The sequence below is a fragment of the Epinephelus moara genome, chromosome 17, assembly GCF_006386435.1.
Source record: "Epinephelus moara isolate mb chromosome 17, YSFRI_EMoa_1.0, whole genome shotgun sequence".
In the NCBI taxonomy this organism is placed as follows: Eukaryota; Metazoa; Chordata; class Actinopteri; order Perciformes; family Serranidae; genus Epinephelus; species Epinephelus moara.
This window is the reverse complement of record NC_065522.1, coordinates 23,786,822-23,927,374: the sequence shown is the minus strand read 5'-3', so window position 1 is coordinate 23,927,374 and position 140,553 is coordinate 23,786,822. Positions and strand designations below refer to the sequence as shown.

The window sequence follows — 140,553 nt, the reverse complement described above, 5'->3', positions numbered from 1 at the left end:
GCTTCTTCGTGGTCTGGGGAGCGCTGCAGCTAAAAACAAACCAGACGAATTATTCTGGCTGCTGCAGGTAAAACACTACAAAGGACAGCAGCGGTGATTTGGGATTTAAACTCACCACGGCTTCAAAGTCCTCCCTGGCCTCCTCAGTGTTACCCTGCTTCAGCAGGATATTCCCTCTCTGCAACCTGGCCTGAAAACGCAGGAACAAAGAGAGACCCAGGAGATGGAGAGAAATATGAGAAGCATATAGACACATAATGAGGACTAGGGATGCAAAAGGGTCTGTAAATTTCCATTTAATGTCTGAAAAACTTCACAATTTCGATTATAAAAGTTGTACCTCTTTATTATCTGGGGGAAAAATACACATAAAAAGCAATACTAGGTCTTAAAGCATGTCTAGGTTAAAGGCAGAGTTCACATTTTTTGAAGTGGGGTTATATAAGGTACTTTTCCACAGTCAGTGTATTCCCCACAATAGATATCAGTCAGCACGCCCCCAGTTTGGAGAAGCAGGCAGGAGTACTGACACTGAAGCTAAGCAATGCACTGCTATGGATGGGGGTAGCAGCAAAACATATTTTAGCCACCTAAAAAAACTCAGTATCAGTTTAAGTGCACGTTATATTGAGAGCATTTTCACTTCAAAGCCAGACTCCATTGAGAAAAACGGTGATTTAACATTGCTGAACACGGGAGCTGCTGGTCTACCGCTGCCTCCGTCCGTTAGTTTGTTTGTGCTGTTGTCGTTGAAGGGGTAGGATAAGTTACACGATAACACCAACAAGCCAGCTGACTAAGGCAACAGTAGCTCTCATGTTCAGCAAAATTACTAAGGGTGGGAGGCACCAGAGGATCCACGATACGATATTATCAGGATACTTAAGTCACGATACGATATTATTGCGATTTTAAGTCTGTTTTCAGTCTTTTCGCAGCAGCAAATTGTATCTAGTGGACTGAAAAAGGCTAACGAAAGTTTAATTTGTATTTGTCATATTAATGATTTCTTTACTAAAAAAAAAAAATCGATACTTGGTACTTGGTATGTGATGACACGATATTGCCACACAAAATATCGCGATACTATAACGTATCGATTTTTCCCCACCTCTGAAAATTACTGTTTGGTCATCGGAGTTCGCTGGCTTTGACGAGAGCATAAAGAGAGTACAGATGCCGAGAACGGTGTACCCGTCGAAAATTACCGTCTGATGGAAAGGTAGGACATTGATAATACTCTCAATATTGCATACACTTAAACTGATATTGATCTATTAGCGCCAGTTGTGGCTCATTATTGGTAGTTCGACCCCTGGCTCCTCCAGTCCACATGTCAAAGTATCCTTGGGCATGATACTGAACCCCAAATTGCTCCTGATGGCTGTTCCATCAGTGAGAATGGTTAGTGAGTAGCAGGTGGCAACATGTATGGTACCCTCGGCCACCAGTGTGTGAATGAGTGACAGCGCTTTGAGTGGTCAGAAGACTAGTGCAGTCCACTATGGAAAAGTACCGCACACAACGCTGCTTTAAAAGCTACGAACTAGCCCTTTAGAGTATGCCTAAGGTTGCAAAGGGTCCATACATTTCCAGTACATTTCTGGAAATTTCCCAAGGTAAGTTGAGCTCAGGAACTTTATTTATTTTAAAAGAGAAAAAGCCAAAAATATTCCAATTTCAATATACATTTTTTAGCTTTTAATAGTGAATTAATTCAGGGGGAAATACACATAAAATCAGACTCTGAATCAGGCGAACTTACAGCCAGGAAGTCGGGTTTGAGCTGGATGGCTCTGGTGAGGTCTGGCAGGGCAGATTTGGATTTTCCCATCGCCAGAAACACTGCAGCTCGCTTGTAGTAGGTCAGGTAATTCTTAGAGTCTCCCTCTGTGAAAATAATTCACACCAAATGTCATTCTTAATGTACAAAAACAAATCTGTCTGTGCGGAAGTTTGGAAGATTACAGGCATTATCAGAGCAGAGAAAGCGGCTGTAAATGTCAGCCAGTGGTGAGAGTATAAATGTGTGTCAGCGTGTGTGTGTGTGTGTGTGCGCGTGTAACCTTACCCACAGCCGAGTGGTAGTGGGACAAGGCCTCGGCCAGCTGACCAGCAGCCAAAAGTTTGCGGCCCATCTCCAAGTGGTGCTCGATCTCGACATGAGTCGCCCCCAAGACACCTGTAACATAAGACGGCGCTTGAGCCTCGCTAGAAATATATCGCTGACAAAGAGAGATGGCGACAACATTATTAGACAGCAGACTGTCTACAAGAAACTCAAAAAACAAATACATTCTCCGACACTCAAGCTACACCTGTTTATGATTTATATTCTAACAGCTAGTTTGTGAGTCACTTGAAGTATTTAGGTGAATCAGAGGTGCAGACACGACCAAATGCTGCTCATTAAATTTCATACGAGCTAAACAGGAAGTCAAAGCCAAGTCTATTTTGCTTCAAATACCCAACCTTAATCATCACCATTCTAATTTGTGACGAACAGAGGCAATGACAGCCCCTCAAACTGACTCCTAACACTATAAACATGTGGTGTGCGTTCAGTATAAGCTGATAGTTGTATTTAAAACACATTTCAAGATGTTACAGACCATGACATGAAATAAACATGTTTGCCGTGATGATGTTGCTGTTCTGTTTGACTCCAAGAAGCCATCTCTAGGTGTGTAAGGCCATTATGTGCATGGCGATATTTCATCTCTATATGATTTAATTCATTGAACAAGCCCAAACAGACTCCTGTCAGTTTGACAGTTCATGAAAACAAGATGGAGCATCTCAAAGGGTTTATCCTCAAATTAAATGTCTTCTATCACTTTGGTTAGGCCTGTCATGATTTCTGCTTTTGTTTGGATGATATATTGGCCAAGAAATAATGTGATAAACTGTATTATTGTCATTTTAAGACCATTTTATGCCACTGATTTGATATAATAAATAAATATTTAAATATTATATCCTCCTGAGACCTGCACGTTTGTTTGGTATGCTTTTTAATTTCTCCAAGCTATCTGGGATCAGTAGGACCTGATAAGTATAAAAAACTAAACACTGTCAACAATAATAAAGTCCCAATGTCCTCAAACAAAGAAACGACAATAAAGTTCCAATGTCCTCAAACAAAGAAACGACAATAAAGTCCCAATGTCCTCAAACAAAATGATAATAAAGTCCCAATGTCCTCAAACAAAGAAACGACAATAAAGTCCCAATGTCCTCAAACGAGACAACAATAAAGTCCCAATGTCCCCCCAAAAAAGAAACGATAATAAAGTCCCAATGTCCTCAAACGAGACGATAATAAAGTCCCAATGTCCCAAAAAAAAGAAAAAAGAAACGATAATAAAGTCCCAATGTCCTCAAACAAAACGATAAATAAGTCCCAATGTCCCCCCCCCAAAAAAAGAAATGATAATAAAGTCCCAATGTCCTCAATGAGACAACAATAAAGTCCCAGTGTCGTCAAACAAAACAATAATAAAGTCCCAATGTCCTCAAACGAGACAACAATTAACTCCCAATGTCCCCCCAAAAAAGAAACGATAATAAAGTCCCAATGTCCTCAAACGAGACGATAATTAACTCCCAATGTCCCCCCAAAAACAAATGATAATTAAGTCCCAATGTCCTCAAACGAGACGATAATAAAGTCCCAATGTCCTCAAACAAAACAACAATTAACTCCCAATGTCCCCCCCCCAAAAAACGATAATAAAGTCCCAATGTCCTCAAACAAAATGATAATACACTCCCAATGTCCCAAAAAAAAGAAACGATAAAGTCCCAGTATCCTTAAACAAGTACTTCTTAATTAACATAAAGTCCCAGTATCCTTAAACAAGTACTTCTTAATTAACAGCGTCTTATCTTGTTACTGTTGCAACAATTGGTCAAATTTGTTGCCATATCAAACTACAAACATTATTAATCTCAAATACACAAGTTTCAACCATAAAATGTGATCAGGTTTTGGACCTTGTCCACATTTGTGTCGGGATCAGCTGCAGACTAACTTGGCAGAGACGGCTGCCATCTTGTTTTGACATGCATTAGTGTATTGTGCTCTTACTACCACTAGATGGCACAAAAAGTGTCCACGAATGAGGACAACAGGTCTAAGGTAAGCAGAATGAAGTATAAGGTCAAGTAAATCCAAAATGTGATGTCCTCACATGAGGACGCAGGGTCTCAGGAGGATATATTGAGAATAATATATAGTGGCCCTTCTGTTGCTCACCTGCCACCTCCCTCCTCAGATAAATACAGTACAGTCCCTAATGATGTTGGTGACAGGAAGTAGGGTCCCAGTCAGGACTGTAGCTCCACGTACTGCTCCTAGTTATAACTACAACTCTTAAACACCTTGTACAGCTGTTGCTAATGTCTTTTACAGCCTATATAATGTTATTATCAGTGTAATAATGAAGCAGTGGCTGTGACTCAGAGCAGGTGATGGTGGGGCGGGTAACAGTGTACCCGGTAAGCTAACATTCCGGGTCAGTTTTAACGGCTTTACAGAAGTTATAAACGCACATTACCGTCTGTAGTTGTGTTTTAAAAACTTGTTTGTGAATGTGAAGCCAGGCTTACCGTCCAGCTGGATATCCAGGATGACACACAGCAGTGACAGAGAGCACAGGACCCCGCTGAGTCCTGTCCGCCGACACGACTCCATCTCCGGCTTCAGTCACACTTTCACACCGGAACCAGCAAACTTAACGGCTCTACTTTCACGTCTACCGAAGACGCCTTTTAGTTTCATTGAAGCTGGTGATATACAACCTTAAACCTCCATCCTTTCCCTCTCCGCTACACCGCAGGAACAGCTACGACGGTGTATTTACGGTCCCGGTGTGACAGTGTTCCGTGTAGAAATACGGCAGCTGAAAGGTTCCCCCCTGTAACGGTAACGGTTAAAGAGCGGTTCCTCCGCCGTGACAGGGACTCAGTGGGGTTTAGTTGAACTTAAAGCACCTCCACGTAACATGAGGATGGTGAGGGTGAACAGCTGAGGGCCGGTACACTTTGTACATGAAACCTTTTTGCTTCTGGTACCGTCGTCTCCTCCCTTTCTGCCCCACATATCTGTGGTTGGTCCACGGGCCGCACATCCGTGTTGGTCTGGAGACGTGGGCTGCGCTCATTGGAGGGACTATTTTAACACACTCCCTGCATGGGCCACACACACACACACACACACACACATACACACACCGTATCAGTTCAAGTAAACGACTCTGGATCAAGAACAAGAAACTGAAATTTACTCTGATACACAAAAATCTGACAATCTGGTAATGTAAATCATGTATGGAGGCCTATTTGTGCCAAACTTTAAAACTTAAAAACACAATCTACCACTTAAGCTTCAGTCAGGGGCGTAAAATTAGACAGGTCAGGCAGTTTGGTTTCATTGAGGTCTGTGGCGGGGGGTACTGCCACAGACTGCGTATCCGCCCCTCCCATGGCGGAAGGGCACCTCGTTCTTTTTAAACCAAAAAAGGTTCCGCCAATATGTCTACCCTACGAGGCAGAAAATTGTGCACCTCGGATCAACTCGCCAATCCGGCTCTGTGTGTCTAAACGCTTGCAGCTTGCCGGCAAAACGGCCCAACATTCGCCGAAAATCTGGCAGTGTAAAAGGGGCTATAGAGACAGACAACCATTCACACTCACATTCACACCCGCGGACAATTTAGCGTCACCAGTTAACCTGCATGTCTTTGGACTGTGGGAGGAAGCTGGAGTGCCTGGAAAAAACCCACGCTGACATGGGGAGAACATACAGACTCCGCACAAGGTTTGAGCCCCCCACCCCGGGTTCGAACCAGGAACCCTCCTGCTGTGAGGCGATAATGCTAACCACTGAACCACAGTGCCACCCTGCTTTTTATTTTCCTTGATATTTTGTCACATACAGGTATGCATTGATGATTGTTGAGTAACAGGGATGTTAATGCCGTCTCTACTTGATCATGTGACAAGACGATACGATACGGCAGCTAGTTTAGGCCCATGGTGACCACCTTACGCCACTGGTCAGGAGTCTCAAAATTGTGAGATAAAATGCCCTAATGTGATCACTTTATCAGACCTTTATGACTCCAGTGCTGCAGCCAAAATTTAATATTTGGATTTTGGGTCTCTAATGTTATTCTCTACAATGCCAAGTATGTAACCCTGGAGGGGAATCCTAAACTCCATTTAGTTTAATACTTTTTTATGTCTTATTATTATGTGATAATTTCTTGGCTATATGACAAAGGGCTTGTCCCATTTCTACCCCTTAAATCTTCCACTTGGTATTGAGTGCCCTCGTTTGCGAGATAACCCTTGACGAAGGAAGTGAGAAATATTAGGGTAGAGATCATTCCCTAAGAGAAGTGAGAAATATTAGGGTAGAGATCATTCCCTAAGAAATGAGACACCACTTCATGCAAATCGGCGTGGCTGACATGCAGGAATACGTCATGCGTAGTAGCAACGCAAGATACCGGTAGTCATTCAGGTTTGAAAATGCCGGCTCCAGCGCTTGTGTCGTGGCGTGTGCTATGTTTATTCTTCTCCGTCTGATGAATCAACGGAGAAGAAATGCTGAAAACAGAAAGCGCCTACAACGTTTTCTAGTTCTGATCGGTTTTGTTCGGGTAAGTCGATTTGTTTAAATATTTTAAAGCTGTGTTCAACCGAGTTGCTGATGAGTTTACGCTAGTCCAACCATCTGTTGTTTGTATTGCCTACATTCAGATCGTACAGTAACAAATTGTTTTCCAAAACTTGCCGAAGTTGCTGACTTTGCAAGGTGTTCTGGGAAATTTCATCTTCCACTTCGTTGAAAGTGTGGGTCGCGGCTCTCTTGGAATCTAGGGCGGGTTTTAAGTGTTGGAAACCACTTCCACTACCTCAATTCTGTTTTGGAAAACCACTAGCCTAAACGTGAACGTGCACAACCAAGTGTAAGTGGGTATTTCTAGGGGAAGTGCGGGTATTGGGACAGGCCCGAAAAAGTGTCTCTTTAAGGTCTAGTGTGTGGGATTTAGTGGCATCTAGTGGTGAGGCTGCAGATTGCATTAAACAAACCTCTCCCATGTGCCAAGTGTGTAGTGATACTCAACTTATCACCCACAGACCAGGGGTGTCATTCATAAAACAATGCATAGGATGTAAACTAAAAACGTCAATATGGACAAAGGCCAAAAATGGCGTGCACCCAATTTTTTTTCAACAATTTCTACAATCAGGCTTCCAACCCACTGTCTGCATCAGCAGTTTCCCGTCTCCAAAATGTTGCACTAAAGGGTGCCTCTGTGCATCGGAGTCTGATGCCAATGGGCCACTGACCAAGCGCCAGTGCTTGATGAGATGGGAGTGAGACCAGGTTGGACAGAAGCACTGGCTGAGCCCCAAATGTCCTCAAATCCTAGAAACACCCCTGCTTTACCAGACCTGAGCTGCTGTGACTGGCCCCTGGACTCCCTCCCTTTTGTAAAAGTGGTCCCCAGGCAAAGCAAGTTGAGTATCCCTGGTGAAGGAGAACTCACAAATCCTATGTCTAGAGTCAGTGTTTGGTTGGACAACAGGAAGACAAGGTCACACTGAAATGTTTAGCATGACACATTTTATTGTGCGCAATCGTACAAAAAACAAAACAAAGAAACATGAAAATAAAGACAACTTGTCGTCCGCCCTCGTTCACAGGTACTTTCTATAAAACTGTACAAAACAACACACAAATATCTGGATCATCACAGTTTGACCTTCACCTTTACAAATGTCCAGAAGTGGTTAAACAGATCATCAAATGATTGGATTCCTTTGAAAAGAAAAGACTGTATGTAAATGTATTTGTGCTAAGCATAAATAGAATCATTGCGAGCATGTCGTAGGTTTGCGCTCAGCTTTTTTACAACTGCAAAGCCAACAGTTTACAGAATACACACGTGATGTGGTGATTATATACAAGTCAGTGGTGCTGTCACTTCAAGATGGACCTTTGTGTTTTTCCACATGGACAAACAGCTCCAACTGGAGGGTGAAAACTGAACACCAGGACGTGAAAAATGTCCATCAGGATTTTTTTATGGACAAAGTTCCATTTCCACATCCAGCTCAAACGTAAGCATTTCGTCCGTAAGTGCTAGCAGCCACGCTTCGGGTCGGCGCAGGTCCAGAATATACAGTTCCTCTGGTTTGATAAGGCAGCGGGCTGCAACACAAGATGGTTAAACACATATATTAGACACTGAGGTTGGAACCTGGTACGTCATAACAAGGATCCTGATACTGAAGCAGCTAAATGGAATTCAGCCATCATTAATGTTGTCATTTAAAGTTGTGTTTTTCCTGCTGTGACATGTCAAAATGTTTTCAGTAGGCGTTTTACATGATAAATTTATAGGAAGGCTGTGCTGAAACCTTGTGCAACCTATATTGTGCTCTCAGCCCATTTGTCTCACCACTGTGTACTTGCACTAGTGTGGGGGGCGCCAGACTCCATCTTCAAATCCTACACACAGTGGCCTTGACCTGTCAGGCCCAGTCAGGCTGGGTAGATAATCATGACTTAGCAATTACCACCCTTTGATTTATAGCCTGCTCTACTTCACCTAACCCTTTCAATGGTGCACCTTACTTATCTTGTGTAATGACACTTAATGGTCAATAAAATAGAACCCAAATAAAACTTTCCATGTGTAAGAAACAAAGGCACATTGTGGAAGCCCATTTCTGCCAATGTGATGGAAACAAAACAAAACAAAACAAAATAAAACAAAACAAAAAAAGATCCTGTAAATCATTGTAATGAGAAACGCTCTCAAATTTTGATGACTTAATATCTGAGAATAATGATTTAAGTCAAAATAATGACATACTTATCTCAAAATAATGACTTAGTATCTGAAAATAATGAATTATTAAGTTAAAATAAAGACTTATCTAAAGAAATGACTTAGCCTCACGAATAACGACTTAGTATGTCAAAATAATGACTTACTATCTTAAAATAATTACTTATCTCAAAATAATTACTTAGCGTCTCAAAATAATATCTTAGTATCTGAAAATAATGAATTATTAAGTTAAAATAATGACACTTATCTAAAAAAAATGACTTAGTTTCACAAATAATGACTTTTTACGTCAAAATAATGACTTAGTATCTCAAAAAAGACTTAGCCTCATGAATAACGACTTAGTATCTCAAATAATTAGTTATTAAATCAAATTAATGAAACGCTTATCTCAAATTAATGACGTTGTGATAAAACAGAGAGAAACTGTCCCAAAACATGGACTTAGTTTCTTAAAACAATGAATCAGCAAGGTTTCTCATTATTTTTGAGGTATTAAGTCAATATTTTGAAAAAAGTTTCTACTATTCTGAGATACTGGGTCATTATTTTGAGAAAGCCTATAAATATTTTGAGATAAGTGAGTCATTGTTTTGAGATGCTAAGTCATTATTTTGAGATATAAACTCATGATTTTGAGATACTAAATTATTATTTTGAGAAAGTTTCTCTTTATAATGACTTACAGAATTATTATTATTATTTTAAGATTTTTTTTTGGGCTTTTGCCTTTAATGTACAGGACAGAGTGAAATGGGGTGAGAGAGAGAGCAGGGGGGTGACATGCAGCAAATGGTTGCAAGCCGGAGTCGAACCTGCGACCGCTGCAGCGAGACATCGCCTCTGTACATGGGACGCCGGCACTATCCACTACTCTACCAACGCCCCAGAATTATTATTTTTTTAACCCTTGTGTTATTGTTCAAAAAAGTTACATCCATGACCCTTCAAGTGGACAAAAATGTCCATTTTCTAGAAACTTTTGTAGTGTCCAACAAAAGGTCACAGGGGGGTGATTTTTGGCAAGGGGGGGTTATTTTGGGTTAAATTTGAAAATCCCAACGTTCAGCATGAAAATCCATTATTTGACCCTGTAATGCATTTTTATCCGATCCATGACCCTTCAAGTGGACAAAAATGTCCACATGTAATTTAGCCATTTGTTATTGTTGCTATACCATCCATTTATCATGGATGGGATAAAAATGCATTACAGGGTCAAATAATGGATTTTCATGCTGAAAGTTGGGATTTTCAAATTTAAGCCAAAATCACCCCCCCTTGCCAAAAATCACCCCCCTGTGACCTTTCATTTGTCTGTGAAGGAGTTTTGATTTTTGGAAATAGACAAAAATGTCCAGGGGTAACATTGGCAGAAATGGCCTTCCATACATGGACTTGGATGAGCTGACTCTACTAACACATTCAGGTGATAATGTCTGATGAGAGCTCCTATGACATCACACAGGTTTTGCCACAACAGGGCGCCAGAGAGTCATTAATGGTGATCTCTTAAATAAACACAGAGATATAAAAATAATATAGTGATTTAATTTTTGTTTGTCTAAACTGTAGAGGTACAATTATTTATGAATTCATTTATTGCTTGTTGCTATTTGTTTCCATTGTGAATCTGCATGTTGACATTTTAAAGTCAAATATGTATTTAGATATTCATTATTTTATTAAGAGATCTATCAATTGTTTTATTTATTTGTAGTTTGATCAATTTGTTGATGTATTGGTACATTCATACTTCATATTTGTGATGTCATAAATCCATCTCTTTAACTTCAAATAAAGGATTTTTACATTTTAAAGTGACTATTCGAGCTATAGAGCAGTGAAAATGGTTATAAAGCAACGCAGTCATTGTTACAAACAGTTAACTAACAGTAAATCCATTCATAAATCATTGTATATTATATTTTGACAGACAGAAATCCAACAGTTACAACTGCACTCACTATTTTTCCTGTGTGCCCAGCTTGCAGGAGCAGGTGAGACAGGCTCCTCCAGCGATGGAGAGCACGCCGGAGCACCAGCCGATGTAAAGTCCTTCTCCAATTTCATACCTGCGACACACAGAGTGTCAGTTGCATATGTGAGCTTCATGTGAGGTCTGAAAGTCATCCCTCTCCACCATCATCACCATCTTACCTTGTCCCGGGATAGAAAGGGTCGAAGAAATCCTGAGTGATGTTGAAGGCATACCAGGACACTGAGATCATCGTGCACAGACCTTTTAATAGAAAAATAAATGTTGTTTTAATCACTGAGAGAGCAGCGGGGAATGTGTAGTAAAACATGAGTATTAGTTCCTTTATCTATTTCTAGGGTAATGCATTAGGGAGTGGTGGAATGTAATTAAGTACATTTACTTGAGAACTTAAGTCCAGTTGAGAGGTATTTGTACTTCCATTCCTCTCTACGACATCTCGGAGGCCAATATTGTACTTTCTACTCCCCTACATTTATTTTACAGATTTAGTGACTTTTCAGAGTCAGATTAACAATTAACTAATAAATTATGATGTATTATTATTGGCAAAGATAATGACCTGTCAAATAGTGCAGCTGGGGCTGAGGAGGTAGAGCGGATTGTCCATTAAGTGGAAGATCAGCGGTTTGGTCCTTGGGCAAGATACTGAACCCCAGAATGCTGTGTACCATATCAAGTAGGGGGCACCTTGTATGGTAGCCTCGGCCAAGGCATTACTGTATTTAAAAGCGCTTCGGAAGACTAGAAAGGCGCCACACAAGTGCAACCATAAAACTTTATTGAGCCTGGGAGGAAATTCACAAGCTACAGAACAGCATAAAGTCATAAAATGAGCTCCACCTTTATCAGCTGCAACATTAAAATGATCAACACATTAATGCATCCATAACTATTATCTAATAATATAATTACTTATATAGTACTTTTTGGTACTTTAAGGATACATTTGTACTCTAAGTGAAGTTTTAAATGCAGGACTTTTACTTGTAGCATTGTGGTTTTACTGCTTAAGATCTGAGTATCGTCTCCACCACTGGTATTAGCAGGTCAGACTGGTTCTTTGGACTCAATCTCACTGGTCTAATCTCTCCTAAAACACACTTAAAAAACAGTAATGCATTTGTTTTTTGGTCTTTGTTACCTTGAAGTATGAAAAGCACTCCAGCGGTGCCAGCAATCCTCCCTTTGAGAACATAGTTTTCCCCTCCAGCCTTCGAACACTGTATTCCTATCAGGGCCGCCAGCAGTCCAAAGGTGCCCAACACTATTGCTGAGATCATCAAGGCACGAGACGCTTGGATGTAACCTGAACGCAGAGGGGAGACAAGTAAAAGGTGGTGAATTCAGTGGTTGTTTTTGTCTGTCAGTTTGCAAGATCTGATGTTGGCCTGTAATCACATCTTGTTATGAACATTTCAAGTTCAATAGAGGAAAAGTTCAGGGTGTCCAAGGACCCATGAAATCTTGAAACTGTCCTTTAGCAGTCATTTCTTATTGCATAATATTTTTGGTGTGTTTTATAACTTTAAAGGTCCAGTGTGTAGGATTTAGGGGGGTATATTAACAGGAGTGGAATGTAACATAGGCCTAAGTATTTTTGTGTGTGTGTGTGTGAGTTTAATCTCCTGAAAATAAGAATTGTTGTGTTTTTGCTAGTTTAGAATGAGTCGTTTATATCTACATAGGGAGCGGGTCCTCATCCACTGAGGTCGCCATGTTTCTACAGTAGCCCAGAATGGACAAACTAAATTAAACACAAATTGACTTTAGATAGGGCCATTCAAGTTTTTGCATTAGCCACTGAAGATAGAAGCCTGTGTTGGAAAAACATGACTTTTTTAAATGTAAAACTACTTTCTTCAGTAGTTTTACTGGTTTAAATCATCGGGTCCATTTGTTTCGGAGAGGAAGAGACCTCTGCGGATAATTCGGCTTCTGATAAAGTTAGATAAGTTATAAGAGAAAAAAGGTGAGCACTCGGTAGTGTGTTGTGGGCAAGCTGCCCATTTCCAACATGCCAAACAGCATTGGAAAAACACTGATTTTTCACATGAAATGCTTTATTCAGTGTTTTTCTGGTTTCAAAGCACAGAGTCCATTTGTTTTGAAGAGGAGGAGACCTCTGCGGATAATTCGGCTCCCAATAAAAACCTTCTGAATGTCTGGATCTTAAGTTACCAGAGAATAAAGGTGAGCACACCACAGCGGGTTGCAAGTGAGCTGCCTGTCTCCGACATGCCAAACAGCATTGGAAAAACACTGATTTTTAACTTAAAACTGTTTTATTCAGTGTTTTTAACAGTTTAAATCACCTGGTCTGTTTGTTTTAAAGAGGAGGAGACCGCTGCGGATAATTCAGATCCTGGTAAAAACCTCCTGAATGTCTGGATCTTAAGTTATCAGAGAAAAAAGGCAAGCACACAATAACGTGTTGCGGGCCAGCTGCCCGTCTCTGACATACCAAACAGCATTGGAAAAACACTGATTTTCAACTTAAAACCGCTTTGTTCAGTGTTTTCACTGGGTTAAATCCCAGGGTCTGTTTGTTTTAAAAAGGAGAAGACCTCTATGGATAATTCGGCTCCTGGATAAAACATCTTGAACAATAAACACTGAAAGAATTCTAACTGCGAGAAGTTTCAGCTTGTTGCAATCGTCAATCCTCACTGCTGTGTACCACTAAATCCCCCTAAATCTTACACACTGAACCTTGAAGTTGAAATTACCTATGTGTATGTGTAAAATTTATTGCAATTAGATAATCAACATACCACTCAAAGCGAGCAGTGAAGGGAACTCCCTGCAGTTATGCACCCCGGTTGAATCCGTCGCACAGGACATCCATAAGTTTTCATAGATGGTGGAGGTGGTGATGACGTTCCCGTCGACGGTGGAGGTTCTCCAGTAACGGTTCGGCAGGGCGATCCCCACCATCACCCACCCGATGAACCCCAGGAACAGAGCCACTACTTCCACAATTGGATCCATGACCCCTCCTCGGTCCAGCAGTCAAAAAAAAGTATATCCAGATCTCAGTTTTTGAAATTGATTAAAAATTTCAAGAAATTAGAACTGTTTTTTTTGTCGGATACAAAGTCAGCAAGTCTCTGCGAGTGTATCTGTGGTGTGTCTAGTCTGCCAGTGTGAGATGTGTCTGGCTCAACAGATATGTATAATGATTTATATAACTTGCTTTCTCTCCTCCTCCCTCCCCTCACACACACACACACACACACACACACACACTATCTTCTGTCTTTCGCATTTTACACCCCTGAAACTGAACAGGTGTTTATCGGCTCACTCTCAGGGTCCAATGGTCATCAGTCGCTCTTAATGACACTGCACTGTGTATGTTTATTAGACACACTCCACCCTGTTGTTTTTCTTTGACGATCCATAAAACATTACTAGTAATTTATGAGTTTTTTTTTTTATTTTTTTGTGCTGGATCTGTCCAAAAATGTATCATTACACCCCAGGTTTTATGTACTGAACATTATGCATTATACCTTCAGAACAAAGCCAGCTGCACCTTGTTTTATTGTTTTGGTTTGGAAATCTCAAGGCCATAAGACACAAGGTCACTGTCACTCCGCAACACACCCAAGATTTTGTAACATTTTGGAAAGGTATCAACATGGAATTGGTCGAACTTAAAGGGACAGTTCACCCCAAAATCAAAAATACATATTTCTCCTTTCACCTGTAGTGCTGTTTACCAGTCTAGATTGTTCTGGTGTGAGTTGCTGAGTGTTGCAGATATCAGCCGTAGAGATGTCTGCCTTCTCCAATATAATGGAACTAGATGGCACTCAGCTTGTGGTGCTCAAAGCGCTAAAAATTACATTTGAAAAACTCAAAAGCAATGTCTCTTTACAGACATCATGACCTGGTTACTCAAGATATGCACAGACCTTGTTGTGAGCAGTTTCATGTAGGAACTATTTTCTTTCTACCGAACTACACCCACCAACTGTGTCACTGCACAGAAGGAAGCGTAGACTTATAGTTGACAGGCTGGTGCTCTTGACAGCACAATATGTAAACATGAATGACGTCCTCCTCAGCTGAACTGTAACATTAGCTAGCTTAGTGGTGCTAGGTGAGCTAGCAGTAGATGCACACTTCCTTCTGCACAGTGATACGGTTTGCGAGTGTAGAGTGGGATTTATATCAGCTCTATGCACAGCCTGATGTGTTGTGAGCATTTACACTTGTGCTGTGGTGTGTCTGTGTCACTCTGCAGTTACACCTCCAAACCACTAGTCAGTGGTGGAGGTTTCTGTGAAGTGCTATAAAGTTTAGTTGATTCAAACACACATTAAACACACATTAAACATGGCTTAATAGAGACAATTTCAAACACAAGTACACAAATCAGCTTCACTATAACTCGCAGCATTCACAGACAAACACTTGTCTTTATCTGGACACATTTTCCCCACAAATACAACATGCTAACGTTATTAGCACAAGCCTATGGCATTTTACATTGTATAAATTAGCCTAGCGACTAGCAGAGATTTCCTCTGCTCATATGAAGCCAGGATAAATTACACACAAGACTTAAAATGCTTTTTTGTGGAGGCTTTACTGTCTTCACAATTTATTGTTTCTTATCTGTGAAATTAAAGTAAATAAAAGCTTTGTTTCCACTGAGGGAAATGGTTTCAGCTTACAAAAACAGACAGGAGGTCTGCGTCACTGTAAAGTGTAGTTACATTTCTGGGGGAGGTGCACATCAGGCTATGGTGTAGGATACGGAGAAGGCTCTACGTCGATGCAGAAGTATAAATTTCTGGAAAGAGACACTGCTGTTTATTCAGATGTATTTTTTTGGCACCACAAGCTGAGTGTCATCTAGTTCTATTATACTAGAGAGAAAGGAGACATCTCTACGGCCGATATCTCCAACACACAGCAACTCACACTAAAATAATCTAAACTGATAAATGGCATCACGTGTAAGAGGAAAAATATGTTATATGTAATATTTTTGATTTTGTGGGGAACTGTCCCTTTAAGGCCCAAAGTCACAGCTAAAATCAAAAGACAAAGGTCTAAAGTTTCCCAGGTCCCCCTGTAGTTTCTGTGTTTGTATGTCTTCATTAATAATCCCCCCTGATAGCTGCTGGGTCAGTGTTGCCAAATCCAGGGCACACTGAGTTCACAGCACTGATAATATTAAGATAAATCTTCACCTGCATTTCAGACAGAGCCCTTGAGTGTGTGGAGGTGTGGAGATTTATACGCCAGCGTTTGTTTAAAGGTCAAACTGAGTCTCCAGAAATAGAGCACCAACAACAAAGCTGACCCCAGCTGTTCATCACGTTTCTAGAAGGAAGTGGGCGGTGAAGTGTTTGCGCAGGAAAGTTTGTAAATTAATCGCTGTGACATAGGAACACTTGTAAAATTTAATCGAAGTGTCTGCAACAGTTTGGACAAGCTTGGGTAGATGTCTGAGAGGATGTTTGGAAGGTCTTATATGCTTTTAAGTTGTAGAAAGTCTTGTATTCATGTAGATGTTATTTTGTATGAAGCGTTTTCCAAGAAAACAGTAATGTTATGTACATGGAGAACATAATGCAATGGTTCAACCAGGCTGACAAGGGAAACGCAGATAGAGATGAAGATTTCTCTTTGCAACAGTTCAATAGAGAAGTGAAGACCCTCCCCTTCTGGTGGACCACCATGGGACCTTACTTTGGAAAGTTGTCAATGACGAGACTAAGTGGCAATCTCCAAGGCTAAAAAAATGAAGCCAATGAGGAAGTGCCGAAAACTGCAGTTCACCAAACGGCCACTAGAGGCTGGCTCCAAAGACGAGTCAATCCCCGTTGACCTCCATGTTAAAATGCTAAACTTTACTGTGGAAATAAACATGTTTACAGCCTGGTACAAAAAAGGTTTTGGTTTCTATAGCTAATTTCAACATTCATGATGACTGTACGGGGGTTAATATGTTTCATAACTCACCCTTTTACATTTCATTAAAGCAACACTTACCTTTCTGGAAATTTTACGCTTTTCTTTGATTAGGTTAAAATGCTATTAATAAGCTGATGGCCTGTCTGTCTTTCCCACATGGAGGCCTCCAACTGATGTAACCGCTCGCGTAACATCAACACAGCATCCAGTTGCTGATGGCTAACGTTAGCGTACTGTAGCGTAGCCTCTGAAACATTAACGTTATCTTCCTTGTGCGTTTCCACTTACTAGTAACGTTAACGCTACTGTCTAACGTTAGCACTGTAACCTTATTCTAAAACTCATCAGTCATCACTGACTCCGGTTGAGTTTTAAAACTCCGGGGTTGCGTTTGACTGTCTTGGTTGTAACGTTACACTCGCTCTCCTCTTCCGTGTATCTAACGTTAGCTTGCCAACGCCCACGTCTATCATAGACGTAATGAGGATGTAATGGAGAAGGGGGGAGTAGGCCTTTGGAGGGAGGCGGAGTTGAGGATGTTCAAATGTTTTCTAAGTGCTGTGTGAAATGCAAGAAAGGTAAGAGTAGCTTTAAGGCCCAAAGTTCGGGATTTTGGTTAAGGGTGTGGTTACTTGAGTGACAGTCTCCACTCTCCTGTCCAAACATCATCACTTCTGGCTCCAAAAAACCAAGATGGCGCGGGCCAAAATGCCAAACTCAAGGCTTCAAAAATGTCAGTCCACAAACCGATGGGTGAAATCACGCAAGCTACATCCATTGTTTTATATATTGTATGGACGAGACTGCATCATTTTTTGATCCCATTTGAATTGTGCCGTCAATTAGCTTCATCTACGATGTTTGTCAAGTTTAAAAGACAATTCTGCAAATGAAGAAAGTTGCACTTTGTTGGAAAACTGCAAAAATTCGTAATTAGAACAAATCCAAAAATCACGTAGATAACATCATAACTTTCTCTACTGTTGAAGCTTCGACGTATTCCCATGAGCAACAGGTCTTGCTCGTACTTTTGCTTCCTAGCTATGTGGTCGTATGGGTTGGAGGACTTTTTGTTTTTATCTCTGTTAAAATACCTGTTATTGTATAAAAGAAGTAAAACATCAATATACAGTTAACAGTTGAGTGTATAATTAACATTTTGATAGCACTATAGCAGGACCCTGAAACTGAAGCAGCTAAATTCAGTCATCATTTATTGCCACTGTGACAGGTCAAAATGTCTTTGTTAAAAAGGCTCACTGAGATGTTCCCAAAGAGATGTCTCACCGGAAGCGTTTAAATCATGTACTATTCTATTTTGGGCTCTTTTTTTATATTGATTAACTGTTTGTTTGTTGTGCTTTCTTAAACCCCAAAGTCCATCTTTGTAAATGAATCGTTCCAGGAATAATACATTGACTAACACCACGGACACTGTGGGAGCATTTCAGGTCGCTATCTTGGTCCAACAAAGACAGAAATCTGACGACAGCTAAATAAACCTAATCTCATTGGCCTATTTCATTAGCTTTACCCGCACCTGAGTTCCTCTGGAAACAAGATCCTGCCGCATCATAAATGTCCCACTTTATGGCCGAGCTGTTTGCAAAGGCCACTTTTACAGCTCACTTGGCCGCAGCATTTGGTTGATGATGAGTTTTCTTCATCTGTGAAAACAAAAGTTTATGTGATTTCTTTTTATGTGATACCTGGAAAGATGCCCATCATTTTTTCACGTGCTCTCCAGGAACAGCTCCTCACGGGGCAGCACAGGTGAGACCGCACAGAAGCGATAAATGTAATTAAAATAAAAGACGTATGAGTGTGCTGGTTTATTTACAAAAGGAATATAAACAAGTGCTGTAAAAGATTGTAATTAAAGTTGCTGTTTTAAGAGATGGGAGCAGCTCTTGCTTCATGCAGTCTCGTACAGTTCAGGACAATTAAACTTTCTGCAGATAGTTTGAGCAACACATTTAGGATAAAACCCAGAATTTGACTTTTGAACTAAAATGCAATCACACACACATTACCCAATACATAAACCATCATATATTTATGACCATACTGTGTAGTGGGTGTTTTCCTACATATAATGGCTGTCTTGTTGGAAACAACTGTGGAAAAGTGAAAAGATACTTCAATGCCATAAAACACATTTTAATAAAAAGACTTATTTCTATGAGCAATGAGATCCAACATTAACACACAATTTTCTGCCATAATTAGAACCGTTTTGGTTGTTTTATATCTGCAGAGCCTTTAAAGTCCCGAAAGGGGATTTATTTTTATAGATAAGATAAGAATTATCTTGTGTGCACAAGACAATAACTTGTTCCCACAAGATAATCACCTTTCGCGACTTTAGGGGCTCCGCACATACCAGAGATTTCTGTGTCCGTTTTTGTTTCTGTGATCCTCTGGAGCGGACCTTAGTTGGAAAAAAAGGTGATGTCACATACGTCTTTGCACCAATCAGAATGCAGTAATATTTGAATGAAAATACAATGACGGTTGTTGCTTATGTTGCCTGGCAAGTGTCAATGACATCTGATAAAACCACACCCACACAGTCCTGACAAAGCAGATTAGATGAGTTTATGAGTGTTTAACTCTCAATAAATAATACCTTTGGATGTTTTTTCCTCCACACTTTAACTTTAATTGCCACTATCCTGGCAGGAAATGCAGCAATGTCCTGGTAAAAAAACAACTGCTTTTCATGACACTATTCAAGTTAGGGGCTAAAAAGCCGTTGAAAAAAATAGTGATGGGTCTCTAAAAAACACCCACATTTGGAGACTAAGAAGCACCTGGAAAAACAGCTGCAGATTGCTAAAAAGCCCCCATGTTTGCCAGCTACAAAACACAGAAAACTCAGTGATAGGTTCTTAAAAAAACACCCACGTTTGACGGACGTAAATCCACCGGAAACACAGGGACAGGTCCCTAAAATATATATCCACATTTGCCAGCTAAAAAGGTGGCGGTAAACAGAGTGACAGGTCCCTTAAAAACACCCATGTTTGGTGACTAAAAAGCCGTTGGAAACACAGGGACAGGTTCATGAAAACCACCCACTTTAGCAGCTAAAAAGCTGCAGGAAGCACAGTGACAGGCCTCTAAAAGACACCCACATTTGGTGGCTGAAAGAAGCTGGAAAAATAGCCATGGACTGCTAAAAAGCATCCCCACTAGGCAGCTAAAAAGCTACAGGAAACAGTGACGGGTCCCTAAAACACACCCATGGTTGCGGCCAAAAAAAACAGCTGCAAACACAGGGACAGGTCTGTAAAAAACACCCACGTTTGGCAGCTAAAAAGCTGCTGGAAAAATAGCCATGGATTGCTACAAAGCACCCCTGTTAGGAAACTTAAAAGCTGCAGCAAACAGCGATGGGTCCCTAAAAAACACCCACGTTTGACAGCCAAAAAGTTGCAGGAAACACAGGGATAGGTCTCTCAAAAACACCCACATTTGGCAGCTAAAAAGCTGCTGGAAAAATAGCCACTGGTTGCCAAAAAGCATCTCTGTTGGGCAGCTAACAAGTGACAGGTTCTTAAAAAACACCCACATTTGGCAGCTAAAAAGCCGCAGGAAAAACAGGGACAGGTCTGTAAAAAACACCCACGTTGGGTGGCTAAAAAGCCGCAGGGAACACAGTGACAGGTCTCTTAAAAACATCCACGTTTGGGGGCTAAAAAGCTGCTGGAAAAAGAGTCACAAGTCTCTAAAATATACCCACGCTTGGAGGCTAAAAAGTGTCCCACGATCCAGTATCCCTTCCACCTCCCGATGACAAAGTCAGCTCATGACTACGTCGCTTCAGAAACATTGATATGATATGTAAGGAACGTATCCGTGGTGTGCAGACACCTACAATGCCAACATTTTCTTCTGCCGACTTGGCTGCAATTCATCCAATAGTTAATAATAGAACAAAAGCAGCACGGTTGCCTCACAGCAAGAAGGTTGCTGATTCTGACCCGGGGTGGGGGAGCCCTTATGTGCAGAGTTTGCATGTTCTCTCCATGTCAGCGTGGGTTTTCTCCGGGTACTCCGGCTTCCTCCCATAGTCCAAAGACATGCAGGTTAATTGGTGACTCTAAATTGTCTGTAGGTGTGAATGGTTGTCTGTCTCTATGTGTCAGCCCAACCTCTAACAGGATAAGCGGTTATGGAAAATGAATGAATGAATGAACCACAAAAGACAACCTTGTGCTGGCGCCAGTGGAGAAGACAACGGGATCACCAACGTCAATCGGATTCAGCCTCTGAGAACCATGAATGAATGTACAAAATGTTGTGCCAATCCATTCAAGAGTTGCAGAGATATTTCAAAGATGTGGGTCGACCTCGTGATGACCGACAGCATCACCACCCATAAAGTCATGGTGCTAGCATGGCTAAAAATGACGTCTCGGAGAGAATCTGGACCCTGTAAAGCACCTCAGCGTTTCCTTTTCCTACCAGATTAATCTGCTGAGCACATAAAATAAAGAGTCTGCAAATAGTACAGTAAAAAGACGGAAGGAAATAATCATAGCCAGGAACCAATATCACACATTAACTGCACATAAAAATGTGACGAAAATCTCAATGTACTGTCTGCGTTCGTCACTGCCCGCAGTAATATAAGGTGACAGACAATAAACCGCTGTTCTGCCGGATTATACAGTAACTTCAAATTACTGTGTGATGACATACATAGAGGGTGTAATTTAACCAATGCACCATGTTCTCAGAGGTAGTCCCTTTCTCCGTGGTGATTACACATTAATATTTCCCTGCCATGTGTTTAAACCAGCGGATACTCAATGAACATTGGCCCTCGTAACTGAAACTCACTGGAGCTGATCTGAATTACACCGGCTTTGATGAATCATTGATGTTAAAGTGTGTTAAAACTGCACACGAGGATGAGTCTGACGACTTTAGCTTTGATTAGTGATTACTTTTATTGTGTCCCCCTCTAGATCACTTTCTGGGGACCTCTACGCACCCATTTTCTCTTTGCGTTTACCCACTCGATCACCTCTTTCACACCAAAGAGGATTATTGTTTTCACTCATCCGTCCCTGGGGAGTTTCGATGCTGTCAGGTGAGTTAATGAATAACACCCCACGAGGCTGATAACACCCCACACAACTGATAGCCTCCATAAGCCTTCCTGTCGTAAAACGGTGCCACAGACTTGAATCTATCTGGGGGTCAAGTTGTGACGATAATCGGCGGCGAGCTAACGAGGCCGGGCACGTTTTTTGGTTCAAACGCGTACAGACTGGTCTCAGTGTGAAAGACTTAAAATCTGAGATAGTCATCACAAGGCACTCTCCTCCAGTTTCCACCTAAACCTCATCATAAATTTAATAGAGTCAATAAATGGCAGTGATAAGACTTAAATCGGACTTTGATCCATCAACAAAACATACTTCTGAAAAATGACGTTGATGAATTGATCCAGTGCAGGGTGACAGCGATGGAAAATTACAGTTTCCTGGTGTTTCGAAACAGTTGAAAACATAAGATGTGATCATGCAGGGACAGAGGAAGGACATGCCGGTCTGTCTGGGTCCGTGAGAGGAAACATAATGTATATACAGTATGATAACAGATAACACATTGTTGTTATTCAGCACTTGTATGTGTAAGATGTGACAGTTTGTCTTATGGTATTTATCCCTCCTCCACTGTGACTGAACGGTCGAAGTGACATAGACGAACACAGTGTTTTTACCCAAAGCTTGACATTTTTCAACTCTCTGCGCTCATAAAAAACAAAACAAAAAAACACCCATTTAGGGGCTCATTATAAATCATGTTAAGGGGAAGGTTGTCTAACAAGTGCGTTTTTTAAGATATGTCCATACAAACATTTGCTACCTCACATTTGCTTCGACTGTTTGCAATTAATGGCCCCTGTGTGTCTCTCTTCATTTATTATCAGTCCTTCTGGGTGACTGTTTTTGGTTTCCTCTGGTTCCTGTATAAACTGCTTGACTTCTCATGGCAGTCACAGTGGGTATTACCTAATCATTACTGTCATATTCTTCATAGAAAATCCAAAAATAAAATATTCAAAAACAAAGATACAAACAACCAAACAAGGGAAAAAAAATGCCGTAACGCAGTGGAAATATGTGCCTCTCCCATTGCAAAGCATTAAAAAATATGCTGGCCTCAAAAAAAAATAAAAAATATGCTGGCCTCAAAAAATAAAAATACGCTGGCCTCAAAAAACTAAAACTAAAAATACGCTGGCCTCAAAAAAACAAAAAAAACCCAAATATGCTGGCCTAAAAAATAATAATAATAAAAAATGATGGCCTAAGAAGAAAAAAAAAACCCATTAAAAACATTAAAAAAAAATATGCTGGCCGCAAAAAATAAAAAGAATAAAAAATATGATGGCCTCAGAAAAAAAAAACATTAAAAAAATATGCTGGCCGCAAAAAATAAAAAGAATAAAAAATATGATGGCCTCAGAAAAAAAAAACATTAAAAAAATATGCTGGCCGCAAAAAATAAAAAGAATAAAAAATATGATGGCCTCAGAAAAAAAAAAACATTCAAAAATATGATGGCCTCAAACAATAAAAAAATATGATGGCCTCAGAAAAAAATAAAAATATGGGGGCCTCAGAAACAAAAATAAAATAAAAAAATATGCTGGCTTCAAGAAATTAAAAAGAATAAAAAATATCGTGGCCTCAAGAAATTAAAAAGAATAAAAAATATCGTGGCCTCAGAAACAAAAATAAAATAAAAAAATATGCTGGTCTCAAGAAATTAAAAAGAATAAAAAATATGATCAGAAAAAAAACATTAAAAAACTATTTGCACCGTAAACATATGGTGGAGAAATGGAGTCCTAAGTGAATAGAAGCCATGCTACTTCTGTCTGTTGTTATCTAAGCTTCTTTGCAGTTTGTTGTGGTAAGCCAATGTGTGTATGTCAGTGACTGTGTGTATTCCACTGGCTAGCTTATCACCTCTACTCTGCGCTGATATCAGTACATCATCACGGAGGCATAGAGCCCGCCCTCTGGCTGCCCCCTGGTTACCACCATTAGCTCTGTCAGCACCGTTGTCATTGTGAAACAGTTTTTATGGAATTAGCACTGTTAGCTGGTCGCTGCCGGCTCAGCCACTGCTTCCTGATTAAGTGTCTTATCTAGTTATTTTTGCTAAAATTGGTCAAATCTGTTGCCATATCAAACTACAAACATTATTAATCATAAAGAAACAAGTTTCATAAAATGTGATCAGGTTTTGCATCTTGTCCACTTTTGTGTCAGGGTCGGCTGCACACTGACTTGGCAGAGATGAGCAAACTATTAGCCATTTTTCTGGGGAACCCCTTTGAGAACTTCTGGTTGAGAACCACGAGATTAAACTACCCAACATGATGTACAGTTAGAGCTGAAACAACTGGTTAATTAATCAAATGAAACTGGCAGCCATTTTGATAATCACTTTCTCTTGCACACATACCAAACATTTGATGGTTTCAGCTTCTCAAATGTGATTTGTTCCTTTGTCTTTGTAGCTGTAACTGTTATGACGACTTTGTCTAGACAAAAATGTGACACTTGTAAATGTGTAACTTCAGACCTGTTTAGAAACGTCAGAAAACAGGATCTAATAATGTTTGAGGGTCCATCAAGTCCATCAGACTTGGAGAATTAGAACAGCCTGTTCCATTGATAGCATGTCTGATTGTGTGTCAGCTGTATGTTTGTGGTATGTCGTCTTGTCTGTACTTCCTGAACTAATTTACAGCAGCTGCACTCTTTCTCTCTCAAGACTGACCTCAAAACAAACACGTACCTGTACTGTGTGTGACACAGTTATCACTGAGCAGCTCGACAATAATCTCCTGGGACACAAACACCTCTCAGTTCAAAATTATTTTATTTAACAAGATGGAAAACCCATTAAATGTAGCACAGGTAAATGCATTTTAAATGACAAAGGTATTCATTTGCAGTAAGTGTGTTGCTTCCCTTAATTTAAGGTAGAGTTCAGAACAAATTAAAAGAAACTTTATGTCCAGAATAAATACAATCGCTCCTCATTGCCTCCACAGCAGCAGCTGGACTTATAGTTTTCTACCAGCTTTACGGCAGAGTCACTGCTTCCTCACCAGCAAACTTATCACTCATTTGCTTTTGGCATCACAAGCTACACTTCCGACTGTGCCAACGACACTTTCCTTAGCAATTCTTTAAGTCAGAAACAATTAGACAGTTACAGAAACACAACTGCGCTTTCATGAAGGTATTTTTTTTTTTACAAAATGTGAATGTGAACTTAAAAGGTTTCGGCTGAGGTGCAAACGAAATAATATAAATTTGAGCTGTATATTTGATACTGTATAATTATTTATTTACACAAATAATGAGAAAGTGCCATGCTATGCATGTGTATGAATCAACAGCTAAGTAATGTCATATGAGGGGTGAATCTCAACCTTGTTACTATATGGTTAATCACTGGCATTATTCAAACCCTTTAATGTGTTGTAGTACAACTTCAAACCAAACTGTTACACCCTCCAAGCGCTCGCTGACAAGTTTTATTTTTTTTATGCAGGTGAAAGGTCAGTGTGTCAGTCCAGCATTATGAAGACACGTTGTCCCACGTCCAGGTTAAGATTTAGCAGCTCCCTTTGACACAGCCAAGCCGATGAGGCCTGCCAAGCCGGCCACGCCGAGACCGATTCCCCCGACGATCGCCATGCCAACCAAGCCATCTAGATGACGACATGTGAGTGTCAACAGTGTGGGTTTACACTCAAACGACAGATGCCTGATCAAATTCTGTTATTATGTTTTACTTAAAGGTCCAGTGTGTAGGATTTAGGGGGACATATTGGCAGAAATGGAATATAATATAATAAGTACGTTTTCTTTAGTGTATAATCACCTGAAAATAATATAGAGAAAATATTAATGTGTTCCGTACCTTTCTTTAAAGCCTTGTCGATGAGTTTCTCCAGCTCGTGAGCCTGCTTGTTCCCTGGCTCGTTCCTGAGAAGAGTCCGGATGTACTTCAGGGCTTTCTCATATTCCTGGACGAAAGAAGGGTGAGAAAACAGAAAGTACTCTCAGATGTGTGCATAATTTAAATGATGTAATCAAATGTAAGAGCTGCATTTAACAGGGCTTACTTGCTACACATTCAATGTCAACAATTTAAAATGAAAGTGTGAATCCTTTTTTTTTTTGGTTAGATATGCCTACAAATTCAACAATGGCAATATCTTAATGACTTTAGGAATGACACTTACTTTGAGTCTGTAGTTGGCCACTGCGAGGTAGAACAGGAAGTCCCGGGAGTCGTCTTTTGAAGCTTTCTGTGTAAGTTCTACAACAAAACAAAACTTATATTTTAAAGCTAATATTTAAAAGCAAATCCCCACTATGCACACAGTGAAGCTGCCGTGTCCCTTTTTTGATATTTTCTCTATAACACTCAGAAATTCAAAGACATTGGTGATATGGCGACAGTAAATTCACCCTGACTGATATATTTTCACAATCACCATGATCACATTTTAGCTTCACACAGATGATCACATGAACTCACCCTCCAGGAGTACAATTCCCTTCTTGATATCGTCCGTGTATTTGCTCCTGATCAGACACCAGGCATACTCAAACTTTGTTTCTTTGGAGACAGCTCCCTTCGCCAGCTCACTGTTGTATTTCTTCTCAAATTTCTGTCAAAACAAAACCCAAACGAAGCGACCACTGGATTTAGTTTATTGATCATATATTATCTGTACAGGGAGGCAGAAAAACAGGAACCTCACTTTGCTGACATTACCGTTAAACGTCATTTATTGTGTTTGTTTTTGCTAATGTAAGTTAGCATTTATTGTGTAATGTTTCCCGACCACAAACCAGTACTTAAAATCCAGCTGATACGATATTAATCTCACTAAAGTACATATCATTGCTAACATGAGTCATGTCAATCTATTAGCGGAAATTACGATGTCCCTGTGACCAGTTTTAATCATAAACACCATCGTTAGCATTAGCTAGCTGCTAAGTGACGCGTCACACTCTCCTCCGACACGTCGCTTTTTTACCCAAATTTCAGCCTTTACCGAGTGAACACGTGACGTGAGGACCTCGGTGTGTGTCCCTCATGTGTTCATAAGTATGTGTTATAGAAATGAAGAGGTTTAATAATAAGAAAACTTACTAAAAGGTCTTCTGGGGCTACCACATCGCTTACGACAGCCTCCATGTTTCCGGAAACAACTTTAGGACCCGCCCACCTTTATCACATGACATTGCTGACAGTGACGTCATCCTTAGATTTTTCTGGTAAGATCTCTGTTGCTTGATAACAATAATGACAATAATAAATCAAAATAAATGATCGAATAAATAAAAAAAATATATTACTACTACTATTAATAATAAAAATAACTTTGATAAATTATAATTAAAAAATTAATAAGTAAATACTACTACTACTAATAATAATATAAGATTAAATTAAAAAAATAATTAAATAAATACTACTAATAATAAAAATATTAAATTAAATTAAAAAAATAATTAAATAAATACTACTAACAATAATAATAAATCGAAGTAAAAAAAATAAATACTACTACTACTACTACTACTGCTAATAATATTATTGAATTAAATTAAAAAATAAATAAATACTACTACTACTTCTACTACTATCACTAACAATAATAATAATAATAAAAAAATGAATAAATAAACACTACTACTTTTAATAATAATAATAATAATAATAATGTTAAAGTAAATTTAAAAAATTCAATAAATACTACTACTATTATTATTAATAATAGCAATAATAAATTAAAATAAAAAAATAAAAGCTACTATGACTGCTTCTGCTAATAAGTAAATAAACACTACTACTACCACCACTACTACTAATAAATTAAATTTAAAAATAATTAAATAAATACTACTATTACTACTACTACTATTAATAATAACAATAATAAATTAAAATAAATAAATAAATGCTGCTACTACTACTACTAATAATAATAATCAAAATAATAATACATTTTAAAAAAATCAATAAATGAATATGACCACTACTACTAATAATATTGATAAAATAAATGATTCAATAAATAAATAAATAAATAGTATTCATAATAATGTTAATAATAATAATAATACATTTAAAAAAATAAAAACTACTACTATTACTAATAATAAGAATAATAAATTAAAATAAATCAGTTACTGGGGCATTGGTAATCTCTCAAGACAGATTCTGCAATTTACATTGTAAAGGAAGAAAAAAAAAAAATTCCCAGATTGGGGCATTGGTGGCTTGGTGGATAGAACAGGCGCCTCATGTACAAAGTGTGCATCCATGCTGCAGTGTCCCAGGTTCAATTCCAACCTAATGATAATAATAATAATAATAATAATAATAATAATAATAACAACAACAACAACAACAACAACAACAACAACAACAACAACAACAACAACAACAACAATATTCACACCTTTAGAGCCCAAAAATGTTTTATTATTTTCCTAACGTGCAGTGTTGCTGTGGCACAGTTTCAGTAACATAACAGGTAAAAAGACTAAAGTACTAACACATGATGTCTAAGCATGGTGCTGAGGCTTCATCAGTTCTTGGAGAGGTGAGCTGGAGAGAATGCCAGAGGCAACAGTTCACTGAGGCTGGTTTCTTTGTAGGAGCCGTCTGGCTTGGTCAGGTACACAATCCAGTCTGATCCAAACTGGTGAGGGAGATGAACAGTAGTGAGGAAGGGTTGGAAAGAGGGATGCATCGTAATGAACTGAACAATGCTGCTGTACTTATCAAGGAAGCTGTAACATTTTATTGTGCCCAAAGATATGTCTGACAGGGAAGAGAAAGTGTTCCTGGTTTGTATACGCTCTAATAATCAATGTCATTTTAAGCTGTCTTTGTCTGTAATTTATTTGAAGTTAATTTTTCTTAGAATAAGTGAACAAAACTTCCTGGTGTAGAGAGAATGTTTCAGCTTGAACCAAATGCAAAAAGCTATCTGTAACTAAGTTGTGAATCACTTATTGATTGTCTGCAGGTCATAAAGAGATGTCTCACCTCCATGAGAACCTGTCGACACGCTCCGCACGGCCCAACAAAGCGGTCCTTGATGTCACTGTAGAAGAGAGGAGAGGATCAGTGCGTCAGATCATGTGCTTTAAGAAATGTGTCACCAGAGTCGTGACACTGAGTCTCACCATGTCACAGCGATGGCAGTGAACTGTCTGTGTCCCTCCACCACGGCCCTCTGGATGGCCGTCCGTTCAGCGCACACTGTCAGACCGTATGAGGCGTTCTCCACATTACAGCCTGAGAACACACAAATATTTAGACGCTGGATGCTCTCACAGCTGCAAAGGAAGCACATACCCCGTCTTCCTTCTTCTCCTAGAGACCATTTTATAAATTCTGTTTTGCAAAGTTTAAGAAGAAAGAAGAAAGTTTGCTTGTTGTATCAAAGGTTTAAATACTCATTATGCGTCAGGAGGGCACCTCTGAATGTGATATTGTTGTATAGTTTATTACTGATTTATTACTGATGCATTTATGTGATGAGTTTTAAAACTGTATTTGGCTGCGGTGCAGCTATGTTCAACAGTTTTTTATACCTCTATGTAATTGAATCTATTGTATGACAATGAATTGTGATTCACCTCAGAACTGTGCTTTAAGACAAGACAAGACTAGAGTAGAGAAGACAAGACAAGACAAGTGTGATAGGACAAGACAAGACAAGACAAGAGTAGAGAAGACAAGAGAAGACAAGACAAGCGTGATAAGACAAGACAAGACAAGTGTGATAGGACAAGACAGGACAAGACAAGTGTGATAAGACAAGACAAGACAAGCTCGACAAGACAAGACAAGACAAGACAAGCTCAATAAGACAAGACAAGTGTGATAGGACAAGACAAGACAAGACAGGACAAGACAAGCTCGACAAGACAAGACAAGACAAGACAAGCTCGATAAGACAAGACAAGACAAGTGTGATAGGACAAGACAAGACAGGACAAGACAAGCTCGACAACACAAGACAAGACAAGACAAGACAAGCTCGATAAGACAAGACAAGACAAGGCAAGCGTGATAAGACGAGACAAGATAAAATGACACGAGACCAGACAAGACCAGATGAGATAAGTAGAAGTGCAACAGATGCACAGTACCAATATATAACTTTTAAATAAAGTAGAACACTATACATTGTGAGCATCTACTAGCCTATATACAAAATGAGGCATAAAACCAAACATGAGCTATGAAATACTACATACACCAACATAAGGCAACACATTCTAGCGCTGGATTTCGACGACTTCGAAGTGAGAGTGGGCTCCATATGGAGGAACTACAAAGTGCATTGTGACAAACACCACAAGAAAGTTGTAATTAAAAAATGCTGGCAAAGTATGAGGTATCAGAATCATAAATAAGCTACATTTTTGATCCCCCGGGGAAAACTGGGATACGTTAAATTTGCTTATAAGCACAGAGATTTATAAGGTAATGGAAAGAAATTTGTTAAAATATATAAAATATGTGCTATATGCTACATGTATAAGCAGGTAGTTACGACGGGCCCGAGTGCACGCTAATGTTGTTATGACTGCTCACTTGCAGGTGTGCTCAGTTTGTCAGTCTTTACAGATATTGCACCAGTGTATGCAGTCAGTGATGGTTATCAGGAGAAAACACTGTTGTGGATGTGTATCAACATGAGTATGTGGTCTTATTAACTGTGAGGTTCTTTGCACTTTAGCTTTTGAACCAACTAATGCTTTATTATTATTCTGTTTATTTATTTTTGTCATGGGTGTCACACAAGGTTTGTCATTGTTATTGTTTGTCTTTTTTTTTTTACTGAGTTTGAGCTTCAAAAAGATTTTGGTTTTGTAAACGAGGAAGTACATCTGGGAGGCATTAAAAAATAAAGCATATATTGTTAGAATTTTGTAATCCAGAGCTTTTTTGGAAACACGCAGACCAAAGTTCAGTTTTATTCCCCGTGGAACATGTTACCTTGTTACCTTCTTTTTTGTAATTTTCACCATCTCCTGCAGTTTCATCGCAACAAATATGCTAAAATCATCGCAACTTTTGGCACAATTTTTTTTTTAGAAAAGCCGCTGTGAAATCAGGTAACAAACCCGGAAAAAGCCTGCGAGATACTGGAGGGACTGTGCATGTGACAAAATACCAATTAAGATCAAAAGTTATACATTTAATTTTTTTTTTTTTTTTTTTTTTACAGTTAATTTATAGTTTTTTATAGTTTATTTAGTATAACCATAAAATTTTGTTTGACATGTAATGAGTATTCCCCCCCCCCCCAAAAAAAAAGAAAAGAAAAAAAGAAAAAGCAAGAAAAAAGACAGAGGTCACCTGTTGGGTTGTTATTACCTGTAACTATGGCGCCATCTGCTGTCAAAATGGCGGCACCGACAGGGAAGCGGCTGTAGGGACAGTAAGCCATGTCCCGGGCCTGCAGGCACTTTGACACCAACTCGTTCACTTTATCTGCGCACAACAGACACCAACAGGATGTAACAGGACAAGGTTAGCGAGCATCTAACATGAGCCACATCATATGTCAAGTGTGTGTGTACAGAGGAAACATGTAGAGAGTGTGTGACACACAGACTTGCCTGTCATTGCAGAAGGAGACTGTCAGCAGGTTTGGGTGGGCTGGTTTCTAATATGTCACCTTTTACAGCTGGAACAAAAATGGATGACAGCTCTGTTAATGGTTTATAATGAAATTAAATTGAGCCGACCGGGTTTGCCGACAGGGACGAGACAGTGGGGGCTCATGTCAGCTGCACGAGCTTTGTTTACCTTCACGTTATTGGCTGGTGAGGGGGAGCGTCATCGATCAGTTTGGGGCTGATCAGACGGGACCCGACTCTGGTCAGAGCTTCTCGCGAGAGATGGAGATGTTGGACTGACCACCACAGAGCTCACATCAGAGGGCTTCACCCAGTTTAAATAACCTTTATTTAAAACTGACAATCCAGGAAAAACAAATGATGCACAGGCTACAAAAAAAAAAAAAAGCAAATAAGACAAACAAAACATAAATAAACATAAATATACATATAGTCAGTAGGTCCTAAAAGTTTACACATTTTTCTGAGGACAAAACAGTGGGTTATATATATTATTCTATTTATTCATAATCATATTTATAGCCTACAATTATACATTATATTATATAGGCTAACTGTATATATTTATCTTATGCACATATAATTACATTAGGCTGTTATGATTACATATGGTGTATATGTGTTACAAACTATGGATGTAACGTGCATATTATATTGTATATGCTGTATTCACAACATACTTGTACTGAGTAATTATTCTTATATCTATTATTATGTAATTACCGTAAAACTTTAATTAGTAGTCCGGGCTATTATTTGCCTAAATCATTGAAAGCAACAGGCCTGTATTTGAGACAGGCCTTTAATTCCATTCACACAAAACTGCTACACAACAAAGATGGTAAATACAATCAAACTGTTTATTTAAACCAGTATGAATATTACTCGTAAAAAAATCAGGTTTCTCTCTTCAACAGAGAGAAAAAGAGAGGGTTACAGCACTCAAGGATTACGGCATCCGGCATACCGACACACCATTTTATCCTGTTAAAACAATCCTCACAACTTGGATTAATTTTTATGAAAAACCTTTTTGATTCTTTTGATCTGAGGACCCTTACGGACTAGAGGAATATGTATTGACCCATGTATATATGCATGTATGCTGCCATTTTAGTTTTCATTTTGGTCTTATACAACCTTTTTTTTTTAAATTACCAGTGGGGGTGGGGGATGGGGGTATAAAAATGGACAACATACAAATATTTGTATTCTGGTATTCCACTCTGGGTATTTTACAGTGGTGATGTTGTTGAAAACAAGTAAAATAAAATAAAAATAAAAATACCCTTATTTAGAACTCAATTTTTTCTTCTGACACTTGACCTGCTGCATTGTGCGAACTCAATTTTTTCTTCTGACACTTGACCTGCTGCATTGTGCGAATTTCCTCTTTGTGGGATTAAATAAGTCTTAATTTATCTTGTCTTATTTTATAAATATATATTAAAAAGTTAAAAAAAAGTAACAATTAACACATAATAATAATAATAATAATAATACATTTTATTTATATAGCGCTTTTACAGCTCTCAAAGACGCTATACATTTAAAACAAAGAAAAGAAGTACATACAAAAAAAGGGGGGGTACATGAGAAACAGAGAACGAAAAGCTAATGTTTAAAGGTTAAAAGCGGATTNTTCTGAGGTGAAAGAAGGCAGTTTGGGTGAGGCGGCTGATGTGATGTTCAAATGTGAGGTTATTGTCGAAGATGATACCAAGGTTGCGGATGAATGGGGAGGGAGAGAAGGTGGTATTGTCAATGCTGAGGGTGAAGTTTTGTGTTGCTATAGAGAGGGATTTTGGGCCGATGAGTAATATTTCAGATTTGTCACAGTTCAGTTTGAGGAAGTTGGTATGTAGCCATGATTGGAGTTCAGTCACAGTTGGTGAGGGTAGAGCGGGTGGCTGGGGTGATGGATTTTGTGGAGATGTAGATTTGGATGTCGTCAGCGTAGCAGTGGAAATGGAGACCATGACGACGAATGATAGAACCAAGGGGGTGTAAGTAGATGATGAAGAGGAGAGGACCAAGCACCGAGCCCTGAGGGGCACCTTGAAGCAGGGGAACGGTGGAGGAGGTGCAGTTGTTGACATGGATGAACTGATGTCTGTCGGTGAGGTATGATTTGAGCCAGGAGAGAGCAGAGCCAGTGATGTTGAGGGAAGTTTGTAGGCGGGATAGCAGAGTGGTGTGGTTGATGGTGTCAAAGGCAGCAGTGAGGTCAAGGAGGATGAGTGTGCTGAGGTAGCCAGAGTCGGCAGAGAGGAGGAGGTCGTTAGTGATTCTGAGGAGAGCGGTTTCGATGCTGTGTTGAGGGCGGAATCCGGATTGATAAGACAAAGAACCATAACCAATTTTAGAAGGATAAAAAATTAGGAGCTAATTGATTCTCTGATCGTTAGAAGAATAATCAGTAGCAATTTTGATAATTGTGTCATTTTTTTAAAGCAAAAATATCAATCATTTTCTTGTTCTTGTACTGTGTAATTACAAGATTTTATCTCATAATTCTGACATAAGATCTTGTAATTACGAGATAATGTGTCGATTTTTTTCATTTATTCAGTGAATGCAATGTGCTTCCGTACCATTCAGTGTGAGGAATGCAATAATTTTGGTTGTATTTACACACAGATATTTACATCAACCTTTCATCCATCTGTCTATACCTCATACATTCCCATAAAGGTTTCTGTTTGCTGGTGCAGGACTCACGGTCACACAGAACACCAGTCCTGTGCAGAGACGGGCCAGGAGGATAAAAATCGCAAAAGTCTCCCAGACTGCGTTCCAGAAAGCGAATGTGTACAAAGTCTTATCACAGTAAACACCATCAGCAGCTGCAGGATCATAGTTGGGCTGATAAACTGAGAAGACCCACACGTCACCTGCAGGTGCATGGGACAAAAACATTTAGTTGCAATCTGTTATTCACTTTGGGAGAAACTGTGGGATCTGTAATATTTTTCATCCTTACCTGCCAGGATCCATACGAAGATAAACAGGGCTATTAAACACTGCAGACAGGCTTTGAATCCTTTGGGCTGCTCCTGTGGCTGAGCTGCATGGCTCTCACACGGGAGGGTCACAAATGGTATCATCAGCAGCTGTGCCAAAGCCAGCCCTAACAGGTAGTTGGGAATGTTAGGTTGCTGAGGGCAGTCCTTGAAATACACAGCACCTGTGGAGAGATGGTGGTGAGAGCAGCATGGTTACAGACATAGGTGTAGATTTTGGGGGGATGCAAGGGACACATCCCCCTTATTTATTTAGATGATGTCATTTATTCCCCCAATAAAAACAGAGGACTTTTGTTATGACAAAAAGACATTAACACCATTAATTGATGAAGGAAAGGCACAAATTGGTGCATAAAATCAGAATGCAGGATATTAAGCGTTTTACACATAAAATTTTCTGGTGGAGGACTCCCCCATCTCAGTGTTAAAACAAAACCTGCGCCCTTGGTTACAGAACGGCTGTTAAAAAATAGGACAGTAAAACATGATGTTGAAGAAAGGATACTGACCAAAGGCGACTCGTGCCAGTATGCAGACAGCCTGTGTTATTGTGAATCCAACTAGAGGGGTAAGATAAAAAAGGGGTCAGATTTCAATTTGTAACATCAGATTGCATATTTTGAGTCATGCTTATAATATTTTTACAGTAAAAATAGAAATATATGCTTTTATTATGTTAAGCTTTAATAACATTGGTTTAAAAAGTTGTTTTAAATTGTAAATTGTAATTACATTAAATTAAATAAAATTATGACCAGTCTAAAAGTTAACCAGCTGCAGTTATGCTATATTCACAAATAAAAGTAACTTTCTTTTAAGAGGTGTGTGTCTGAAATACTTTGTATAACTTTGTATTTAAAGGTCTGTAGTTTTATTATAAATACATATTTAGATATTCATATCACTTTGAGGTGTAGGGCAGATACCAGTGAAAATTTGAACTACATCCAAGCAATGGCTGAAAAATTACATGAGATTATGCAGGTAACTCCCATCTCCAAAACAGTAATATTCTGCACTTTTTTACCAAAGTGGTGAGTCAATAATAACTTTCCAAAATCCTAATGTTACCTCAACCAGATGCATTTAAACTATCTTCACAAAAAAGAAAAAAAAAAGTTAAAAAGTTGGTGATTTAACTTAATGGTCATTTTTAGAGGCTTTTTGCTGATGAATTGTATCACATTAAAAAGGGTCTCTAATAGTTTCCCACCTCAATTGTGTCACTCAAGGATAGACTAAATACTAGGATCACTTCTCAGTATATGATTCATCATCATCATCATCATCATCATCATCATCATCATCATCATCATCATCATACACTACAGCCCAAAAAAATCCCCTAATATACTTGGACCTGAATCTTTATTGTGCTTACCTGATAGTCTTGGGGGTCTGGGTGGTGGGGGGTCCACTTGAATGCTCCATAAGGCACCCATAGTTATTTTCACTGACTGATCTGTAGATGGTGCCAAAGAACAAACATACAAACTGGTATCATTCTTCCGCAGTTTTTACGCTTGATGAAGTAACAGTTATGAAAATAAAGGACAGTGTTGAGGGAGTATCTTTATAACATAGCTTTGCAAGCTATCAATTCATTTACAGTGGGAGAAGGTGAACAACAGCAAAGCTACCTTCTAAAATAGCACGCAACAACTTATCTGAACATTTGTTTATTGATACCAGGAATCAATACTTGTGGCTACTTGACAATTGTATAAATTCTGCCTGATGAATGCATTGCCTGGGCAAGAAAATAATGGGGGTGGGGCTAGTCAAAGGGGTTCAATTACAGTAAAGAAGCAATGGTAAAATAAAAATATCAAAAAATCATTCCTTTCTTTTTATGACCCAAAATTGTTTGTAGTTTCAGCAGTTAACCAAACACAAAATGGCCAAAAAATGTAATTTGACCACTTGAATCAGTGTACAAATACACATTTAGATAAACTACGAGCAAGCTACTGCAAAATGTAGTTAAACTGCTTGTTTAATTACATGTAATTTACTTCTCCACAACACTGGGAAAACAAAACAAAAAAAGTTGTGTGTTTTAGTAAACAATTTTTCTCACAGAATTCATGTTATATAATGTCCCATTGATCAGACTGCAGATATTGAATATCATTAAATATGTCGTCATCATTATTCCCTGACATTGTTTTTATGGTCAATCCAAAAGTGAAACTACAGTGATAGCTTTGCAGATAGCAAATATAACACCGTCATATTGTTTGTTAAAACCATGTTTCTCCAACCAAACAGCTTTACACAACTCTTTGTAATTAAATGCAGTAATTTCACAGCTCATTTAAACTCAAACACAAGCGAATAACCCCTGAGATAAACGGCATGCAGATGTTCAAAAGATAAATTCTTGACAGAAATACACCTTATTAAACTCTTCATTTGGAAGGCCAATTTAAAAACCTGACACAAGCTGAACTCACATATTAAATACATTTCTGTGCAATCATATAAAAACGCACTTACCTGCCATTGCAGCTGAAAAAAGTCCTCCTGAATGCTTAACTGGGGCACCAGACACAGAAACAACTGGGAATTCCCGCAAGCGGATGTTTTTATACCACAGTCAACAGTGGACTGGACGAGCCCGTTCAACAAAGTGAAACTAAAATTATTCCCCTGTGAGGATGTTTTTTTTCTGAATCTACTGATTATCTTAAGTTGAGAACATTAAGAAAAACTACAGTTGAATGTGTTCAGAATCTCCTCCATATTGTCTCTTAGAAAACAGTGAAAAGCTTTATTGTATTTTATATCAGTACTCCTCTGCTGGAAGACGACCTGTCCATTTTTAAATCAGTTGTTTTAGGAATATGCACCTTGCAAGCATTCCTTAAATAATAATAAATGTATTAAACAGTATTTTGACACAGGGATTGACAGGGCCTGAAGAGTAAGTAAATATGGCCCTCATCCCTTCAGGGTATATTATGCTTTAGTGGTGCATAGTGCCAATGGAATTGACAGGATTTAATTGCATAACAGTGAGCCGGAGGCCTTGTGGTAATCCAGCATTGGTAAAGTCATGTGCCTCTTAGTCCTCTGCCAACTTTCTGAACTCAAGTAACCTATGTCCTGTGTCTTACAACACCTTGAACATATGTGTGAAGCAATTTTAGAAAATAAGTGATTAAGTTTGTTAGTTTTTAAGGACATCTTGGTTGGTATCATAAAAGGAGCTCTACAGGACATACAGAACATTAATATAGCAGCAAACTACTATTTGCTATGTAAAGATATAGTGGAGGTTTCTCTAATGCCTACCTAACCCACTAGTTGCTGTCCTAGGTGCCACGAGTGTGTTACCTTAGGCAGACTAGTGTGAAACTCAGGCCATTTGGCTTAGTTGTGGCAAGGAAACTTAATCTATTTATGTGGAAGTCACAGTGTGCACCAACATATGATATATGGATAAGAGAGCTGATGGATGTGTTGTACTTGGAAAGGTTAAGGTTCTCAATAAGATTGAGAATCAAATGTTTGTCAGAATTTGGAGCCCTGTACTCGAGTATTTCAGGGGTAGTGAATTGTAATGGTCTAACTGAGTAGCAGTATACCGTCTATCGTTGTGTATATTTTATTTTACAAGTAATGTTGAAGTCCTAGGATTTGTTTTTTGTTTTTCTACCTGTAAAGATTTTTGTGTCTGAGTTTAAATGATGTACTGAGTGTTTGTTTTATATTGAAAATCCTAATATAATGGAATCCAAGCTTCTCTGTTTTTTGTTTCACTAGACGGACCAGCTGTGTGTGCATGTGTGTTTGTATCCCACTGACCTGCTAATTGCTGCCGGACTGCACTGAGGTTATGTAATCGGTGGACTCTAGTGGTGTCTGCGTTAGTTCAAATAAACACAAGAAATTTGTGCTCTAGAGAAAGGATCAGCGCTCAGTGAATAACCTCCTAAGCCCTACGATAAGCTATTATGCCAAGGCTTAACTATACAGACCAGTGAGCAGTGATAACTAACACGTCTTTGGGGTCATCAGGTGGGAACCTCCTTTCACCAGTGTTTCGTCTAGTTGGTCCCACAATACCACCAGGAGGCTAGACAGTGATCTCTGGCGTCCCAGAGACACTCCCCTAATGCCAGCTCTCACTGCTCCTTGCAGCAACCCCACAACCTCCTTTACCTAACCTGTATTACCACATGGCTTTCCCAGCCCAAACAGCACTGCCACCTTCAACAAAGGTTGATATGAAAGACTGTGGATACCTTGGGGACGATCTCCATGTATTCCTGAAGACTCTGACAGCAAGAGGTAAAAACATATTCCTCCGACAAGTACGACCATATAACTTGAGCTCCTCTCCCACGGTGTACAACAGTAAAAGGGGAGGAGTAAGGCGGTAGACACCCCTTTATAGGTGGGGTACCCCCAAAGGTGAACGTAGGTGTACAGAAACTGAGTCTCAAACGTTCCACATATTGACTATGGAGGCTTAAGTGTGTCAGGCAATAACAACTGAAACAAATGTTGTGCAATTATAAAACTTAATATAACAAATGGACATTTGACTATGTTACACATATTGCTGCTATCATGGATCCGTAGATTGTATGTTCCAACCCTCAAATAAGAACCACAGGAGTGTTTCCTAAACTAGCGCCCCAACCCATGGAAGACAGAACAGCTCGTATATCACCAGTTTTTCAACACAAAAATCTTAGTGGTAGGGTTTCAAAAAATAAAGATCATGATATTGCTTAAAATAAGTACATTTGATACTAATGTGATGTATGTAACATACGTTCTATGTTACTTTGTTAAAATAACGTCACATATCGATGTTTGGTCATGCCCACATTTGACGTGCAAGGTACCCTGGGTGCGTTGGTTGCTGAAGTCCTGGGAGGCCATGTCAACTTTAAACTGTTACATGCATTATCTGTTTTCAAAACACACTTCTTTTTTCACAGTTTGCATACAGTCCCTTTCAAAAGGAACGGACTACGTCGGTACAACACCGCAAATTGACGTTTTTCTCCTTCAGGAACAAATGCACATGATTACATTTAGCCAACATATGTACGTGGTTGGGTTTGGCTTTACAATCATACAGGAACACCGGCCTCCCAGATGGAAGTTGGTGGTTGTTGGACCCATCCACTTAACTGACGTTATTATCCATCCATGTTTCCCCATGATGCTACCAGGCACTGACTGGCTGCGTATCACGCTGACACCAAAGGTTATCTTCTTTCGTTGGTGTCTGATGACTGAAGTCACTGCGCAAGCCCCGGTATTCGATGACTTCGGAGTGTGACTAGGTTGTAAAATAACTCAACGTTGACATTTGGTTTCACACGGGACACAAACAGCGGTCTCCTGGATGAAAGTCCTGTCAGTGTTTGACCCATCCAAGCAAGCAGTTAAGTCGCTCTTTATACAACATCACCTGACTGCCTGTTTTGCTCATGTCATAATCACTACAGCCACTAGAGGTCGTCGCCTAACAGTAAACGTAAATATGGATCTCAGTTTGCTGCTTGTACAAACAACCTATGTGACCATATTGCGCTGTAGGACAGTCTAAGAAATTTAAATAAACACACATTTTTTACATATTCCTCATCTCTCACACACACACACACACACACACACGCTCATTGATTTACACCTTATACAGTGCCAGTTAGTTAAATTCTGTACCTTCGTCTGACAAAGGTTTTATTTAGATGGACTGTAGGCCAAGCCTTCCTTTGTGTTTGCTGTCCGCCATAAATAGAACAAACAGACAGATATCGTCATGAGCAGGTATCAAAGGGCATCTGACGGCATGATCAAGCCCCCGAAACACACACACACACACACACGCACATGCACAAAAACAAATACCCCTCTCCTTTCTCTGTTTAGTAGAGAGTTAGTAGTTTGTTTAGGTTCAGTGTTTGCATTTTGAGTTTGACATCTGTAGAGAAGTCAATTTTTCCCACTGCTGAGGATTTTAATTTTTATCTGAGACCCCTGAAAAGATACACAGATCTGACATCACGATTACAGGCAGCTACACCGATACTTGGCCTTTGTTCCCTCTCTCCTTCCTGCTCTAACTGCCAGTCACTGTATATGACTTTCACCGTGTCACAGCGGTGAGCTTCTCATTCGCCTCCTGACTTTGACTTTGAGAGGGAAAGATACTCTGAGTGAGAGGGAACAAAAAAATAAGACAAAATAAGATAAAACCATGTGCTGTACGGGGAAGTGTGCCCGCCTGGTGGGCCTGATCCTGCTACCTTCAGCGTTCATCTGTATGATCGCCAACCTGCTGCTGTTCTTCCCCGACGGGGAGAGTCAGGATAATGACCATATCTCCTTCCAGGTCTGGCTGATGGGGGGGCTCATCGGAGGAGGCCTGTTTGTGAGTAAAACATTGTGATCTGTGTGTATTTACAAAGTCTGGTTGGACGTCTCCTATAGACTTTACACTGTGATGACATCACAGACTTTTAAAACTCCTTTCTCAGCTTGAGGAAAGTTTTACAAATGTAAAACCTCCATGGATAAAAAATGATGATATAAAGAGCCATAACTGATGTTGTTTGCAGTTGGAGACATCCTATCAACAATTTTATAGACATCTCTTTTACACTGGTGGTCTACGGGGATTCCTGGGGGCCTGGTGGGAGTCCACTGGAAGTTATAGTTGCTTTACAAATCAAAATTTTACATACAAAACATATGAACTTATAAAAATGATGCATTGTTATATAGATGAAACCAACATGTAGAAAATTAGCTTCTTGACCAATTACAATATTAAAATACAAATATAATGTATAAAAGTATAACACCCATTTTCATGTTTGATCGTTGTGGTACATTTTGCTATATTTGGTATTAATACTCAGTACTTAAAATAATACTTAATACAACACACATTATTACTCATTTAAGCAACATTAACCATACAAGACTTTTACTTGTGGTGCATTATATTTACACTGTGGTGTTTATGTTTACTTTAAGGGAATCTTTTAGTGAAACTTTGACCACTCACCATTAAGAGATAAAACCATCGTCTGATCTCCTCTACTTCCTCACTAAGGACACACACACAGACACACACAGATACACACACACATCAGATCTGATTATGCGAGTTGCCACCAACATTATCTCAACGTTTTAAAGGTCAACAAGGACGATAAATAATTCATAAATATTTCATCTCATAAACATATCACAGAGACCTTTGAGTCATGTGGAAAGGACACGTCTTTATGGCCCTGATATTACCTTAAGTTTGGAACAGTGAGCAGGAAGTTTGATTGCTCTCCTCGCCCCACCTCTAACTGTGTGGATGTCACTGCCTGCTGGGACGAGAGAATAAAACTCAGCTCGGAATTCACAAATATTTGCTTTAAGAGATAACCAGAGCACACAGACACACACGTATAAATGCAAATGTGTCAGCAGGCATGTGTGCACAATTATGGACACATAAATACACACCATACTTACATGTTAAGAAACTTTAGCGAGCATTTAAATCAATTAAAAGTAAGATATCAGAAAAATAAAAGTTGTGCTTGATAAATGAGAAAATAATTTCTGTATTTTTTAACCTTTCAGATGCTGTGCCCGAGCTGTTCAGCTATCAGGGCCGGGGGCAAGGGTTGCTGTGGAAAAGGTTGCTGTGGCAACCGTTGCCGGGTAAGTATAGTCATTTACAAAATGTACATTTACACCAGTGTGAGGACTGGACTGATAATGATGGGCAAAGGCGAGGGTGATGTTGTGTCAAATACTGAATGACAAACTGAATTATTTTATTAGTAATTCACTTGTGTCATTACATTTTATTATGTTTACTGTATTGTATGGAAGCCCATTTCTGAAAAAAACAAACAAACATCTGTAAGACATTATATGAGAAACTTGACTAGGGCCTACATATCTCCAAATAATGACTTAATATCTTAAAATAAATAAGTTGGTATCTGAAAATTATGAGAAACTTCCTTAAAATCATGACTTACTTATCTCACAAAATAACTTAGTATCTCCAAATAATGAGAAATTTATCCCAAAATAATGATTTGCATATCTCCAAATAATGCCTTAATATCTTAAAATAATAAAATAGTATCTTATGACAAACTTTCTCCAAATAATAAGAACATTTATTATAATAATGGTTCATTTCAAAATAATGACTTGTATATCTCCAAATAATGACTTAAAAATGTAAAATAACTTGGTATCTTAAAATTATGAAAAACTTCCTTAAAATAATTACTTAATGAGTTAGCATCTCAAAATAGTAATAAACTTTCCCAAAATAATGAGAAACTTTCTTAAAGCAATGATTTGTCTCAAAATAGTGACTTACTTATCTGTAACTATTAACTTAATATCTCAAAATAATGAGTAAGTATCTTAAAATTAAGACAAACTTTTCAAAACAATGAGGAACTTTCTTAAAAATAATGACTTATTTCCAAATAGTAATTTGCGTATCTCCAAATAATGACTTCATATCTTAAAATAATAAATTAGTATCTTAAAATTATGAGAAACTTTCTTAAAATAATGACTTAAACAATGAGTTAGCATCTTAAAATGGTGATAAACTTTCTTGAAATAATGAGAAGCATTCTTAAGGCAATGATTTATCTCAAAATAATGACTTGCGAATCTCCAAAGAATGACTTAATATCTTTAAATAATAACTTAGTATCTTTACATAAACGAGTTCGCATCTCAAAATAGTGACAAACTTTCCCGAAATAATAAGAAACTTTCTTAAAATAATGACTTATCTCAAAATTATGACACACAAATCTTTGAATAATGACCTAATATCTTAAAATAATTACTGAGATAATGAGTTAGCGTCTCAAAATAGTGATAAACTTTTCCAAAATAATGAGAAACTTTCTTAAAGCAATGTTTTGTCTCAAAATAATGACTTACTTATCTGTAAATAATAAGTTAATATCTCAAAAATAATGAGCAAGTATCTTAAAATTAAGACAAACTTTCTCAAAATAATGAGAAACTTTCTTAAAATAATCACTTATTTCTAAATAATGATTTGCGTATCTCCAAATAATGACTTAATATCGTAAAAAATTAACTTAGTATCTTAAAGTTATGAGAAACTTTCTTAAAATAATGACTTAAACAATGAGTTAGCATGTTAAAATAGTGATAAACTTTCCCGAAATAATAAGAAGCTTTCGTAAAGCAATGATTTATCTCAAAATATTATCTTACTTATCTGTATATAATAAGTTAATATCTCAAAATAATAAGTAAATATCTTAAAATTAAGACAAACTTAAAGCTAAAGCCAAGACAATTTTTTTCAAAATAATAAGAAACTTTCTTAAAATAATGACTTATCTCAAAATTATGACATACAAATCTTTGAATAATGACCTAATATCTTAAAATAATAAGTTAGAATCTCAAAATAGTGATAAACTTTCCCAAAATAATAAGCAACTTTCTTAAAGCAAGGATTTATCTTTAAATAATGACTTAACTTATCTCAACATAATGAGTTAGTATACTAAAATAATGAGAAACTTAATGACTTAATATCTCAAAATAATAAGTAAACATCTAATGACTTAGTATCATTTCTCATAATTTGTTAGATATTATTTCATATTTTCATTAAAAAAAATCATTTGAGATATTAACTCATATCTCTGTCAGGAATACCTATGATATGGGACTTATCAGTTTAAGATACAAAGTCATTATTTCGAGAAAGTCTCTTTAGGACTTACAGGATCTTTTGGTGTAATTAGGTTTTAGTGCCATAAATGACCATTTAAAATTAATATTTTCTGGTGAATATGTTTTACAGAAGTAGGACTACGAACAGTGCTCACTTCTCTTTAATCATCAAGAACTATACTGCTAATAGGCCACAGTCAAGGAGACATTTGCGGTGAGGAAATGCTTGTTACAAAAGTTTTTATATTAATTTTTGTTGCATGTGACAGTTCCTCTTCAAACACAAAAACAGTAACCTTAACTCAAGGTCCACTTACTTGCTTTTTCCCAAAGCATTCATACACATTTCACAGTTGTCCTCAGCAGACGCAGTTTGCTCCATCCATCCAGGGAGACCATGAAATGTGGTTGTCGTGCTGGACTTTTATTTTCTCAAACTATTAGTTTCATTTTTTGTGTATTTTAAATAGGCTAGGTTTTATAATCTTCAAGGGGACCAAGAGGGGAACCCACCATGGATCAGGGATACCTCTGAGGTACCAGCATGTCCCTCAAATGTTCGATCAGATTGGTATCTGGGGTATTTGGAGTTCAGGTCGACACCTTGAGCTCTTTGTCCCGTTCCTGGGGTCACTCCTGAGCAGTTTTTGTGGTGTGGCATGGTGCATTGTCCTGCTGGGGGGCACTGCAATCGACAAGCGCCATTGCCATGAGGGGGTTTACATGGTCTGCAACGGTGTTCGGGGAGGTGGAGCACACCAAGTAGCATCCACATGAATGCCAGGATCAAAAGTTTCCCAGCAGAAGACTGCACTGTAACAAGATGATCAATGTTTCCCACTTCCCCTACCAGCGTTTTTGAAGTTTTGGCTTATCGGTGTAGGTCTACTACCAATGAAGAATGAAATCCTCCTATTTCTCTTTCAGATGCTGAACTCTGTGTTCTCCTCTGCCTTTGGCCTGGCTGGAGCGATCTACTGCGTCAGTGTGGCCTCTGCAGGTCTGGCTATTGGACCTAAGTGTCTGTCGGATAAGGGCAAATGGGAATACCCCTTTGAAAACCTTGGCACGTGAGTGATTCTCCCAAATGTATTTTTTAAAAGCATGTATGATGCTGTAGAATAGCGAGAGCCCTGAGATGAGTTTTTGCAGCCTTATATTACAGCTGTTCCTCTTTTTTTCCCAGGTATGCTGCCATCTATCTGCTCTGCTCTGTTATCTCTAGTTATATTTACTGTCAATATCTTTTGCCAATATCTTTTTAGAGCTGCAGAAAAGTTTCAGTTCTTGATTATAAAAATAAAAATGCAATATTTTGATTCTCCAGTAGGTGGCAGCTTGGACCAGCACTCATTTTGAAGCTTCGGTAGAGAAAATCTATGTTGTGATGAACCTGGGAATTCAGAATAAACTGTTTTGTAAAGAAATGCATGGGAGGAAATTCTTCAGCCTCATTATAAGCCATAAAAATATAATATGACCCAAATTAAAGCCATGCCTAAGTGATAATGCTGCGAGGATAACACGACTGGCTCTGCTGAAGCGTTTTACAAGCTTAGGCAGGTCAGACTGGGACAATTGTTAAGCATGTTGTTAATATGTAGGTGATTGCTGTCCATGATGACAGCAGTTTAAAGGCCACCAGAGGTCACAGGGAGGGAACCGAGTATGATTACTCAATGCATGGTGAAATATTAATACCCAACCTCAGATTTTCCTTCCTCCATGCAGCAAACCTCAATTTCCCCCTTTCAGTTTCATGTTTTTCTGTGTGAACTTCTGCTATGCTGGAGTGTCTGTCTGACTGTCTAACCAGTACTCGTTTAAATATTTGAATATCTTCAATTGGGCTAAAATAATAGTCAATTACTTATTGATGGTCAAAAATGGCTCTTTTAATGGTTAAGGTTGCTGACCCCTGGGCTAACCGAATAGTACATTCCAACAGTGCTCTGAATGAAAGAATAGTCCAGTTTGAGTCAGAGTGTAAAGAGCCGAGCAGGAATTCGTCAGGCGACCAACTCTACTGGGATGAATAGGCGCCATTGTGGTGTCCATTATCTAGTTATTATTATACATCTGTTAGCTCTGCCAACACTATTGCCCTTGTTAGCACTGTTCATGCCGTTAGTAAAGTTAGCTGCAAGCCGGCAACTTACCTCCATGTTGAGAACCATGTGTACACAACCTGAATCAGAGTCTGAAACATAGATTTGCTCTGAATGTGGTGTACAGCTAATTTGAACATCTGACAGAAGATGTTTGCAAAGAGTTAGCTTAGCTTAGCATAAAGACTGGAAATAGGGAAAACAGCTAGAAGTAAGCCAGGAAGTCAGAAACTTTTTTGGTGCTTGTACCAGGCGAGCAACTCTACTGGACTAAATAAGCGCCATCTTGGGGTCCATTATCTAGTTACTAGTATACATCTATGGGTTAACATTGTTAGCTCTGTGAGCACTGTTGCCATTGTTAGCACTGTTAGCTGCAGGCCGCCAACTAAGTGATTCAGGTTGTCTACACATAGTTCTCAACATGGAGGCCAGAGTCTGAATCATAGATATGCTCTGAGTGTCAAATACAGCTCCTTTAAACATCTAATTTTATATGTTTGTAGAGGGTTAGCTTAGCTTAGCATAAAGACTGAAAACAGGGAAAACAGCTAGAAGTAAACCCGGAAACTAGAAACTTTTTTTGGCACATGCGCCAGGCGAGCAACTCTACTGGACTAAATAGGCGCCATCTTGGGGTCCATTATCTAGTTATTATTATACATCTATGGGTTAACACTGTTAGCTCTGTCAACACTGTTGCCGTTGTTAGCGCTGTTAGCAGTGTTAGCTGCAAGCCACCAACTTAGCCACCTCCATGTTGAGAACCATGCGCAGACAACCTGAATCCGAGTGTGAATCATATTATGCTCTGAGTGTCATATGCAGCTCGTTAAAACATCTCATTGTGGATACTTGTAGAGGGTTAGCGTAGCTTAGCATAAAACCTGGAAAGAGGGGTAACAGTGAGAACTAAACCAGGAAGCTATAAATCTTCTTGGCCTATGCGCCAGGCGAGCAACTCTTCTGGACTAAATGGGTGCCATCTTGGAGTCCATTATCTAGTATTATTATACATCCATGGGTTAACACTGCTAGCTCTGTCAACACTGCTGCCGTTGTTAGTGCTGTTAGCACTGTTAGCTGCAAGCCACCAACTTAGCCGCCTCCATGTTGAGAGTCTGAATCATAGATATGCTCTGAGTGTCTTATACAGCTCTTTTTAGCATCTAATTGTGGATATTTGTAGATGGTTAGCTTAGCTTAGCATAAAGACTGGGAACAGGGAACAGCTGGCCTGCTTCTGTCCAAAGTAACAAATCCCCAAAATGTGTCATTGTTAGACTTTTGTTTTAGCATGGATTAAATGATTGAGAAAAAGCATGTTAAATTGTGAGCCTAAGAAGTGCTAATAGGCAGATTTGGGCAGAGTCACACTAACTGTTTCCCCCTGCTTCAAGTCTTTGTGCTAAGCTAAGCTAAGCTAACCGATCGATTGCTGGCAGCAGCTACGCATTAGCTGTACAGACATTTAAGTGGTATCAATCTTCTTATCTAATTCTCGTTAAGAAAATGTCTAACCATTTCTTTAAATTCCCAATGATACTGTAACAGCTGAATGTCACTTTTCTTGAACAACATATTTCCATCAAGAACTTCCTCTCCTTTCTATTTTCCACATGCTGTCTTTCTCCACTCCTCACTTGTTCCATTCACTGTTTTACTGACGCATATTTCCTCGACTCAGTCATCCCACTATTTCTTCCTGCACCCCAAACTTGGCCTGCTTCATCCATATTTTCATTAATGCTGTGTGTGTCTTGGACAGTGCTTATGCTCTCCTGCTCTCCTCCCTTGCAGCGGTAATGGCAGCTACCTTGTAAACCAGACCATGTGGGCAATGTGTGAATACCCCACCAATGCCGTGATGTGGCATGTGGTTCTGTTCTCCATACTGCTGGCCATGGGGGCGGTGCAGCTGGTGCTCTGTGGCATCCAGGTGGTCAACGGCTGCATAGGATGCATCTGCGGGGACTGCCGCGACAGCAAAGATGTAGGTGGACAAATCCCGAAACTCCACACCTAATAAATGCAAATGTTTGCAATGCCACAGTAAGTTTTGAGCAGTATGTCCAAGCCAGGAGGTCATGAAAGCTACACAGAGGACCTGGAGTGGCAATAAAAGAGGGAAGCAATAAAACTTTAAAACTGTTTTATCAAACTAGGCCAAGCCAACGTGAAGCAACATGTTTTGTTGCTGGAACAGAGCCTGGTACTCTTAGTGGCTTGTTCAATGACTTGGCCTTTTAGCAGCTGCCTACAGTGTTGCTTTAGATTTCTATCAGGTCTGCCACTGATTGAAAACAGGAAAGGGAAAAAGCTCTGTAGTTTTAAGATATGAAGTGTTAATTAGTGAGCTGCAGTCTCTACTGCGCTTGCTCTATGGCAGTGGTTCCCAACTGGTCCAGCCATGGGGGCCAGATCTCTCCTTAGTCATTGATTCCAGGTCCACACAGTTTAATACATTTAGCATCACACGATGTTGTCAAGCTAGTTTGTTGTCTCTGTCAATCAGCTGTCCATTAATGACTCACTCTACAGCAGGAAATGGCACTTTAAAATAAGAATGTTTTACAAATTTGATACGTTTGTGAGTCACTTGCAGTCCATTCAGAATGGACCCGCGACCCACTTTTGGACTGCGACCCACCAGTTGGGAACCACTGTTCTATGGGCCTCACAGTGCAGAAGCAGAGAGTCATTTTATATGCAGCAGTTGAACTTTGTTGGCTTCATGTGCCACTTTTATAGGAATGACCATGGCCCCAACTCTGATGCTGTATCCAGTTCTCTTCACATGTATATCCATCCAAAAAAGCTCCAAAAAAGCTCCAAAAAAGCTGTAAATTGATGACAAAAAAAAGATATTCTCTGAGGTTAAAGTTGTTAATTTACAAGAAAAAAAATCCCAAATTAACTGCCAGAAAAACTAAGAGACATAGTATAAAGAGCAACAAAGTCAATGTAGGGAGGAAGTTGTGATGGATGTATGGGTCAAGAACATGACTGAGACCCAGGGGATCAGGGTATGTGTACCCTGTGAGTCAACACTGGCTCGTTATCTTCAGATTTAGTTAATTTATTTGACTTTTTTAGGATATTTAAAGCTGCTGAATGCATGCTATATTATGTCACCTGATTTACTTGCACATTACATTACATTACCCCCCCTCCTGCACATCCGTATTTTTATTTATTCATTTTCCATTCCTTTCCATTCAACCTACAATAGCCCTAATACGCTGTTGTAGTTTCCTCCTGTTTCCCGTATTTGTGTTAAGATAACTAACTGGCTGCTGGCTGTAGCTTAAAATGTTTTGTACAAACATGACAGATTTTTTAAAATCTTTCTAACTGTTCCTCCGGTTGTTGTGCTAAGACAGCTAGTTGCTGCCAGAACTTCAGCGTATGGAGTGACATGAATCTTCTCATCTAACTCTGGGGAAGAAAGCAAATATGCATGTTTTCTAAAATATCAAACTGTTCTTTTAAAAAATGTACATTTCATTTTAGTGCAATCAGTGACTGTAGACACATAGAAATCAAAAGTCGGACACAGAGATTTAAAGTATAACCGAAACGCCATGTGTGGACTGGTGCCAGTCAACTGTTGATGTTAGCGTACTCCATTTCTTAGCTAATGTTAGCTCTTGTTGTACACTGTTAGCGCTGTAGCCGAGCACTCGAAAACACGCATATCGTCACGTCTTTTGGATTTTCTGGGAAAAATTCGTCATGAGTCTCTTATGTAGAGGTGAGGCCACACAACCCAGTCTCACTCATCGAAATCCAGTGCAGTGACCTCCAGCATCAGACACTGACGAAAAAAGCCGTCCTTTAACGTCAGCATGACACGCGGCCACTCACTGTTATAGTCGGGGGAAACGTGGCAGGACAAGAACTCCAGTCCTGTTTCTAAAGTTAGGGTAGCGAAAGTCCGAGTTAACAAACACTAACTTTCATCCAAGAGAGCGGTGTTTGCGTCCCATAAGTTTCTAAAGCCAAACCCTGTTCTTTTGTCCTACTGTAAACCTAACCAAGTGCTTTTGTTGCCCAAACTCAACCACATACGTTAGTTGTTGGAGGAAAAGAAATGTCAATTTGCCTTGTTGTACCGACGTAGTGCATTTATTTTGAAAGACACTGTATGTAAACGGTAAATTTCCTGTCAAAACGGAAGTGTATTTTTAAAGAAGACAATGCATGTAACAGGCAGAACTTGACACAGTGTCCCAGAACGTCAACTACCAACGGACCCAGGGTACCTTGCACGTCATATGTGGACGTGGAAAGTCCATGACCAAACGTCAATATGTGACGAGGTCGGAGTGACAATGCGTTGGTCCACAAACCGTTACAGGCAACTGAGAAATTCAGTAAAAGTCTCTGTTATATTACAACTTGTTCACTCATTGGCAATAAAAACGGTTAATACTGGTAGGAAGTTACATACAGTACCTTAAAGGCTAAAACCCAGTGTGCCATCAAGATTAAATAGTTGACAGGTTTACTACTAAAAATAAACATGATCAATCCGGGGACTGATTTAGCTCCGTTAAAGTCACAATAAGTAATCAGCAGCTTTGCAGGAAAAAGGTCAAAGATCATTTATGATATTATGCATGTACTTTTGAACAGAAATATTTACACAGGTTGAAGACTGATCTCAGATTTAGGACATGCTAAAAAATGTTTTTGCTGACATGCATATACACACACTATTTTCTACACATTAACATGATGCTGACATATTAACAGCCCTGCCAATCATCTGAGGACTTGCTTCCTGCCCTAAACATGACATTAACATGTAACTTTTGTCCTGTTGCAGGATGACAGTGGATTGTGAAAGTGAAGATCATCCAGTTGTAACCGACCTTCAGAGGGGCCAGGAGGGTTTCATTTTCCCCCCAGTTTACATGGAGGGAAACTTCTCTGTGAAACATGCTGGAGTTTTCTTATAAAGCTGTTGTTTCATACCAAAGTCTTACTCCACTATTGTATAAATTTTATTCTAGCTGATGTGTATGCTGATGTTGTGTATTTTTAGATGAATTATTCATTAATTACTGAATTAATGAGTCATATATGGATAATACTTTAATTGTAAATAATTTTGTTATATGTGCCTCTACTTGGTTTAGTATGCTGTATTCTCAGGAAGACTGTGACAACACCGTGAGAGTTGAAAGGTTTTGTCTCAACATTGTGGGGGACATATATGAAATGGGAGTGGGGGTCCTTCACCAGAAAATTTGGAGCATCAAACACTTTATTTTCTGCATTCGGGTGAATTTTTCCGCATCAATTTACGGTGTCAATGTCTTTGATTTTGACAAAATAAAAGTCCTCTGCTACTTTCATGTGTTTATTTTGAGGGGTTGGTTAATTTTGCTTCCAATAGCCTGACTCCCATTAATTGCTAATTAATAATGAAAAAAAAGCAAAATGTCTGGCACCCCACTGACTTGTTAATCTTAAGCACTGCATTTCAAAGCACTACCCATTCAGAGGGTGGTGAGATTAATGTGATTTAATGTTTTGAAATGTACGTGTTTTGCCTTGTATTTATTTTCTGTTGGCTTCATTGACAGACAGCTGGCTAGCCACGTTAGCTTGTAGAAAAATAGTGCCCATAGCCTATGGTGGCTGGGAGCTAGCTAGCAGCGGCACTCTTTCGGCGACTACTGCTGGTAGCGCCATTCTGGTTGTGGAAACATAGTAGCCATCCTCCAGTCTGCCCCTATATAGTAGAATTGAGTAGGCTGCTGTATTTTGAGCCTCAAAACCCCATTAGCACTATTAACCATGTTAGCACCACTAACTGTGCTAACACTGCTAATAGTGCTAACAGCGATACAGTTAGCTAACAGTTAACTAACATGGTTGACCATGCTAAAGGGGGTTTTTGACTCAAAATAACTTTACTCAAAGGGCGACACTGGGGGAGACTAGAGGGTGGCACAATGTTTCAACGGCAAGGTGGTTGGTCTGGGACGGCATTAGTAGCAGTAATCACCGAATGGGTGGTGCCACTAGCTAGCTCCAACCAGAGCTAGTTTGAGCGCAGTGCAGTAAACTGAGAAGTAGCAAAATTATCCTATGGACTAGTGGTTCCCAACTGGTGGATCACAGTCCAAAAGTGGGTTATGGGTCCATTCTGAAAGTGACTCGCAAACATGTCGAGTTTGTCAAAAATACACTTTACTTTTAAGTACAGTGAATTTCCGGCACAGAACTTAACTGTTGAGATGCGGTGTCTTGCTGTAGCGTGAGTGAATAATGGATAGCTACTTAACAAAGGCAACAAACTAGATCCACGAAATGGCCAAACGCAAGTATGATGTAAAACGACTATGACTATGACTATGTAAAACTGTGTGGACCTTGAACTATCAACTAACATGAAATCTGGATCCCACAGCTGAACCAGTTGGGAACCACTGCCATAGACTGACATGTGTAACTGTGGTCAAAAATATCTCGTGGTTACCTGATTAAGGGTTTACCATTGACATCCCTGGAGGGAGATTGGATTTGTGCATGATCAGAGGAAAATTATATCAGCTCTCTGTGACTCATCTGATCAGTGTTTATGTGAACCTTGCTGCTGTTTCCCCCAGAACACGCTGAACGTGTCCACCAACTGAGTCACTTCCTGACTGATTATCCAGTTGAAGAACTACTGCAGAATCACTGTCAGGACCTCTGTTAATTACTCACCTCACACTGTGCGCAGGCAGCCAGACAGCCAGATCTAACAGGATTAGAGCGCATCCAGACAAGGTCAAAGGTCAGAACGCCCCCTGTGGACACCCTGAGCACTGCAGTTGCATAAACAGTACACAATCTGGCCCAGCAGCGCCTGTTAGGATCGGTGCAGGTTAAGCTTATAAGCTTTTGCTGCCATGGGGCTGCTTCGTGGTAATTGTTACCTAACTTTTAAGTTAAAAGCCTGTTGCAGAGCTGGTAAATATAGACACCAAACAAACCAAAGCTCAAGGCTAAAGCCATGCCTCCATGGCAGCACAGATAAAAGAAATGGTCTTTGTGTGTAGCCATGTGAATAACAATTATGCCTTTCAGCTTCTCCGTGTACTTTGGCATCTAAACCAAGCAATTTCCTGCAAATTTAAAGTTCCTGTGTTCACATATTTCCAGGACAGGGAGGGGGAAATATGTGAAAATAAGCTAACTGATTGGCCGGTGTTATGCAGCTCACTTATATAGTGCACAGCACAAAGCAAGGAAGGGGCATTAAGTGGGAAAGATTTGGAATAAAAGAATAGGGGGGACAAAGAGAGGAAAACAGGAAGGGGGCCCGCTCTCAGTCACTTCTCATGCAAATGGTAGCCCCTCTGAAAGAATCCAGAGAGGCAGAGAGAGTGCCATTTAAAGACGTGGTGATCAAATACTGATGTAAGTGCATGAGTGCAGCGAGGGAGACTTGAAAGACAGAGAAAGCTTTCTTAAGAGGGAATGACAAAGAGTCAAAAAGCAAGTTTTTCAAGCACGTAAATCTTCTGTCATAGCTGCCCTGTGCGCTCGTTTAGACCCTGCGGTGAGGCCTTTATTTAAAAATGTACCCCTTTCCCGAAATTGTGCCCCTCCCCTCTGCTTTCAGGCTTGACTGACAAAACAAAGACGAGAAAAACAGGGTGACAGAGCAGCACTGGCCAGTATGAGCCAGACTAGTGAGGGCAGAATTTTGACAGAGCAGGACAATGGTACGAATCAATCTGTGCACGACTATTAAAGCTTTTAATTGAAGCAACATTTTTACAATAGTGCTCCTGTTTCACTTTTCTCGTCTGGTTGAAATCTGCTCAGCACACCCACGACCGCAGCCTCGTTTAAAAGCAACAGTCATGCTGGCGGCACAAATATCAACTCAGACACACGTAAGTGATAATAACTCAGCAGTGTCCACCACCCAATAATTATGTCAACCGCAGTATGAATGACCTCAGCGGAGCCACAGAGTCGACAGTCAGGCACATTCAGCAGGTTTGCGAGCTCATTTACAACCCTGTCAACACGTCAGAAATCAATTAAATTCAATCTAAAGCTAATTTTCTGCCTTTTACTTGACTTCCCAATTATTTAATTACACTTTTACATCTCTCTACAAAACCATCTTGATGTTATTTTTAAATGTGCTATGAAGACAGAGCTCCTCTGTCAGGTCTTAATTTGAGTCAGGCTGGTTGTAATTTCAGCTACCGTAAGGTAACAATTGCTTAAAAATGCTGACAGTCCGTCTGTTATACTGGCGCTATATTATCATATTTAACCCTGAAATGTGATATTTTACACTTGGACTAGACATTACCAACGAGACATAGTGTCACTTTCTCATTGCTTAAAGGCAGCATACACAAACTGAGCTAAACGAAGGGTTGCAGAACTCAGTGGAGTATCTCTGCTTTGTGTAGAGCTGAAAGGTGTAAGTCCAGTAGCCAAAGGTCAAATCAGGTTGTCATGTTTCCATGGTCCGATGTCTCTTGATATAAACTAGCCTTGCTTTGTAAGAGATTGGTAAGGGCTAGCTTTGCAGTCAAAATGCAAACTGCAAAATAACAGCGGAATGCAGTTTTAATGGTAAAAATCTATTAAGATAATTTCAATGTCTAACGTCAAGAAACTGTCTGCCCAAAAATTTGAGGGGGTAGGTTTCATGAGTACGCCTATAGCATCAGTAGGCTATAAGCTGCTCCTTCTCAAAATAAATCAAAACCTGTATGACCGAACCATGTGGGAATTTCATTTGAAAGGACAGACACAGGAAGTGGCCATGCGCAGCAGTCAGACAGGAGTCACGTTACAAACCAATCACAGCCAAAAGATATCTTTCCCTTCTTCTGTAAATATTCAGTCTGACAAATACGGAAAAGTTGATCATGTTAGTGCACTTTAGCAACTTCAGGTAAATAGGCAAAACAGTGCTTGTTGATGCAACCTGTCGCTGTGCTCTCGATAGCTGGCACAAAACGCACAAGAGTAGCGCCCAGTGCCCGACCTCACGTTTACAGGCGGTTTAAGACACGGCATGTGTATGGCCTCTAATTTACAGGGCTGGTACCTGCGGTTCTTACACAGGCTAGTTAATAACATTGGGCAGGAAATCCTTAAAACTTTTACAACAAGGCTGAAGTACGACTTGAATCAGATTTATTTTTTAATTTTGACAAAAAGAGGCAGCTAACTAGCCAGCTAAAGCAGAAAAGGCATAACGTTAGCTAACTGGTTAGATAGCCCCAGCTAGCCGTAGCCAAAGCTAAAAATTAATTAACTTATTGATTTTTACCAAGCTGTTATCTGTAGATTAAAAGTATCAATTTTAATAAATGACATTTCGGTAATTTAGTCAGCTTTTTCAAGTAACTGAATGAGGCAGCAGCCAAATTCAAACATGACGGAGAAAAAATAGGTGAAACACCTGCTAACGATAACTAGCTTAGCGTTAGCAGCTCAGCTCAGGTTTTGACTGCACTACTACTATTAATGAGATTTAGCTAGCCTACTTTAAATCACACATTCAAATGTATAAGGTTGTAAATATATTAATGAATGTATTATACTGATTGATACTGAATATCGATTAATATTAATAGATGGATAAAAGGACACCTAGCAAAAATAATTTAACTATATATTCTGCTTGTTAAACAAACTAGTTAAAGTGAATTTCAATTATTTGCAAGTACAATTTCCCTTTGTACTCCCTGAGGAATATTCAAAGATAGGTATAGGATAGGTATTTAGGCTCTGTGGCGATTGTTTTTGAGTTAAAATAATCAGTTTTAAAAACCTATTTTAAAAAAAGGCAGAACAACCTTTCTATTTGTTATACAGTTTGCCATACAGACAGAAAATGTTACACACTTTTCCCCTCATTTTTACTGCTTCTTTAAATCCATTCTGCTCTTTGCCTTCAGATGGTCTATTTACTACACCCAGCAGTGTCAGTTGATATGCATGGTTTGCAGAATACAACAGGGATTAGACCCCTTCCCCTGTGCACTTCAGGATTAATCACTGAGAACAATGAGTGTGCCATGATGTAAAAACAGGGCACGGTGAAGAAGCATGAGATAAGTGACATAATGTATTGAGGGAGGGGAGTAAAGGAAGGCGACGGAGGCTGGAACCAGCCAAGAGCGACCTCATCCAGTCAGTCCCAGCCCCGGGCTCCAGAGAAGCATGCCAACACCAGCAGAAAATCAACAAACTCTGGGTGTGGGAATGTCTGCATGTCAGAGGGAGGAACAAACAAGGAGTTTGGGTGGGGACCAGTAAACACTCACACAGACTGGTTCGACCCTGATTTTTGTTTGTTTATACAGTATCTTTGTTTATACTGACTTTAATACGGTAATCTTGAGATATTTTTTGATAGGTGGAAAAACATTTTTAATCATTGCAGGGTCAAGAGGTTATTGATATTTGTCTCAGAGGCATGGAAGCAATTCAAAATCAAATTATCCTGGATTTAGATGTCATTGCGTGTGCAGTTTCAAGCTCCTGCAACTCATAAACTTGTGCACTGCACTTATAAATCTCCTTTTTCTGATGCAGTTAATTAAGCCAATTCATTTGGCTTGAGTAAAGTAATCATCCTTTAACACTCTAAGGGAGTCTGAATGCCACAGGGTGTCTAATCTGCAGGGGTGTGAAAAGATTAATAAGATAGGAGAGATTTCTTTAACAGTCTCTGCCTTCATGCAGCCCAGTCTGCAGAAGGATATGTTGGCAAACCACAGATATGATACTTTTGTATGGTTTACAAGTCATATCAATGTTTATCAGGTGACATAGTTCTGATTACATGTATATGAGCTGTCTTGTGTCATCATGGAGGTGAAGGGGACGATGGTGTGACATCTAGGCGAGACAGCTGCCAAGCTGCAGACCATAGTTCGAGACCTAGATACAACAAATCTGGGTGCTTTATGCGCAACATTATCAGCATTTCTAGCAGCAATTATGACACCAAAACTGGGTATTTGTTTTGTAAGACCTTGGCACTCGGACATCAGGAGAAAACTTTGCCTCAAAAGGAGTAATTTGAGGTGGTTCGGGCATCTGATCAGGATGCCTCCTGGGAGTTAGAGGTGTTCCAGGCATGTCCCACTGGTAGCAAGCCCCGGCGCAAACACAGGACACGCTGGAGGGATTATATATCTTGTCTGGCCTGGGAACGCCTTGGGGTCCCCCAGGAGGAGCTGGAAAGCGTTGGTAGGGAGAGGGATGTCTGGAATACTTTGGTCAGCCTGCTGCCTCAGCGACCTGGCTTCGGATAAGCAATTGAAAATGGATGGGCGACTTTTCCAGCAATGTCTGTGTCACCAAAACTGGTTGTTTTTTAGCTAGACATTGTAGGCATTTCTTGCAGCACATCGGCAGCATTTCCAGCAGCAACTGTGCCACCAAAACTAGGTGTTTTTCTGGGAGACATCAGCTGCATTTCCAGCAGTGATGTGTCACTGAAATCAGGTTTTTTTTTTAGCAAGAGATCTAGGCAGCGACAATTGTACCACCAAAACTGGATGTTTTTTTTTGGGAGACAGCAGCGGCGTTCTCAAAAGTGATTGTGGCATTAAAATGTTTTTGAGTGAGACACTGGCGACATTTCTAGCTGCGATTGTGCCACTGAAATTGGATGTTTTTAGCGAGACATCTGGGCATTTCGAGCAGCAATTGTGCCACCAAAACTGGGTGTGTTTTTGGGGGGGGCATTGGCAGCATTTTCAGCAGTGAGTGTGGCACCAAAACCAGTTAGTGAGACATTGGTGATATTTCTAGCTGCGATTGTGCCACTGAAATTGGATGTTTTTAGCGAGACATCTGGGCATTTTGATCGGTAATTGTGCCACCAAAACTGGAAGGCTGTTTTTGGGGGACACTGGTAGCATTTTCAGCAGCGATTGTGGCACCAAAACCAGTTAGCGAGACACTGGTGATATTTCTAGCTGCGACTGTGCCACTAAAAATCTGGGTGTTTTTTAGGGAGATATTGTAGGCATTTCTAGTGGCAATTGTGCCACCAAAACCGGGTGTTTGTCAGCAAGATATTAGTGACATTTCTAGCAGTGATTTTGCCACTGAAAAAGGGTGTTTTTTAGCGAGACATCTGGACATTTCTAGTGGTAATTGTGCCACCAAAACTGGGTATTTTAAGCCAAAACATGATGTTTTCCTAACCATAACCAAGTGGTTTTTGCGACCTATCTGATAAATTTATAATATTTTCACCTGCTTTAAATGCTGTTAAAGACCTTTAAAGGTTTTAACAGTTCATTTTGTGAACTGTATCATGATTAAGCTTCCTTTTTTACTTAGTTACTTAAATACAACTTTATTTGAAATACTCCATTTTTCTGAGACTTTCTCCTTCTTATTATTATCATACAAGAACAAGTTGGAAAAAGTGGTCAAGTTGTGTTGTAAGATCACTGGTGTTACTTTTATTAACCTAAGGCATCTGTATGAAGAAAGGGTCACCTCTAAAGCTCCATCTGTTGTCTCTGTCAACATCGCCTCCATGTCGAGTTCCAGATGCTTCCATCAGGGCGGAGGTTTCGCCTCCCTAAATGTAGCACATAGCGTTACAGATCGTCCTTTGTCCCGTGTGCTATCACTTATCGTAACCAGCAGTGACTATTAATGTCCATTATTCACCCCTGACGGTGTGTGACACTGGATACTGTGTGTTATGCACTGTATGTATTGTTCTGTCTGTTTTGTTGTGCTCATGGCTACTGTCTGTATCTCAAATAGCCCGTCAGGGACAATAAAGTTTTACCTTACCTCACCTATTGTTTTTTTTTTGTTTTTTTTTGGCAAATGCTTTTGTCCAAAACAATCCAAAATTTTCCCCCAAGTATACCCACCCATTAGGTGCATTTTCTTTGTTTGAGGAGCGATTAGGTGTTGCCTGAGGACACTAAAGGATCAAACCACAAATCCTTATACATCTATGTAATTAACGGCTTACGCAATCTACCAACTGAGCCACCTTCGCTCCATTAAACTTTACAGAGCTCTACATCCATCGTGTTACTACATGTTCTAATGGGGGACTGAGTATTTTTAGATTATGGACGAGCTGCTTTTGACCCTCTCATGTCTCGCATTCTTTCTGTTTCTGTCTTCGTCCTTTCTGCATGTTCACAGCGCTGCTATTCCTGTCTCTCGGCCAGTGGAGCAGCAGCACCGAGGGATTCAATTACCAGAGGGGCAAAAATTGACAGTGGATGATGTCAGTATTATGACAATGTTGCGTTCCACTCGCCGCCCAGTTTTACCCCCCCGGCTCAAAGTGTCTGATATCACGATGGCACTTGAAGCCAGTGGGACAGTGGGAGTGGTTCAGCGCCTGATACCTGAGCCTCCTCGTGGCCTCACAGGAAGCTACTGTGTTGGCCCGTAATCACACTTGGCCACAGGCAGACTGGCAGGGCCACTTGGCACCTTACAAGGAGAGGAACGAAGGCATGGAGGTGACACCTCAGCGAGACCACTTGACTCTCTGTGAAGGCGTGACAGTAACCTCGGGGCAAGATTGGAATCTGGAACAGGAAAAGGACTGTTGTTTAACATGATTTCATAATCCCCAAATTTCAGTTTATGAAATGCAGCTGGAAAAGTAAAAGCTGTCGTAGGGGAAAGAGTATTAAATTATTCATCGTAAAAGTTAGAAAACTGTGCCAAGTGAGGAAAAAGAAGGTTAAGTTTGCATTTAGGATGACAGACTAATAAAATGTGTCTATCATTTTCTTGATTAATGCCATATAATGCATTCAAACTTCTAAAATTTCTGCACATCTGCTACAGTCCACGTCTGCCACTCTGCTGTTAATCATCCACACAGTGTTGATTTAAAATTAGAGGCAATGTCCCACTGAAGAATGTGCGTCCTTCACCCACATCCACAGGTGTTAATCTGTGCATGCGAGTGTGTACATATGCACGTCTTTGTGGGTGACATGGGACATTCAGACAGACAGCAGAGATTTTTGAAGCCGCCGTAAAGCACCGAACAGTTGGCGATAAAACCTGTCGCCAACACTGACAGACTGTTAAAGATCAGCCTCGGTACATCTCTCACTTCCTGTCTAAATAGCAGATCTGGCTCATGTTCCCCTCGCAAGCTAATTTAGTTTCTATTTTCGCTTGTAATTTGCAGCACTAAAACGTACTTATCAGCCCCTCCAGGATGTTGCAATCACAACAGTTAACACAAATTCAGTCTATCCCCATGAATTCTGTGCCACCGTGCAATTTCCTCAAATTACCGCAACTTTTTCCGCAAATTTTACCAAACATCACAGTTTCCCATGAGTTTCACCGATAACAGCAGTTCGCCGTGTAACGTCACCAAACCTTACTTCTTTTTGTGTGGTTGTGAAGATGCAGAAATGCGGGACACGAAAGTCTCACATTTACCAAACAAATATTGCTGTGTAAGGCAGTGGACTCGTATTCTGCACGAACGTGTGCGTTCATTACAGTGGAACACAAACAACATTGACTGACGAACACTTTTCTACCGCCAAACACACCTGAAAAATGGCTGATACCAAGCGGCAAACTCCCAGGCTGAAAAATGAAGCACATGCAGGAGTGCTAAAAACTGCAGTTCCTCTAATGTCCACTTGAGGACGACTCCGAGAGCGACTTAATCCCCATAGACACCCTTGTTAAAATGTGACTTTACAGCAGGAATAAACATGTTTACAGCCTGGTACAAAAACGGTGTTGGTTTCTATAGCTAATTTTCGACGTTCGTAACAACTGTACGATGGGTGAACGTTTTTATGACTTACTTGCATCCACTTTAGTAAAGCTTAAAGTTACGTATACTTAAGGCAGGGCCCGTAGATTGACAAGCTGTCTGCGAGGCATCACCACAGTCTAAGAGTCGGATCCACCCCTCGCTCATCGACAGGTCTACCCTCTAGTTCACATACAGTCACCTCTGGCTACAAAGATGGCGATGGCCGATATACTGAACTTGAGGCTTCAAAACAGTAACTATGCCCGTTATTTTATACAGTCTATGACTAAAACGCACAAGACAAATCAGCTGTTGCATTCATATCTTTTTCTCGTGCTGTTTTCTAGTCTTCCGACCACTCAAAGCACTTTTTTACACTACATGTCTGATTGGAGGAGCCGGGGATCAAACCACTGATCTTCTGATTGGTGGACGACCCACTGCATCTCTGAGCCACAGTCCATTGCTATTTCTTTTAGAAAAACTGCCATGAAATACGCCATTTTAGGCTGCAACAATCCCCTAAAAAAGACAGCAAAATCCTGGAGGGACTGACGTATAGTACTCAGTATGTTCGTCACTTGCATTGTGACGAAAACCGCCCATGTTGCACACCACGAAGATGTGGAAAGGAAGTGTAATAAAGAAAGTGGAATGTTTACTAATGACAATAGAAATCCTACTATCTGTGTGGTTTTGAATTATTAAAGCTGTGGTCTGCCAGATGCTTTTGGCCCTATGACATCAAACAAGCCACAGTTATAAATAACCCATTAATTGCATTCTCTGTAATGTTATAATTGACTGTGCAGTGGGAAACAATCTGCTCAAGCTCTCAGCCTGATCTGATTATGACCGGTAAATGTACATGTACTTATATTTTCATTATACAGACCTAAGCTGACGTTCTTGTAAGAATTTACTGTGAAAAATGACTGATCTTCTTGTGGGTTAGTCCCTGTTGCAGTTCACAGTACAGAATCAGCTTCAGAAATGTGCCTGCTGTTACACAGACGGTTTCCTGGGTGATTTCTAACCAGCAGGCGCAGACTCACTCCGCGAGCTCATCTGGGTAAATTTCCACTAGGACAAATCTCTCCAACCACTGAGCTGCCCTGAATAGGCTTAAACCCAGACCAGCAACATAATAAACAACAGTAAACCATCTAATGAGAGAAGAACAGCCAAGGTTTCCTTTGTCCATCTCTCTGTATCTGTCTTTACAGAGACTGTTTGTGTGAATATTGTTGTTCAGAACTGTCCGCGAAGTCAGATTATAATTTATTCTCCAGGTTTTGCCTTCTGACAACATGACAAAGACTTTGGTTTTCAGCCCTCAAACATGAGCTGTCTCACCGTACATCACTGTAAGTTCTGGCTTGGTGCGACTTTTTTTTGGTAGCACTGTTGCTTCTAGAAACCTTGCCAATGTCTCGCTAAAAAAAATGCCTTTGGTGGAAAAATCCCAGCTGGAAATGCAGCTGATGTCTCCCTAAAAGACACCCGTTTTTGGTGGCAGATTTGCAGCAGGAAATGCTATCAATGTCTTGCTAAAAAATGCAGCTTCAGTTGCACAATCACCGCTGGAAATGCTGCTGATGTCTCGCTAAAAAACACTTGCTTTTGGGGGCAGGTTTTCAGCTGAATATGCTGTCTACGTGTTGCTAAAAATAACCCAGTTTGCTGCTGGAAATGCAGCTGATGTCTTGCTAAAAATCACCCCGATTTGGTGGCACAATCACCACTGGAAATGCAGTTGGAAGTGCAGTTTAGGACATTCTGAGGTAATCCATGTGTTTGCACGTACTGAGCATCGCATAAAACAATCTGCCACCAGCTCTGCGTGATCGCTGCCGCTGACGCCTGGTCACGCCTTTATTCCTTGAAGCATAGTTTACCTCTATCAAGAAGGTTATGTTTATGTCTTTTGTTACTTTGCATGAAAATAGGCTTGTATTCCATGAAGTGAGTCTTGAGGGTCGCCTGACTGTTGCTTGTTAATTCTTCTCGGTAGGTTTGATCCCCTTCAGACTAAAACCCTCTCACTCTAATAGGATAGGTAGGGATTTCCCCCCACGGCTAGGTCTCCCTTTCCTTCACCGCTCAAACACTGCTGTCTCATAGTCACATTTATAGAAATAAGCTCAAAAACTGAACTGCATATACAGACATGACTTTTTGAGTCAGGGCCAATAATAACGTGTTGTGGTGAAGGTCATGGTGAAGATTTGTTTGTGGTTAAATAAGGAAAATGTGCTGGGAACTAAATCAAAAATATATTTTTTCCTCTTACCCGTAGTGCTCGTAAGCTCGATTGTTTTGGCGTGAGTTGTTGATTGTTGGCGATATTGGCCATAGAGATGTCTGCCTTCTCTCTAATATAATGGAACTAGATGGCACTGGGATTGTGGTGCTTCAAAAAATACATTTGGAAAAACTCAACAGCAATGTCTCTTTCCAGAAATCATGACCTGGTTACTCAAGATAATCCACAGACCTTGTTGAGAGCAGTTTCATGTAGGAACTATTTTCTCTCTACCGAACTACACCAGCCATCTGTAACGTGCAGAAGGAAGTGTGCATTCATTGTTAGCTCACCTGGCTCAACTGAGCTAGCTAACGTTAGAGCTCAGCTAAGGAGGGCGCCATTCATGTTTGCATCTCACACTGTCACGAGCATGAGCCTAAACTTGTGGATGGTATCAATGGAACCGTTCCATACCGTTCCTGTTTTTCATACCCCCTCTGTTGGGGTACCTAGCACACAGATTTGGTACTAAAAGGTGGAGCTGTGAACACTGCAGTCTGATTGGTCAATAGAGGACGCTCACTTTTCTCAGGGCTGAGTTGTGGCTGGTTTTGAGGCTCATGTAACCACTGTTCATACTGTGGAGAGTTTTATTAGTAAACTGTAACTATAAAATGAAAGCATGTTTTGCTGCCTCTCACAGCAGCTGGAGTCTGAGAAAAATAACTTAATTCACTGGGCCGACTGCCAGCGACGAATATATGAGTTGACGACGTCACCCCACCTTAAATTTCACTGCAATAACTTTGACCATTACTCTAGTTTTTATATGACATACAGTTTTAACAATGAGTGGATCTTCAAGCGTTTATATGTATCAATTTTGGCCAGGTTATGTCAGCTGTAGTGTTGCGTCAGTCAAACGAATCTGTTGGGTGAACGTACTGAACTGAATCACTTCCCGAACTGATTCGTTCATTTCTCAGTTCAGTTGAGCTCAGCAGCGAGTGTGCAGGCCGGGAGCGGAACTGCCGATTTGGTCTGTGTTAACGATGAATCACTCGCGAGTCGCAAGGCAGCCAGGGTGCAGGGAGGGACTGCCTACCGCGTGACGAATCACTCGGTGAACGAATCACTCGGTGAACGACGTAACCCCGATCCCTGAGTGATTCAAATCATTTCTTCTCAGCGATACACTTTCATAGGGACTGTTTTCTCCAAGCTAACGGCTAATGTAGCCAGGAGTCAAGCCACATGAACACAATCACACACCTCCCCATTGTTTTAATAGACTTCGTTTCCAGATAAACAAACTTACAACGTTAGGCTGGCCAGTAATGAGGCTCACCAGTGCACTGAACGATTCGGTGACCGAATCTTTTGAACAAATCTTAATAATGAACTGATTCTAGTGATTCAGTAACATCTAAAGAACTGCTTTGCCCATCACTAGTTAACTGTATATATTGTGATCCTCACTCTGAGAAAAAAAAAAAAAAAAAAAGCATCATGGAGTGTTGTTCCTGTGGGCTCCAGCAACACTAAATCCCCGAGCTTTCCTGAGAAGGACTAACAGCACAAAATGGCCATTTTTAAATATCTCATGGAGAGAGACTCGCACTGCAGAAAATGTCAGCGTGCAGCCTCATTCTGTGGACATAAACAAGGCGCATTCTTGCGTCTGTGTCACAGATAATTTGAAAATACAGTGAGCGCTAGATGGAGCAGTGAGTGACAACAACCCTGCCCACATTTGAGAGAACTGTTTGCGGTGCACAGGCTAGGGTTAAAGTACCATGTCCCAAGGTGGTTCCAAAGGTATCATACTGAAAGTGTTTGGTGGAAACGGGGCTTTACATATGCAACATGAATGTCAAAAAAATTCTACTGTTGATGATGACCTCTCTATAGCGGACCATGAGGAAAGAAAAGAGTCCTTACATGGATCAGGTGAAAATAACACTGCTTCAGTGATCCATGCACAAGTGATTACATCTTGCTGATCTTAGTTTAAGAGGTCAAATCTCCTTAATTCATGATCTTAGCGAGTATTTCTGACCTCCTTATCTGTTTGCACATGACTTCACCTTTCATGACTTAGCACGTGGAGAGGCTATTTATACCCTGGAAGTTATTTCAGATCAAATTCTGTGTTATCTGTATCAACAAATATGTGAATGAGGTGGAGGCAAAACAAAGCAAAGCATGCAGGAGGAAGAGTGTGTGTGTACGTGGGATGGATGAGAGGCAGCAAATGAGGGAAGGAGGGAGGGTGAGGGAGAGCAGGCGTGTCCACTCACTCACCATGCTCCAGGGATTAGCTATTTAAAGTCCAGTCTCTCCGCGCCACAGAAACCTTTCCGTGCTGCCAACGAGGACGCAACAGGACGCACAGTTGAGGACGTGCAGAACCGGACAGAGGACAAACATTTAAATGAGGGGAGCGATAAGAGAGCACATGAAGTGAGGACAGCAGCTGGGGATTATCAATTTATACTCTGAGTCTACAAGTTTATTTCACCAGGTAGGTCATTTAAAAGACTATTTAACCTGTTTAAAGCTCAATGAAATGTATTTATGAGACTGCTGCTGGGTAGATATAATACAGTTAGCTCTTATCAGCAGTGTAAGGGTTGCTGTTTTGCTTTTTGGAGCAGGAGGTGTGTCAGTGGGAGGGCTCCTGATCATAAGGAAGCCACTCTTGTATGCTGAGAGCATTTTACGGGCCACTCTAAGTAGAAAAACAACTTGTCAAACTTTATTCTGCACGCCTGAACACACCACTCATTATTCTCTTTGACTGTCAGCACACTGTTTGGGTTGAATAACGGCATTTATGAGCAAGTTAAACCTTAAAAATTGCATCATCTTCAGGCTTCACTTCACACTTAAATAAGCAGATAAGGAATGTTTCCACCTCTGACGCTTCACATATGCAAAGAGGCCTCCGGTTAATAGTTTAATCAGGGAGACTGAAGAGATAAGTGATGCGTAGTGCTCCAGATGAAAGCTCAGATTAGCCTGTCTGGCAGAGCTGTTCATTCAACCTTCTGCATGCACGCGCACGGCTCTTGCACGCGCATCTAAAAGTAGCATGTGAGACTGTAAACTTAAGTTTTTTTAATATGTTAAACATGGCAAAACTATAGTGATGGAAGACATGTTTAGTTTCTTATATATCGCAGTGTATTCTCAACTGCAAGTTAGGGACTGTACTCAAATTATCACAGGGGGTCGGAAATGGGGGCGGGTATTGTAAATTTTATTTTGACAAAGCATAAGATTTTGGGGGGGAGTAGAGAAGGGTCTTTTTATATTTTCTGCAGAAAATATTGGCGCAGTACGTTACTGCGAGCCACGGGTATGTTACATTTTAAGTTTCATTCGTGTCATATCAACGTTTCTACAGCGGTGTCGTTCAGTTTTAACAGGACAGTGTGCAATGACACGCAAACGCTAATTTCCGTCTGTAGTCCTACACGTAACAAGTAGACGCAATAAATAAGAATAAAATTCAAGGTGCAAGGCTAGCTTGTAAAGTGACCAAGTTACCAGTGCAGGTGCCTTACGTAATAAAAACAGTAAGTACACACTGTACTATACAGAATACAACGTGAAATGCACAATAACTATCTTATAAAATGAAGCAGATTACCGGTGCTGATGCCGTATATAAGCAAAAAAACAAAACAGTGAGCGAACATTGCATGGTTGAAATACAATATGAGGTACGATTACGATTGTTTCAGTGAGCAGGTTAACATCGGAAGGTAGTACGTGAGCTGACTTTGTCGTCGGGAGGTGGCTGCCAAGCTGCAGACCACTGTTCGAGACCGACAAACAACAAAAACGGTTGTTTGTAGTGAGTCATCGCTGCGTTTCTAGAGGCTTTTTAGACACTAAACTCTGCTGTTTTTTAGCGACCTGTTGCTGTGTTTCCGACAGCGACAGTGCCATGAAAAGTGGTTGTTTTGTACCGAGATGTCGCTGCGTTTTCTGCGGGGATTGTGCGACCAAAAGTGAGTACTTTAAGCCCGAACTGGATTTTTTCTTAACCATAACCAAGTGTTTTTTGTGCCTAAACCTAACCACATGCTAACTACGGCATTGTTGAAACGTAAAGAAACGTTAACTTTCAACCCATCCGCAACATAACAACGTAAAAAGTTAACATATCCGTGGTTTGCAGAAATGCTAGCATTGATTCTGCCGATTGGTCCTAAATTTATAATCTTATTCAGCCTTCCTCTTTCTTTGCGATATAGCTAATAGCATAAAAAATTACATCAAAAAGAAACTGTTCTGGGTTTTATTAATATGTACGATGGTGGCACACATTAGAAGTCTCACTAAGATATTAAGGGTTAAGTATAGGTACACGATTAAAAAGATTATAGCTATTAAAAATGTGCGTGTTTGGAGTGGGCCAATTGCGTAGCCTCTGGTATTGCTACTTGCAGCTTTCTCAAGAGACGCCCATCCGAACAACACTCTACCGCACTTGCTTGGGTCTGGGACTAAAAGTGTTCATTCCAAACGTTACATGACTGATGCTTGAAATGCTTGGGATTGCTAGTGTGACATCTCCAGTCTCTCTACCTTCATCTGTTCTTGAATGTGCTGTAGCGAGCGATGAGGAGCGAGCTGTGCCCAGCACGCCATTTGGTGGTGTAAATTTGTGTCGTTAGTCCACTACACAGTTGGTGTAGTCTAGCAAATACATCCCGTGGATCTCAAGAGCTCGCGCTTATCACTGCACTTTCTTGGGTCCTGGCAGGGTTGCAGCAATACCATGATATAAAAATTGATGATTATCATACCGTGTCCATTTGCTTATCTGCGATATTAACAAAAATGCAACTGGAAGGAGAATCTCAACTTTCTCACTTCCTTTGAGGCTCACTCTGACTGATAATGATAATTCTGGAATACCGTGATACCGTGACGCTGCGACATTTTTTGAGACAGTTATCGTACCTTGAAAATCTCATACCGTGGCAACCCTAGTTCCCAATGTTCGGCAATGCACTCGCCAAGAGTAAAGTTGATCGGATAAACAGTTGACGAGACAATCGAAGAGACTCCTTCGATTTTAGTCTGATTTTGACCTGCGGACTGTCCTGCAGTATTTTATTAAGAGAACATTATCAACCCCAGCAATTTCTGAAGTGAATGACAAGGTTCAGCCCCCCTTACCACCCCAAGAACTTTCACACGGTCCCTAAACGTCTTTCAAGTGCCCTAAAAGTGTGTTTAAGCAGTGTATTTGAGTGATGCACTGACAGTATTGCCATTATTTGACGTGTCTGCTGAATGAAAGCTCCACAGAAACATGTTAAAAGCTGGCTGTGATGAATATGAGGGAAAGAGGATTGTGTGCAGCTATTAATGGACACACACACTTGTGCAGGTATACGTGCAGAGAGTGGTGTGTGCGTCATGCAGCCTGGCAGGGCTGTGTGAGGCTTTGTGCTGTGGGCAGTGACACAAGACTGCACCCCGGAGACTGAGCGGAGAAAGGGGGGAGCTCAGTGGAAATGTGGAGCTGTGGGAAGATTGTTATCTGGTTACTGTACGCATGTGTGCTCTGCTGCTCACTTTAACACTGTTTACACAGCAGATAAGGGTCCGAGTGTGGAGTGATGGGGTGGTTTGCAGAGAGAGGAGCTTGACTCATGTTTAGAAGTGGAGAATATGTAAAGATGACGCTTTAAGCTCCCTGTGAAAGCACACATGCACTGACATGCACTCCATGTTTCTCTGGAACGATTTCGCAATTTTCAGCTCCATCAGTCAGCCTCCACTGATTGAGCAAGTAAAACTGCATTATTCAGGTGCTGCTCACATCGGCTGCCTGCAGGCTGCAGCTTTCAGAGACAAACATGAGGAGAGAAAGAGGTCGCGGCCAAATTCTCACTCAGATCTTCACTCAGTGCCTTCCCCCCTTTCTGTTCCTTCTACCTTTCCTTTCTCCTCCTCCTCTCTGTGGCCAGTGTGGGTACAGTCTCTGTGCTCTCTGACTGTGTTTGCCATCTGAGGTTGTTTTTCTCCTCCAGGCTCCGAGGCTGCTGCCAGACCCCACAGCCAATCATGATCTGGGCCCAAAATTCCTCACCACTGACCAGAGCCTGAATATTGTGTTTGTGGAGCTCGTTTCTATGAGAGAACACTGTTAGCGTGCCAAATTATTAATACAAAAAGAATTTATAGCATAGGTGGGGAAAATCACAGTCACTCGGTGCTGCCTCTGTTCTCTTTGCCTCACAATGTGCGCTATACTGTGAGCTCTCGTTTCACAGGCAGAGCCCCTAAATTGACCGAACCATAATGGGTTCACTGTCTGTAAACGGGGTCGGGTTTCACACACACACCTGCGTGAAAATGAGAGGGGAGGTGCGTTAGCTGGTTAAGAAATGGAGGGAAAAGAAGAGCTTTTTTCTGCGTGAATTTAACCCCAACAGAGAGTCCGTCTTTCACTTTGTTGACAGGACTCTCCCCCCGTGGCGTGTCTGTGCCGCAGCTCTGTGTCACTGTGCGTATGTGTGAGCTGTCACGTCTCAAACTGGGAGTCGAGCAGCACGAGGACTCAGAGGTAAACACTGAGAGAAGACAACAGGATTAGGATGTCAGCTGATCACTGCTCTCCAGTTTGTTGCAATCACAGTTTACTGTTTGTCATCAGATACCAGAATCTGTGTGATTAATGAACAGTGGTGCTCAGAGCTTTATCTCACTGGGAGTTGTCTTCGGGTATCTTTGTCATTGTTTTGCATCTCTGATGGCTGATATGAGTGTTTGTGGTCGTTTTGCAAAGCCTGTTAGTCAGTCTGCATTTATCTGTGGTCGTTTCAGTGACTCTCTGAGGTCATCTGTTTGTAGCCAGTTCTGTATTTCTATGTGGTTGTTTTGGCTCCTGTAAGTTGTTTTGCATCATCTCACATTTAGAGGCCCTTTGTAGCCGTTTCGGGTATCTTTGTAGTTGTTTTGAGTCTCTTTGTGAACTCAATTTGTGTACGTTTTGTATCTTTTTGTGGCCAATTTGCATCTCTTTGCAGTTGTTTGGATCTTTTGTAGTTGTTTGGCATCTCTTTGTAGGTGTTTTGCAATTTTTTGTGGTTGATTTCAATGGATTTGTGGTCTTTTTGCATCTCTTTGTTGTCGTTTAGAGGCTTTTGTAGCCATATTTGGTGTCCTTGTAGGTGTTTTGGGTATCGTTCTAGTTATTTTGTGTCTTTTTGTAGTTGTTTGCATCTCCTCATGGTCTGTAGTAGTATCCGTTTGTTGTCTTTTCGCATGTATTTGTAGATGTTTTACATATTTTTGTAGTTGTTTGGCATCTTTAGTAGTTGTTTTGAATCATCTTGTGGTCTTTAAGCAAATCCTGTTAGTCATTTTGCATCTTTTGTAGTTTTTGGCATCTCGATTTGTGGTCTTATTGCATCTCTTTGTTGTCCTTTACAGTCTTTTTGTAGCCATATTTGGTGTCCTTATAGTTGTTTCGCGTATCATTTTAGTTGTTTAGTGTCTCTTTGTAGTTGTTTTGCATCCCTTACAGATAATTTTGCATCTCTTTGTGGTTGTTTGCATCTCTTCGTGGCTGTTTTGCATCTCTCCGTGGCTGTCCGTATCTGTTTGTTGTTGTTTCGCATTTCTTTGTAAATGTTTTGCATCTATTTGCAATCATTTTGCATCTCTTTGTAGTTGTTTTCCATCTTGTTGTGGTTGTTTTGTGTCCTTGTTGTCTTTTTTAATCTCTTTGTAGTTGTTTGCATCTCTTCGAGGGTGTTTTGCATCTCTATAGTTGTTCGTATCTGTTTGTTGCTGTTTCGCATTTCTTTGTTAATGTTTTGCATCTCTTTGTAGTCGTTTTGAATCTCTTTGTAGCTGTTTTGCGTCTCTTTGTAGTTGTTTTGCGTCTCTTCCCGGTGATTTTAATGTCTCTATAGTTGATTTATTGTCTTTGTTGTCGTCTCTTTTCAGTAATTTTGCATGTTTTTTGTGGTCGTTTTGCATCTCCATCTAATTGTTTTGCGTCTCTTTGTAGTTTTTTTGTGACCATTTGTGGTTGTTTTGCATTTTTTTTGTGGTTGTATTGTAACTCTGTGGTCATCTTGCCACTGCCTGCTGATGTGTGACCATGTACCATACCAAGGTTCGGTAACTTGCAGCAGAGACATTGAAGCTACGCAACTCTTCTTTTACCCCAAAGAACAATTATGATAGAAACAGCTGAGATCCATCACCTCCCTCTGCTCCATTTCACCTGACCCATTTCTTAACCCGATTAGACTAAAATAAATACCCCTTTTTTCACTCTAAGTAAACACTGCTCAGTGCTGGCGTGTGGCCCTGACTTTATCTTATCACTCAGAGGTGCCACAGATACTGCAGAGGGCAGCCCTCTACAGTGAATTTCACTGATGTGTTGCTCAATAACTCAGATCTACAGTACCTGCAGCGTTAGATCAAAGATCAGGTGCGTACTTCAGGGTCCAGAAACGCCTCAGTGGAGAACACTATTGCGGGCAAGAGCAGAAAGTTCTCAGACAAGCTTTTTTAATTCTTAAAATGAAAACAATGGTTGAAATATGCACCTGTCCGCCTGTTAGTCATAACATCGACCTCTATGTAACCTGGAGAGGGTTTAATAACTCCTCTGGCGGCCGTAGCCCATTGACGTGCTTTTCCAGGATTAGGCGGCGTAGAGGATGATGCTGGCGCTGTAAATACTGACTTGATTGGCTGGTTGCTGGGACACTGTGCTGTTCGGTCACATTGTCAGCTTATGTTAGGATATCATGTCGCTGAAGTGCAGGGTCATAATTCCATTAAACTGTGACCTGGTGATGAGACAAGGAGCTGTCAGCAGGCACTCGGACACGCTGGAACTGTGATAGGGCAGCTTAATGGAAGCTTAGAGAAGTGAGCATCCTGGAAAACGTTGTGTTTAACAGACGTTTCACGTCATGTTTGAGAGGAAGCTGTAGTTTAGGATGGTTTTGCCTCTGTTTTGTCAGTTTCAAAGGGAAACCTCGGCATTAAAACGACTGCAATTTCAGTTTTTGGTTCATATTTTTGCTGATTTTTATGTCTCTGTTCCCTCCTCTCTCTTTACAGACATCTGTGCCATGGGTGTGAAGATGCTGCAGTGTTTTCCTTTCTACAGACGCTGCAAAGAGCGGTGCAAGAGCAGGCAGTGCCCCCCCGCGGCAGGTGAGGAGCAGCTACAGACCGAATAAATAGCCATTTCATGACGAAACGCTCTGATAAAGCCTGACTTTCTATCTCTCTCTTCCTCAGTTCCCATTGAGGAGATGAAGCCCCGTCTGTGCTCGACGACATCCTCGGGCAGCGAAAGTGAAGGAGCAGGAAGCCTGAGTCGGGGCTCCCAGATATACTTCTCCACCAAGGCCAGGCTGTCTTTTAGACACCAGCTGGACAGCAACATCAACGCAGTGGACGCCACCTACTGAGGAGGACGAAGGGCTGAAGAGGAGATAAATGGACTCCTGTGTTTAAAAGTTTCCCATTGCCCATTCATGCTTGGACGCTGCGGTGCGGACTGTTAGCTGAGCGATTGCATCTATCGCCACCCTTAGATGTGATCAACAATAGTTGTGCACGACCACTTGTTTACAGAATTCACAACCAAAAAGTGCATTACTTTTTTTTTTATTGTTTCTTTTTTTATTTCTTTTTTTGACTACCTTTGTGTGGGAAAAAAAGCAGAATTTTGAATTTGTTGTTGAGTTTCTGTTTCACAAAGCAGGATGAGGGAGTTCACTGTTCAAGTATCAGGTTTCTCACACCTTCTTAAACATCAAATTCACTTTTCAAGGTCTTTCCAGGCCCAATTTCCTCAAATTCAAGGACCCTACATGGCGTTTACCTCAACCACTCATACACGCATGTGACTGTCACACTTTCTCCGGCCATGACCTAAAAAAGTCCAATCAAAATTTGTGATCATGAACTACTACTCTCTCTAAAGCCAGAAACCAGAGAAGGAAGTCTCAAACTTGTGATGTCATAGGGATAAAGTCTGGAGATGCTTCATAGACAATGAATAAGAGACTGATTTTGTGGCGTTCTCAGTTCTGGAACAGCAAATGTCGCCATATGCTCAGAACATTCACCAGGGTGCTCTCAGCGTCATCTAGAACAGTGTTTCCCAACTGGTGCCTCATGGCCCATTCTGAATGGACCACTACTTGACAGAGACAGCAAACTAGCGCGAAGACACGTCCAAACTTACGTATGACATTGAATATATTATATTGTGGGACCTCGAACTAATGATGAACGAGAAATTTGGACCCTGTGGATGGACCAGTTGGGAACAACTGATCTAGAACATCCTTCCCAATTGTCTATGTCCGAAATTCCGTACTAACATGATATTTAGTAGGCCGAACCAGTATGTGAGCTTCTTTTAGCATGGTACGAAACTTTAGTATGTGGATTGCATACTACTTCCTGTTAAATATAACAATATGTTAACACTGCACGCTACACCAGCATAAATATCCTACAATGCAACGTTAAAGACAACAATGTTCGTCTGAAAGAGACGGACTTGATGGGAGAAACCTTGACCCATGCTTACGAACATTTTGGGGACAGGAAATTGGCGACGCAGATGTTGAGGTGTAGAAACTGTCGATTATTTTTTGGGGCACGCCACTTTTAGCTTTTGTCCGTACGTACATTCAGTGTTTTAGAGCTGAGGTAGGTACAGATCACCATGGTTACGCATCTCCAACCTGCAAATTGGTTCTCAGGAAGCAAGCAATTACAGCTCGGTGGTATTTATTTACACAAAAGTATGCTGAACGAGAGTACTACACGTTGGGTGTGTAGTGCGCATTGTGCTATTTCAGATGCAGTGATTGTCTGTGAGGCAGCACCAGACGTGTGACATCACAAATTAGAGATTTTGCACTCGATTTTGCATTACGTTGACTGATATTTTTGGACTGTCTCAGACCATTGGATTACGATGCATTAATTTTAAAAATGGATGTGACTACCTTTCAAGTAAAAATATGAAATAATAAGCACCTACATTTCTATTCTTGTATAAATTATATAAATTTAAGCACTTTCAATGACCCGTGTTTATTAATGTCTATTTAAAAACACTTTTGAGGCCTTGTTTTGTCTTCAAATTCACAAACTTTCAAGAACCAGTGGGATCCCTGACGTATGATGGTGAATGTCTTCATCCAGACCTCATGAAAATCATGTTTCTAAACCGACTGTTGAAGTTTCTAATATCCAGAACATTTTTACTTTCTGATCCTGCTGTTGTGAAAGGACAATGAAAGGAAACAGAGGAGGATGCTCAGCAGCTGTTCCTCTTTTTGCCTCTAGTTAGTTCCTCTTTTGAGAGCGTTCAGTAAACTGAGCTGCACAGCAAGACGTATTTCTCTTAGGTATTGTGTCAGTCATGTTTGGCTTCAGCTCACTCTGGCTAACTATTTTTCTCTCATATTTTTGTAATTAAAAAAACTCCTGGTTGCATTTGATGTTGAAATGTATTTACTTTCTTTCTTTCTTTTAATAACAAACCTTCAGGATGAACATGGTTCTGTATTTGCCGACGATGAACACTTGTGAATGTTAAGTGCTGATGATCCCAAGTGACTGTGAAAACCTGCTGGAATTTCAAAATTCAATGTTCATCCTTTGATGCAAAAATCATTACCACGTCCTCAAATCTACAGTATGTCAAAAGAAAAGTATCTTTATTCTTTACTAACAAAATAACAACTAAAAAATGTACATTTAAAAACGTCTCCTGTGTTTTTGTTGTTGGTGAATGTGAAGTTTCGCAGCATTGAATGTGATGATTACACACAGTGATGTACAGAAAGCATTGCTCCAAAAGTGACTGACATTATTTTTCACGTGGCAACAACGTTTATTTAAGAAATTAGTTCACTGGTATAAAAAAACAAAAACAGTCTATAGACAAACTCCAAACCTGTGACCTCATCACTGCATGTTTTTGGGTTTGGAGATGACGCCGTCGGGGTAGCGACTCTTAAATCGAGCCACGACATCGGGATCCAGGAGATGAATGCCATCCAGCTGGTTTCCAAGAGTTACCCTACACATGGAGAAGGAAAAAGATCAGTCATTCAGGACATGTAAATAAAATACGTAGGACAGTTGGTCTTGAAACAAAAGTGAGACGGTGTGTTACCAGTTGGGCTGGACGTTGTGGGGTCGACCGAAGAGCTCGATCTTCCTGGTGCCGGGTGAGAGTCTCTCGATCATGCCGTAGATCTCGTCTGGTTTGTGACTGGTGGAGCGGACCTGGAAGAGAGCATTTCAGATGAAGAGATGTAGTATATACAATATCTGAGACAACCTTTTTCAAGCACAATAGTTTACCTCGGCTACAATGACGTCGCAGTCCAAACCTCTGTTGAATCCCTGAGGGTTCCCCTTTACACCCACCTGAAGAAAACAAATTGTTGTTTCACATGTTAGACGGTTGTCTGACACGCCTTTGCAGGCACGTTGACAAAGAATGAGCCTGTAGCAGCTCAGCACCTTGCTTCAAAACATCCTATAGCTATGAGTGGCCTTTTAAACTCCCAAAAATGAATGAACAAAGAGAAGAAACTCCTGGAGGCAAGATATGTAATAAGACAAACATACCAGACAATGCTCCTTCCCGTGGTTCAGCCAATGGCCCGTCCTTCCTGTGCGGATGATTCTCTGAAGCTGGTTCGTTTTCACCCAAATGATTTCATCCACTCGATCATAGCTGACAGACGAAAGTAATACATAAAAATAAGAGCGGCAAGTATTTTAGAAATCAAATGGTGCCCTACAAACTGATGATGGAAAGACTCACCCCCAGAGACTGAGACACTCTCTGCCCAGCTCCATGGCCCTGTGAGAAGAGACGTTGGGCAGATGATGAGTTTGACACAGCTACATCTGAATGTGCAGAACAAGGACTCTGCCCGCTCTTATAAATGTATTCCAACCTGCATAAAAATGTCTCTGGACTAAGTATTGTTAGATATCATGAATCCCACTAGTACTGCTTAAATGGTTCAGTAATTTTCAACCTGGTTCCTATTTCCCTATCTTTTTGTGTCTATATGTCTGATGGGAGCGACAGCTTTTGAAACCGGTCCAGTATTGAGCGAGAGTGGTGGGGCCACTCGGGGCAATCCAATGTGCACCGTGAATTTATGTGCACTAGAGGTGTTTGTTTTTGTCAATGACAGGCTCAGATTGTTGCTGTAAGTGTCTGACAACATTATGAAAGGATCCCTACAGAGACAGACCTTTTTGTTAAAGACTAAGATCCTTTTTGTTTAAACAGAAACAGCCCTGAAATCGCTATTGTCAAACTCACCAGACTCCATTTAGAAAAACAGTAATTTTAGAGTGTATAGAGGCAACGTGTTTTCACATCTAACTGAGTGAATTAAAGGTTTATTTCAACCAAACCAGAGTTGATGATTATTGGAACAGTGGAAAGATGAACCAAGATGGTTTTGTGAGTTTTATTTTGTGTCTGTTGACTCTGAATGAAGTGTGTTTCACAAAGATAAAATCACTGATTTTTTAAATGAAGTCTGGTGGGTTTGAAGACGGTAAATTTGGGGCCGTGTCTATTTAAACAAAAAGGATCTTACTGTAAGAGCCACTTCAGCACATATTGATATTTGGGGAGAATTTCTGTGTTGATATGACATATCATTTTGGTTCTGACGATATTTAAGTTTACACAACAGTTTCTGTATATTTTGAATAGTGTATGGTAGTGGACTATCCTAAGGTCATGTTTATATTTACTTTATTTATGAGGCAGAATACAGGCACAAGTTATTTGGTGCCGTAAGGCAGTTTAGACGTGTGACAGTCGGAGACTGTGGACAACGTTGCGCGTTAAAGTTGACCTCATGTTTGTGTTGATTTGGATCATATACGTTTTTGACCGTGTTGAAGTATGATAACGGGTAATACATAAGAATATATAGAAACAGGACATTGAGTTGGTAGTGGACCATGCAAGATGTAATCTTGGAAGGACATGGCCTGCCATGTTTTTCTCTTTTTATTTGTACTCTCAATGAACCTGCGTCATGTGAGTACTGTGGATCTTCAGATAAGGAACAGAAACACAAGTCAAAACCGGGACACCTCACAAACTAAGTGGCTTAGTAACTTTGGTATGTTGACTACATTTACTGTTTAACAAATAATGTCTATTTCTGTAGGGATCCTTCTAAAAATGTTGTCAGAAAAAACAAACACATTCAGTAGATGTGGACTGATGGTGCAAACATGCCTGCTTCGCTGCTGCCAGCTGCAGCGCGCTCTCTCAGTACTGGACCAGTTTCTAAAATTGTTGTTACCATTAGTCACTTAGACACAAAAACATGGGAAAATAGGGTCTATGTTAAAAACACCAACATTACTCTTTAATTAAACCGAGTAAGCTCCAACTTTTTAGGGGGAAAAACTTTAAGGTGGGTAATAAAGTGCAGCTCGTCTGTGAGGCTGTCACTTCAAAACAAATAAGAGAAAACTGTACAGTATTTTTTCATTTTTCAAATGTATTATTCAGATTTTGGTCTTTGGTTCCAGATACATTTACTGTAGATGTCTATATTTTGTTTAGGGTTGTTTGAAAGCAATCAGCGACCACTAAACTCCAGGAACCAGGTAAGTCAGTGTTTAGTTCAAGGACATCTTGACATTGTAGGAAATCAAGTCACATAAGGATACATGGCTGTTGACATGTTAAAATCTATCCTGTTGTGAGATGGTCTAATGACAGAGTGGGCTTCCCAACAATATCACTGCTGGATGTGCATTTAATAGCCTTTCTGAACACACAAAAAACAAACCTCGAAACAGAGAAACGTTCACTTGCCAAACCAGACTGTTGTAGTTACCTGCCGGTGACCCAGAGGAAGAGGAAGCCGTCATCTTGCAGGATGGGGATGTTGAGTTTTCTCATCTCGTCATCAGTCAGCGTACCATAGGGCAGCTCCATGTGGATGTCCCACGGAGGGTCGGCCATCACCACAGCAAACTTACCGAGGATGGACACGTCCAAGTAGCGGATATCACAGCAGATCCACTGCAGGGAAAAACACAACCTCTGTCACTCTCATAACCTGCTAAAATATTCCTACCCATCTCTCCTCAGCGCTCCTCTCTCCTCCTCACCTGCGAGGGGAACAGTTTGCCCACATTGCTGTCGGCGTCCCCTGCGCAGAGGCCGAGCTCCGTGGTCCCGGCCTGGGGCCCCAGCAGGCTCCCCTCGGCCTCTGGAGGGCTGTCGATCTCATAGTGGACGTATTTGCAGGTGTCCATGTGGAAACAGGTGTTGAGGAAGGAGCAGTCGCCGAGGCTCTCGTCTGTGTGCTTGTTGATGATGCGACTGAACGAGAAAATGTGTCACAGAGTAAACATTTTAATGAGATGTCATTTTATTTTAAACAAAAAGGATCTTTCTCTTTTAAACAAAGGTCTATCTCTGTAGGGATCCTTTCTATAATGTTGTCAGACCATCATTAGAATGAGGACAACCTCCACTATTACATATATGTGAGATGAAAAACCTGAAAAAGACACATTATGTCTTTAAATTTGATTAAAATGAAACAGCTGTTGCAGCAGTGAGGCCTTTCTAAGTTTGAAATGTAGACCTATATTTACATTAAAACCAGAACTTTGTCAGGCTGTGGTGTTTCTGATCGGAGTAGTATTCTATAACCTTGAGTACAGTGACCCCTTCAGGCCAAAGCAAGCATTTTATACCCTTATTTGATGGTTAATAGCAGAAAAGATGACAGGAAAAGAGGGGAAATACAAATGGGGAATGAGATGCAACAATGTTCTGCAAACAAGGGCCAGTGCAGTTCATAGTTAGAGCCCTCAGTGTCTTGTTTAAAGTTTAAAGAGACTAAAGAAAGATCTTGTGTGTGGTGGCATGAATACAGACAAGACAAAAGTATGCAGAGGAACACAGACCGGAAGTGTAACTTGGTGCATGGCTGTGGCGTGTCACCGGAGCGTATACACTCCTCTTTGGTCCCGTGGTCGCAGAACTCTTGGACCTGAGCTCGGCCGCGAGACCGGAACTTTTCCACGATGGACTGCTCCTTAGCTGTGCTGGCATTAAGCAGCTCCAGAATCTCTCGGCTCACCTGGGAACAAATAAAATAACATCACATCTGTACTCACACCTCCAAATTATCCTGCTTCTTCTTTGCGTGGATGAAAATGTAACTGGTTCTGAGATATTAGTCGATCTCCTCGACCTTCCTACCTTCTTGCTCTGCTGCTCTTTAGTGGACTGTTGGTTCAGGAGGCTCTCGATCTCCATGTCCAAATGGGACGACTGGCTTTTACTACTCCTGCCCTTCTTGTCAGCCCCGCTCCCCGATGCAGAAGGCCCCGCCAGCTGAGTGGAGGAAGCCGGCGTCAGAGAGGTGAAGGACGAGTGCGGAGGAGAGGCAGAGCTCTGAAGTGAGGGCGGGAAGCCTGGAGCTCTTTTGTGGTGTGTTGGATCTTCTGCTTTTCTCTTGACTCCAGCTCGTTGGGCTCCAGCCCCGGTCCCGATCATGGCCCATAGTTTTGTGTGGTCCACTGCTACCACGACCGAAGGGGAGGAAGTGGTAGAAGAAGAGGCTGATGCGGGCTGCCGCACTTCGATGAGTTCCTGAGCAGAGAATTTGAGCAGCAGACTCTGGATGCACCCATGACTGACAGCTGTTTCAGACTGTCACACACAGAAAAAAAAAAGGTTTTATGTGACACAGCCAAGCTCAGCATTACATATTTTAACTTGCTCCATATGCCAAAAGTGTTTCTGTGCTTCGAGACCACGACAAAGACTCACACTGAGTTCATTTGTGATGGCGAGGGAGTCCGTTGGCAGCGACAGACTCAGATCAGACAGATACGCCAGCAGCCTCTTCTCTAGCTCCGGGTCTGGTGGTTTTTCCGTCTCCTCCTGTGAGGGGAGCGGAGCTGACGGAGCCGGGCTGTCACTCCTGGCCGTGGAACCCTCCGTGCTGCTTCCACCGTCTGAGCGAGAGGAGAGAACAGAGTTAACACCCTCGTTTGGAAAAAGGTTTTTAAGCTTAAAAAATGAATTAGTGTCGTCAATGTTTTGCATAACTTAACAGTCAGACACTCTGCATCGTTTTCAATCGTTACACTTATACTTCACCCCCACAGTTACTATTTATATATCAATTATTCAGGCAGTGTTACCTTGAATTGCTGATGAAGACTTTGTTTTTATTTGGATGTGAGGTTGTGCTCAGAGAAAGACGAGCCCAAAAACTACAGATAATGGAAGTCTCAAAAAAAGAAAGGTCTCCCCTTTGAAAATTTAAATGAAGGGGAGATTCTCCGTCTAGCTGCATTTTTTCCCCAATATCGTAGATAAACACATGATGTATGATATTATATGACGGTATACCTTGAAACTGGTATAGCACGGTATTGATATATCAATATATTGCCCAGCTCTACTCTGTTAATAAAAGACACAACCACCAGTTTAATCGATACTTGAAATGATCAGTTTAAGTACAGCCCTGTCGTTACACATTATAACTATCAAACATCAAGAAAAATAATTAAACTTTTTGAGGAATTCGCCACAAAAACAAACTGTTATCTTATCTTGTTTTGTCTCAAACATGGTTTCCTTTGGAGCAGCGTTAGTAGCCACTTATATGATAAAACAATACTTGTGCTGCAGCCAATTAATCATTTAACTTCTTAACAAAAGGTTTAAAGTTTGACAGCAAAACATTTGCAGCTAAGAGCAGATTTAAAGACACCTGGCGATATCTTATAGACTCTATATTTGACTTATTAATTGGTTAAATACGCAATGGAGTATTCAATAACAAACACAGTGGTTATTTGGTGCCCTGCTGGTACCCGCTCTCCGGTGTGAACGTACCCGCGGACAGTTGTGCGGGGTCCTTCCGCCGCCGCTGCAGCCTCTCCCGCAGAGAGTCCAGCTGCTTCTTGTGCGCCTGGATATTGCTCCATGTGTCCGACATGACGAGCTGGGGTCAACGCCGACACAACACCGACACCGGGCACACGGTACACCGTTTAGACAACAGTTGAACACTGTCCGCCTTGTTTGGGAGCGAAAGATGTATGGTCCGTGACGTTAAAGCGTCCGACGGGCATCTTGAGTGAGAAACGTTCCGGCTGACTGGAGCTATAGTCGACGAAGAATCCTAATTGTTATATTATTTAAAATAAGTATGATAGTTTTATCTCCCTGTGCTGAAAGATGAATTTTAGCGACTCAATTAAAAATGTATTTGTTCGTTTGTGAAGCGGTTCTCTGTCGGAGTCATTTAAAGTACGGACGAATCAAACTTCCGGCGTCCCAGAAATTAAAAGCCTATTTCCCCTGCGCTAAAACTACTTCTATCCGCGCTGTTTCCGAAAATAAATTATTTCTGCCATCATATTAACATTACAGCTTTATATTTAACACTCTTCTCGCAGCTTTGGTGCATTCTGCGTCACCGCCGCGGCTGCTTTTACTCCGCTGGTGCTGCTGCTGTGAGCTAACTTAACGCAAAGATGGCGGAGGACGAGAAGAGTGGGGAGCCTGTGAAAGAGAAAGACGAGCTGCAAATTCTCAAGGTGTGTATTCCTAATTATATCACGCTAATATTTAAACCCACCAAGTGTGTGAGCCGTCATGTTTTGTAGACTTCTCATGAGGTCATGCTTTGCCTCTTAGTTTACTCGCGGGACATCTGAACGACTCGTTACTATAACAACTGACATGCTAACACACATTTAGTTTCCAGCCTTTTAGCCCTTTAGCTTAATTTCTGTTGCTATGTCGGATCTATGGAGTCAATGCTTTTTATTCTATGGGTAGAATACCTTCAAATAATTATAGTTACACCATTAAACCGCCAGATACATGACTCTGCATACATACTGAGCTTGCATCTGTCCACTTCTTGCTGAGTCACTACATTATCATTGATGCACCGTGTGCAAGTGCAAGCTCTCACACCTTAATCTTCTTTATCAATAACCTTACACAGTTTTAGACACCATTAGCACAAATGCAGGTGCACATACTGACATGATTTGTACCCAAAGGCTGTATTTAGTTTGATAAATCTGTTCTGATCGGTTTAAAGTCTTGAAATCTTGCAGGGACATAATTTGGGCAAGTATCTAAACAGTATTAGTGTTGTGAAAATATAGATTTCTGAATATTTGAACTGGTTTCGATGCTCAGTGTCTTATTTTTAATGTCTACTACAGTCATTCTGTTGTGCTCAGCTGTTGAGTCAATAAAATACGTTGTCATGTTATATTTAACCTTTATAAATTTTGTCAAAATTTCCCTGTGGTATCGAAAACAGTATCACACATCAATATTTTTCAAGGTGTTGCATATTTTTCATATCCAATTTCTTATGACTTCATAGATGCTGTGCTCCTTGCAGTTTCTGAGATACAGCCAGTTACTTATCATACTATATTTAGCCTTTGGGCACATGGGACTGAGCAGCAGTGCCAGGCGCCTTAAAGACTAAATATAGTATGTACGATAAGAAAAATTCATTATACAGCCACACAGTTCTGACTGATTTTTTTAAAAATTCCTTCACCACTTTCACCAGTAATAGACTTGGTAAAAGGACCTGCACTTGTATGGTGCATTTCTAGTCTTCCGACCATTTAAAGCACTTTTACATACACGTCACATTCACCCATTCACACACACATTCACATACTGGTGACTGAGGCTACTGTACAAGGTGCCACCTGCTACTCAGTATGAGCATTCACATGCACTCACACACCTATGGCAACACTTGGGGCAGTTCAACATGCAGACTAGAGGAGCTGGATGACTTGCTCCTCCTCCTGAGCCACAGCCACTGTTGCACTTCCACAAAGCTGGAGAAAATCATGACAACAGAGATTCTGATATCTTGATTTTTAGTTCCAATTGTGGGTCAAACACCTACAACACTGCATCCTACAATTCCCATCATGCAACGTAACAGCTTCTTTCACAAAGCCCCTCCGTCTATCGTCCTTGTGATGAGTAAATGTGGAAAATCTGCAACATTGCAAGTATCACAAGATTTTTAGAGTCAATTTTTACAGTTTTTAGTTCTTAGTTTCTGATATTTCTTTTGTCAGACATGCTTGTTCTCATCTTTATAATGGTTGGTGGGCTGTAAAAACACAATGGACAAATATTTAAATACATCCCAAGACTTGGTTTTATCCTTTTCGCCCTGATAAAGATCACAAAAAATGAACATATCACCATTGGTGCTTCTCGAATGGCACAAGAATGATTTAGCTGTGAGAAACGTGCCTTTGTTCTATTTTTAAATCTGTTTAAAATTCATGAAGTTGTCTTTTTCTAACATCTACTCCTCCTCCTTCTCCATCACAGGAGCTCGTGGATGACCTGTATAATTTCAGAGATTGCTATTTCGAGACTCACAGTGTGGAGGAAGCCGGGAGGAAACAAAGCGATGTCGCGGAGGAGATCGAAAAGACACTCAAGAAGCTGGAAGAGAAAGAAGGTGAGCGCTACGTTCGCTACAGTTTTTAATATACAGAATATAATCGACACTTACTGTATCTCTGTGATTACAATATCCCGCAGATCTCTTCAGACACAAAGCAGAGTTTCTGCTGCAGAAGGGCAGGTGTCTCAACGTGGCTCCGGACTTCAGTGCCGTAGCAGAAGAGTGCCTTTCGCGTGCCGTGAAGCTGGAGCCCGGCCTGGTGGAGGGCTGGAACACGCTGGGGGAGCAGTACTGGAAAAAAGGAGACCTGACTGGTGCCAAGAACTGCTTCACTGGAGCCTTGCAACAGGTACAGTAAGGACAGAGAGGGAGATGTTGTTAACTCAGGGAAGCACGCTAAGTTTTACGTATAAACTCACCTTGTCTTGTGCCTCATCTTCCACCTCTGTAGAGCAAGAACAAAGTGTCTCTACGCAACCTGTCCATGGTGCTGAGACAGCTGCCGACAGCGGACAGCAACGCACAAGGCAAGCAGGTGCTGGAGAGTGTGGACATGGCCCGGCAAGCTATCCAGCTGGACATTGCAGACGGGACGTCCTGGTGTGAGTAGGGCGTCTGGGTACTTAAAGAGCAGAGAAGAAGAGTTAGAGGAAATTATGTGCAATTCTAAAATTGTATTTTCTGTTTTGTTTTTACAGATATCCTGGGAAATGCCTATGTGTCCCTGTTTTTCAGCTGTGGACAGAATCCACAGTTGTCTCAACAAGCTCTAAGTGCCTACGCACAGTCTGTGAGTCCTGAGCTTTGAGCATGTTCGTTCTGATCTATCCACACGACCTTCACTAATGTTTCACCCCTCTTTTTTTCCATTTGTAGGAGAAAGTGGACAGGACCGCCTCTTGTTACCCGGAGCTGCATTTCAACCGAGCCACTCTGTTCCAGTACGAGGAGATGTACGGGTCTGCGCTCGGCGGCTACAGCCGAGCCGCGGCGCTCGACCCCGGCTGGGAGGAGCCTCCGGAGAGAGAGAAGCAGCTGTTGGAGTATCTGGGGAAAATCAAAGAACTCATACAGAACAAGGTAGGGAGGAAAATGGCAAACACAAGTTCCTAGAGCTGCAGGTGACGACTTTAAATGTCTTGTTTCGTCAGATCAGCAGTTCAAAACCTAAAGATATTTAAGCTACGTTCACACTGTACAATGAAATGAAAGAAGCTGAAGGACATTACGTTATTAGGAAAAATATATATATCCTATATGTGCACCTTAACTTGTTTAACTGAGAGAAAGATGTCCTAAGAAGTGTCTGTCAGCTTTGAGTCTGTTGGCTTACATTGACACATTGTGATCAAGCTGACAAAAAGATTTCATTTTCACCACAAGGTGGCAGCAAAGCACATCCATATCTCCTGTTTTGCTCCTAACCTTCAGTCTCTCCATCTCCTCAGGGGAAGGTGAAGGCGCGCCGATTGAGGACGATGCTCTCTAACCTCAGCACGTCATCCTTGGGTCCCTGCTCCTCCCCTCAGTTCCGTTCCCCGACAGGCCGCGTCGGCAGCCTGGAGCCTCGAACTCTGTCCTCCCTCACGCAAGGTCACAACGCCAGGGTGGCTGCCCTGGGAAAGGTGGTGTTCAGCCTGGCCTCTGAGGGTCGCATGGCCTTGTGAGTACAGCATAAAATCTCACGTGTCCACTCGCTGCTTCCTTCAGTACTGGCAAGTTCTGCACTCTCGTAGCGATGCTGTAAAATCTTGCTCTTTTCTTCCTCCAGCACGTTCGGCATGGTGGACAGCGAGGAGACGTGTATAGTGGTGATGGTGTACAACACAGCGGACAGCTGGGGCGTCCTGATAGGAGACACTGTAGTCATTCCCGAGCCTCAGGTCAAACGAAATAGTATAACGCATAAAGATCAGGTCAGTGTTTCTTCATGTGTGCAGTTTGAAATGTACAAAATAATGTCTTTCTACATGGTCTGACTGACGTTTCCTCTCTCTGGCAGTCGTTTGACTTCAGGAGTATACGAGTAGACTCTCCTCTGCTCCTCATCGTCAACGGCAAGAAACAAAACATCCAAAGTCAGATCGCTGTCTCAGTCAGCTACAAGCCGCAGAGCGAATGAGCTGAACAAGCGAGAGGACGTGCAGCAACAGGACCAATTCTTTCTGGGTTTTTAAGAAGCGTTTGAAAATATGGACGTGTGACGTTTCCAAAGTTTGTGCCTGTTTTATGTGTTGTTTTGTACATAGAGGTCACCTTGTTACTTTGTCTTTAGATAGACTCTTTGTTTATATTTATAAATAATTCTTTTTTTGTATTCTGTTGTTGCAGAGACAACACGGACCTCTTTTTTTGTAAATGAACGAACTTGTGATGATGACAATGTGATGTCAGAATTGTGACTTAAGTTTACCCCGAAATATAAAATCCTTTCATCCTAAACGCTGTTTGAGTGGTGTCTAAAAACAGTAGATCACAAAGTAGGGTCGCAGGGCCACCAGGTGTCCCCAAAACTGTTGTTTGAAATGCACGAAAAATAATCCACACATTATTTGGCTCCTGTTATTATAAATGCAACATTTCGGTCAGATAGACGTCATCAGTCATTAACGAGGCTACTTTTCCACTCTTTACTTTGGTGGCAGAAACAGTTTGGTGTAACTTTAAAGTGTTTCATGTGACATATTTGTCATCATCAAACTAAATAGTAAAAAATACTCCATACTAACGTCACATATAGCCCAGTGATACATACATGTAATTTAAGTTTCAGCCGACAATGAATTTTCAGATAGTATTTTCAGTGTTTCTACATTTTCCGTTATACGATTATAGAGTATCGTTTACGTCCCACGCCACTGACATTTTACTGTCTCGCAGTCAAAGACACTTCGGTAACATTTCATCTCAAATTCTATGAAGTAGCCTGCTTCTTAATTCCCGCTCGTAATTACACACCTGCCTCTTTCACTTGAACGTGCTCGAGGCTGGATAGGAAAACCCAGAGTTGACTGAACTAGTTGATAACCAGCTTTGTAGTACCGATTATCCAGATGGCCAATGTTAGTGAGTGGTTAGTCAAGCCAGATAACGAAAAGATATCCTGGGTAAGTTGAATTGGCTTCGAAGTACAGGCCTCTGTCCGCCATGTTGGAAACAGTCAAGCCAGAAATGAAGCACCGCCCACCGGCCAGACCAAACATTCTCACTTTACAGCTAAACAGTACACTAAAATACGTTAATGAGAACATTTGGGGTGAGAAATAGGCAATGCAGTGACAGAATCTTAATTCATATTTGATCAGTACTGCTAGTTTGACACAAGCAGTAGGCCGTTTTTAAATAGGAATTGGTGCGAATTTGCAGTCTTCTTTCAGCATTGGCAGTATAGAAACAAAATCGGGGAGTGCGGCAAAATGCCACCTGCCTACTTTTGTTTATACAGAATGTGCCTTTTTCGGGGCAATGGGGGGCGTGAGCAAGTAACAAAACGTGTAGCTCNTGTCATCAACAGCCCCTCCTGTGGTGGAAGGGCACCTCGTTCTTTTTAAACCAAAAAGGTTCCGCCAATATGTCTACCCTACGAGGCGGAAAATTGGGCACCTTGGATCAACTCGCCAATCCAGCTCTGTGTCTAAACGCTCGCAGCTTGCCGGCAAAACAGCCCAATATTCGCCGAAAATCTGGCAGTGTAAAAGGGGCTAGCGATCGACAGCTGCGTTAGAGACGCCTCGGCTCTCATTAGTTGTTTTTGGTGTGCTGCGGTAGATACTGGCAAACGCCATCAGAGGCAGTAGGAAAAGGAGGGATGTGTGTTTTTCACAGACTATCTGTCTCATACTTCTTTCAGGAAACAGTGACAGTTTCAGCAAATGTGACAGTTATTTTCTTAAGTTACCAACTGTAGCTTTAATTCCTTAAACCTGTTTGTCTTTGACGAGATGCTTTTACTATAAATTAATTTAAATCTGACACAATCTACATGAACAGAAGACTGTGAAGCAATGCTCTTTGGAAACAGAGTTTATACTGTATTTACATTGTCTTTTCAAGTACTTCGAGAAACCAGCACTAAAATATAACAACTGGATTTCACTCCTAGTTTGACTCCAATATTTGTTACTATTGGACAAAAAGAGTTAATATTATATTAATACACTCAGGGCGAACACCACCAACTATATAAATACTAAAACATCAGAACACTGTTAACATATATAGAAATAAACGTAGTGCTACAGTCGCTATGAAACCTGTTGCCGTCTCAGTGCTTCTTGATGAAGGGCCGGCCTCTCTCCCTGGCAGGGGAGCTGAACTGGAAGAAGGTCTTGGCTCCGTCGGGCTCCAGGCAGGAGAAGAACCTGCTGTCCCCGTCAGGGCCCAGGGAGAGGAACTGAGGGCTCCTCTGGGGAGTCGCCTGCCGAGCCGCCCCTGGGGGTTGACGGATGTCTCTCATTGTTACACTGAGTGAAATTCCCTTACATAGACAATCAGCTCATTACTCCTACTGTTCTCTCTTAATGACTCTTGAAAGAACACCTACAGCTTTGTCTCCCTTTGTGCCACTTAGCATGATTCTCTCTCTGCTTCCTTCCTTTTCTCATTAATCAGTGCGACGTGACAAAGCGTTAAAGTTAATTCCTTTTGCTGCCAAACATTTTGCTTTGGACTTTCATTATCGATTAATCTGTGGTCTAATTAATAGACCGATTTGTTCTATAAAATATCAAGAACAAAGAACTCCACCTTCTACACCTCCAACTATGACAGATTTATTGCAAGTATTTCAGTACAGTAGTGGTTCTTAATCTTTTTCTGTCATGCCTCCAACCCCACAATGTTTTATCAACCATTAACAATAATTGGGGAAGCAACTGATAAAAAAGGACCAATAATGAATTTTATTGGAGTAAACAGCATGATAACATCAGCAAACTCTTCTTTAATTTCCCTTGATAATCATGTTTGTTTAACTTTGTTTCACTCCATATTTTTCCCCTGGCTCTGTGCCCCCCCCGAGACCTTCATCGATTTATTTTTTCGACCGAATAATAACCTGATGAAGGTCTCTGTACTAAGACATTCCCTATAAATCTCACATTGCAAGTGTAGTAGGAGTTTATTTGTTCTTCTACAGCAGGCCCAAGGTCTTCTCCAACCTACCTGTGGACCTACAAGTGTGCAAATATTTCGCTTATATGCTTCCAATTCACAAGTTTCCACAGAGCAAATTTTCAACACTTTAGTATATATGTAAAGGCAGAACCTGTGGCGTAATCATTCATAAACTCCTACACTCTACATCCATTACTCTCACTGTAAAACATAAATTAATCATCTGTACAAAAAGACCAAGCATCTGTTATTTAAACAGTGTACCTTTAAACTTTAACTTTAATCCAAGTTCAAATTGCTCTTACCGGTGTTGTAGCCTTGATGTCCCGGTTGTGTCTGCGTGTCTCTTTCCCCGACATCCACCACCATGTTGCGCAGCCTCAGAGAGTCATACAGCCCCTGTAGTTTCTGGTACTGCCTGTTCCTTTCCATCAGCCTCTCAGACACCTCAGTGTACTTTCTTTTATACTCCTCCATCACCTGGAGGAAACAAGATTGTACACACCAAACGGATTTCACGATTAGGAACACGTAAATATTTACAACATTAAGTACATGAAGTTTACAGCTCCTATTTTTATGTCTTCATCATCTATGGTCAAAAAAGAGATAACGATGGTGACCATGAAGCCACTCCTCTGTCGCTTCCCCCCATCAGGCCCTTTGTACTGAGGGGAGGCTTGGCTATTTTTTACCCAAGACTGCCTTGTCAAATCATATAGGTGCTTATTTCAAGTGTGACATTCTGAATCTGCACCTGAGTTCAAGAACAGTGGCTTACTTTCTTCAGGGAGGCGATTTCCCCCCTCATGCCGCTGAGCTCCACTTCTCTGCTCTGGTTCTGCTGGGTCAGCACCTTCTCCATCTGCTTCAGCTGTGTCTCGGCCCGTGACAGACTGTACTCTTGAAACATACGCTCCTGATGGACCTGTTTACAAGGAGACTGATGAGTTGGGTGTTTAGAGGCAAAGAGACTGACACAGATATTCCAAGACTTGCAGATTCAGAGCTACACTATGTTCATATACATACAAACAGAAAGATAATTGACCTGATAGCTCCAGAAGGCCAAAGCGCGGGCGCTGATGTCCAGAACTACGTCCGGTCGCAGACCTGCCAGCACCATGGCTTTGTATTCCTCAGAGGGCGACAGCTCCGTCCTCACGATGTCCAGCTTCCCAGACAGCGCAGAGGAGCAGGCCGGGCAGATTGCGGGAGAGCGGCTGAACTCACCTGACCCATGCTGATCACAGAAAACGTGTGAGCAAGCCGTGACCCAGGCGAAGCCGCTCAGCTTGGTCCGACACTTTGGGAAGTTGCATAGGAGTGTGTCGTCACAGAGAGACATGGTTACAACTGTGGAGAGCACAGGAACATTTTAGTAATGGAGATCAGCACAATAGGCAAGTTGAAGGTTTGATAAAACAATTACATATATTTAGAGTTTGAAAGATCTCAACCATATCAAGGTAAAGCAAATAAAATATCCACTTGGGAGACATTTATGAATTATGATCTTCAAATTCTAGGAGGTTTTAATTTATTTCAAGGTCCTATTTGGTGATATTTAGGAACTTAAAATCACCATATTTTCTTGTGTGTGTGTGTGTGTGTGTGTATTGACTGAATTTTACTATTTCATGCATTATTAGTTTTCCTTTCCCATCATTTTTTGGAGTAAGGCAATATGTAGACTCCTGATCTTATGAAAGCAACAAGTAAACACATAATGTTACAGGGTTAACTCTGCCTCTAAGTCCTCATCAATGACCTAAAACTTTACTTTTAATTTTCATTTTGGCTTCTTATCTATTTCAAATGATCAGTAAGGTAATATACTAGATAAGGAAACACTAAACACCCCAAATATCACAACTTAAGGCTGTATGAAGAGCTATGTAGCTTAGCTAAGGTTAGGGTACACAGCTAGCTTAATGCTACATCGACATCAACTGCCATTAGCATTAGCATGTTAGCAGGTAAAGTGACGAGCTCTCGGGCTAAATGTTATATCCACTTCATATTCAACTGCTCAGTTTAAAAAGCACAACTTTGACTTTTAAAACTAATTGATGTTGAACAAACGGACAGTTTACCGGAATATTTACGGTTAATTTCGGGAAATACAAACCTGTTACCGGTTAGCTAGCGCTTCACTCTGCAAGCGACGACAGGTGACGCGTAATGAATACTGTAATCTGATTGGCTGATTGCAACTCAACGTCTCAACGGTAAAATCTGAAAACAGTAATTTGAGATATTTAAAAATGAAACTACATTAAGTCTAAAAATGCTGAATTTGAAACAAAGACAGAAAATACAGTTGTTCCTTTAGCTTTATTTAAGTTGTATGTGTATAGTAATGAGCTCTCGGGATAAAGTTATGTGTGCTTTCTGTTCAAACTTTGACTTTTAAAACTATATTTTCTGTTAAACTTTGACAGAAAACTTAACATAATGGAATATTTACGATTAATTTTGTGAGATACCAACTTCTTTTTATGTTTAACCTTTATTAACTTCTGGCCCTTACATCGTCAAACTGATAATTAAGTACAATCAGTGCAAATTACATAGGCTAGCATGGAAAATAAACAAAAAATAATTTAATAAAATATAAAATAAATAAAAGGGTCAGAGCTCTGAACAGAAAACAATATATAGGCTAAATGTCTAAATATTCTGTAAATAGGGGAGATAGCTTTAGGCCGACTCTTCACTCTACAGGTGACGCTTTATGAATACTGTAATCTGATTGGCTGATTGCAACTTAAAGTTTCAACATCTGAAAACGTTAATTCAACACTGTAAAAATGAACCTACAGTAAGTCTAAAAATGCTGAATTTTTTTTAAATATTTAGGGAAAGACAGAAAATTTAGTTTTCTTTCTTTGACAGAAAACGTAACGTAACGGAATATTTACGATTAATTTTGGAAAGTACCAACTTTTTTCCCATTTTTAAACTTTATTAACTTCTGGCCATGACATCATCAAGCTGATAATAAAGTACAACCAGTACAAATGACAGATTTAATAGAGAACGAACATGGAAAATAAGCAAAAGGGTCTGAGGTGTAATCAGAAAACAATATATGAATGTTTTCCTAAATATGACGTAAAAAAAGGGGCAGACCTACTCTTCACTCTGTGACGTGAGATAAATACTTTAATCTGATTGGCTGATTGGATCTCAACGTCACAATGGTAAAATCTCAAAACATAAAGTCCAGATATTTTAAAATCAACTTATAGTATGTCTAAAAACTCAGAATTTTAGACATGTTCAGGACAAAGACAGAAAATATTGCTTTTCCTTTAGTTTTATTTAAGTTTTATGTGTAAAGTGATGAGCTCTCGGGGTAAACTTACATCTGCTTTCTGTTCAAACTTGACTTTTAAAACTATATTTTCTGCTAAACGTTGACAGAAACTTAGCTTAATGGAATATTTACGATTATTTTGGGAGATACCGACTTTCTTTTTCTCCATTTTTATTCTTTATTAACATCTGGCCATGTCAAATGGCTGTGCAATAAATAAATACAATTAAAATGAAATATAATATAGAATTAATAAAAGGGTCAGAAGTCTAATTGCTAAACAATATATGAATGTTTTTGTAATCTGATTGGCTGCTTGGATCTTAAGTCTCAAGGGGAAGATCTGAAAAACATTAAATTCAGATATTTTAAAATCAACTTGTAGCTGAATATCAAACATGTTGAGGAAAGACAAAGACAAATTTTGAATTTAACTTTATAGGCTATTTGTATAATGTGATATTGCAGCTTAAATAAGTTAGACTCTGGGAACTTATTCCACCACTGAATATGACTTAATGCAACCTGAACTTTGGCATTACATCACCATTACATTACATTTTGTTTATTCTCCAGGTGCTGATTAAGCTGAAGAAAGTCAGATACTTTAAAGAGCAGCCCAAACTGTAACCCTTCAGATAAACATGGCAGTTATTTCCCAAAAACCAAATAATGCCCTGTTTTCTTACACAGCCTCTGAGTGGATATATGTATAATACCAGACACCTACTTAAATATGGCCCCCCCTCCTCCTCCTTCTCCTCCACCTCCTCCCACTTTTTTTCTCCTCTGTCTCTTTTATCCATTTCTCCACGTGGTACAGGAGTAAAGGCGGGGGGTGAAAGAGGGGCATTGTGCTGTGCAGCAGTGGATCCGGGGGTTCATAGTGAGAGAGGGGAGATGCTCACTCAACTGTGTCCAGCGCGCCATTGTCAAAGATTCCCATCTATTCTCTGCCTTTTAAATAGAGCTCCAGTGTAAGATGCTTTTTTGGGGGGTGGGAGGGGGGGTATTATACGCTTGGTGATAACACACGAAATACATGCATGTGGAATGGCTGTGTGGCCCCACTTGCACACAACTCACTGCACTGTTGCTGATAATTGGCTCTATGGAAATCAAAGGGTAGAAATATCGCCTGAGCTCCTCATGTGGCGCATTAACACCACTGGGAAGACGGATTTTTGACTCTTGCTGATGGAAACCACCTGCAAGACAATTATTATTATTATTATTTCATTATGTGCCCACCTTGCAGAGAATAAGTACACCTGGGGGTGCTGAACAGATGATGGATGAGTCACCTGTTACACCTCTTTTAGACGTGTTAATCTGGCCTATAATGATTTTACTGTCTTCCATGAATGATTTAATTTTTTTTTTTGAAGGGAATAAACTATTCCAACGCCCATTTAAATGTGCTTTTAAGCCATCCAACTGCTTTGACACCTAATTGTCATGTTTTATTGAAAGTTTATAGCTGCTGCGTGAGTGTGTAAAGAAAAATAAAGCTGGGGAGAAAGAGAAAGAGAGAACCAGGGAGGCTGTGTGTTACACGCCATTGAAATGCAAATATCATTGAAGAACAAGGAGTGGTTCTGTGTGTGTGAGTGTGTATGGCGTGTGTGTGTGTGTGTTTGCATGTGTGTGTGTGTGTGTGTGTTCCCTGTATGTGCATGCAGCGGGGCAGCAGTGAGAGAGGAGGGGCGCAAATTGGACAAGTTTTTTGGGGGAGAAGAGACTTTAGAAAACAGCCACACACACGCACTCACGGCAGCTCCATATGACGCGGCGCAGACCTGCGGATTTCCAAACACCTCTGCGCTATTTTTTTTACTTTCTTACATAAGAAGACGCTCCTTTTTACTTCTTTTTTAAATTGTCTTTTCATCCCGATGTGCGGGATGTGCGCGACTTTTGAGCTTTAGTTGCTCGGATGGTTCCAGGAGCGCTTTCCAAGTGCGCAAAAACGTGCCTTCTGCCATTCAACCGACTGATGCCCCCCTCTCTGTCTGAGTCGCAGTGAATCATGTCACGCCGGAAGCAGAAGCGACCCCAGCATCTCGTTAACGCGGATCCGGGGGGCCCACGGCTGCTATCTCACGGTGAGTAAACATCTTTAAGAGCGTACATACGTTTTTGCCTTGAATTTCTTGAAAGAGTGCATCCATCCTGCAACTTAACAGCGCGCACCCCTGCATGCAAAATTCACTTTCAGAGTCTGGGACTCTTCAGAGAGTTGAAGCAAAGCAGAAGTTTGGGTTTTCATGTATTTGTGTGCGCTAATTGTCGCGCAATTTCTCGTTGGTTTTAGTGATATTCACAAGTTTATGTATGCATGGCCGCATTCCAACAAACGCACCTGATTTCACAGACTTAAAAAAAAAGTGTAAGATCTAAGTTTGTCAACCCCTCCTGCTCAGCCATTCACTCTAATGGGCCCCACTAAATGGAAGCCTTAGGCACTTTGGTCGGGGCCAATAAACTTGTCCCTGTGAAATGAATAGAGTGGGATTAACTAACATACATCTGTGGCCATTTTCATGTGCTGTTCGTCCTCCAGGAAACCAACAGGCTGCTCAGCGCTGACTGCTGGAGGTCTTTGATTAGTATAGAGCACTCTCTTATTTGTTAACAATAAGGTGCATGGGGTGGGGGGAAGGGAAGGCAGTGTTTTTGGTAAAGATTAATCTTCCACCCTTCTATTCTCCTCTTCTTTTGCTCTTCGTCCATGCCTTGCACCCCTCTTCCCCCATTTTCCACCTACAATACCTCCCTCCCCTTTCTTTCTCCCTCTTTTTCGCCCCCCAACCCTATTGACTGTATACTCCTACACAGTTGGGGGGGCTCAGATGGATGAGAAAAAAAGATTCAGAGGGGATAGAGAGATTGTTCCTGCACTTGCTCTGTGTTGTAATGGGTTATATCTTCAAGTGCATGCACCTATGAGACTCCCAGCAGGTAAACTTCCAAAAAGAAAGTTCATCCTGGGAGTTTTTTGTGTGTTTCCTGCAGGTTCAGGTTTGTTTATAAGTCACATTAAAGGAATTTCACTGAGGTACAGTCTTTCATTCCATCACTATATCACTCCAGGAGGGAATAGTTAGTTTGTCTCTCCATTGTTGTTACCCTCCCCCCTTCTTTTTACTCTTTCTCACTCTGTGCTCAAGATTCTGAAAGAATTTGACCCCTGAGCAGCAGAGGTCAGATTAGTTGACCAATCAGAGTGTCTGGACAGTGCCCAGAACCCTTAGCGTGGCCTGACCCTTGACCTCCACTGTGACGTAAGGGGGGAAGGGTGAATGGGGAGATGAAAGACGTAACTGCTGTAGGGAGGGGGTGGGTTAAGAGGGGTTATGGGTTGTCTTGGTGATGCCCATTGTCCTCTAAAATGTGTTGCCATAGCAGCAAGGTGGTCTGTAAGCTTTTTTGTGTGTGCAAGATGTTTGAGGAGTTTTGCTTCGGAGAGCACAGATTGAGACAAGAAATTACAAAGACTCATAGACTTGCTGAGTTTCTTCCATTTGTTTATTTGCTTGTTCAAGGCCACTTCCTAGCAGGCATTTCTTTTTGAAGTCGTAACAGGATCTTTTGGTATGCACACAAATTTGCTAACTAAATTTATAAAGAATAACTGGAATCAATGAAATAAACAGGCACTGTAACTGGAGCGGAAAGTTTTAATTAATTTACATACCTGGATATTTGGGCTGATACTGGAGACTGGGTGTTGCATAATAATGTCCCTGCAAAGAAACAAACAAAGTTCTCAAAAAGCTCTTTATCCTCTTTTTCAATCCTCAGATGATCACCTGGGCATGAAGTCACCATCCACATCTCTTGGCTCAGAAGTGACCTCATCAGGATCGTCCTCCTCATCCCCCACCTCTCTCCAAGACTGCCAGCCGCCTCTGGCCCCTCGCCCATCCCCTGGTGGGCTCCACGCGCCCTCCTTGCCCAGTGAGAGCTCGCCTCCTCCCCACTGGCCCAGCCACATCGCCCCCTTCACCACATCCCTCCCAAACACCCACTCTTCCCTCTCACCAGACTTCCCTCACCCCTCGCTGTCATCCCAAACTCACTCACCTCCTCCCTTGGGTCAAACCTCAGGTTCCCACAGCCTGTCCCACCAAGGAAACTCTCACTCCACCATGACCTCCCCTCCGATGGGCAGCTCAGCCACCACCACTACCTCCTCCTCCTCTTCCTCCTCGTCCTCTTCTCAGTGTGTGCCGCCTCACCGCGACAGCGCCAGTCCAGGTCATCAGCAGGCCTCAAGCTCTCCGGGGCAGCAGGGACAGATTCAGGTGTCGCCAACCCTGGCTGTGCTCCTGGAGGAGCTGAGGGTTTTGCAGCAGAGGCAAATCCACCAGATGCAGATAACAGAGGAGATCTGTAGGCACGTTCTGAGGCTCGGAGGCGCTGTCTTTGGCCAAGATAGTAACAACACACAAGCCAGTGGTGCAGACAGCAACCAGAAGTCCACAGGAGCAGCATCTTCGTCACCAACACACCCCTCCACTGCCACACCAGTAACCACAGCCTCATCGCTCTTGACTGGCCTCCCATCTTCCCTCTTCCCCCAGCCATCCGTCTCCAAGTCAGGTGCTTCACATGTCAATGGCAGCAGAGCTTCATCCTCCTCTACCTCTTCTTCATTATCTTCCTCGTCTATTTCATCTACCATCAGCTCCTCTGTGGCCTCCCTACACCCTCTGTCTCTCTCACTGGGGCTACCGCCACGCTACCTCCACGAGAAATCATCCAACACTTCCTCGTTTGGTCATAGCAATGGTATCAGTTTCCCGACTCCTCCCCTTCCTACCACCAGTCATTCCCAGGATCTCCAGCCCAGCTCCTCCCTGGGCTCTGCCTCCTCTTCAGGACGCCCTCAACATGTGTGCCGTTTTTGTGGGAAGGTGTTAAGCAGCGACTCATCACTCCAGATCCACCTGAGGTCACATACAGGTGAAAGGCCCTACCAGTGTCCAGTCTGCTTGAGCCGTTTTACAACCAGAGGGAACCTCAAAGCCCATTTCCTGCGACACAGAGAGCAGAACCCAGAGCTGTCCCTCTCCCTGCTGCCCCCAGCACTGTCAGAGCAAACACAGAGTGCTCCCGGTCCCATCCAGAGGAGGAGAAAACGGCGGGCTGATGATGACGAGCCATTTAATGCAGTGAAAGGAAGCATTCCTGGGATGGCAGACAGCATGGCTTCTTTAGGATTCCTGTCTGGTGCATCTGCTCGGCCCTCGCCCTCCTCTCTACCTCTGCCCCCCTCAGTGGATATGGCGTTGCTGTCCACAGCCCATTCACTGCTACAGCTGAACAGAGCCTCGGCTGCAGCTGCTGCCAGCGCATCTAGCACCGGACTGCCTTCCTCATCTTCGTCCTCGTCTTCCACCTCCACCATGGGCAGCCAGTTCAAAGGAGCAAAGCAGCAGCGATTTGATGAAAACACCCCCCCTCACTCCACCCTCCATACAACCTCCCCATATTCCCAGCTGGCCCACCTCCCCAAGATTCTCTTCCCTGGCGGTGCCTCCCCTCATCACCTTGCACTTCTCCGGCCCCCGGGCCACCCATCGGCCTCCCACCTCACTTCACCTCATCAGCTACCCTTTCCCTTTCCACCTTTCCCCAAGCCATCAACCTCCTCCCCCTCTTCATCCTCTCCCACCACCTCTACCCAGACCTCAGACACCTCCAAGCTGCAGCGCCTGGTACAGAAGCTTGAAAAGCAGCCACAAGGAGGTGCCTCGTCTTCGTCCGCCTCCTCGCAATCACCTGCTGAAGCAAACGGGGACACACATGGCCATGACTTGTCCACCACCTCCAGTGCCTATCGCAGGGAAATGTTAGCTGCTCTCGGCCTGAGCCCAAGTGCCAATGCTGCTGGATTAGTGACCAGCCAGGGAGTCTCAGGTTCTAGCACTACAACAACAACAACTACCCCTTCTCTGCCTACAGTTCAGGCTGCTAATCAGTGTGGAGTGTGTCTGCGTGTCCTCAGCTGCCCCAGAGCTCTGCGTTTGCACCAGGCCACACATCTGGGAGAGCGCCCATTCCCTTGTAAACTGTGTGGCCGTTCGTTCTCCACCAAGGGCAGCCTCAGGGCCCACCTGGCCACTCACCGTGCAAGACCAGCCAACTCCCGTGCCTTAAACTCCTGCCCATTGTGCCCACGGAAGTTCACCAATGCCGTGGTTCTTCAGCACCATATCCGCTTGCACCTAGGAGGGCAAATACCACCTGACGAAGATATACCTCCTGAAGATGTAGCGGAAACGCAGAATGCTGTCTTCAATGACAATAACTCCCCATCTAAAGCCCAACAACTTGTCCCTCTGGCCTTAACAACAAGGTCCAAGTCTCCAGCTGAAGCTCTCAACTCAGGGTCAAAGAAATCCACAGCAGCTGATGCCACCTCTGTGAAGACGGAAGAATCAGAAGGCTCAACACCCAGTGTTAGCCCACCCCTGACCCGTAATCCCCCCTCAGTGGGAGCTGAGGACCCCCTGCGTCTCGGAGACAACGCCCTAGCTGATGGTAGCCCCACGAACGGCTCCATGTACTCTGAGGAGGAGACCCACGCTGACCTGGGCAGCACCAGCCCATTCAAAGCACCCTTAGCTAGTTCTCATTCAGATGTAGTGAATAAAGACGCAGAGGCAGATGACACCCCTTTGTCTCTCTGTGTTTCAAAGCCTGGATTAGAAAATGATGCAGAGGTTAGTAATGATGAAGCCTGCTCCACAGAAAAGCCCACCACAAGTCCTGATCCTAGCCCCAAACCACCAGCTGCAAATCCCTCACCTGCACTCACCCCACCTGCCAGCCCAAAAGCTATTCCTGAAGCAGAAGAGGCCTGTGGCAGTCAACCACAGGAGGCACAGGAGAGAGATGCAGCCCAAAGCAAAGGCATTAGTGAGACCACCAGAGAGCCTTTACCAGTGTTGGATCCAGAGCCGGAGAAGGACGCTCCCATGGAGGGGGGTCATGGTGTGCAGGAAAAGCCCTCAGAGGACCCAGAGCCCCCTGTCCCAGCACCAGCACTGTACACCCAGCCTGCTCGTCCTGACAAACCCTACAGCTGCTCCCAGTGTGGAAAGGCATATGCCAGCCGTAGTGGACTTAAGGTAAGGATTGGAGATATTGTGGATTTGTTCTTGGGTCAGAAGTCAATGATTTTGATGTTGTACGTAGTTTTTATGTCAAGAGAAGATCTCACCCCCCTTGTGTTTTGTCTCCCATCAATAGGGCCATATGAAAACTCACCCTGGAGTGTCAACCAACACCCCCTCCAAGGCTCAAACCAATGACACTGATATTGCAGAGGAACCCAGCTCACATTCAGCCAATAAGAACCCGGTACAGCAGGAGGAAAAGCAGGGATTGGCTCAATCCTCGGGGGAAGGTGACAGCACAGATCCTCTACCTATCAGTGTTGTTTCTACTGTGGCGGCCGAGCCTATGGACACTACTGCGTAGACAAGTTAGCATCCTTAAATGACAGTCTTTAAAAAGGGTCCTGACAAGGGAATGTATTTTTTTAATAGAATAAGATTTGTTTTCTAGAGTTATTAATTCTAATTCATGTTTACCTTTTGTATTAGGCAGATAGATCTAGTTTGTATTGTAGTAACATTGCAAGAGATTTGTGAATGTAGTATTTTAGCCATGTATTTTTGTATTTCAAAGACCACAGTGAGGCCTTATCTTACACACTTCACAGAATTGTCACAATGAGAATTAATTGTTTGCGCTTTTCTTTTGCTGACACCTATTTCAGCACATACTTTCTAAGCTGATTGGAATAAGAGGGATGGTCCAGCGTTTAACAAGATGAACTCCATACCAAAACAGGCCAAATTAGTAATGGCCAATGATTGTAAATATGAGCTGCGGTTACATTTATGCCTTTTTATTGTTACTTTCTTCTTTCCTTTGTTTTAATGCCATGCTGCTGAAAGCATGTTTAAGATGTGCTGAGTTGCACTGCGAGTTGCACTGTGTCCTGTGCTGCCGAAACATCTTCTTAAAGGCATACTTCACCATCACATAATCATTTGTATGTCATTTACTCACCCCCTGTTGCACTGAATTTCAGAGGAAAATGTTGTTTTTCTGGAATGCAACCACAGTGAACAAAGAATCAAAAAATGAAGAAAATTCTTGATAAACTGAACTCATAGGGATCCAGGTTTAACAGCTGCAGAACTATATATAAACATCTGTTTACAAACTCTCACACAACTCGTGAGGTATAATCTAAGTCTTCACAAACATGCATTTTGACTAAAACCTTACTATCTCATGCGCAAATGAGTAGTGCACCTGTGCTGTTTATGCCCAAAAAAGCATGTAGATATGCTATGTGCTAGTTAAAAATGTTGAAAAGAAAACCACGTTTTAAGCTGGACAAAAGATGTGGCTTAGGGACTGACCCAATCTTCATGGACACATTACTTCATATACAGAGTGCATCAGAAATGAAACCCTAAAACCTGGAAATGAGTTAGCATTTTAGCACTCCAGGTTATCTTGTCTTAGAGTCTTAGGGTTTTTTGTTAGATGCCTGAAATAAGGTCTGTGGTTAACACAAGCTTAAGAAACATTCACGTTTTGTTTTATGACATAAAATGCGTCAGACAATACCCCACATGTGAATTTTGAAACTTTCATGTGTCTTAAAAAGGTGGTTGCTAACAAGTAGCTAAATGAGACTACAGAATGTCATCGCGCCGAACCGGCTTGACAGCCTCGTTCAGGTGGCGACGTTATGTTGTGTCACTGTGGTGTAGTTAGTTTATAGCCGAACATCAGGTTTTTACTTTTAGGGACTGCATTAAGGCTTTTAAAAATCATTAAAGTGGTGTTCAATTGCGAGGAGTATCTTGCTGAACAAAACATGTAGCTATAATAATTATTCGTTAGCCAAAGAGCTTATTTTCTGCAATAATCCAAAATCCAATGAAAACCCCATTGACGTTTTTTGACGAGGGAACCAGGCTGACACTAACTTTCATGTAATCATCGCTGGAGCACTCTTTCGTCCCAGCTAAAGTTAGATAATGTTAGCAAAACTCTAGCTAACTAGCTAGCCTACGCAAAGCTACATCAAGAGGAGCAAGCCTGATTTCAGATCAGCATCAGCCAGATTTGCATCGTCCTTATTTCTGTGGTAACTTTAAAGAGATTTGGACAGATCCAGTGGTTGCTGACATAATTTTAAGATCAGATGAATTATCGTTAGCCAAATCAAAGCTAACGTTCCTTTCTTTTTATTACCACCATAAGGCTGCGTGCTGCCCCAAAGTATCTAGCGTACCTTTCTACAGTAAAGAGAGACAAACATTAGGTCTGCTCCAGGTCAGTAATAAATTCATAGAGTACTTTCAATGTTGACTGATAGTCTTGTCATCCTCTCGTCATTTTGCCTTGTTCATAAAAGATAACATCATGATCGTTTGCTACTTAAGCAATATTGCTATCTAATGAACAATGTGGCGGAACGGACACCGGCATGCTTTTTTGGTCAAGTTTGTTCGACGGGCGAGACTAAGATTTGGTCAGTTCATCAAGAATGTTAGACTTTTTTGGATTCTTCGTCCACATAGGAGGAACGTGAGAAAAACAAAGTTGTCTTCCCATTTTCAACATAAGAAGCGGGGAGTAATTGATGTACAAATGATCATTTAGGGGGGTGAAGTATTCCTTTAAACAAACACGTTAGCAATGGTGAAAACCATGACGATAATGATGACGATGATTGTGTTGGATTATCCGTACTTCTGTGAACACTCCTTGTACTTACAAAATTTGCTAGCAGCAAATTATTCATACTGATGATTGTAAATGTTTTTTTTTCTTGTTGTCGACGCGATCTGAAGAGTCAAAGAGACAACAAGGATGAGTCCGTTATAACTCCCCCTCCTTTATCTTTCCTTCTCCCCCTCTTCTTCCCGCTGCTCTCCTCTCTCAGAGCACTTGAGAGTTTTCTGCTCCTGCAGAAATAGTCTGCACTGCATTCCTGCTTTGCCCAGTTTTATATGCTCTGTAAACCCCTTTTTTTGTAGCAATGACAAAATGTGTTCCCATGCCTCCCATGTGATGTATAAAAGATAAATAAAACAATGTGAAGAGGAGACCTGTTGTGGGTTTCTTGTATTTTTTTGTCTGGGTCCAGTTTCAGCTTGCGTCTTTGTCAATTCATTTATCTGTTTAAGTATTCTGTTTGCATGACTCTTATTCCGTGTGCATGTTGGTCAGTTTTCGCTTGTTTGTTCCAGCTCTCGGTGTGTCTGGATTGGGGGGTCCTTTGTCTGGGGCGCTGGGCTAGCTGTCTCCTAATTCTGCCTTTTTTTGCCCCCAGTGTCTTTTAATATGTTTCAGTTCCCCACCACTGTGTGTGTGTGTGTATGTATGTGTGAAAAGGATAATCAGAGCCTGTATGAGTGTGATTGAGGGTGCAGCTGTAGAGGCCGCCACCTCCCTCCCTCCCCCCCGTGCCTCCCCTCCCCTCTCTGTGTCATACGCTCTTTCATACGCACTCTCTTTCATTTTCTCTTTCATTTCTCTCCCTCACTCTTTCTGCTCACCCCCATCACCCTCTCACCCCTGTACTCCCCCCCTCCCTCCTCTATCCTCCCACCCCATGTAATGAGCTGACACACAGGAAGCTCTAATCCTCACACAATGCCACCCCTCTTCCCCCCAGAGTGACTGGGAGCGGGACAGGGGGCAACAGGGACCAACCTGGCCCAGCTGTCCCCAAAATGGCTGCCTTTAATCCCTCCAGTTTTTAGCCTACAGGGGCTCCTGAAACCATGACAACCGGTAACCAAGGAAAAGAATGCTCAGGGCAGGGAGCGGGACAAAAGGAGTGAAAGGAGCCATGTGTGAGAAGTTTGTCCACATGCGTTCGTGGGCGACAAGGGACGTGTCTCAATCAAAAAAAGAAAGAAGGATAAAGAAAAAGTCATTTTAATAGTTTTCAGTTGGAGAAAGAATCGGGGAGGTGGAGGGGAATACTAAAGTCCACAGGTGTGATGGAGACGGTTGCAGACTTGGATGACATGCAACACATTTATCACTCATCAATAAGCATTAATCAACTCTCTGTGGACATCAATAACCTTCAGTAGGAAGGACAAAAGTTATTGGAGGTGTTAAAGGCCTGTGATATGCATATTTAAACTATAATTAAAGAGGAATCAACACCCATTTGGAAGACAAAGACGTGTTTATTCCCACATTTGCCTTTGATTAAAGTGATTTCGGTAATTACAGCTGTCAGTCAACAGGACTGTGGCAGAGCGGTGCTGCTTATTAGAGTTTTTGTGTTTGTTCCTAAAGCAAAACCAGTATAAACATTTAATAAATGGTATTATTGTGTAGCTGTTGGCAGTGTTTATTAACTACAACTCCCCCTGTGGGCACCCATAAGTGGAGGCTGTGTAAAAATAATAAATGAGACTATAGTGAAACTTAATTGTTGACAAATACTGTACATTGAAAACACCAAAAAGGTCCTTAAAGTCACATAAAACTACATCATAATACGCTATAAACCATTTATTAAATGTTTATTCTGCTTAAAATTCCAAATAGAGAATTTTAAGTGTGTGAAATTTGATATTTGGTTTGGCTTTTAAAACATCTTTTTTTTTGGGGTTGTTGTTTTTTTAAAACCCCAAAATTGTATCAAGGTCATAAACAATACTTATTCTACAACACTCTATACAAGTATCTTTTTTTCTCCATTTACTTTCTGTACTACTTAAACTGTTTGATTTTATTTGCCTAAATCCTGCAATGTTTTAAGTCCTGGTTCATCCATGTAAAGTACTTTGTAACTTTGCTTTGAAAAGTGCTTTATAAATACAGTTTATTACTATTAATTCTTGCTTTACGTACTATCTAAACTCTCCTTTTGTACATTTTAAGGGACACATAAATCAGAATAAAGCCCACTTGAGTGACACTGTGATTTAATGTCCTTCAGTATTTCTTAAATCCACAAGAGGGAGCTATGGTTTTTAGTTTGGTCACCCATCAAACCAGTGAAATCATTTGACAGCATTATAACAGGTATATTCACAAATACCCGGGGTAATGACAGACCAAATTGAATCTGCCTGCAAAAGGACAAATCAAAGAAACTTTCTAAGCTGCCTTTCTTCTTCTTCTTTTTCTTTTTCACTTCTGGTACACGTGTTTGTCCACCACCGTAAAGTCAAAACTGCTGAATGAACTCTATGAATCAGCCTGCGGTAATAACATAATGTGGCTGTCCAGCAACATTGTCTGACCCAAATCATTTCCTGAACTGTGAATATGAATTGCTACCATAAAATAGGCCTAAAAGATACAGGGCCTTTAATAAGGTCAGACTGAAGCACTCATTTGTGCAGCAGTCAGTTCTAAAACTAAATATGGAGCTTAATTTCAAATTAAATGCATGTCGATGGGTCTTGAATGTTTTCAAATGTGTGTATCTTTGTTTTCTGTTGAAATGTTTGTCCTTTTGATTCTGCAGATGGAGCTGCTGTGAGGCAAAAAACATTTCAGACTTGTTCTTTAAATGAAAGTATAATTATTATTTTACACTATCATAATCATTATCCTCCACAGCAGTAATGAACATGAGATTGTCTCATTATTTTTGTTTAATTTATACCTAGTGGCAAAAGAAGAACTCAGAAAACAAAAGTAGCAACACCACAGTGTAGAAACACTCTGTTAGGGACTGTTCGTTACTTATGGGGGGAGGGGTGGTGCAAAAAGAGAGAGGCATGTCAAATAATTTTTTAAGCACTGGGGAGGGATTAATGTTTTTTTGGGAGGGGCACAAAATTTTAAATTGTTGTATTTTGCATTTACTTTACTTAAGATTTTTTTTGTTTGTTTTTAAAAGCATACCTTCCAAACCCAGGTAGGTTTGGAAAGCATGACTGTATGATTTAAAAAAACAAAAAAACAAAAAATTAGCATTGGGTTTTCACATTTTGATAGTTCGTGAATGTATTATGTGTGACCTAAGTTTCTGTCAAGAAAAAAAAGTAACCAAACCTTAATTTAAAATAGCCTATATATTTCATCAAAGTCACGTTATTCTATGTCTCATTTAAAATTCCGCCAAATATAAGCAGTTTGCACGAACTAACTAGCATGCACGACAAGAGTGAAAAACATTGGCTTTTTTTTCTCAACTCCAGTATTTCGTCTTCAACTTTTAACCTTTAACTTTCATACATAAAAGTGTAGGTTTATGTTCAGTGTAGGGTCATGCATTTTCTGCCAGTCACTCAGGAAGGCTCAAGGGAAAATATTTGTAGCTTCATGGAGGGTCAAAATAAATAAATAAAACAAAGCCACACCCAGCCACTCAACTCCTCTGATAAATAAAGAACAGTCCCTTACAAATCTTACTCAAGTAAAAGTATCTTAAAGTAACTAATAGTCTCAATATGCAGAGTGGCCCATTTCAGAATAATTTATTAATTTATATACTGCTGCAACCTAATCTGTGATAATTTAGGATATTTTATTCGCTGATAATATTTTGTAATAGTAATATCAGTCTGTAAAGTCAATAAAAATAAATGTAATATAGTAAGAAGTGCAATATTTCCCTCTGAAACGTAGTTGAGTAGAAGTATAAAGTAACATAAAATAGAGATACTCACGTTAAGTGCCTCAAAATATGACTTAAGTACTTTCCACGACTATATTATGAGTCGTATGGACTTTTCATTGGTTTAGTTTAGTGCCTTATAGTAAGTTTATAACTCATCACATATTATTATAATAATATAATGATGTCCGTAGACACACACTGCCTGTTAGTATCACTGTAACATTTATCAAAGGACTGCGCTCCTCCACCAATGATGATGATGATGATGATGATGATTACACGTCTTTGATTTGCGCCATAATTTAATTAAAACTCTCTGATTCCGTAATAACTCACTCAGGAGACACAATGCGGGGCAATTAAGCTCTTCCCCTCCCCTCCCCTCCCCTCCCTCCGTGTGACTCGTTTCCTTGGTAGTAGAAACCAGAAGTACATAAGAGCCTCAAGTGCATCAGCTGAGGAGCGCAGTCACAACCAGAGGAACCCGCTGCGTAAAGACGGAGGAGGAAGACGCACGAGCAGGAGGATTACTACTGACTCTAATAGAGAGAAAGAGCAAGGAAAAGTCCAGCTGGTGAAAGGAGGTGATAACATAGAATATTTGACATTATTTGGGGTCAAGTTGGACACACAGGAGGACACACAGGAGGACACACACGGAGCTGAAACGCGTCTGGAGAAGGTGAGTGTGCCCAAAACAGATGCAAGGCGTTTCCTGATAATTCATGCGCACTGATACAAGAGTTTACAGCTCAGTCTGTTTATCATTTATTAACCTGTAATGTCCACGTGTGCCTTGCTGTCTCTAGATGCACCCTAATGTGACTGGAGGAGGTTTTTCACATTTTACTTATAATTATAATGTCAAAAAGATGCCAAATAGCCTTTTTTTTATCACAGCAGCCAGATGATTCCTCCTCTAAGTCATCTCTCAGATAACATTCAGCCTCCTCATGATCATAAAAAGCTTAGCTCCAGTGATAAATGCACTATGAATCCCCTAAAAACAAAGGACCTGATTCATTTCACTACACACTTGAGCTGAGAGGGCTTCCCTGATCCAGGATGTAACCTTGAGTAACTCATGAAGGGTTACTTATCAGCGGCTTTTTGGACCTTGCACTCTCTTTTCTTTAACAGTGTGTGTTGCACGCGTTTAATCACATGCAGAAAGACTCAATCTACTGTCCTTTTCCTTCGCAGTCTCTCCTTGGTGAACCCACGTGCTGCTGATCTGCTGCTGCTGCCTCAAGGTACCTTCTCCTCACAAGCTGTCATAATTGTCTTTAAACCTTGTTCTTAATTTCTGGTTGAATCTACAGTAAATGTCTCACGCTGTATTACTTGTTTAGCTTCTTCTGCTTATTATCTCGGGATCAATTTTTACACCGGCACACCTCATTGTTCTTCTAAGTCAACGTTCCTGGTTGTTTGATCGGTCTCCGTCTGGATCTGCTCATCAAGAAGTATATTTTTGATGATTTGAAGCCACTTTTCACCTGAAAAGTAAAAGTTTTTAGAGGGAAGGAAAACTTAAAATAGTTTTGGATGTCACCTTGAAACAACGGCTCCATCTAAACCTTTACTTTTCCACCAAATGTAGGGGTGCTTAAGCGCCTCTTACCCTTAAACAACCCAGAAATGTGTGGTTTTTTTTAAATGAAAACACAATTAAATTCAGCAGTTTGATGACTTTAGACTTGACAAAATCAAACTTGCAACTTGACTTGGACTCAAACATCTTGTGACTTCACCTTGACTTGAGCCTTTTGACTTTAAAACACTTAATACCCCCAACTCCAAAGATTACAGTAGGTTATTTAAAAAACCACAAATCAATAAATCTCTTCATTTCCTGAATCAACAAACGTTAACGCCATTCATTCCCAACCACTCAACACTTAACCCCCCAGATCCATTTGTTTGAACCAATCCAACAGCATCTAATCAAGTTGCAGGAGACAACCGTGAACAACTAACGATAGTAACTGAGCACCATGTGGAGAGAATTATACCTAAGGTCATTTTGTCGTGTACAAAAAATACAGGTGGTCAACAAAAACCTAACTGCAGTACGTAGCCTAAAATGTGCAGGTTGAAAATTACAGATGGAGACAAAAAAACTTCCAACGTCATTTGGCAGTTGAAGTTGCACAAAGAACAGTTAGTCGAGGCTAATGTTAACATAGTTAGTGAGCTAATGCTTAGCTAACATTAGCTTAACAGCTAGGTAACTTTTTAAAATAAAGCTGTTTGAACAGCTTCAATTTTAAAAAGCATTTATGACACTTATAAATGTATTACTTGTTAAAAATGGCATTACATTTGGCGAAAAGCGCATTATAAATTCTTCAGGATTCGAAACTAAAAGTTTAGGACTTGGGACTCGACTTGGGACCCGCCAGTTTTGACTTAGGACCTGAGTGCTAATGTTAACATAGTTAGTGAGCTAATGCTTAGCTAACGTTAACAGCGTTGATGTTAACAGTAACTTTTTTGGCATAGTTGTTTTAATAACTCACTTGTTAAAAAGGGTTCAAGATTTATGTAAATTTAATATATTATTACTCTGTTGTTAAAATGTCAATAAATTTGGTGGAGAGCACACTATGACTTGTTTGCTTGAACTTCAAAGTTCCCGACTTGGGACTTGCCTGTTTTGACCTCGGACCTGAGTGCAAACACTTGAGACTTATTTGTGACTTGTAAAACAATGACTTGGTCCAACCCCTAGCACAAAGTACAATCAGTTGAGGCTAATGTTAACACAGTTAGCAAGCTAATGCTCAGCTAATGTTAGCTTACGTTAGCTTAACAGCTAAGTGGCTTTCTTGGCAAAGTTGTTTTACCACCTCAAATTGAAAACGTATTCAGGATTTTTGTAAATTTAATATATTATTACTCTATTGTTAAAATGGCATTAAATTTGGTTTAAAAAAAAGCGCGTTATGACTTGTTTAGGATTCAAAACTCAAAGTTCAGGACTTGGGATCTGCCTGTTTTGACTTGGGACCTGAGTGCAAACACTTGAACCTTACTTATGACCTAGAAACAATGACTTGGTCCCACCTCTGACACAATGTACACACACACACAAAAACTTCCAACGTCATTTGGCAGTTGAAGTTGCTCAAAGAACAGTTAGTTGAGGCTAATGTTAACATAGTTAGCAAGCTAATGTTAGCTAAGGTTAGCTTAACAGCTAAGTGACTTTCTTGGCAAAGTTGTTTTAACAAATTAAATTTTAAAAGCGTTAATTTGTAAATTTAATATATTATTACTCTGTTCTTAAAATGGCATCACATTTGGTAAAGTGCGCATTATGACTTGCTTAGGACTCTAAACTCATAATGTTTACGACTTGGGACATGACTTGGGACATGACTTGGGACCTTGTCAGTCTCGACTTGGGACTTACCGGTTTTGGCTTGGGACTTAAGCGCAAAGACTTGAGACTTACGAATGACTGGCATACCAATGACTTGGTCCCAAAAAACGGTCAGTCGAGGCTAATGTTAACATAGTTAGCAAGCTAATGCTTAGCTAACATTAGCTTACAACGTCAATTAAGGTCAGTCAGTTTCCAAGTTTGTGTGCACTTAGATTGTTGAGCCTATTAACACAGAGTGACACTGACCCATAGAAGTCAGTCATGCAGAGAGGTGAATGAACATGCCGTCCAACATGTGTCTGACTCATCATCAAACTCCATACATGCTGAGGATGATGAACTTTGGAAAACATGTGACCAGCCACTGTGCTGACGCTGTCAATCTCTGCATGTGTGTGTTGGTGAATGGGTGGGCAGCTATGAGTCAAAATCTCTCTCAGTCGGTAATTCTTCCCCAGCTAGTGGTTACTAATGACGAGCTGGTGTTTTCAGGCATGCCGCATGTTTGCTCCTCTCCCTCGTCTCTCTGTCAATACACTCAACCTTAAAAGGCCATTTGCTTTGCGGCCTAATGGCTTTCCAATACACAGCGCGGCTCTAATGTCCAGGCTCGTGTGGTATTATGTGATTTCTTGAATGTTTGGTCTCACATTAGCGCCATTGGCATGTAAATATGTTTTTGTTTGACTAGATTCGGACAGGATTGGAACAACACAAGTATTTGCTGTATGTATGCTATGACAAATGAGTCTCCATGGTAACCGCATCACTGATACGACCTGTGTTTCCTCCGCAGATGGCAGGTGATCACAGATAACTGGGGGAAAAGTTAAAGTCACACATCAAGGCGGAAAACTCTCAATTTGTGACTGACAACTTGCTCAGAAACATTCGTAATTAACAAACAAAGCACCAAAAACACGAACAATGGCGTCCTACAGCCCCGCCCCAACACAAGAGGCAAACAATGGCGGCCCTCCATCTGTGAAGTCTGAAGGCTCGGGGGAGTCCATGAAGCTAAAAAAGGAGATCTCCCTCTTGAACGGGGTCTGCCTGATCGTGGGGAACATGATCGGCTCGGGGATCTTCGTCTCACCCAAGGGCGTCCTCATCCACAGCGCCTCCTACGGCCTCTCACTGGTAGTATGGACCGTCGGGGGGATCTTCTCTGTGTTTGGGGCCCTTTGCTACGCCGAGCTGGGGACCACCATCACCAAGTCAGGGGCCTCCTACGCTTACATCCTGGAGGCCTTCGGGGGCTTCCTCGCCTTCATCCGCCTGTGGACGTCGCTGCTGATCATAGAGCCGACCAGCCAGGCCGTCATCGCCATCACGTTCTCCAACTACATGGTGCAGCCCATCTTCCCCACCTGTATAGCTCCATACGTGGCCAACAGGCTGCTGGCGGCGGCTTGTATATGTAAGTACACATCTGGAGTGTGTGTAAATGTGTGTGTGTGACATCAAGAGAACAAGAGAAATGTGAGTCAGTGTTCAAGTGATATAAAGAGACACTGATGAGGTCTGCCACAGCTGGTCTCCCATCCTAAGAGGAGCATGTGAGCTTAATAGACTAGAGAAGTGAAATATGGTGACACCACTGCTGCAGTCAGCAGGTCTGCGGCAGAAAGTATCACTGACAATACACGAAAGGGGAACTGGGCGACTCCTAAAACCTCAGCACTAGTTAGGAAGAGTGAGGGGAAAAGACATTTTACTCAATCTAAGGTTTAGAAATCCTGGTGTGATGCCTCACACGTGAGGACTTGAGTCACTTTGAGACTTTTTTCGTTGCTATGGGAACAGCCAGAAATTGTTCAGAAATGTAGAGCTAAACTTTGTAGGTGCAGTGCTGCTCCCAGGGCCCGCCTGGTCGTGCCAACATTACTGTCTTTAGGAGGCTGTGGTGCGCTCATTTTTTAAGCTAGCATGAAGGTAGTGGTATCTTGTGAAACGAGACAACCTAAGGCATCCAATGGTTTCAACTGTGTTTGCATAGCTCGTCAGCAATGGGCTAAATAACACTCCAAATTTAGGCTAATTTTTGGCTAAGGGAACAACTGGCACAGCCATTTTCAAAGTGGTTTCTTGAACTCTCACCTCATGATATCCAAATGAAAATGGGTCCTACTGATACCCACAAGTCTCCATTAAACTTAAGACGGCTTGTTCCCAGTTAATTTTTTGTTTCTTACAATCAATGTACCCCTTCAAATTAAATCAGTGTATTTGTCTTTTTAAAGAAAAGGACAACCAATCTATTTGAAGAACGATAAATCGCCTAACACATGTATACAGAGTCCTGCACGGGTCCATTTTTGAAAACCTGCACCTGCCCATACCCGAACTGAACCATTACCTGTCATTTTGTCTAACACCCCATGACCTTCAGTGTCCCCATCTGGCCACCCCTATGAAACATTTCTGGGGGCACCACTGTGTAGGTGGACGTGGCCCAGATTGCCGAGGTAACTTAAACACAATGGCACAGAGAAAGAGCAAAGCTGACAAACTGAATTAATCAAACTAAACAAGAAATTCACAAAACTGCTCACTGAGGCAACCGAGCACAACTGAAGAGGTGAAGAAATACCAGCGCTCAGGCAACCTGACACTGAGACAAGAACCCAAGACAGACAGAGCGCTTGTTAAGGTCGTATCTTACAGACAAGCCCTGATATTTAAGATAAAAAAATACACATGTTGTGCTAGTTTGCAATAAATATTACCCATTCGTCCACCCACACATGCATGTATGAACACACACTTAAATACATGCACACACACACACACACACACACACACACACACACACACACACACACACTTGTGCCATGCACCGATAAGCAGTGCTCAGAGGAGGAGAGGCTGATAGCTGCAAGGTAAAGTCCTGCAGTGAGACTCTGACCTGAGAGGCTAATAGGCTTCTAACAGCTCAGCACAGGAATGAAGCGAAAAAACCAAACTTCCTGTCAGTGAAGGGCTTTTACACTGTGGGAGAGTGAGACAGGGAACTGTGCCTCTGTTCCCCAATTTTATCCTATTTTTATTGCTTTTACTCATGCTGTCACTGTCAAACGTTTAATTTTAATCTTATTTTTCTTAGCTCTCAGCAGAACTTCTTATGAAAAAGTATGTAAGCTTCAATCGACATTGATCCAGTTTCTATGGAAGCCTGTTTATGCCGGAAAGATATATATATGCATATACTCAAACTACAGTCTCATAATGCTGATTTTAGTCAAATTGTTTTACTTTATGTGTCATCATTCTGACTTACTGTCTCCTAATTTTGACTTGCTTTATTTTAAATGGTAATTTGGCAAAGTTGTTTGTAGGGCAACTTCAGTATATTCCAACCTGGACCCTATTTTTCAATGTATTTGTGTCTAAGTGACTGATGGGAACAACATTTTTTTGAATTACTGTGATACTGAGTGAGAGGGCTGCAATGTAACCACTTGGGGCAATATGCACCTTCAATGCACATCTATTGAAAGTGCTTGTTTTTGCCACTGACAGGCTCGGATTGTTATTGTAAGTGTCTGACATCATTATGGAAAGGATCCCTACAGAGATAGACCTTTTTATTTAAGAGAAAGATCCTTTTTGTTTGACCAGAAACAGCTACGAAATTGCCATTGCTAAACCTCACCAGAGTCCATTGAAATAAACGGTAATTTTAGTGTGTATAGAGCCAGCATGTTTTCACATCTAACTGGGTGAATTAAGGTTTTATTTCAACCAAACCAGAGTTTGTGATTCTTGGGACACCTTTTGTGCATTAAACTTTGTTGACTTTGAATGAAGTATGTTTTATGATGATAATATCACTGATTATTTAAATGGAGTCTGGTGGGATTGACGATCGCGAATTCCGGGCTGTTTCTGGTTAAACAAAAAGGTCTATCTCTGTAGGGATCCTTTCCATAGTGTTGTCACACACTTATAAATAAAAACCAGAGCCTGTCAGTGGCAAAAACAAGCACTATAAGTGGATGTAAATTTAAAGTGCAAACATGGCTCAGAGATAGACCTTTTTGTTTGATGAGAAACAGCCCTGGTATTGCTATCGCCAATTCCACCAGACTCCATTTGAAATGACAGCAATTTAATTCATGTCAAACACTTCATTCAGTTGACAGAAACAGGCTAAAACTCACAAAAACTGTCTTGGTTCACCCTTCCACTGTTCCAGCAATCACCAACTCTGGTTTGGTTTAAATAAACCCTTAATTCACACTGCTAGATCTAAAAAAAATATGCTGGCTCTATACACGCTAAAATTACTGCTTTTTTGAATGGAGTCTGGTGGAATTGGCGATAGCAATTTTGGGGCTGTTTCTGGTGAAACAAAAGGATCTTACTCTATAACAAAAAGGTCTATCTCTGTAGGGATCCTTTCATAATATTGTTAGACACTTATGATAACAATCTGAGCCTGTCAGTGGCAAAAACAAACACTTTTAGTGGACATACATTGACGGCATGAGCATGTCATGAGTGGCTGTTTTGTGGCTGACAGCAGCAGCCCTCTTACTCAGTACTGGACCAGTTTCAAAAACTGTTGTTTCCATCAGGGTCCACGTTGAAAAATACCAAACGTACCCTTTAATATCACATTCTTTCTTTTTCTTTGAATAGTAGGTAAAAATATTGACTTTGATTTGAATGATTCTTGTTCATTTTTATCAATCAAAACTTTTCGTACACCTTTTTTATCTCCCTGGAGAAAATGGGCGTTAACAAATCTCAGACATGACCCTACTGCTCACCATTTGACCATGATGTGTTCAGTTATTTCAGATCTATCAGAAAAGCAGGTTTTTGAAAAAATATCTACAGCAGTAAGAAAACATCCCCTCATTTACTCACACAATATCATGTAACCTGAATGTTTTTTGCCCTCCATCATCCGCAGTGCTGGATGTCAGAGCATTCCACCTGCACGGGAGTTCACAGTTAGTGAGCAGCTGAATGAGTTTTTAAATATCTCCATTTCACTTCACATCTGGACCGTATTTGACCTCCACTACCAGTCAGCCAGCCTCCTAAACCCGATCTCACACCTCCCACCCGTCTAACCTTTCACTGTCAACACACCACGCCTCTACTTCTGTGTGGCAAAGTCTCCCTCTGCATCGCTAATCGCTGGTCGCCTCTGTCTGGAGCTGTGCGTTGTGTTGTGTTTGACCGGGCCTCCTGCTGCGGCCCGACTTGTTATGATCCTGTACCCGTCAATGTGGTAGAAGATGATAGTGTTATGATTCATCCCCACACTGGGGATCAAGGTGGTCAACATGGAGGAGAGGGCGGTGATGTAATCCAGTTTTGGTGTCCTCTTTAAACGTCTGGGTGATGTGGAGGTCAGCGTGGAGCGATAAGTGAGCAGGAGCGCTTTGACTCTGTAGATTAAATACGTCCACTCAGCTGGTTTGGAGGTGAGTTTGTTTAATCAGCGCTTACGAGGAGGAAGATTTACATAAGAAATGCTTTTAATCTTGGGGAGGTTTTCACTCAAAATGAGCAGACATCCTGTGCCTGACGTGCTACGTTTATGAGCGTGAAGGGATTATGAGCTGATCAGAGGCCAGAGAGAGATAAGTCACAGAGCGAAGCATGAAAACATGTTTCCCAAGAACATCACTGCAAGTAAAGGAAGGCAATAAGGAAAAAAGTAGCAGCTGAGACCACTTGTCCTATCAGTCATTAAAAGCTGCAGGTCACAAATCACCAGAAACATCAGTGACGGTTTCACAACACTCAGCTTGTAAAAATTTGTCTGACTTCCACAACTGTACCTGTGTGCACTGTGTGTGTGTGTGTGTGTGTGAGAGGGTGTATGTGCTGCACTCAGCTGTTTCCTCGTCTGAAAAACAACAGGCCAGTCTGCTTGAGTCAGCAGCAGCGTTTCCTTAAATCACTCGCGGAAACATGCTGGCACACACTCCATTTACAGAGTAAATGTCACCCACTGAGATTGTTAAAGCATTTGATTCTGTGAGTGTGTGTGTGTGCGAGTAAAATATCCATATTTATGCATGTGTCAGGTTTGCTGACCTTTGTGAACTGCGCCTATGTGAAGTGGGGCACCAGGGTCCAGGACTTCTTCACGTACGCCAAGGTCATCGCTCTCATCGCCGTCATCATCACCGGCCTGGTGAAGATCGGACAAGGTCAGTCACTCTAAAACTATCAGAACACCAGATGCTTTTACACATGACATGTGCGGTTTGAATGATGAATTCATGGTGAGGATAACGGCTTGAAATTAAACAGCTGTGTTGGTGTCTTCCAGGTCACACGCAGAACTTCGAGGGCCTGTTTGAGGGCTCGTCTCAGGACCCAGGAGGCATCGCTCTGGCTCTGTACTCGGCTCTGTTCTCCTACTCAGGATGGGACACCCTCAACTTTGTCACAGAGGAGATCAAGAACCCAGAGAGGTGAGGACAGAGGGACAATTATGAGTGTTCAGGAATGTTTAACCAGCACACAATACACATGAAAACATCTAAACCTTTAGTTTGGATCGAATTATCTTCACTGGAACCTGGTTTAGACTCACTCCGTATTCAGAAACTGTGCCTTTAAACGAGCCGTCAAGACTTCCATGAGGTTGTGATGTCACAACTACACATCTAGAGAGTCTTTCTATCTTGTACAGTGCATCTACTCATGGACGAGAGGCTCGTGACAGATCCACGGCTGAGCTGTAACGTTAGCTTGCTCAGCGGTGCTAGGTGAGCTAGCAGTAGATGCACTCTTCCTTCTGCGTGGTGACACAGTTAGCAGGTGTAGCTCATCAGAAAGAAAATAGTCCCTACATGAAACTGTTCACAACAAAGTCTGTAGATTATCTTGAGTAACCAGGTCATGATTCGTTCAACACTTGTGTCACTGACTTTCTCAAACGACCACAGTCGCATTGAGAGTATGTGTGTGTCTGAGCCTTTCGGCGTGATTCACACGGCCAAAACTGATCAAATGAACCGAGGCTACACATGTGATTGGATCACAAGCCCGCCCCCCCCCCAGAGTTCTCAGGCAGATTAAGTGACAAACACCCCCAGTTCATCACAACCCCCATCCTCCCCTCACCCACAGGGTCGATGTGCTCTTGACCCCGAGACTCCTGAGGAAGCCTGAATCTCACACACTTGATGTCTAAGCCTCTGTGTATCTCAACCCCTCTGCTTCCCTCTGCTGTTTGATTGTGTGAACTACAGGAATCTGCCGTTGGCCATCGCTATATCCATGCCCATAGTCACTGTGATCTACATCCTGACCAACGTGGCGTACTACACCATCCTCCCTATGAATGCAATCTTAGACAGCGATGCTGTAGCTGTGGTAAGTGCAAACAGTCCCTCATAACTTTACTTTGGGTTTCCATCAGTCAAGTGCAGCTTTACACCATTAAATCTTCTCTTTCCAGACATTTGCAGACCAAGTGTTTGGTGTCATGAACTGGACTATTCCCCTCGCTGTGGCTCTTTCCTGCTTCGGAGGGCTCAACGCCTCCATCCTGGCTTCCTCCAGGTGAGTGACTACATTTTTCAGCCATCAGCTCATCTGTGTTTTCAGCTCTCACTCATTGAGTCCATCAACATCACTCATCACTGTTCTGCTGCATATTTCTGTGTCTCTAAAGGCTGTTCTTCGTGGGCTCCAGAGAGGGCCACCTGCCCGACTACCTGTGCATGATCCACGTCTTCCGCTACACTCCCGTCCCCGCCCTGCTCTTCAACGTCAGTCCGCCCTCACCATCTTTTATTTCCTTTTGTTAAATGGTTTAATTTATACGGAAGCGTAATGTATTCGCTTCAGAGGAAAAGGTTGCCCAATTTTCTGAATTAACAAAATTATTATTTCAGAATTTTGAGAAATAATTTATAAAATATCTCAAACCATTTTCACGGAAAAAAATGATGCTAGGTTTTCAAAATTAATGAAATAATATTGTTAATTCAGAAAAACAAAAATTTACGAGATTATTATCTCTAAAATCCAAGAAAAAAAAACATTTTTTTTTTTAATGAAAACTTCTCAGAATTCGAAGATCATCTTGTTGATAAACAAGAATAGGGCAAATACTTTTTCTGTAAAAAATTTCTGTTTTTCCGAATTGACCAGATTTTCTCGTAAATCGAGATTAGTATGTCCTAAATTCAGAAAAAACTGCAATTGTTTTTTCCAAAAAAACTTTTTTTTGTATTTAATGAGATAATGAATTAAAAAAAACAAGAGCAGATTTTTTTTTCCCCCATGAAAACTTTTCTCACAATTCTGAGATGATAATCTTGATTAATCAGAATAACAGGACAAATATTTTTTTCAGAAATTTTTTTCTATTCATTTTTCTGAATAAACAACATTATCTCATAAATCAAGATTATTATTTCCTCAGTTGAGAGACGCTCATTTTTCTGAATTAATTGAGTTAATAATCTTATTCATCTAGGAAAAAGGGCATATTTTTGTCTGAAAAAGTTCTGCTCATTTTTCTGAATTAATAAGATTATTATCTTGTTAATTTCACCACAAAAACTTCTCTCAGAATTCCGAATAATAATCTCATTTATTCAAAAAATTGGGCAATTTTTTTCCCTGAAAAATGTTATGCTTGTTTTTCTGAATTAAGGAGTTAATAATCTTGTTAATTCAGAAAAAAAGTTCTGCTTGTTTTTCTGAAATAATAAGATTATTTTTTTGTTAATTTCGACATGAAAAATTTCTAAAAATTCTGAATAATAATCTCATTTATTTAAAAAAAAGGGCAATTTTTTTTCCTGAAAAAAAGTTCTGCTCATTTTTCTGAATTAATAAGATTATTATCTTGTTAATTTCATCAAGAAGACTGTTCTCAGAATTCAGAATAATAATCTAATTTATTCAAAAAATTTGAGCAAATTTTTTTTTTCTGAAAAATTTTATGCTTGTTTTTCTGGACTTACTAGCTAATAATCTTGTTAACTGAAAAATGTGATGCTTCTTTTCATGAATTAACAAATCAATCAAATTAATCTTGTTAATTCAGGAAATAGGGCAGTTTGTTTTTTAGAAAAAGTTTTGCTCTTTTTTCTGAATGAATAAGATTATTATCTTGTTAATTTCATCATCAAAATTTCTCTCAGAATTCTAAATATTAATCTCATTAATTAAAAAAAGAGCAGAATTCTTTTACATTAAAACTTTTATCATAATTCTAAAATAACCTTGTTTTTTTTTTCAGAAAAACAGAGCAGATAAAGCAGATTTTTTTCCTCAGTTGAAAGCTTTTTTTTTTTTTTTTTTTTTAATTTCACTGTTGCATCTTTAAGAAAACCCTCCTTACATTTCACAGTCTGACTCACAGTGCTTGGTGTATGTCTCTGCAGGGCATCATGGCTCTGATATACCTGTGTGTCGAAGACGTCTTCAGACTGATCAACTACTACAGCTTCAGCTACTGGTTCTTTGTTGGTTTGTCCATTCTGGGGCAACTGTATCTGCGCTGGAAGCAGCCAGACAGAAAGAGACCTCTCAAGGTAAGAAGCACAACCAGTGATATCGTCTTTTTAAAGTATTCCTTCTCACATATTCCAGCATCATCTCATCTGCTCTTGTCTCTCTTCTTCCCTCAGCTCAGTCTATTCTACCCCATCATCTTCTGTCTCCTCACTATCTTCCTGGTGGTGGTGCCGCTCTACAGTGACACCGTCAACTCGCTGATCGGTATCGGCATCGCCCTGTCAGGAGTGCCCGTTTACTTCCTCTGCTGCTACACTCCGGCCAATAAGAGGCCACTGTGGCTACGGAGTGCCATTGGTAAGAGAGCCGCACTCTGACATTGCTTTCATACATTAAAACCATCTTAAATAATGATTTTTAAAGCAGGTGTCTCGAACTCAAACAACCTTAAACACTATAAATGGATTGGATACTGGAACAACAGCTACTCACTCCTCTTTCTGATCTCCTCCATGCTGTCTTTGTTCGCTTTTCTCCTTCCCACAGCTCACAGGTGTGTCTCATTTGTCTCCTCACTTTCCCCACCTTCTTCCTGTTGTATCGTATTACACGGCAGCTTGCAGGTTTGTCAGGAAGCAGTAGATTAAAAGATGAATTCACCCACAAAATCACCATTTTAAATCAACAATTAATGCCGTGTTACCCTGACTCCATGGAAAACGGCAGAATATTAATTGGGCACCACGTTCAGCAACAGTAAAATATCAGTTTACAAGTCTCATTTATTCAGTTGCATGCTCAGTACTCCCCAAACACATACACTTTAGCACCAAATCCTTCCTCTCTTGATCCATGTCTCTCTCACACACCTTTTGATTTTTTTTAAGTCAGTTTCCTTTCTCTTTCCTTTTGAGGAACCCTGATTTCCATTCGTTAGGAAAAGATATGACAGTGTACGTCGGTGCTTCAGGAGCGTAAGCAGTCACTCACTCGGCTTTAGCTGCATTCAATCGCCATAAAATCATAATTTCATTGTGTTTTTTAATATTATAATGACAAAAAAAGGCATTCTGATTCAGAATTAGGTTGTTTTCACATATAGTCCTTTTAAAACAAACTGAACTCAGTCCTCTTAAAGTGCACCAAAGAGTGCACCAACAGAAAAGGGACTTGGTTCTTCTTGCCTTCATATTATCAGTTCATATGAAAGAGGTTTCTGGTCCACTTCAGCTCTGATGGGGCCTCAGTCCTCTTTCTGTTCATAAAAAATATATTGACATAGTTTCGTTCTTATTTTGACGTGGCACGACACCCTTCGCTTTCAGATGAACTTAAAATTGGAGGAAAACCATAGCGTTTCTGTGCTGTAGACTGTTGCCGTTTGATGCATTCTACATTCCACATCTGGAGATGTGCAGTATCTTCCGTGGACCAAACTACTCCTCATCCTGTGTCCTTGCAAGCGTTGCAGGCGGACATGGTTTCGTCTGCTTTTTCAAGCGTCCAAGTGCAAGAGCGTGTGATCTAGAGGGCTAAATACAACGGCAAAGAGCAAAGCGAACCTGGAGCACTTTGTGTTCACAAGGCACAGGTCAAGTGAACCGCACCGTGGACTTGAAGCGATCCGAACTCAGACCATCTTAGGTTCAGCTTGCTTCAGAGGGGTCTGAGTTCTCTTCGAGAGTTCACATATGCACAAAAAATGCCGAGTCACCGCTTTGAGTCCTTTTAGAGGGCCGAAAAGGACCAAGTAGACGAATGCTAGTGGAGGGGCAGACAAACCCTTTTTGCGTCTTTAGTTCAGACTTTCAACTGGATTATTGAGTCAATTCTGAAGGCCCTCCTCCCATTGGGGCCCTTGGTACTTAGTCCCACTTTCCTCTAACTTCAACCAAGTATTAGAGCTCCAACTGTGCTCTTGTAAATGGAGACCATTACAGGGTTAACAGGTTTGGTGTCAGTGTTTACAGCCAAATTCAGGCTGATGATAGATGAGTAAGTCGCTCTAACCTTCCTCTTCTCTCTTCCTCTTTCAGCTAAATCTGGCGTCCTCATTCAGAAGGTGTGCTTCTCCGTACTGACCGAAATGGATAAGGACGAGTAGACGTTTGGTTTCAACACTCTGCCGGAGTCTGACGACGCACAAATGTAGAACCTGAAGTGATCCCGGCCAAGCGCTGCCGCCGCGAGGCCTGGATGGACGAAGCATTTGGGCTTGAGCTGGACCCAGCTCTCCGACCTGTCAACCATCACCCGGTGATCACGTTAATGAATGTATGAATGATGGCGCCCGGGTGCTCGTTGGCAACACTTCACTCTAGCTGACTTCAGAGGGAACATTTCAATGCACTCCTGAAGAAATCAACACCTCTATTACAGAACATTAGCAGAGAATTATTTAATTATGTAAAGACAAGTATGTTGTGTGCACATACATGTAATACCTTTTTGATTTTACTGGGAGGTGGCAAATTATTATATGGGGAGGGCAGAACATCTTTGAAACTAAAAGCATATTATTATTAATATTTGCACAAAGAAAATCAAACAGTAAAAGAGATTAGAATATGTTCACTAATGTGGGGTAAAGTTTTATACATATATGTCCACCGCGAGGTCTAGTGAAGGGCTATTTTTACACAAATTAACTTTTTGTCTGACTCAAACACGGGCTGTTAATGTAAAAAAGTTTGAGACAGTCGAGTTGCAAACATGTATTTATAATAAAATTACTTGTTGACAACATAAGTTGACTTCTTTCTTTCTTTCTGGAGACTAACGTTTCAAAAATCACAACAATATGCACACTTGAGTGGTTGTTTGGAGGCAGATTTTAATTAGAATAATACATAATCACAACCCTCTCCCACCCTGTCCTCTCTTCCATCCATAAATATGTACATAAATCATTTTACTGTCAGCTCTAAATCTGATCTACCCGATAGTGTCCTTCCACGGCCTCTCTTTGCCATGTGTCGGCTTGGCTTTAGCTGATGCTGCAGCCATGGGTTGGGTCTGCTTGAGGGGATTGTGGGTAAAAGTCTGCCTCAATGGACCTGCGGAGAAGACATATGAACAGTTTCAGTACACACACACAGAATGTCAAAGCCTTGACAGCGAAGAGACAATCATGCTATCGGCTTTTTTCGTGCTAAACATACAAAAAAAATCCATAAATCAAATACTGACTTCTTCAAATGTCTTACTTCGTCTAACAGAATAGTAAGTTTACTATCATGGAAGATAAAGAAACTAGGGATGTGCGCTATTAGTCGTCCAAACGATTAAACGTCCGCCAGTAGTCGGTTAAGCCAATTAGTGTTTAATTCACGTACAAGGCTGCTTAACTGTCATGCAGCCGCCCACCACTAGTGGGTGCTACAGAGCCATCAGACAGCAGTCCCCCTCTCCGCGGTAATGCTCAAGTAGACTGGAGTTTTAAAACAGCACGGTGGGAAATAAGAGCGATGTCCTCTCGCAAAACCAGCGCGGTTTGGTAATACTTCACAACAATCACGACAATGACCTCGCAAGATATGGTTCCACTTAACTTTGTCGAAGGTAAAGGCTTCAGGAAGTTAATGCAATATGCTGAGCCTGAATACACCGTGCTGAGGCCGGGACTGTTTTCCTTTTGTTTTCCTAGTCGACTAGTCTTTTCGTTTAGTCGACAGGGAAATTAGTCGCCAGGAACATCCTTAAAGCCAAGCTCACCTTACACGATTTTCACCACGATTTTGACGTCACAGAGGATCTTGAGAGCCACGTTGGGAGGTGGTCGGAGGTGAGTCGGCAGATAGTCTGCCACAACGAGTCCTCGTGTGTGAACGAGCATACGAGTAACTCGCCCCCTCGTCTGCGACTGGGACTGAATATCTGGCATGCTAGAAAACTGGAGAAGTCTGACACGACTGACAAAGAGCATCAGCCAATGAGAGGCGGGATACGTCCCACGTCAGCACGCAGGAGGACGGAAGAGATGTGAGGACAGGCCGCAGGGTTGCCAGGTCCGCTTATTAGCCGCGACTTTGGGCTTACTTTTTGTAAAGTCACTTACAAATATTGGTAGTCGTGGTGGGTCACAGTTTTTTGGGCTTGTTTCTAAAGTGGAGTTGCTTATTTGGGCTTGCTCTCTAAACGTCGCCTTTCTCTATATATATGTCCGTCGCTTCTTTTGGGCTTGTTTCCATAGCCCTGGTTGCTTGTTTCTCTCCCAAGATCTGGCAACACTGGCAAGCCAGCAAGCAACAACAACAGTGGCGGTGTCCACAGGATCACAGGGAGCGCGTTGTGTTTGGATCCAGGTCCTGGAGGCAGATCTGATTCAACACTGGGACGAATATCCATGCCTTTACGATGTGTCAACTCCAAGTAAAAAAAAAAAAAAAGTTTGGTGACGGCACCACGTTATCCTGGGCTCTGTCGGCGAGGGCTCGGTGGAGAAATCACACACAGGTCGTAACGCAGTTGGCGAGACTCCGGATGACAGAAACACACGTCGCCAGGTATGAACACTCAAAAGATTACAATAGCCTTCGTGACGCATTTTGCTGGGTGAAAGTCGTGTAATGTGAACTAGGCTTAAAGGAAACCAGAAAATGTTCACATTTGAGAGGCTGAAACCGGTTAACTTTTGCTGTTTTGGCTAAAAAAAAAAAACACTGTTCATTCCAATTTAATTTTATCCATATAGCTCAATAGTACAAATCACCATTTGCATGATTTGAGGGCGTTACAACATACGACACCCTTCGACCTTGTCCCTACCCCTCACGAAGAAACTTCAGGAAGAGCAGCTGACAAGGAAGCGCCCCCCACAACAGATGTCGGGTGTACAGAATGATTAATCTGTCAAATGACTGACTGATTAAATGTGCAATAATCAGTTCTGCTCTAAAGACTTATTTTGGAAAGTCTACCAGGTTTCAGCCTTGATAAGCTTTCATTCAAGGCTCCAAACACTCATATCCATCCATCCATTTTCATGCGCTTATCCAGGGCCAGGTCAGGGGGGCAGCAACCTGAGCAAAGCACCCCAGACGTCCCTCTCCCCAGCAACGCTTTCCAGCCGATCAGATGCCCGAACCACCTAAACTGACCCCTTTGACGCGAAGGCGCAGCGGCTCTACTCCGAACTCCCTCCGGATGTCTGATCTCCTTAACCTTTCTCTAAACCTTAGAACTTTTATTACAGTTTTAAGGGCTTGTGGACTCAACAGCAGCACATCTGTAAGCAGATTCCAAAATGTGTATCTTCTTCCTTAGCTGCAGTCTGCCTCCATTTAATCACAGCTTAACCTGCCCTAAATACAGAGCAACTTTATGTATGTTATTTTCACATTCAGGTAATGGTTTGTGATTAGCTGGCTCTCAGTCCTGTGTAAAGAATTTAACATTAAAGGCAAGACAGCACTCATAATCCCCATTAATACTTTAGTTTTACAATCAGCATTTCACCCCCCCCCAGACTTATTATTGCAATAACTGGCTCTGGACACAAGGGGGAGCACCTCTGCCATGTCTACATCAAGACATCATGAAGTCTACTGAACATATTGTATTGAACAGGGTGTCTACAGGTATCGAACACTTAAATTTGATGCTTTTAAAAAAGCATTTCAGGACAATTTCTAATCAAATTTAAGACTTTTTAATGGCATGCAAAGCCTAATATTTCTGAAACTGAATTTAAGACATGTTAGGATTCTTTACGGACATGAAGACACCTTGATGGTAAAGAAAACTAGTCATGGAGTTGTTGTGCACTTTTAAAAACATGCAAGGATTGTAATATTATTGAGATGATTATTATAGCCAACCATAACATTTCCATAATTCCACCTGTCCATCTTCCACTTCTCCTTTCGAAACAACTCAAGCCAGCCGTTTCTCAGTGCTTGAAATAAAGTAAGGAGTAAAAAGTCAGTCTATATGAAGCTAATGAGGTCATGATGAAACTGACCTTTAGCAGCAAGGTCAAGGTGATTTTTGATTCTTCTGTCCCTCTCCTCCAGCTGCTGGGCCAACTGAGCGTTTTTCCAGCCTGGAGGAAAAATAAAGACACAGTTACAACATGTACAAACACCAGCATAATCAGTGTTGCTGTGAGATGCATATTTAAACATGTACCCTTCTTCATGCTTTGGAAAAAGCCGTCATTTTGGGGCAGGTCGGAGGCCGGGTGTTTGATCCTCTCTGGGATCCTCAACCTCTCTCTGACCAAGGGGTGTCTGAGCAGGGCCACTTGACCCAAGGAGAAGCAGTTGGAGGTCAGCCAGTAGGTAAACACCGCCTGAGGTTTGAGAAGAAAGATTTAGACTAAATCTGCAGCAGCAGGTTAAAAAGGGGGGGGGGGGGGGGGGGAGTTTTCAGCGTGTATCTTATTTTATAAGTTTTATGTGTCTAACTGACTTAAGGGAAAACAAGTGTAAAAAATAGTCCAGTATTGAGAGAGAGAGAGCTGCAGCCGGCAGCTGCGAAACATGCTGCAGTGTAACCACACGGGGCATTTGTGCACCTGAAGTCCACTGAAAGTGTTTATTTTTGTCACTGACAGGCTCAAATTGTTATTATAAGTGTCTAGCAACATTATGGAAAGGATCCCTACAGAGATAGACTTTTTTGTTAAAGAGTAAGATCCTTTCTCTTTAACCAGAAACAGCCCTGAAATCTTCATTGCTAATTCCACCAACCTGTGAATAGAGCCAGCATATTTTCAGAACTAAGCTAAGCTAAAAAAGTAAGGAAATTTGTGTTTGGTAGATTATTTCTTTGTTGTAACAATGCTTCTTTGCAGTAAATCTTATACCGCTGGAAAGCCTGTTTATTTCCCTTTTAAATGGTGCCACGTTTGTAAGGAACATGCATTTGTGGGATGAGCAGCAGAGCTGAGTATGTGGGTTGCACCCATGAAAAATTTGCCAGATCTTCTCTGCCAACGCCAAACAACTTTTTTTTTGTTGCTGTTGCTATTGACTCTTGTTTTGAGCTTCTGATACCTGTCAGCATGGGCCCTGCTACAGTGATCAGTTGGTGTCTGCTCCAAGAATCGGCATGCCAGTTTTGACTGATCTGGATAGGGCCCGTGCGATTGGGCAACTTCAAGCTGGTGTTCCCAAGTTGCTGCATTATTTGGAGTTAGCCCTAGTACCATCTGCAAACTGAAGGCCGTCTGCAGTCTGTTCCGCATTGTCTGGGCAGAGAGCCGTCGGCCAGATCATCCTGCAAACCTTGACTGCAAATCTGTCGAAGACAGTTCCTAAGTGCCGACAGGTTGAGGAAACGGTCTTCTTGGGGTGCCGTCTTCTTGGGACGGCCACTTCGCGGCCTGTCTCTGACATCCCCAGTTATATGGAACTTGGTCTTCAGTTTGCAGGTGGTAATGCCGCAACTTGGTTTTGCGGAACACCAGCTTGAAGTTGCCCTATCGCACCGGCCCTAAACAGATCAGTCAAATGTGGCATGCCGATTCTTGGAGCAGTTGACAGGTACCAGAACTCAAAACAAGAGTCAATAGCAACAGCAGCAGCAAAAAAAAAAAAAAAAAGCCGTTTGGCATTGGCAGAGAAGATCTGGCAAATTTTTCATGGGCGCAACCCACATACTCAGCTCTGCTGCTCATCCCACAAATGCATGTTCCTTACAAATGTGGCACCATTTAAAAGGGAAATAAACAGACTTTCCAACAGTATAAGATTTATTGCCAAGAAGCTTTGTTGCAACAAAGAAATAATCTACCAAACACAAATTCCCTTACTTTTTGTGCTTAGTTTATTTCGGTGAATTTAAGGTTAATTTCAAACAAACCAGGGTTGGTGATTGTTGGAAGAGTGGAAAGACAAACCAAGACAGTTTTTGTGAGCTTCATTTTGCTTCCTTCGACTTTGAATGAAGTGTGTTTTACAATGATAAAATTACTGTTTATTTAAATGGAGTTGGTGGGTTTGGTGATGTTGATTTCAGAGCTGTTTCTGGTTAAACAAAAAGGATCTTACTCTTAAAGAAAAGGTCACTTTTAGCGGACGTACAATCACGTTGCGAACATACGGGAGACTAGGGTCTTGAAAAATACCAAACAATAACTGATGTGGGTGAATGACTGACTGACCGTGGGGAAGTTGATAGTGAGGGGAAGGATGATAAAGGGCATGATCCTGAACACAGTCTTCATGGCTCGCAGGTTGGGGTTGTCGATACCAGACTCTGCACCCAACTAAAAGAGACAAACACAATGTGTTGATTATTAAGGAACGCAACGATGATAAAAACCAACTATAAAATCTCCAGGCTGACCTCCAGGATGAAGAACATGGTTCCAGTGACGGCCAAAGGCAGGATATAAAAGGGATCTGCTGCCGTCAGGTCTGTAAACCAGAGCAGGCCTCCCGTCTGCAGGCTGGGCACCGGCAGATAGGCCATCTTCCTCAGGGCGATGAAGAAAGAGACGAAGACTGGTGCCTAGAGGAACGGACGGAGAAGTGATTTGAAAAAACAGCTTACACATAATTTTGGCTTCATGGGCAAAATCTTAAAATTTGGGAATATTGTGATTCAAGTGAACTGAGGAAAAACTACACTCCTGCACCTCCTCTTGGCTCTGGTTTCAAGCTTTAAAAGATCAAGCCTGTGACGGCAAACTTTGGCCGATCGCAGGTCATTTCAGACAGAGGGTGTTCCTACTGGCTGTTCTATAAATGCAGATGTGTGTGAACGTCCGTTCAGATGGCGAAAGCCTGATTCAATGGAAGAAAGTCCTGCAGAGAGAGTTGCTATTCCAGCATTAGCACCAGCTGCCTACACGTGAAAGCAACCCGAAAAAGGGCGACGTGTTTCAGAGATGGAGAAGAAGTGTTGCTAACAGTTTAGCTAACCACAGCTCTCATTACTCTTCTCCAATTCTGCCTCTTTAATGGCTCAGTACAACATCACAGGGGAAACAGTATAAAGACACAAACTGACCTGCACCATAGGTACTAGGAAGCCACGGAGAGGATTTACATCATGCTTCTTCTGGAACAAGTTCAGGTCGGTGTAGGCTTTGGCAACTGGAGCATGCAAACAACAGATCATGACAAGTTGGTGAGGCTGGATTATTCTTTTTCAAGCACACACACGTAAACATCTAAATCATGACTGAGAAGACAAATGCGATAAAGAAAGGAGGGCGACATCTTACATTCAAATTTGTTTCCGCTCTGCTTGGCCTCGTTCATCCTGGTGGTAAGTTTGGTCATCTCGGGCAGAACATTGTTCAGCTTGGCTGCCTCCCTCTGGCCCTTCACTATGACTGGAAACACAGCCAAGCGAGCCAACACTGTACCTGTAGGGATTAACAGGAACAGGAAGTAGAGGAAGAGGATAAGAAAGGACACAGGAAGTACAGCAGGCATCGTTTGAATCACTTTAAATGAGACTTAAGGGGAAAAAATCACCCTCAGATACAGATATAACTGCCTGAACTACTCTCCCGAAATGCCTGAATAGATGCTGCAGCCATTAAGTGATAACTATTAAATGAATCCCAGAGTAATTTGATGGTTTAATCAGTTTGAGTGCATTTTTGGAACATGAATACATCCTTGTTTCTTCTTCCTTTGTGACAGTAAACCAAATATCTTTGGGCTGTGGACAAAACAAGACCTTTGAGGACCTCATCTTGGGTTTTGGGAAACACTGATCAAAAGTTTTCACCATTTTCTGACATCTCACAGACCGAACAACCGTCTGATTAATCGAGAAAATAATCGACAAATGAATCAATAATTGCAGCCCTGGCCGACACACTGATATATAGATGGTGTTGCTTACCTGCGACTATGGCCCCCCACCAGGGCAAACCAAGATCCACATGCATGAACTCTAAAATGTTCTGGATCAACCCCACGGGTGTGTGGCTGGCCAATCCCAGCTCTGCTAAACTGACTTCTGTGGTCGCAGCCTGCAGGACCTCCACTGCGGTCGGCGCAGCATCAGCCATCTGCTCAACAGCTGGCTGCGATAAAACAGGAGCAGAGTCCATGGACAAAAGCTCAGGGGAGGAATCCAAGACTGGACGAGGAGGAGAGACGTCCAGTACTGGTGCTGCCGTGGAGACGGTTTCTGCTGTGATCTGAAGACATCAATGGAAACGGATTCACATCATTGAAGCTAGAAGGTAATTGATGATTTAACCTCAGATGTCGCTTCAGCTACCTGTTCAGTGATTGCTTGTGTGATGATGGGGGCAGGTTCAGAGGCATGCAACACTGGAGCTGCCATGCTTCCATCCTCAGGTGGGATCTGGAAATATCAATAACGCCAGCTCTTTAATTTGACAAACACTCGCTACATTATAAAATCTCATATTCTGGCCACAAGATGATTCAGTTCACTTTGACTGATTTCAACACGTCATCTCATTTTTGTCATCTTTTCCCCATTGTCCAATCGGGTGATTTGAGAGGCGGGTCTTCTGTGATGGTCACGACAACAAGTTTACAGTTGTTAAACAATGGGGGACAAACTGGTGGTAGACAGCAGGTTGTCAAACTGCCCCTGAGTCATCCTAAAATATGCCTGGAAACAGCCATGATGGAGGAGAAGCTCCTGGACCAACTGGTGGTACTCCCCATGACACACCCTCTTTTTTTAGGATCTCATGTACCCACACAGATCTCTGTTTATCAGCCTCTCACTCTCAACCAGAGCTACGGCAAGTACCTGTATCACCTGTACACCAACTCACCTGTGAGCTGTTGTGCCTGACTGCCACTGCATTCACCCACAGGAACTTCCCATGTTGTCTGCGGCCAAGCACAGTCCTCGCGGCAGCACTGTGACACTCAAACACTGTGTGCAGGTGAGACTTCTGGAGCAACCGCTGCTTGTGAAACAGAGAGACAAAGCGTCAGCCTGATGGAGGCGTTACACGAAACTACAACGTGATGATGGCACATATGGGGGCTGTTGCTGTGTCACATGACATCACTTAGCTGCAATTCAGAACAGGCAGAGCTAAACTGGAACTGTAAGGAGTTTAATAAATGCAGTTTCTTTGTAAGTTGAACCTGATTAGAGCAAAAACAATTAACAGACAAATATTTTGGTCATACGTTAATCATTTAAGTAATTTAGCAAGAAAAATTATACTTTATTTGGTAGCAGTTTCTGCTTTATTCAGTTTAACAAGACTGTAAATCGTAACCTTTGAGTTTTGTCTTGCGGGTCGGATAACATTTGCAACATCTACATTTTAACTGATTAAAACTATAACCACTAAATAACATTGACAACGTGACATTTATATTTCTTATTTTCCTACAAATCATATTCCAGATGTGCGGGAGCATGCTTGTTTGGTTCAGACCCCAACAAAAAAATCACATTATCACAGTTTTTACATTTTTTTTCAGTGGAAATAAAATGCAAAAATTACCATTCTCACAAAATCAACTTATTTGCAATTGCAGTATCTGACAAAACAATCGCAAGACGATTTTTTTATGGCATATCGTGCAGCCCAAGAGTCTGCCGAGCAATGCTTTTTTATGGCATATCGTGCAGCCCAAGAGTCTGCCGAGCAATGCATCTATAATTTTTTAGTTCATGCAACTCATATTACCTCAGATAACAGAACAATTCACCCGCCTACATTACAGACAAACCCACCGCATCGACTGAGCATAAAAGGCACATTAACTTAAACACTCAAGCTTTAAATTGAGCTCTGAAGTGTGTCAAATAATCCTCTTTATGTGCCAAAAATATTAAAAATATCAATATAAAAATACAGGAAAGGAATTAAAAGTAACATAAGGTGTGTTACAGGTAGAGATGCATGGTATATTAAATCAAGGCTACATAAAATGGAGGAGGTTGCATGCACATACGTGTCACTGAAATCAGTCAAAGACAGAACAGAAGCTTCCACAAGTTGACAGTAAAACAAGATTTATTTCTAGAGTAAAAAAGCCAATCTTCACTTGAAGCTTCCTAACTGGAGCAGCTATATGTACATTAAATGAAAGCTTGTCGTCCATCCATATATCCAAGGACTTGTATGAGGACACCCTCTCAATGAATTTACAGTCAGGAGTGAAAATGCTAAATGCTGATGACCTGCGTTGTAGAAATCCACCATTTAATTGAGCTCTATGACCAAAACATCAGAGAAACCAGATGTGCAGAAGGGTCAAGTTAAAGCTCGGTGATATCTGGTGGCATTTAGCATGTGTCTAGAGGACACGGCGGTTGTCTGATTTAGATTTAAACCCCTACACCACAGGTAAACTAACAGCAGAGTAACAGCCCCACAGTCTTTACAGAAGGAGACATGTTGTGGTAGTTGCTCACAATGCTAACAGCTGCTAGCATAGCCCTGCTAGCCTGTCAAGCAACAGTACATTTCAATAATATTAATAACCTTCTAGTGACTTGTCATGTATTTCTGTGCTTCTAGCCACACTGCCCACTGTGTTATCGTTTAGAGAGCTGGAGGTTTACAGCTACTTTAAACACCGGAGGACTCTGTCTTTAACACACAGGCTGTCTCTGTCAAAGTCACACAGAAGGCATGCACTCGTTACGGCGCAGCTAGGATGCTAGCCGGCTAGCGAGTTAGCCGGGCGAAGTCGCCGTTTGTGCCTTCGTTTCAGAAGCAAGGATAAAGTGCCGGGTGCGAAAGTGTAAAGAGGACCTACGTGGTTCCAAATGTCTGAAAGGGGATGGCTGCCTCGGCTCGGTTTCCCAGTCTGTCTCAGGAAACATCTTGCTAGGCAACCCGGAGTCACCCCACTCCTGATGGCAGCCATGTTGGAAAATAAACCTGCTACGGGAAGCGTGAGGGGTCAATGTTCCTGAGTGTTCGCGAGCGTTACAGCTGTATGCAACGAGCTTCGCCAATGTTTGGTGTTCTTGTTCAGGGTAAACAGGGCCATGTTGTACAAATATAATACAATTACTATTTTCCCAATGGTATTTCCTCAATTTCACAGTTTATACAGTTGAAGAATATACGTATTAAACCAGTACATTTTGAAACAAATCTTGTTACAGACACATAGAAGCACTAAATGCTCTTACCAGTGGTGAAATAAGTACATATACTACTTGACTGTGTGACTAGGATTAGACTTGAGTGCAAATCTATTACAGTGTGACTGTTTTAGTCTGACGTCTTTGCAGGTTGATAAAGAAGTTTCTGCAGGCTCAGTCTGATCTGCTGTCTGTCTCTGGTTCTTTGACTGATCTGCCGGGAAGATGGTCCAGTGGGAAAGGACACCAACTGACTGCTTTTTTTTTCTTTCTTTTTTAGCATGCAGGCTGTTCAACTGACTGCAGGTGACAGAGGAGATGAACATGCAACCTGCACCTGCATATGACATATTAGACAGCAAACCTGTCTTATTAGGTCTTTATTTTATGAAACATGTGCGTGTATTCAGTTAATGTGGGTTCATTTTAATGGACAACAATCCCTTAAAATGCAAAACCTTACAACTTTCACCTTAAAGAAGCAATGTGTAAGATTTAGGAGGATTCGGTGCAGCGAGGACTGCAGATTGCAAACCAGCTGAAACTTCTCCTGGTTAGAATTCCTTCAGTGTTCATTGTTCAGGAGGTTTTAACTGGGAGCTGAATTATCTGGAGAGGTCTCTTCCTCTCCCAAACAAAGGGACGTGGTGATTAAGGGCCGTTTCATAGTCAACGCAAAGGCACGCAGACGCAAATGCATTGGGACGCATTGAGACGATTGGCCGTCATGATGCGTGCTTGCATCTCAAAATGTGTTGTCCATTTGTTTGTGAACCAGGTATGAAATAACGGTGATCAAAGAGGAAAAACTTTGGGAACTCGTACGGGCACACCCCCATTTATATGACAGTTCTAGTGCCCTGCACTCTAATAAAATAGCAGTACTAGCTAGCTGGAATGTACCAGTGACTCTGCTACCCCCTATTGCGCGAGCGATGTATTGCATTTCAAGTGTCGCCCGCTTCGCTTGCGTTCATTGTGTTGACTATGAAAGGAAGTGCGTTGCTCGCGTCGCTTGTGTTGCTTGCTAGTTTTGCGTGCGTCGACTATGGAACGGCCCTTAAAGGGACAGTGCACCCAAAAATGAAAATTCAGCCATTATCTACTCACCCATATGCCAAGGGAGGCTCACATGAAGTTTTAGAGTCCTCACATCCCTTGCGGAGATCCAAGGGGAGAGTGTGTAGCAACACAACTCCACCTAATGCAGGCTGACGGCGCCCCAGATTCAAACGTCCAAAAACACATAATTGAAACCACAAAATATCTCCATACTGCTCGTCCGTAGTGATCCAAGTGTCCTGAAGCCCCGACATGAAAAGTTGTTTGGAAAAAAGTCATTTGAACTCTGTTTTTAGCCTCACTGTAGCCTGTAGCTCTGACTGCCTCTCTCACTACGGACAAGCAGTATTTGTGATTTCTACTATGTGTTTTTGGACGTTTTAATCTGGGGCGCCGTCAGCCTACATTAGGTGGAGTTGTGTTGCTACCCCCTCTCCCCTGGGATCTCTGCAAGGGATGTGAGGACTCTAAAACTTAACCTGAGCCTCCCTCGGCATATGGGTGAGTAGATAATGGCTGACTTTTCATTTTTGGGTGCACTATCCCTTTAAACTGGTAAAAACACTGAAAAAAGCAGTTTCACATTCAAAAATCTGTGCCAGTGTTCTCATTGCAGAGGGTCAGCTAACTATGGTGGCTGACGCGAAAACATGAATGGCCCTGTCTGGAGCCAGTGTTTGGTTTGTTCGCTGCAACATGGTGATCTCCATGGACGAGGACTCGCTCCCTTTATAGATATAAATGACTTATTCTAAGATAACAAAGACACAACGCTTATTTTCAGGTGATAATACACTCAAGAAAACATACTTAGATATTACTTTCAATTTCTGCCAATATATCCCCTTAAATCCTACACGCTTGACTTTTAATTAAAATGGATTAAAGTGTGTTTGAAGTGTAAAACCCCTTAAAATGTACAAATAACACATACACCTTAATTTGTACCTTGAAGGACCTGAATTTTTCAATTAAGATGTATATAAGAGGGTTTTATAAGAGGCCAATCTTTCCTTGCCTCATGAGGGTTTATCTAAGGATGTATCTGAATGATTAATGAGGTTTTCAGGAGGAACAATCCCATCACACTGATTGTGTTTTTGAGAGGTAAAAAATTCTATAACACTACAAAATAACATTACACTTCACAGGTGGACTGGCGGCGATATATTAAAATAAGCGGTAGGAAAAAAATCGGGGAAAAGGAAAAGAAAAAGTTAAACCCGTCTGTCCAGATATCACATGAATTCCTGTAAATGTGCAACAGACTGAAAGTGAAAATTAAATCTCCGTCACATAGTGCTCTCTATTATGTTTATGACAGCTTCATGTAGGGCAGGACGGAGGGTTAACCTCTCAGGTATTATGAGCCTCTCTCTGACTCACAGGTGTCTGAGTTAAAGTGTTTATATCTCAGAGATAAAGTTCCTGGTAAAAAGTTTTCTTTCAAAGTGCAGATGATATGATCTGTATCTGAGCTGTACTGTCATATTGTATTGTTATGTCTCCTTTTACTGGCTGCAAACCAAAATGGGGACATTAAAGTTTTACCTTAGTTATCAATACCAGACTCTGCTCCTAAAAGCAACAATTTTGGTGATTAGGCAAAACCTCTAAGCAGTGCTTTAGAAGTGACCTAAATTCACCTAAAACACCAATCAAAGGCACACGCAACATAAACTTCAAGCATTTCCTTCAGGATACATAAAGGTCTACTGAACTGAATTGAAATCGAAAGCTATTCTTGTTCTATTTTTAGCACATGTACATGTATGATCTCACCCGAAAGGCACTGCACTGAAGTGTTTTCCCCAACAGTCAGAATCACTGGAAGTGCTTCTGTCAATGAGTTATATGCGTTCCAACACACTGAAATAAAATGTTTTTTATCCTTGCCTGAATTTTTTCTTACAAAATAGTGCTGCAGAAGACGAGAACTGAGATGTATTAGTTAGAAAACACAGTGGGGCCATATGATGAAGCCTCACACAGTCCAAATTCAAAGTAGATTCAAATCATCCATCCATCCATTTTCATCCGCTTATCCAGGGCCAGGTCGTGGGGGCAGCAGGCCGAGCCAGCAGGCCGAGCAAAGCACCCCAGACATCCCTCTCCACAGCAACGCTTTCTAGCTCCTCCTAGGGGACCCCAAAGTGTTCCCAGGCCAGACGAGATATGTAATCCCTCCAGTGTGTTCTGGGTCTGCCCCGGGGCCTCCTACCAGAGGGACGTGCCTGAAACACCCCCAGTGGGAGGCGCCCAGGAGGCATCCTGATCAGATGCCTGAACCACCTCAACTGACCCCTTTCGATGTGAAGGAGCAGCGGCTCTACTCCGAGCTCCCTCCAGATGTCCCAGCTCCTCACCCTATCTTTAAGGATGAGCCCACCCACCTCACAAAGGAAACTCATTTCAGCTGCTTGTATCTGCAACCTCAAACTTTCGGTCACTACCCAGAGCTCATGACCATAGTGACCTGCATCACTACGAAGCCGCACCGACCCGCCGATCCATCTCATGCGCCATTCTACCCTCACTCTTGAACAAGACCCAAAGATACTTGAACTCCCTCGCTTGAGGCAGTAACTCTCAAATAAAATCAATTCAATTTTATTTATAAAGGTCAGTATCACAAATCACAATTTGCAGCATATGGCATCCTCTATCCTTAGACCCTCACAGCAGACAAGGAAAAACTCCCCCAAAAAACCCCTTTAATGGGGAAATCGATTAACAACATTATATGACAATTGACAGACAATAAACATTATACACATTTTTTTCTGAGGTTTTGTCCAGGCACCTTTCAAAAAGGAGGGTAAAGAATGAGTGAAAAACTAATCAACACATAATTTCGTAAACCAAAATTGATAAGAAAACCTTTTCTTTTTCCTCAAGACAACAGAGGAGCCATTTGTTTGTTAATTGTTTTTGCTCTAATCAGGTTCAACTTACAAAGAAACTGCATTTATTAAACTCCTTACAGTTCCAGTTTAGCTCTGCCTGTTCTGAATTGCAGCTAAGTGATGTCATGTGACACACCTCCATTTATATGACAGTTCTAGTGCCCTGCACTCTAATAAAATAGCAGTACTAGCTAGCTGGAATGTACCGGTGACTCTGCTACGCCCTATTGCGCAAGCGATGTATTGCATTTCAAGTGTCGCCCGCTTCGCTTGCGTTCATTGTGTTGACTATGAAAGGAAGTGCGTTGCTCGCGTCGCTTGTGTTGCTTGCTAGTTTTGCATGCGTCGACTATGAAACGGCCCTTAAAGGGACAGTGCACCCAAAAATGAAAATTCAGCCATTATCTACTCACCCATATGCCAAGGGAGGCTCACATGAAGTTTTAGAGTCCTCACATCCCTTGCGGAGATCCAAGGGGAGAGTGTGTAGCAACACAACTCCACCTAATGCAGGCTGACGGCGCCCCAGATTAAAACGTCCAAAAACACATAATTGAACCCACAAAATATCTCCATACTGCTCGTCCGTAGTGATCCAAGTGTCCTGAAGCCCCGACATGAAAAGTTGTTTGGAAAAAAGTCATTTGAACTCTGTTTTTAGCCTCACTGTAGCCTGTAGCTCTGACTGCCTCTCTCACTACGGACAAGCNTGGAAGTGCTTCTGTCAATGAGTTATATGCGTTCCAACACACTGAAATAAAATGTTTTTTATCCTTGCCTGAATTTTTTCTTACAAAATAGCGTTGCAGAAGACGAGAACTGAGATGTATTAGTTAGAAAACACAGTGGGGCCATACGATGAAGCCTCACACAGTCCAAATTCAAAGTAGATTCAAATCATCCATCCATCCATTTTCATCCGCTTATCCAGGGCCAGGTCGTGGGGGCAGCAGGCCGAGCAAAGCACCCCAGACGTCCCTCTTCCCAGCAACGCTTTCTAGCTCCTCCTAGGGGACGAGATATGTAATCCCTCCAGTGTGTTCTGGGTCTGCCCCGGGGCCTCCTACCAGAGGGACGTGCCTGAAACACCTCCAGCGGAAGGCACCAAGGAGGCATCCTGATCAGATGCCTGAACCACCTCAACTGACCCCTTTCGATGTGAAGGAGCAGCGGCTCTACTCCGAGCTCCCTCCAGATGTCCCAGCTCCTTACCCTGTCTCTAAGGCTTAGCCCAGTCACCCCACGGAGGAAACTCATTTCAGCTGCTTATATCCGCAATCTCATTCTTTCGGTCACTACCCAGAGCTCATGACCATAGGTGAGGGTTGGGACGTAGATGGACCAGTAAATTGAAAGCTTCGCCTTCCGGCTCAGCTCCCGCATCACCATGACAGATCGGTGTAGCGCCTGCATCACTGCAGAAGCCGCACCGACCCGCCGATCCATCTCGTGAACAAGACCCTGAGATACTTGAACTCCCTCGCTTGAGGCAGTAACTCTCAAATCAAATCAATTAAATTTTATTTATGAAGGTCAATATCACAAATCACAGTTTGCCTCAGAAGGCTTTGCAGCATATGGCATCCCTCTGTCCTTAGACCCTCACAGCAGACAAGGAAAAACTCTAATTCTCTAATTGGGGAAAAAATAACAATATTAGATAACAATTCACAGAAGATAAACACTATACACATTTTTGTCTAAGGTTTTGCCCAGGCACCTTTCAAAAAAGAGGACAAATGAACACTGACTTTCACCCGGGAGAGCGTTGTTCATATCCCGTACGATTCTAAAGCCAAACCCTGTTCTTTTTTCCTAAACCTAACCACATGGTTTTGTTGCCTAAACCTCACCATGTGTTTGTTGTTGAAGGAAATAAAACATCAATTCACCGCGTTATACCAACATAGTGTATGTAAACGTGTATTTTGAATGAAGACATTGCATGTAATTAGAACGCATGTGGACATGGAAGGTCCATGACCAGGGGTCGATACGTGACGAGGTCATAGTGAGAATGTGTTGTCATATCATACTGTTTTTTCTTGTAATTTTATGATTGTTATTTTTGTTTACACTCTACACCTTACATCTATCGCATGTCGGACCATAAAAGAGATACTTCCTCTGTCTTTTTGACGTCTCTGACTGTTTGACGGTATAATAAGCCTACACAGAACAATGTAAGCTAACAACTTACCTAATTAATGACTAACCTGTGACTTTCCACAAAAACAGCGCATGTCCAAGGATATATGTCATTTTCTCTTTCTTTATTATTATATACACATATTTACATTTTATAAATGACACAAATCACCACAATAGTTTGGTTTAAAGTGATAAAATCTAAAGCATCTAAGACACTGGTCAGTGGGCACTGCAGTCCAAGTGCAGCGTGCAAAAGGCTTATTAAATGTAAAGCTGTACTTAGTAGTAAAATAAGAAAACATAAAAGTAAAAATAAAATATCTATAAAAAGACCTCCACTTGTATTTACTCACACAATCTGTTGTCTAAAATCATACTGCATATTACATTCAGAGCCATCTATCTATTTATACAGTATATCTCTGAACAATTTAATAAGTAAAAAAATCAAAATAAAACATAATAATAGGCAAATACATTTCTTCAACTGTGTGAATTGTAAAATTGAAGAACGTAAGAAAAGCAACAAAACACAAAAAATGTTTGATTATTCAGACTGTGAATGGTGATTTCAAATTAACTGTAAATGTGCCTTTACATTTTTGTTTAATCAAATTTCCATTACATTGTATCACAGACTGATGCTGTAAATCAAAACCAAATATAAAACCCACTCTCATTAAACCTTTTACATTTGCTGCTCTTTCCACAGAAACAATCCTGCGGAAAACAGGATGTGATGCATTTCCATTTCCAAAAATAATTGAATACACTAATCAACCAAAAGAGTGCTACCAACAGACACTCAAACTAAAAAAAAAAATACATTATTACAGCACTGTTCATACTGTCTGACTGCTAACTGATCTTAGTCAAGTAGAGGGCAACACTGTCAGGCGTAAATAAGGATAAATAAACTACAATATAGCCTCTACGAGTTTCAAACATAGTTTAAATTCATGTCTACAAAAACATGGATGCTATACAGCTTCAAGGTTAGTGACATGTATTGTGAGGTCACAGTGACCTCGACCTTTGACCTTCAACCACCAAAATCTAATCAGTTCATTGTTGACTCCGAGTGGACGTTTGTGGCGTTCTTGAGATATTGTGTTCACTAGAATGGTACGGACAGACAGCCCGAAACAATACGCCACAGCTATTTCCAGCCGGGGCAGGAAACCTAAAAATACAATGTCTTAATCTGACTTTGAAGTCTGATCTGCATTTTTTCGTCTTCTCTGAAAAAAAGCCAAACAGCCAACAGTTTTGCGTTTCTTTTTTGCCTTTCTGTTTTGCTTCAGAGGGGAAGAGCTACGCCAAAATCGAGTTTTCTTCTTACCTGTTTTTTGCAGTGCATATTGTATTCCAGCTTGTGCTTGCGCGTCAGACATTTGTTTGGTACTATGTCTCTCTGGCTTTGGCAAAGGTGAGTCATTCAGATTTAAACTGCAAACACCCTCTGACAAATGGGCCTTTGCATCTGTTTTTGGATCAGATTTTCTTTTGACATTTCCTTCATCATATTTTACCACACTCTTACTGCAGTCTTGTGAGGCTACTTCTACAGTTGCTATGTTCATTGTCTCTCTGTGACTTTGAACACCACAATTGGTTTCCTTGAATTCTTCCTCAATTCTCTTCACATAATATATTTTATGTTTCTGCTCTGAACCACGCCCTTCCTTCATTGTGTATTCATTAGATCCAGTTCTTGCTTGTGGATGAGACTTCTCAACACTGCCAACTCCCTCTGTCAACCTACTGCTACCTGCCGATCGCTCTCGTCTACGAGAAGAGTCCGCTCTTGTTTGATTATGTTCCTTATCTCCTTTCTTTTCCTGCTCCTTGGCTTGTTTTGCTGCAACAACATCTTTAGGTGTTGTATGTGTAACATGCTCCGATCTGTTCTGTCTGACAGACTCTGATCCTCTCTCTATATCTTCACAGGGTTGAGGTTTTCTCATGGATGTTTCTCTCATTTGTGCGTATTTATCATCTCCTCTGCTTCGTTCCTCTCCCCTAACATCCCTTTTATGCTCTCTCTGTTGCTCAGGACTTTGATAAAACCTGCTACTAATTCTTCGTCTACACCCCTGATCCTGTTTTGGCATGTTCTGTTGACTATCACCAACTCTTGTATTGTTTAGATCGCAGAGGTCATATATCGTCAAAAGTTTTTCTTCCCCTGATTTTCTTTTCTTGTCGACGTCATAATCTATTTCCATCCTGTCCCTATCGCCCTGTCTGTCTGCACTAACACGTTTCAGGTAATCTTGTTCAACATCCTGTGTACCCTCCAGATCTCCATGCGTGTCCTTTCTAACATCAAATTCCTTGTCCTCATGATGCTCTGCATCCCTGTTGAGGTGTTTTGCTGAGGCTTTCTCTCTCCATTCTGACTGTTCATTACCTTCCATCTCTCTATCCTTGTCTCTGTTTACATCCACCACCATCCTGTCTTCATCTCTCTGCATGTCTACACAAACTTGTTGAGGATCATCACATCTCACATGCCTGTTGCTG

The 140,553-nt window shown here is 41.3% G+C and overlaps 14 protein-coding genes across 18 annotated transcripts in view; 5 read left to right on the top strand and 9 right to left on the bottom strand.

Moving 5' to 3' along the window:
- dnajc3b (DnaJ (Hsp40) homolog, subfamily C, member 3b) overlaps nt 1–5,080 on the bottom strand; it is a 13,508-nt gene extending 8,428 nt beyond the window's left edge. Inside the window, exons 1-5 of the mRNA XM_050067689.1 lie at nt 4,612–5,080; nt 2,072–2,182; nt 1,766–1,890; nt 116–190; nt 1–29 (exon numbers count right to left, since the gene is read on the bottom strand). The exon at nt 1–29 is cut by the window's left edge and continues 115 nt beyond it. Coding sequence (XP_049923646.1) covers nt 1–29; nt 116–190; nt 1,766–1,890; nt 2,072–2,182; nt 4,612–4,696 — 425 coding nt within the window. The 5' untranslated portion in view covers nt 4,697–5,080. The remainder of the gene's footprint in view (nt 30–115; nt 191–1,765; nt 1,891–2,071; nt 2,183–4,611) is intronic.
- Nucleotides 5,081–7,622: 2,542 nt separating this feature from the next.
- Nucleotides 7,623–14,025, bottom strand: cldn15a (claudin 15a). The gene is made up of 5 exons (XM_050067105.1): nt 13,647–14,025; nt 12,017–12,181; nt 11,034–11,115; nt 10,841–10,948; nt 7,623–8,227 (listed from the first exon to the last, which is right to left on the bottom strand). The coding sequence occupies exons 1-5, from the start codon at nt 13,861–13,863 to the stop codon at nt 8,131–8,133; spliced, it is 669 nt and encodes a 222-aa protein (XP_049923062.1). The 5' UTR covers nt 13,864–14,025; the 3' UTR covers nt 7,623–8,130.
- A 10,678-nt stretch (nt 14,026–24,703) lies between these two features.
- fis1 (fission, mitochondrial 1) lies at nt 24,704–27,140 on the bottom strand. The gene is made up of 5 exons (XM_050067330.1): nt 27,022–27,140; nt 26,398–26,530; nt 26,099–26,175; nt 25,774–25,879; nt 24,704–25,561 (listed from the first exon to the last, which is right to left on the bottom strand). The coding sequence occupies exons 1-5, from the start codon at nt 27,064–27,066 to the stop codon at nt 25,458–25,460; spliced, it is 465 nt and encodes a 154-aa protein (XP_049923287.1). The 5' UTR covers nt 27,067–27,140; the 3' UTR covers nt 24,704–25,457.
- Nucleotides 27,141–28,337: 1,197 nt separating this feature from the next.
- Nucleotides 28,338–31,687, bottom strand: zgc:103586. Its single transcript, XM_050067331.1, has 5 exons — nt 31,521–31,687; nt 31,276–31,392; nt 29,070–29,181; nt 28,930–28,987; nt 28,338–28,579 (listed from the first exon to the last, which is right to left on the bottom strand). Exons 1-5 carry the CDS (start codon nt 31,525–31,527, stop codon nt 28,466–28,468), a joined length of 408 nt encoding a protein of 135 aa, XP_049923288.1. The 5' UTR covers nt 31,528–31,687; the 3' UTR covers nt 28,338–28,465.
- A 93-nt stretch (nt 31,688–31,780) lies between these two features.
- On the bottom strand, nt 31,781–38,763 carry LOC126404244 (transmembrane protein 272-like). The gene is made up of 6 exons (XM_050067329.1): nt 37,067–38,763; nt 35,949–36,029; nt 35,077–35,127; nt 34,525–34,728; nt 34,263–34,435; nt 31,781–31,910 (listed from the first exon to the last, which is right to left on the bottom strand). The coding sequence occupies exons 1-6, from the start codon at nt 37,071–37,073 to the stop codon at nt 31,872–31,874; spliced, it is 555 nt and encodes a 184-aa protein (XP_049923286.1). The 5' UTR covers nt 37,074–38,763; the 3' UTR covers nt 31,781–31,871.
- Nucleotides 38,764–40,457: 1,694 nt separating this feature from the next.
- On the top strand, nt 40,458–51,761 carry tm4sf5 (transmembrane 4 L six family member 5). The gene is made up of 5 exons (XM_050067720.1): nt 40,458–40,964; nt 42,179–42,259; nt 45,224–45,366; nt 48,205–48,397; nt 51,236–51,761. Exons 1-5 carry the CDS (start codon nt 40,791–40,793, stop codon nt 51,251–51,253), a joined length of 609 nt encoding a protein of 202 aa, XP_049923677.1. The 5' UTR covers nt 40,458–40,790; the 3' UTR covers nt 51,254–51,761.
- An 18,384-nt stretch (nt 51,762–70,145) lies between these two features.
- Nucleotides 70,146–73,132, top strand: LOC126403869 (uncharacterized protein C17orf114-like). The gene is made up of 3 exons (XM_050066686.1): nt 70,146–70,181; nt 72,549–72,644; nt 72,732–73,132. The coding sequence occupies exons 2-3, from the start codon at nt 72,560–72,562 to the stop codon at nt 72,902–72,904; spliced, it is 258 nt and encodes an 85-aa protein (XP_049922643.1). The 5' UTR covers nt 70,146–70,181; nt 72,549–72,559; the 3' UTR covers nt 72,905–73,132.
- Nucleotides 73,133–73,858: 726 nt separating this feature from the next.
- mettl3 (methyltransferase like 3) lies at nt 73,859–81,684 on the bottom strand. 2 transcript variants are annotated; one of them, XM_050066684.1, is made up of 11 exons: nt 81,397–81,684; nt 80,317–80,504; nt 79,744–80,196; nt 79,446–79,621; nt 78,663–78,852; nt 78,362–78,549; nt 76,300–76,338; nt 76,101–76,209; nt 75,831–75,896; nt 75,640–75,752; nt 73,859–75,543 (listed from the first exon to the last, which is right to left on the bottom strand). In XM_050066684.1, exons 1-11 carry the CDS (start codon nt 81,497–81,499, stop codon nt 75,429–75,431), a joined length of 1,740 nt encoding a protein of 579 aa, XP_049922641.1. In that variant the 5' UTR covers nt 81,500–81,684; the 3' UTR covers nt 73,859–75,428. The 2 variants fall into 2 exon arrangements, with proteins under 2 accessions (XP_049922641.1, XP_049922640.1); XM_050066683.1 differs by having other exon boundaries at nt 78,639–78,852; nt 81,397–81,673.
- A 150-nt stretch (nt 81,685–81,834) lies between these two features.
- On the top strand, nt 81,835–86,419 carry ttc5 (tetratricopeptide repeat domain 5). Its single transcript, XM_050066685.1, has 9 exons — nt 81,835–82,103; nt 83,899–84,031; nt 84,115–84,326; nt 84,429–84,579; nt 84,676–84,767; nt 84,854–85,057; nt 85,426–85,640; nt 85,749–85,893; nt 85,980–86,419. The coding sequence occupies exons 1-9, from the start codon at nt 82,041–82,043 to the stop codon at nt 86,097–86,099; spliced, it is 1,335 nt and encodes a 444-aa protein (XP_049922642.1). The 5' UTR covers nt 81,835–82,040; the 3' UTR covers nt 86,100–86,419.
- Nucleotides 86,420–87,995: 1,576 nt separating this feature from the next.
- LOC126404247 (E3 ubiquitin-protein ligase CCNB1IP1) lies at nt 87,996–91,261 on the bottom strand. Its single transcript, XM_050067332.1, has 5 exons — nt 91,224–91,261; nt 90,144–90,448; nt 89,874–90,020; nt 89,398–89,572; nt 87,996–88,408 (listed from the first exon to the last, which is right to left on the bottom strand). Exons 2-5 carry the CDS (start codon nt 90,438–90,440, stop codon nt 88,242–88,244), a joined length of 786 nt encoding a protein of 261 aa, XP_049923289.1. The 5' UTR covers nt 90,441–90,448; nt 91,224–91,261; the 3' UTR covers nt 87,996–88,241.
- A 2,864-nt stretch (nt 91,262–94,125) lies between these two features.
- Nucleotides 94,126–102,563, top strand: si:ch211-212k18.5 (sal-like protein 4). Its single transcript, XM_050067113.1, has 3 exons — nt 94,126–94,519; nt 96,219–99,553; nt 99,675–102,563. The coding sequence occupies exons 1-3, from the start codon at nt 94,444–94,446 to the stop codon at nt 99,903–99,905; spliced, it is 3,642 nt and encodes a 1,213-aa protein (XP_049923070.1). The 5' UTR covers nt 94,126–94,443; the 3' UTR covers nt 99,906–102,563.
- A 3,935-nt stretch (nt 102,564–106,498) lies between these two features.
- Nucleotides 106,499–121,616, top strand: slc7a7 (solute carrier family 7 member 7). The gene is made up of 11 exons (XM_050067170.1): nt 106,499–106,738; nt 107,260–107,309; nt 110,244–110,867; nt 115,498–115,623; nt 115,746–115,890; nt 116,674–116,797; nt 116,883–116,986; nt 117,099–117,195; nt 118,825–118,974; nt 119,071–119,254; nt 120,934–121,616. The coding sequence occupies exons 3-11, from the start codon at nt 110,375–110,377 to the stop codon at nt 120,999–121,001; spliced, it is 1,491 nt and encodes a 496-aa protein (XP_049923127.1). The 5' UTR covers nt 106,499–106,738; nt 107,260–107,309; nt 110,244–110,374; the 3' UTR covers nt 121,002–121,616.
- A 94-nt stretch (nt 121,617–121,710) lies between these two features.
- On the bottom strand, nt 121,711–131,708 carry oxa1l (OXA1L mitochondrial inner membrane protein). Of its 2 annotated transcripts, none has more exons than XM_050067169.1 (11): nt 131,575–131,708; nt 129,621–129,755; nt 129,089–129,175; nt 128,705–129,005; nt 128,073–128,216; nt 127,856–127,941; nt 127,190–127,354; nt 127,005–127,109; nt 125,027–125,189; nt 124,860–124,940; nt 121,711–121,953 (listed from the first exon to the last, which is right to left on the bottom strand). In XM_050067169.1, exons 1-11 carry the CDS (start codon nt 131,683–131,685, stop codon nt 121,832–121,834), a joined length of 1,500 nt encoding a protein of 499 aa, XP_049923126.1. In that variant the 5' UTR covers nt 131,686–131,708; the 3' UTR covers nt 121,711–121,831. The 2 variants fall into 2 exon arrangements, with proteins under 2 accessions (XP_049923126.1, XP_049923124.1); XM_050067167.1 differs by having other exon boundaries at nt 129,621–129,758; nt 131,575–131,707.
- Nucleotides 131,709–138,138: 6,430 nt separating this feature from the next.
- LOC126404121 (uncharacterized) overlaps nt 138,139–140,553 on the bottom strand; it is a 6,466-nt gene continuing 4,051 nt past the window's right edge. For all 3 annotated transcript variants that reach the window (XM_050067127.1, XM_050067129.1, XM_050067128.1), the window contains exon 12: nt 138,139–140,553. This exon is cut by the window's right edge. In XM_050067127.1, the coding sequence (XP_049923084.1) occupies nt 139,227–140,553 (1,327 nt within the window). In that variant the 3' untranslated portion in view covers nt 138,139–139,226.

Coding starts and splice junctions, on each gene's coding strand:
- cldn15a (XM_050067105.1), bottom strand. CDS start 13,863: ATGGATCCAATTGTGGAAGTAGTGGCTCTGTTCCTGGGGTTCATCGGG. Junction 11,116..12,016: donor AGTGCTTTTCATACTTCAAG/GTAACAAAGACC, acceptor TTCTATTAAAAG/GTCTGTGCACGATGATCTCA. Junction 10,949..11,033: donor CCTTTCTATCCCGGGACAAG/GTAAGATGGTGA, acceptor TGTGTGTCGCAG/GTATGAAATTGGAGAAGGAC.
- fis1 (XM_050067330.1), bottom strand. CDS start 27,066: ATGGAGGCTGTCGTAAGCGATGTGGTAGCCCCAGAAGACCTTTTA. Junction 26,176..26,397: donor GGGAATTGTACTCCTGGAGG/GTGAGTTCATGT, acceptor GTTTTGTTGTAG/AACTTACACAGAAAGCTTCA. Junction 25,880..26,098: donor TGGCCAACTACAGACTCAAA/GTAAGTGTCATT, acceptor TCTTTCGTCCAG/GAATATGAGAAAGCCCTGAA.
- zgc:103586 (XM_050067331.1), bottom strand. Junction 29,182..31,275: donor AGATGGCGCCATAGTTACAG/GTAATAACAACC, acceptor GTGTGTTCTCAG/GCTGTAATGTGGAGAACGCC. Junction 28,988..29,069: donor ACTGCCATCGCTGTGACATG/GTGAGACTCAGT, acceptor TCTCTTCTACAG/TGACATCAAGGACCGCTTTG.
- LOC126404244 (XM_050067329.1), bottom strand. Junction 34,729..35,076: donor ACTGGCACGAGTCGCCTTTG/GTCAGTATCCTT, acceptor ATCTCTCCACAG/GTGCTGTGTATTTCAAGGAC. Junction 31,911..34,262: donor GACTGGTGTTCTGTGTGACC/GTGAGTCCTGCA, acceptor TTTTTTTTGTAG/CCTGTGCATCATTTGTTTTT.
- tm4sf5 (XM_050067720.1), top strand. CDS start 40,791: ATGTGCTGTACGGGGAAGTGTGCCCGCCTGGTGGGCCTGATCCTGCTA. Junction 42,260..45,223: donor GCTGTGGCAACCGTTGCCGG/GTAAGTATAGTC, acceptor TTTCTCTTTCAG/ATGCTGAACTCTGTGTTCTC. Junction 45,367..48,204: donor CCCTTTGAAAACCTTGGCAC/GTGAGTGATTCT, acceptor CCTCCCTTGCAG/CGGTAATGGCAGCTACCTTG.
- LOC126403869 (XM_050066686.1), top strand. CDS start 72,560: ATGGGTGTGAAGATGCTGCAGTGTTTTCCTTTCTACAGACGCTGCAAA. Junction 72,645..72,731: donor GCAGTGCCCCCCCGCGGCAG/GTGAGGAGCAGC, acceptor TCTCTTCCTCAG/TTCCCATTGAGGAGATGAAG.
- mettl3 (XM_050066683.1), bottom strand. CDS start 81,499: ATGTCGGACACATGGAGCAATATCCAGGCGCACAAGAAGCAGCTGGAC. Junction 80,197..80,316: donor CCATCACAAATGAACTCAGT/GTGAGTCTTTGT, acceptor TGTGTGTGACAG/TCTGAAACAGCTGTCAGTCA. Junction 76,210..76,299: donor GAGTGTCTCAGTCTCTGGGG/GTGAGTCTTTCC, acceptor TTCGTCTGTCAG/CTATGATCGAGTGGATGAAA.
- ttc5 (XM_050066685.1), top strand. CDS start 82,041: ATGGCGGAGGACGAGAAGAGTGGGGAGCCTGTGAAAGAGAAAGACGAG. Junction 84,327..84,428: donor TCACTGGAGCCTTGCAACAG/GTACAGTAAGGA, acceptor CCACCTCTGTAG/AGCAAGAACAAAGTGTCTCT. Junction 85,058..85,425: donor AAGAACTCATACAGAACAAG/GTAGGGAGGAAA, acceptor CCATCTCCTCAG/GGGAAGGTGAAGGCGCGCCG.
- LOC126404247 (XM_050067332.1), bottom strand. CDS start 90,440: ATGTCTCTCTGTGACGACACACTCCTATGCAACTTCCCAAAGTGTCGG. Junction 90,021..90,143: donor TGGCCTTCTGGAGCTATCAG/GTCAATTATCTT, acceptor CCTTGTAAACAG/GTCCATCAGGAGCGTATGTT. Junction 88,409..89,397: donor ACATCAAGGCTACAACACCG/GTAAGAGCAATT, acceptor GTCAACCCCCAG/GGGCGGCTCGGCAGGCGACT.
- si:ch211-212k18.5 (XM_050067113.1), top strand. CDS start 94,444: ATGTCACGCCGGAAGCAGAAGCGACCCCAGCATCTCGTTAACGCGGAT. Junction 94,520..96,218: donor CCCACGGCTGCTATCTCACG/GTGAGTAAACAT, acceptor TTCAATCCTCAG/ATGATCACCTGGGCATGAAG. Junction 99,554..99,674: donor CCAGCCGTAGTGGACTTAAG/GTAAGGATTGGA, acceptor TCCCATCAATAG/GGCCATATGAAAACTCACCC.
- slc7a7 (XM_050067170.1), top strand. CDS start 110,375: ATGGCGTCCTACAGCCCCGCCCCAACACAAGAGGCAAACAATGGCGGC. Junction 115,891..116,673: donor GAGATCAAGAACCCAGAGAG/GTGAGGACAGAG, acceptor TGTGAACTACAG/GAATCTGCCGTTGGCCATCG. Junction 117,196..118,824: donor TCCCCGCCCTGCTCTTCAAC/GTCAGTCCGCCC, acceptor ATGTCTCTGCAG/GGCATCATGGCTCTGATATA.
- oxa1l (XM_050067167.1), bottom strand. CDS start 131,685: ATGGCTGCCATCAGGAGTGGGGTGACTCCGGGTTGCCTAGCAAGATGT. Junction 128,217..128,704: donor GTGGGGGGCCATAGTCGCAG/GTAAGCAACACC, acceptor TAATCCCTACAG/GTACAGTGTTGGCTCGCTTG. Junction 127,942..128,072: donor GAGCGGAAACAAATTTGAAT/GTAAGATGTCGC, acceptor TGCATGCTCCAG/TTGCCAAAGCCTACACCGAC.